General features: G+C 40.7%; 4 protein-coding genes across 6 annotated transcripts; 1 reads left to right on the top strand and 3 right to left on the bottom strand.

The window, feature by feature from the left end:
* Positions 1-13,202: 13,202 nt before the first annotated feature.
* fam83ga (family with sequence similarity 83 member Ga) lies at positions 13,203-27,187 on the bottom strand. Its single transcript, XM_079365429.1, has 6 exons — positions 26,240-27,187; positions 25,040-25,207; positions 20,594-20,718; positions 17,423-19,934; positions 13,473-14,921; positions 13,203-13,416 (listed from the first exon to the last, which is right to left on the bottom strand). Exons 1-5 carry the CDS (start codon positions 26,690-26,692, stop codon positions 14,568-14,570), a joined length of 3,612 nt encoding a protein of 1,203 aa, XP_079221555.1. The 5' UTR covers positions 26,693-27,187; the 3' UTR covers positions 13,203-13,416; positions 13,473-14,567.
* A 3,344-nt stretch (positions 27,188-30,531) lies between these two features.
* grapa (GRB2 related adaptor protein a) lies at positions 30,532-58,047 on the bottom strand. The gene is made up of 5 exons (XM_079366015.1): positions 57,619-58,047; positions 53,103-53,200; positions 51,481-51,600; positions 41,654-41,822; positions 30,532-31,781 (listed from the first exon to the last, which is right to left on the bottom strand). The coding sequence occupies exons 1-5, from the start codon at positions 57,694-57,696 to the stop codon at positions 31,596-31,598; spliced, it is 651 nt and encodes a 216-aa protein (XP_079222141.1). The 5' UTR covers positions 57,697-58,047; the 3' UTR covers positions 30,532-31,595.
* Positions 58,048-66,725: 8,678 nt separating this feature from the next.
* On the top strand, positions 66,726-87,026 carry epn2 (epsin 2). 3 transcript variants are annotated; one of them, XM_079366134.1, is made up of 10 exons: positions 66,726-67,040; positions 73,124-73,860; positions 74,719-74,873; positions 77,935-78,047; positions 78,627-78,731; positions 79,185-79,305; positions 80,571-80,723; positions 80,968-80,997; positions 82,863-83,102; positions 83,534-87,026. In XM_079366134.1, the coding sequence occupies exons 2-10, from the start codon at positions 73,433-73,435 to the stop codon at positions 83,872-83,874; spliced, it is 1,686 nt and encodes a 561-aa protein (XP_079222260.1). In that variant the 5' UTR covers positions 66,726-67,040; positions 73,124-73,432; the 3' UTR covers positions 83,875-87,026. The 3 variants fall into 3 exon arrangements, with proteins under 3 accessions (XP_079222260.1, XP_079222261.1, XP_079222259.1); XM_079366133.1 differs by having other exon boundaries at positions 66,727-67,040; positions 80,968-81,060; XM_079366135.1 differs by lacking the exon at positions 80,968-80,997.
* b9d1 (B9 protein domain 1) lies at positions 85,855-89,683 on the bottom strand. The gene is made up of 7 exons (XM_079366137.1): positions 89,487-89,683; positions 89,280-89,348; positions 88,795-88,906; positions 88,582-88,678; positions 88,258-88,320; positions 87,625-87,692; positions 85,855-87,478 (listed from the first exon to the last, which is right to left on the bottom strand). Exons 1-7 carry the CDS (start codon positions 89,547-89,549, stop codon positions 87,333-87,335), a joined length of 618 nt encoding a protein of 205 aa, XP_079222263.1. The 5' UTR covers positions 89,550-89,683; the 3' UTR covers positions 85,855-87,332.
* Positions 89,684-115,283: the final 25,600 nt, after the last annotated feature.

The following is a 115,283-nucleotide window of genomic DNA, read 5'->3' as shown; positions in this document are numbered from 1 at the left end:
TTGTAGACCGGCAGTTGTTTGTAAGGATTCACCGTCACACAGAAGAGCCCTGAGTACGTCTGTGAATACAAGAAAATAGCTCATACCGCTACTGTAATTAGCTAGCTAGATTTTATGTTTGTTTGTTCCTGAGTACAGATTCTCCTTAACTGTTGTATCTTAACAGTTTTTTTTCTAAAATATTAATCAAAAGTACCACATTGACAAAAAAAATTACTCTGCAATAAACTCTCTGAGGTTTAGCAACCTATTTCATATTTAAGATTGTTTAAGAGCGCTAAATGATTAGCTGTTAGCCTCAGAGCTCTTTATGTGCTTTTGCTTTGGAGCAGTCTCATCTTTTTGACAATGTCAGGCAGAATAAAAAAACTAAGTATTAACTCTTAGGGTTGAAATAATGCCAAATATGTTGTCTTTGTTTAGCTTAGTTGCTCTTAATAGCTTTACTTGGACTTAGCCTCGGTGTATTTAAGTTTTGACTAGCGTTTAAACCTTAGAATGAACACATTTTTTTGTGTTTTCTGTGAAATGCACAATCATTCACATTAAACGCTAACGAACACTTGAATTTTTTTCCCCCCATCTTAAACCAAACTTTGTCTGATATTCTAAAATTATTTTTTAAAATATGTACATAGATCATCCAGGCTGCGTATCTCTCCTTCAGGTTAAACAGCACAGCGGGCTCATGAAGGTGTGTCATCATGACCATGTCCTCGATCTTATCAAACTTTGGAGGGTTCATGGGAAACACCTGATCCTCTCTGACGGTCACAGTCTGAAAACACAAAACATTAAAAAAAATTAAAGAACACTTGATGTTTCAAGTTAAAGAACTAAAAATAATGTTTACAAATCACAAGTCCTGCAGAGAATAAAGACTAATGTGACTGAAGATGTTTAATCTGAAGGTGTGACTTAAAATGAATAAAATCAAATCAGTGATCACTGTCTAATAACCAGATCAATCAACAGTTGATGGTTAAACCGTTCACCCACCCTGTCGTCATGTGTCTTAGCCGTCACTTTCCCACCCTCTCTCTCGGTGACCTCGGCCTTCACATACAGCTCTTTGTCGTCGCTGACAAAGCACGCCGTTTTGTTGTCAAATGGGCGATTTTGAGCCTCCGCACGCTCCCGCTCAGATTTTCGGAGGAACTGAGCCGCTGTACCGAAGATAGCCATCTCTCCATCTGTGCTCATCTTTCACACCTGAGTGACGTAAGAAAAAAAAAAAAAAACCACCCTCAGCTGATTTTTAACATTTATTTTTTTCATCCCTCTCACATACTAACTGATCAGTTTCAAAACCATGATTCAACAAGTTCTGACCAAAACAAATAAAAAATCAAAACACCTTTAGATCAAAGAAACAACTCCAGAAACAACTCAACCTGGTTCTGTTTAATCGAGAATTTTTAGTCAGCAGGTTTCTGGACCAAAACTAGTGAGAATCTCAAAAATAGTTCAACATATTTATGTTCTTATACAACATTACATTAGTGTTACATTGTGCATTTAAACATAATAAAATGCGATGTCAAAGAAATAAGTGAATTTAAAAGATTAAAACATTTCTTAAAATAAATAGCCTACGTGAAACCAAAAAAGGGAAACAGAAATACGTAACATAATTATGTTAAATGGAGTTGTGTGGAGCTTGTATGGAACAAGCTAACGTAATGTGAGTTGGGATTATTTTCATGTTGGTATTTTTTAAAGCCAAGTGACCATGGCATAAAGAAATCGGACAAAACGTCAAAGTTATTTTTCTTCAAACATGTAACTTAAAGTGATTAAAGTTAGATACATATTAGATTCCAATAATATTCAATGTTGATATGATAACATGTTCTCTATATCAGCAGATTTACTATCAGGACTGAAAAAGTTGATGCAACTTCAACAAAATCCATAACTCAGTTTAGACTCACCTTCTTGTCGTAGAATTATTCTGCAGGAATAATAAAACTTGAAGATTAGCCTGAAGTTTAACGAAATAATAAAGGTATTGATTCTTTTTTTGAGAGTCAAATAATCATGCAGAGGTGTTTTCCCACCTTGTCATCAACAAATATGAAGCATGTGAGTGTATTTATATCATGTGTGAGTGTCCTCAGTGTGAAGTCACTTTTCTTTACATGGACATGAAAGGTTGAAGTTACACACCTGCTCATTATCTGGATTAGACAAAACAGACGGGCTTAATATAGACACACAATGACATATCTGAATAACACAAAGTTACACCATTTTGTGTTGTAAAGAAAATAGTATGTTCTGTAGAAATAACAAAAAGATTGACCCTGATTCTTTGAGTTTTTGTTGCCTCTCGCTGCACTTGTTTTAACTGTGGATTTTGCAGTGTACACTTTAAAACTAAAGTTTGCAATAAAAACACGTTTTCACAAAACAAAGGGAATATGATGATATGGCTTTTAAAATCCATCTGAGTAATATTACAGTTGTAATTTGATTAATTAACACATTGTAGGTTTATTAACAAATTAATTTAAAGTAAAATAAAGTGTTACGAAGTGATTGGGTAGAAGGACTGTTACATGCTGATGTTGTGTTTTTCTTTTCTTTCGTTGGAGTTCAATTTTACATATCATCCAAAATATTCAATTCATGCCCTTCAAAATAAAAGATAGAAGCTGCAGCTGATCTCTCCTGTCAGGTGATTGATATTATGAGGGGATTAATTGTCAGGTTATTACACTGTCAGCTGAGTGTTACTCATTGAAGGTTAAAATGACTGCAAAGGTGATCAGCTTTTACTCTTTAAGTTCTTAAACACGCACACACACACTCTCTCTCTCTCTCTCTCACACACACACACACACACACACACACACACACACACACACACACACACACTGCATTCTGTGATAAAGTGGACATGTTGGACATGTTGGAGATTAAACTGCAGACAGAAGAGATTAAAGGCGGACAGCAAGAGCAGACAACCTCTAGAGAGGATCTGAGGAGGATTTATTGTCTTTATTTACAGGATTATGACAAACAGCTGAGAGGATATTCAGACACCAGAGCTTGGGCAGGAAGAAACTTTAACAAAGAAAAAAAAAACAGAGAAGAACATTGTTATCCTGAAATAAGTCAATCTACCAATCACAGCACAGTGTCTTCTTCTTCTTCTGTTGTTTCTGGCTAAAGTTAGACAGTCAGGTGTCATCAAAGTCATGTCAGTGTGAAGCCGCAGCAAGGACAGACAGGATGTTAGCTTAGCATCTGATTGGTTTAGCTCGCAGGTTTAAGTTTCTCTTTGATGCTCAGTCAAATACAGTATGTCTTCATCAGACTCTTTGATCATGCGGCTTTAACTTATTTTGACATTTTTAACTATGTGATACAACAAAAAAGGCATTTCAACTTCTTTTTTTACTGGTTATAACTTGAAATTGTCTTCATCTAAACCTAAACAAAGTTTTCAGGTATAGCAGCAAAAGGTGGAAAAGGCGGGCAATGTTCCTTGACAGAGAATAAGAGAGATCATTTGGGAAGTATAAATAAAAGTTGGGTTATTGTCTTAATCCGGGTTAACCCCCCTCCTAACTCCATTCAATATCAATAAGCCAAATTTACCGTAGTCGCATTGTGAGTCGTATTTTCAAAGAAAATGCTTTGATATGCTAACATCATCATGCTAACATGCACACAATGACACTGCTTACAAAATGTTTGCTTATTAGCAACAAACGCACTATAGCTCAGACTGAGAGGACTGTTTGTTTTTTAAGAGGACCTACAGGACTACTTTTTTTAAATACTTAGCTGTAGTTGAGGAAATAATGCATCCTAGTGCAGATTTCTCAGAAGACAGCAGTAATAGTGGTCAGTAGAGCGTATCTCAGCTTGTCCTCCACCAGAGGGAGACAGAGTCCACGTCTGAATTCAGTCCCACTATCTCACCTTTTGTGATTTGACCTTAAATGAAAGTGTCCCAATGCACAATTTTTCACTATAGAAATAAATGCACAATTTTGCTGTCAATGTTGAAACCACAGCGATATAATTGAATGTATAGGTGATTCAACACCTTTTTATTTTCAAAATAATTCAGACCATGAATTCATTATTTTCAGCATTTTAAAATTAATCTTAAAAAAATCCTCAGGACCCACCGCCAACTGGGGGTTTATCCTAATCCTGAATTGTAACCCAAAATTCCTATAAATTTAAACCAATTGGATTTATTTAAAAATGGAGGTTTGCATGTTTTCAATGAACTTTTTGACACAATTATTTTTTCCAGGTATATATTCATGACCCACTTTTGGGTCCCAGCCCACCATTTGAGTACCATTGCTTCAGACCTTTGTCTGTCTATATATTACTTTTCATTCGATTCTTTTATGAAAAACTTTACTGGCATAAATTACTAATTGTACTAATATTACTAATTACACAATAACTTACGCTGAATATATCTTATTCAAATTCAACCAAACTTGTCTGGACTTTAAAATGGGAACACTTCCTCTCAGCTCTTATTTTGCTGTCTTCTTTTCCACTCAAACTAAATCAGGTTTATCTGAGTAGTTTAGAAACTGAACTGTGTCCTAGACTCTCTGATAACATTGATAAACAGAATAAAAGCTGTGTCTTTTTAGAGCCCCTGCAGGTGACGGTGCAACATCAAATCCTCTCATTTTTTGATTAATAAGGTTATATTAAACGAAAATGGGTCACCACTGTCCCTAACAGCATCCTACACTTTTGGTCTCTCATAATATAAAGTACTGTTTTGACATCAAGGTTTAAATGTCTTCTTTTGTAAGGATGTTTGTTCGTGCCTACTTCTGGCAGGAACTTTTATATGTTCTGTGGAACAGCTTAAGACAGACTATAACACCTGTACAAGTCTTCTCCTGTGTCTCTCTGCAGGAGTTGAATACCTTGCTCAAGGGCTTGATAATTGCTACAAAGGGAGGGGATTCACATTTCCTTTCAACACCTGGATTTGCAACACAACAGAGCATGTAATTGGACAAATAACAGTGCAAAATGCCATAGTTTATTCATGATATGCTGTTGATTGATCTGAAAGCTAATCCAGCACTAGTATTCATTTAGCATGAACACACAGTTAAAATGAGAACAAATGCATTTCCGTTGTTTGCAAACTAATATTGCTTTAATGAAATTAATTGTTTTTCAGTTAGCAAGTGGAGCTTCCAACAGAGTCATTTTCCCAAGTCTATTTCTTTCATTTTGTTCACTCCCTTCCTCTCTTCTTTATCTAAACCTTTTCTGACAGGATTAATTAAATGCCACTCCTACAATCAGCTGCATGCCAGAAGAGGGAGTAGGCAAAAGCAATGCTTGTGTGTGTGTGTGTGTGTGTGTGTGTGTGTGTGTGTGTGTCCTTAAGTTCTTTTTTCTTTTTCAGGCCCTCCCTGCTGCTCTGTCTCGACACATCCAGAATCCTGGTCCTCTGTCTTTCTCCCTGATTGGTTGGTTGCACAGAAGGTCTCATCAAATTTGTCCCATTAAAATCTGATTTTGCTCTTGCATAAAAACAACAAAGAAGAGTGATCAGATGCTTTTCTTGGGGTGTTGAAGAAGGCTTACTCTCCAGCCTCTTAAACCCAGGTGTGGCTCTCTCGACAAAGCAGAGTACCAGCGTTACATTGTTGTTGCAAATTGCTGACGAGTCATCCCCACAGGCCCTAATGTGTACACCACCAAGCCTGGCTTGCAAACAAAAAATAATCAAAGATGTCATAAATCATGTTCCCATAATACTTTTTTTTAAAAGCACGTCACAACTTGACCTGAGTTTTTTTTTTTTTCCACCTTATTGAATTTCAGCATGAGATGTGATGGGATGTGAGCTTCTACCAAACAATTACTTTCATTTTCAAGTGAAGTTTTTGTCCGCTAAATGGAAGATGGTATGGAGGTTGTGTAAAATTTGGGGAACAGAAGTGTCGTTCACATTTATTTCCGGTTACTCATTCAATCATTTTTCTTCAACACCTGTGTTGCCAGAGAGCCATCTGGTGCAGTGGTCGCCTCAAAACAAGATGGATCCTGGTTTATAGGTTCCTGTTTAAAATCCCCATCCATTCATGGGCTTTCTGTGTGGTGTTTGCTAGTTCTCCTCGGGCATGCACAGGTTAGCTTCCTAACTTGAAAAGTAGAATGGCTCTCATAAAGAACTTCACACTTCAGAAGCCCTCTAATTGAAGATTTCTCTCTTTCCAGTGGTATAGGTTTCTGCTGTACAGATTGATGTTTGTTTTCAACCATCCTTTACAGCTAATCCCTCCCTCCATAGATCCAATCTTGTCTGGTGGAATGTAGATTCCACCAGACAAGGAGTTGTGTCTGTCTTCAGTTTAAAAAAACAAACTGATGTTTTGAGTACAGTCAAAGCACTGCAGTAAAATGGAGATACGGGTTAAAGAGTGTGTTTAAAAAGTGTCCAGGGTTCCTGAATCCCCAACAGACTAGAGCTTGGGTTAAATTCGTACTGGACAATTCTTTTGTGATAAACTAATAAAATAAATGATCGTATATGTTCGTTGAGACATGTAAAGAAAAATAACCCAAGTTGGCATCCATCCTTTCATGAGTCTTTAAACAAGCCCATACACCGGACTGACATGTGAAATTAGTCATCTGATTAACACACTTTCTCCCTGCAGATCCAGACAGATTATTTGACGGGGCAAGGTGCAACGAAAGCACATCACACACAAGTACATGTTAAACCCCAGAAACAGCAGTGGATTCTAGTATAACGTCAAATGTTTATTCTTTCTCTATTTCTACTGGACACTCTTTGAGCTGGTATGATTAACTGAAGGGCCTCCCGAGTACATGAGAGCATGAGAGGGTTTTTATGTGGCGTCTCAAGCAATCAGCATCTGAAGCCATGCTGCTTTGTGCATGTCGTTTCCAAAGGAAAGCAGAAAAACTGCTCCTACAGCCAGGAGATGAAGCTATTGTAAAGCAAAACAATTGTGTGACAGGGCGAGCCCTACAGCACCTGGAACCTGCCAAGACACATTTTAAGTGTTGTGGCTGTTTTCCTTGGTTGAAATGCTGCTTCAGTGGTTTTCCACCTTTCCTCCCACCAGCTTACAACAATGAGGAGCAACTGACTGCACAGAGTTCAGTTACACTCATACTTTTTTGTGCAAATAAAAATTAATTGCGTTATTTGAAAAAGTGTGTTGATAGAGGGACTAAGATATATTAGTCATAATTAGCATTATTGATGGAAAATATCCTGTTAGTGAGAAGGACAACATGCAGCAACAGCCCAAAACAGTTTCTTTAGAAGCCAGTAGAGACTCATTCTCCTTGCAGCCAAAATCTCGATAAATCAGTAACACTTCGTGCCACCTGCAGCACTTCCATTGTGAAAACTGGGTTGGCAAAGATTTGGTTTCAAGGTTTGTGTGTGTTTGACTATGCTTTGTGTACTGTATGTGCTGTGCATATGAATGCATTTGTTTATCTTCCTGCAGAAAGGTTTTTTTTTTCTTGAATTTGTGGCAATGCTTTAAATATTTGTTTTCATTTGGTAATTGCGTTCTCATTTTGCATCATTTCTGGATTCGTTGACTATCTCTCAGACTGAAAACCCTTTTGCAGCCCGTGAGAGGTGAGAGATCCAATCTCATACTCATACAGTATGTCGGGCTGCTTCAATTCCAGGTCAACAGCTGGATATGTTGGTACATGGGGCAACCAGCCTAAATAGTTATGAAATCATTTGACAAGCTCAATGGGTTAGGACTAAAACAAATAGACATTTAAATGCATGGATTTACTTTATTGCATTGCCCCTTTCAAAGACCTCCTTCTTATTGTCAGACAATGAGAGGAAAAAGATCAAACCCAGAAGATACATTTTAGTTATACTGACTCGAGACAAAAGAGGAGACAATGAGAATCGTGTATATCAAACTTTATTATAAGACATCAGGGATCACATCTGTGTCCAAAATCACCCAATATTAACAATATAGTACAGTAGAGAATTCACTGTTTGTAGTGCTTTCTGAATAATGAGAGGAAATAATTACTCCTTATAAAGGATTTCTCATTAGTGTGCTCAGTGGCTCAATAAAAAAATCACAGTCGGTTACGGTTAGATGTCTGTACTGTCATCCATCTGCAGTTTTTCTTTGACAATGGGTTGTACATCACTTTTAAAAACGTGTTTAGGATAAAATGTGGGCCCCAGTTGCGTAAATAACACAGCTTCTGATGTAACTTTTCACATAGTAATGTTGCTTTTATAAAAGAGAGACCAACAGAGATGTGAAGTTCGTACCTGACCACCTCAACTCCCACCATCTCCCTTTGTCACATGAAATAAGAATAAAACCCTTGTGAGTCCTCAATGAAGTCCTTACAGGCTACTAGCACACTTCATTAACCAGAGGACCACGAGAGCATGAGCACACTCAAATTAAAAGATGACTCACATATGTGGTGGATATTTTTGACATCAACATAATTATTGACCAAGTCCTCCCCTGTCCACTGCTAATTAAAGAAACACAGCACCCAACGTCTGTTAATCAATGTCCACTTTTTCATTATCCTAAAACATTTATACAGAACTTTGAGTCATCTGCTTGTGCTTGCCAGTTGACCCATAGGGCTGTCCAATACCAAGTGACCTAAAAGAGTTCTGAGTCATCACTTTGTGTGAGTGTGTGTGTGTTCCCATTGTGTCATCCTAGTCTGTATTGTGATCCCAGAGCTAACTGGAAGTTTGGCATTATCATTTATGATGAGCTTGGAGGGCTCAGCTAAATGGGGGGGTGTTATGATTACACTGTAAAAAGAGATGCACATTAACTACTCAATAAAATTGAGGCAACATATTGCACACATTAGTATTAATTAAATCTAACTTTGTTAAAAGTTGAGTTTATATAACTCACATCAGTTGCTAAAGAATAACCTGTTTAAATTGAGTAGTTTCAAATAAAGCACACCAACAAATTAACCAAATTAAAACAAAAATATTAAGTAGATGTCACGGTAAAGAACTGGCAGCAGAAGCGCCACAAATGTGTCATGCATTCGTCTTGATCTGGAGAAAAGATGTCAACCAGTCGAGGGATTATATATCATCCCTCGACTGGTTGACATCTATATATAAGCCCATATATATATGTGTATATATGTATATACAGTATGTATATATGTGTGTGTGTGTGTGTGTATATATATGAGAGAGAGAGAGAGAGAGTCCTCCTGGTTACTGAAAGTCTCTCATCTCCATATAAATGACTGTGGGAAAAAGGGATGCTTTCTATTTAAATATGGATGTGCATTGTTCTATTCTTGGATTGAGTCAACACTATTATAATATCCAATAATCCACAAAAACAAAATTCTCATCAAAGACTTCCAAAATGGCTCTCTCTCTTTCTTTCTTTTCTTCTCTGTTTGTTTCTTTAGGAAGCACTTTGGGGCTGCATGCCTGTATGAAAGGTGTTCATCTAATAAGTCGGGTTGAGTTAATAAAGCCATGCTGACAAAACGTGCTCAACAGAACAGGTTACTGGTGCCTGGTGCACGTTTACATTGCATATGTCTTTTTCTCTTTTTTGCCTTTGGGTCTTGTCTTTTCCCACCTACATACCAAAGAGGCCTCCACCCTCTTGCTTGAAAAAAAGTTTTCCAGCTATAGACAATAAAAGACCAAGAAGACACAAACTTTAAAAAGGGAAACACAAAACACACAAAAAAAGGCTTTTAAACCAAGTTAAGTTTTAAACTTTAGCTAAATTATAAACTAAATGATGACTGCAAAATGTTCATTCAGTTACTCAAATCGGCCTAAGATTGTCTAGGCTTTGCTGTCGCTAAATGTTGTCAACCTGCAATTAAGTACTGTAAAATTAAGTGCTGACAGAGTTGAGTACAGACAGAGCTTTAGACAGACTTCTTGTTAGCACTCAATTTAAAACCAAATAATTTCGTACTCGATTGCAAAACAGGCCGACTCACTCTTTTTTTGTTGCTGCAACTGTCAGTTAAATCCCATTATAAGTGAAAGTATGTTTTAAACAAGAGGCAACCTTTAGGGCTGAGAAATGAAGCTTAGGCTGAGGCAATTAAGTTCCTTGACTGTCCACAAGAGGTTTAAGACTGTCAAAAATCTACCCAGCAGTTTAGGGAAAATAAATGATCTTTTAAAAAAAAAACTACATTGGTCCCATTTTCTTTTTAACAATTACTTCTCACATGAAAACAGCTGCACTGAAAGAGACAGGTTAGGTTAGTGTCTTTAATGTTTTTCTTTGGAGATTTAATGTTATCGTGTCTCTCACTGTATCTGTCGTTCCATCTTTCCCCGCCTCTGGCATTGTTCAGTTTTTCTGTTCCTCCACATTTTTTCTTAGTCACTCCAGATATGGAAGGATTTTTCATTTCTATCTCCTTGTCTATCTCCCGGCTTTCTGCATCTCAATCACTGCTTGTCCTCCACGGCATGCTCCTTGTGTGATTTGAGCGTGTGTGTGCATTTGGCAAGTGTCTGACTCTCTAAATCTGGGTGTGTGACCCAGAAAACTTTGCATAAAGCATATTTCATCATGTCTATATATGAATATATAAATAATAAGTTTTCTCTAGGCCCTCACATATATACAGAGACAGTGAAATCAGCTTATTAACATATTCTGATTACTGGCATCCTTCTATAAACAAAAATATTTGTCTTCAAGTGTTGCAGGTTTTTGTTTCTTTAATGGTGATGTTCCATATTGCTTCCCCCTAATATCAAAATGCTATATATTTTTTTTATTTCTGAAAATGCTGTTTGGGATTCACAGAAATAGTAACATTCGTGAAAACACTCTTCACTCTCTTGCAAGGTGACAAGACCTATTTCTTATGTGCAACATGTACTAAAAATATGAAGTGCTACAGCAGGAAGTTAGCTTATTCTAGCATAGCATAAACATTTGTAGCCATAGGGATCCTGTTGTCATTGCTCTGTGGAAAAAGCAACTGTATGTCAGACAACAATAGTCGTGGGTTAAGAAACAATTTATTGATTTTGGGGGGATTATTATTATTTTTTTAGCCATGAGAAAATTTTCTTGCAGTCAATTCAGTTTTTGCAAATCGTCAAAAAAAAGTCCAATTCAAAACGCCATCTGTACGCAACAACTACAAACATATCACTTGTTTTGTCATTTTATCATCAGGTAGCCTACATCAATAAGGTAAAAATGGTGAATTAAGGATTTTTACAGCGGTGGTCCTAGCTGTTTTTAGTCTTTGTGGCAAGCTAAGCTAAGTAGTAGCTTTATTTTTGTTGTAGGCCTACAGACATTAGCTGGGAATCAATTACGTTATCCAATTTATTGTTAAAACAAAACAGTTTCAATTTCCTAAAATTGTAATCTGAAATCAGCTTCTACAGAAGACAACAAACAAAGCGGCCGCTACATGTACACTTCTTAATTGTGAAAATTAACTGCAAACACCGAAGTTGCTGATTGTGCAGGAACTTGTACATACTTGTTTCTTTTCAGGGGTAATTTTGTGCTCAGTGTCTGAATGTTAGATCATTTCCAATAAACAAAAGTCTCCTGGGATTATCAGGGATGTAATATTTACAATTGGAAATTTGTTCACATCTCATAACCACCTGATATGGATTACAGCCGATATTTGCAGAACTGCAACGTGCTGTGAAAAACTGTCTTCAGCTTCCAAACCCACAGAGGCATTGTGGGAGTGTAGAGTACCTCGACCTGTTCTCCGTTACCACTTTGATAGACCTGAAGCTGCAAGACATGAGCTGAGATAAATCATGTTGAGCACATCTTTTCTTCAACTGCTCTGTAGACGTCTACTATGAGTATCTTGGTCTGTAGGCACGCCAGCCTTTCACAGCTTGTAGGAGCTGTCACCCAAGATTCAAAATCTATTTTTTATAAGGGGGGAAAAAAAACTCAATTCTAGTTTGTAGTTTTATTTTAATACCTCTTAGGCAGAGATTTAGAAACTCATCCATACAAAGTGAACATGAGCTTATACAGAGCCAGCTATTCACTGCAGGGACATGAATTGGGTTTAATAAAAAAAGACAAACATTCAGCAAGTGCACAAATTCATTACTCTTATAATCTTTCCAGATTAAAGACTCCTTTTTTTGGGTCTATCTCTTAAAGTTTTGGATACAAGTAATTAGACTTATCCCTATATTTTTTTCTTGGCACATTTCCTCTTCTTTAAAAAAAAAAAAAAAAAAAAAAAAAGTCAAGGGCACCAGCTTGTATACTTATAAATTGCAGGGCGCATCTTTTTGTCTTTGGAATAATAAGTCTCTTGTGCTGGGTGTTTATTGAGCTCATCTGCACAGATAACTTGTGTTTTATGTGAGCACAGTTGCTCAGACTTTGTCTTCCAGACAAAAAACATTTTGAATGTAAATGGGATTTGGGGTAAACAAACGATAAATCAATAAACGGACTGTTTTAAATGTAAAACTCATAATAGAAGGATACAGTACAACCAACAATAAAGGTTTTGGGGAGTAAAATAAACCCACACCATAAAAGCCTGCATCAACAGCTTTTATAGTCTTTTGCACTCAGAATGTGAGAGGACAGTAAATATCTGTAACACCAAGCTGGATGAGACTGTGAGGTTAGTAGTTTTCATTGTTCAGCATCAAAGAACAGACACATTTCAACATTTCTAAACTCTTAAACTGCCTTCATCCAACATGTTTAATACTATTATTAAAGTTCTTTTAATGCCTACAGCACATGGCACCAACCCTTAGACATGTTAGACAAATTCAACACTGTTTATCTAGAAAACTTGATCCAAAACACACGCGCAGTGGATCTAGTTAAATGCAGGCCAATGAAAGTCAACAAGCAACAACATGCTGAAAGATTTCCATTGGGAGACACTATAGACAGGTGGCAGCTCAAAAGATCACAATCCGAAGTCATATACAAAGAAGTGCACATGTGCTCCATGTGAAAAAAACATTGATTCAGAAAGCCAAAACATTCCAAATAGACCAACATAAAGTCAAAAGGTCTGTGTTGCATTTTGAAAACTATCATGTAACTTAAGTAACATCAGATTTGTAATGTTAATCAATTGCTAAATATTTAAACAGTTTCACCATGAATACCAATGTCTCAACTGCAAATTAACCAAACCTTATTGAGTTACTTTTCATTGTATTTATTTTTAAATACGTTTGTATGTTATGTTACAGAAAACAGAAAATTCACAAACCTTACCTTGAAAATAAACAAAACAGAAATCTTTCCCAAAGAAATTGTTCCTTAACTAAAAATATTTGCGACTTAAAGCAACAACATGTAACTTTTCATCCTTGCTGTTTGGCTTCACTTAACGTCTTTGCTGACTTCGCACCATCTGCCTGTAAAAAAAAAGCACGTTGGGGTAGGTGCGACAGCGCCGTGTCTTACAACAGTGCAGTTACACTTAGAGACCTTCAGTGGGCGCCAAAGCGCACCAAACTAGTAGATTGTAGATTTACAGTAGACTGCACAAAGTTTCGCAACATGTATCATATACTGTGTGTTGTTTTGGCAAGCAATTATGTTTATGAGAATGTGACAAAATGCATTAAATACATTATGGCCAGCAGCAAGAAACAGAGAAAAACCTGCTCGTTCTCCATATAATCATTTCAGAGAGGCAGCTTTGGATCAAATCCAAATGTCTAGGACATTAGCACCAGAGGTTATAACCTCCTAAATGCAGCTATATTAAAAAAAAAAAAAAAAGCAGTAAAGCGTAAGTGTGTATGTGACATGTATGGAGGTTAATGTGCCTGGAAGTGACCCGCCTCAGATTCTGTCTCTATCCACTGGCTTATATTTAGTTTTATTTTTTGTTATATGAACAAGGCTCTGTGTCAACGAACACCCTTTTTTTTTTTTTTTTTTGCACTGACAGTGCGTTTTCAGCACTGTGTACTATCCACAAAAACACCATCAATATCAGCCCTTTTTTTTTTTTTTTTTTTTGCAAAGTTCAACTTTTGTAACACCGCTGCACAAGTCACTTTAATAAGAGCAAATATTTAGCATCCAGAGCAATGTAAAACAAACCTGAGGGTCACTACCGAGGGAAGCTTAAGTGCAGTGAGTCAACTTTAATAACTGATAGAAAGTGCCGGTGAAAAGCACACTGAAATAAAGGTTGTTGATGCTGCCAGAACACACACACACACACACACTGTTAATGGACAAAGGCCCATCGCTCATAGGAAGAAAAAAAAAACTTAAAGGCAAACTAATGAGACAGGCGGGAGCGGGCCCAATATTAATCTTTACTAAAACCTCTGCAAGACATAACCCTGAGGTGAAAGTCTGCACTGTGGAAGTAGAAGAGAGGATATTTGAAGTATTATTTTTGGCATTTTTTTCACAGTACATTTACTGGATACTGAGGATTATGTATTTTTAATAACAATTTTAATGCTCAATTCCCCAGTTCATTGGCTTAATGTATTGCAATGACATAAAAAATGGATGCAGAGATGGACGGATGCAATCAAACTAGCTCGTGCTCTTGCCTCCCTGTGTTGGAGTGCTGCTCTTCTTGCTCTGTACTGACAGATTGCTCATCTTGTCCTTAAGGTCTTTGAGGCTGTACAGTCTGCTGAAAGTCAAGCTAAATGGACCCCGTCCTTCTACCTTGTGGTTTGCTGAAAGTGTCTGGTTCTGGGAAGGAGGACTGAGCTGCAGCTGGGAGTTTGAGTGTCTGTGCAGAAGAGGGGACTGAGGTTTCTGCCCGTCCCTTTCCAAACACTGGCCAGACAGGGGTTGAGGGGATCTGGTTGGTCGGGAAGGGGAGGAAGCTCCGTCCTGTTGCTTCTGATCCTCTGGAGATTTGGAAGATGTTTTCACAAGCTAGGGGAAAGAAAAAGACAGGAGAGGAGAGCGGCATCAGAAGAAATGCATAAAGTGGTATCAACACATGTGAAGAGGGTTTGTTGCAAAACTAAATCCCACACAAAGTTCCCATATCATATTCCATCAGTGTTCTTGCATTTTATCTACAAAGCAGTTTCAAACTTTCACACTCTCAAAAGACAGAAGCCATAAAAGCTTTGTGAGGTACTTTGGAGGAAAAGTGTGATCTGCTCCTTTGTCTCTCGTATCAATATTACATGACAGAGCTGAATGAAAACACGCCAACACCACCTCGCTGACTTCATCACACGGCTGTTAAGATTAAAAAAAAAAAAAAAAGGCGCAGACTCAGGTCGACGGTAGGCGAGTCAACCTACGCCAATAGGCATGAAGCAATCAATCTTTCATCCGTTCATTAATATTGAATCAGTGTCGACGGGAGAGGGCGCTTCATTAAAAGAATGTCACTTTAATCCACCAACAGTCTCCTTGCTCAATAATGAACGAGTGTCGTGTGTTTAAAGTTAGTGACGCTCTGCTGGTGCGCCACACTCCACTGTCTGAGACATACAAGGACTGAGAGGCCTCTGCACTGAATACACCAGAAATGACACTATAAAGATGATTTCAACACAAGGAGGGACAGATAGATACACACCACAATGTGACGCTACATTTCTTGAGTGAGGGATTAATTAACTGATTGTTAAGATGCACACGTTAACCAATAAAGGGAACACATTTGAACATTAGCACACCTGCGCTGACATGAGAAAATAAAAAAAAAATGTTTGCTGCAAGTTCAATGACTTGTTTTCCTGGATGTCTCGTAACTTGCTTGCGTTCCTTCGTTGTTTTTCCAAGTAGGATTACCAAAGAGACAGATTGAACTTTTTAAACATGAGACAGTCAGAGAGTACGTGATTGACAGCGTCATGGCGTCAGGAGCTGAAACTTGATTTGGTTTTGTGTACCATCCAACCGCTCACTTTGTGTTTCCTGTTCAGCCTGCTGAAGTCATTTGTGTTGATAAATGATGGAAGAAAGTCAAGTGTGACTCAAAAAGGTAACGACGATTTATGCACTTGCAGGATGACGAGAACGCGCGTTCGAAATGATTCATGAGTTGAGCTTATGTAAGCCATCACAGTTTATCAACACGCTTTAATATAAAGTGGCATTTATGGACACATTTCATGGATTGCAAAAAGAAAAGTCAAATAACAAAACAAGGATGCCACTGTCATGTCGGAACACTTCAGTTGTACACACACACACACACACACACACACACACACACACACACACACACACACACACACACACACACACACACACACACACACACACACACACACACACACACACACACACACACACACACACACACACACACACACACACACACACACACACACACACACACACTTCTCTCAGATGTTCACTAGCTTGCCAAACAGTTCGGACCAAGAAGTCGTTAGCTACCCTTTTTCCCTCTGCTGCCTTAGTGCTGAGCTAAGTTAGCCGGCTGTTAGTGGTGGGTTTATGCTCAGTCTGTGTGTAGCCTTCAGAACAATATAAAACATACATGGACTTCTCTTTCTTCTCATCACTGCAAAAAAAAAAAAAAAAAAAGTCACTGTAATTCCCAAAATGTCACCACGTGTCAAAGCGTGGATCTCAGAAGAAGAAGTTCACCCTGCAGAGTTTGAGATGATGTCGAGGCTCCTGGGATTGTTCCAACATTACTGTTAACAAGCTCGTGTAAAATAACAGAAAGTCCGGATGAAATACTGTGTGATTTCTCTTTTTAATCGGTGCCAGTGAAGCCTCAGCATGATTAAAGTGCCCATAGAAAACAAACAAAGAGAACACTTTTAAAGAAGACGTGAAAATCAATGAGATGTTATTTGCACAGGACTAATATGATCAAATGACCTCCAATAATGTGCAACAGATTTTGACTTCACAAATAAGTCTATAAGAGAATTGCATAGAATCACGATGACTGAAAACAAAGTAAATGACTCGAGGTCCACAGGTAAGTACTGTTAGTATTATTAAACTGATTTCTCATGTTATGACAGGACCAGAAGGATGATTGGAACACCAGAGTGACTACTTACCCCTTCAGTTCATTTCTCCATATTTCAATGTTACTGGTGGTATTAGATCACAGGATCTTTCTGGCTACAGCATTTAATCAAAGAAACACCGATAGGAAGGAAAACCCTGTTCTCTACATTGAAGTCAGCTTAACCTCCTTCATCACATTTCATGAATACACACACGTTAAAATGAGCCGTCCCCCTCAAAAAGGTGATAAACTGTGCTTACCCTTCATGCCACCGGTGTACGCTGAACAGAATACTGTGAAGTGGTTAGAAAATTAAAAAGTACAAAAGGATTTTGGTTAGCTTAACCTGCATGGTGGCGGTTTTTAAAAACATGTTTGTTCGAAGATGAGATTGATGGAAGCCGTTGGCATCTTATCATACCTTCTTCCCCTCGCTCTCTCTGCTCGTCGGGGGCTTTTCTCTCCTCGCCACGACGCCGGGTCCTAACGGCTTCTTCTCTTTGTCTGCTACCTCTATCTCAGTGCAAACCGTCTTTGGCGGAGAGTCACCTGTGGACAATCGCTTTGGCTCCACTCCATCATTGGCTCCTCCGCTGACCGGTCTCTCCGCCGCTGATTGGTTTAACACCTTGTTTTTCTTCGGAGCTCGGCTTGGGGCCTCCTTGTTTTTATCTGCCGTCTCTTCCTCCTCCTTTTCCTCTGCCTTCTCAAGTGAAGAGGAAGAAGAAGAGACCTCAGCAGTCTTGGATAAACTCTGTGTTTCACTACTTATCGTTCTCATGCAATAATTTCTGTTACCATTTGTGGCATTAGGAGAATGTGTCCGCGTGAGGCTAGCATGATCCTCAGTCATACCTTGGTCAACACAGTCATAGTAATCCTCTGAGGTGGTGGACAGATTGGAGTCCTCGATCGCAGAAACATAACCGTCACTAACATCCGGGGTGGGCGTTCGAAAGTCTGGCGTGTACGAACGTGGATCTGGCGTGTGCGTTCGTGAGTCCGGGGTGGGCGTGCGCAAATGAATCCCGTCTGGAGTTGGAGTGCGCGCAAGAGCTTTGGTCAATTGCAACTCCCCGTCAGGCGTCAGTGAGCGCAAGTCCTGCGTGTGTGTTTCGGCGAGCTGCAAGTGAAAGGGTTTTTCGGGCGTGTGTTTGCCTTCGGGTGCTTTCGAGGTGCTGTGCGTGTTTGTTGAGTCGACAGTTTCTAGTGCACCTGTAGCCGTCGGCACCGACTCATTCTGCGATATTTTTGAAGGTTCAGCTTCTTTTGCACTATTTGTTTTGCAGTTTGTTACGTTGTCACTGTTTTTATTTGGGGCTTCAGCTAACTCAGAGCAGGTTGTTGTGCTCTCTGAAGCTTCGTTCTCTATTAGTTCTTTGTCTATCTGCGGGGGTAATTTGTCATCTATTGTTGTCGCTCTCTTGGGTTCAGGCGGGTTTGGAACTATTTCTTGAGCATTCACACTTTCAACCCTTGATTCCTCAGTAGTTAAATTCCCGCCCTCTTTTTGCTGAGGATCATCTTTCATTTCTACGGTGTTTTCTGCATCTCTTCCTGCTCCTGTACTGCTTTCACTGCTTTGGCAATCTGGGACAATCTCAGGTGCTTTATCTGGAGATGCTTCCAACTCAGTTACTATAGCAAACTCATTTTGGACCACTAGTGAGCCTGTGCTGCACTCCAGCAGCTTCTTGCCATCACTGGTGATGCCATCTTTTATAAGTAGCTGGATAGTCCGAGGTTTAGGAACGGGAGGAGCTGAGGTTGGAGGCGCAGACGAGGCTTCTGCGGACGAAGGAACGGGCTGAGTAGGAGTTGCAGAAGAAGAGGTGAGAGGAGGAATGGAAGAAGATGCATTGGCACTATTTTCAGAGGGATTTTGTGACTGTATGTGAACCGCCTGTGTGTGTGACACTGAATGTGGTGTATGTTGCTCTTTCTTTAAATCTGTGTGTAGGATCTGTGTGCTGTTCACCTGTGTTTCTGTTATAGTGTTTGAGCCAGGTTCTGTGGGCCCCTGAGGGACACAACTAGATTTGTCAGCACTTGATTGGAGCGGTGTGTGTGCGTTAAGTTGAGGTGCGGTGTTTTGTGCTGCTTGTTGGTTCGTGGTTGCATTTGGTCCATGTTTGTTCTCAGTGTTAAGATTGACCGTTTCGTCTTTGTTGGATTCACACTTCGGTCCAGACTCGGGGCAGTTCTGCTGAGCTGTCTCTGGTTTGCTTTTGGTTTCATCAGGCCCGGCGTTGACTGAAGCTCTGTCCACCTGCGACTCCTTAGCTTTGGTTGTATGTTGAGCCGGTTGGAGCTGATTCACTTCTTTAGGTTTACCAGGAAGCTGTCGGAGCGTGGCGACCTCTGGAAGCGGTTTTTTTGGCATGCTGAATGGACTACTGAATCTGACCGCTTGGCTATTTTCATAGTCAGATCTCTGTAGATGGACCTGATTTGTTTGTTTGGCATCTCGAATGTTAATGTACCCAATCACGTCCTGGGTTGGGTCAGGATCTGGCCAGGTTGGCAGGTATGCCATCATGGATACTTTCTCCAAATTGGCAAGTCCAGGGTGGAGCGGAGGAGCTTCTTGCAAAGCTTCTTTCCGTCCCCTCTTGTTTACTGCCTCTGGGCTCTTGGTTTTTCCTGTATTTGGAGTTTCCTGGGGGCTGTTTTTGCTGTAAGGGTTACCGAGGTTAACAAGGGCATATTTTGGGTTGTGCAGTTTCCTGGCAACCTCAGCAGAAGGAGGGGGCGCCGAGACCGGCTGTGGGACGGGTTCAGGCTCGGGTTCAGGTTCTGTAGCAACCGGCTGGAGGTTGACGAAGCTGGAGGTGGAGTAGAGGATGCGATAGATTCTATCAAAAGCTTCCACTGCCTGGCCCGTAACCACGGTGATGAGGTTTTTGTCAAGCCGTGATGACGTCCAAGTAAAACTGTAGAAAACACAGAAAATACAAGGAAAGACAACTTAAGTACATCAAGGGACAGAACAAAAATCTCTTGACTGAAAATATAAGTGAATAAAAAACAAACAAACTAGCAACTATGTTTAAATGTTTTTTATGTTATTGTATGTTAATAGATGCGTCAGCCAGCAGGCTCTTATGGCTACAGTGTAATCCTTTGGGACGACTACAGAAAAGCAAATTAATTCTGCTGAAGGTTCTTTTTCTTTGCGACTGACGTGCACAGATTGTGTTGTTTATTAAACTGTTCGACAGGTTACACAGTGTATGTGTTTACATCTCCGATGGATACATTTACAATAACCTGTTAGTCTAGTGTGAACACTAATAGACACCGTGCATTCTTTATTCACATCAAAGACAGGCGGAGCACACGGAGATTATCTGTTTCTTTCCCAGACACGCTCTTTATCTCTTTCTCACACTCACCAACAAAACACACACACACACACACACACACACACACACACACACACACACACACACACACACACACACACACACACACACACACACACACACACACACACACACACACACACACACACACACACACACACACACACACACACACACACACACACACACACACACACACACACACACACGAAGTAAAGCGCTCTGACCTGTATGACCCCGACATGGCTTTGTCTCCATCGATGAACATGAATCTGTGTCCCATTTGTCCTCTAACCTTTGTAGAGGACCGAGAGTAGAACTCTGCTCCGCCTGTGCAGCGAACACGGAGGTTCTGTAACACACACAAAGTCAGATATTAAACCTTTCCTTTTTGTGACCCTCTGTACAAGACTGTGCAACAATGACAGCAGCTTCACGTTGTTTTCAGCTTCTATTTAAACAAACAAACAAACAAACAAACATGACACATCAACAACAAATTACAATCCCAACAAATATTCTGAGCATCGAGTCTCAAGCTTGTAAAACAACAAAAACAGTGTTTTGTTTACCAGTAACAATAATAATACAGTAGTTTAATATAGCGTTTTTCTTAATACTCAAAGATGCACTAAAATTCACTAACTGCTGTAATGTCTTGTACAATACTGAAATAAACATTTTTAACATTGACTTGTGAAGGACATGTTAGGTCGACCTGAAGTCAATTTTCTTGAACCACATTTATGTTTTTCATGCATTCAACAGAATAATATTTTAAATCAAAAGTATCTCAATAAAAACTTTAATAAGTAGATGAATAATGTGTAATAAAAACAAACAGACAGTTCTGGCTGTTATGACCTATTAGCCTTTAATCTAACTGCATATTGCTTCAGGTTTTTAAGACTGCTGAGCTATTACATACCACCTCCAACTTAAGTACAATAATTACATCGTACCAAATAAACATGTTTATCACTGCATTCTGATTTACTCTCTGTCTTGTCTCAACTTGTGCTCTTAGACTATCGAGTTGGATTTAAATGATCCGCTTTGTTCCTGTCAGTAAAAAACAAACACACATTAAAATGCGGAACAGAAATAAATAAGATGTTTTTTTGTTGTTTTGTGGGGGAAGGAAAAGTGACTATTTGAGAAATACTTTACAGCAGTGCTAACGTTATAAACGTTCATAAAATGGTTGTGCAGCTCGTGGTGTAGTAATTAAAGAATGTAACCACGTTTCTGATGAGAGATACAACAAGATGGCGGCGCTCTGGTCGGCTTCTTATTTACATGTGCACCTTGTTTTTATCTAAATACTTACTGCTGTTTTTATGCTGCACCACAACGAGTCAACTGCAACCAAATGTCATTCTGATCTGCACTGTGAGGTACAATTTGAATGACAATAAGAAAGTCTAAGTTTACACTTAACAAGGTGCTCAAGGCTAATCATTGTCCCCATCAAGTGTTTTTCAGATCTCCTATTCCGATTCACTCTTTTTTCATCCCTTATTTCTGTCACACAGCCATCACCTCGGTCTGTTCTTAATTAAAAAAAACTCTGCATGCCAAGTCGGCTTGCTTCTCTTAAGTGGCAAAAGATGAGAATAGTAGAGACTTATCAATGTCTGTTTCATTATAGCAGCAGCAACATTTAAAGTTCTTGGAGTTGACGCATCCTGCAGTTGGCTTAATGTTGTGTAGAAATAATGTACAAGTAAATCTTAAGAATCTCAATGTTTGAAATAACTGAACGATACTCTCTGTTAGAGAAATCTCAGTGTGTTTCACTGTCACAGTTACTTATCTTTCATATTGAAAAAAAAACTACATAAACTCATGAATCTCGCATTGTAATAAAGAAAACATTAAAAGAAGGGAATTGCCTTTCTTTCAATCCCCGACATAAAACTAATGCAAGCTCTGGCAAGTTCTCATTCTTTACAACACAAGGCTTAAAGCTTGTTTAAACAGGGACCACAATCAAAACACAGGATGAAAAACCTCTTAGAGCTCCTTTGATAAAACTGTGAAAAATAAAGTGGTAGGCTTGAATACAGCCAGAAAATGGTTTAAGCAGATGTCGTGATGTTGGAGATAATTCCTGGCGTGCCTCGTCTCACAGTAGAAACATTTGTTTTCCTTCCTCCTTTAGTCCCACTCTTAACTTTCTCTTTCTTACAGACAGTACATTCCTTTGGCTCACTGATTAGATCAAATCAGCAAATTGCTTTCTGTGTGTGCATCTCTAAACTGTGGACGGTGCATACTTGAGCTGCATTTTATTTGAGCATTCAACCACTGAACAAGCCGACGCACTGTGGAGAAATCCCCCAAGAGAACAGAAGTGAAGGCAAAATCTGTCATCTTTATGCCTACGCACTTATCTCGCAGCTCATCTGCTACTCCTCCCATCGTGTCTGCCTCCACCTACCTACTCACTCTCGTCACTGACAGTAAAAATTCAAGCTGTCACACCTGTCTTCCAGCCTGTCATCCTCTTATTCGGCAGCCCTGGCTCATCTCACCGACAGGCTCATCACTCTGGGAGACCTTCGTTCACTGCTTGTCACTGCTCCTGCTTACAAATGCCACTTGTACAGATGCTCCCCCAGGCAACCAAATGTTCTTGGATAGTATGTGATAACCACAGTGACGGGCTTATGTTAGGAATGTATGTTCAAAGACACACAACTACCGGTACATAACATGAATGAATATAGCACTTTCCTCGGCAGAATTGTTTGTATGTTACTTTGGGTTCACATAAGAATAAGAATCACTTTATGGGCATTTTGGCATCAACTTTTAGGGGTACCATGCCACACAGAACCAGACTACAAAAAGGAAACTGTTCAGGGGAAGGGGAAATCACATTGCCATTGGGCTGACAAAATCCTGTAGGCAGATTTGCACTTAGATTTGGGACCAGACGGAAGGATTTAGACATTCATATAATGTTGAAAAAAAACAACAACATGCTAGACATCTCAAAAAGCAAGCAGTTGTCCTGTGAATACACCAGGCTGGAAGAGAGAGACAGCTTTTCAGCTGAGCTAAAACATCCCCGTTAGTCATCCCTTATGTGTGTCAGTCATATGTCTGTGTTTACAAAGCACAAACCGCCACTAGAGATTGTGACATTTTCTGCAGTTTTGCATATAATCTAGATACAGATGGGACTGAGAGCCTGTCAGGCTGCTCTTACATTTCAGTCTCACTCGAGCCCCTCCAAGGCTGCTTCATCTGTCCATCTCTTCAAACAGTTTCCTGCATCTTCATCTACATACCAAATGATTATCAAAACCAATCTAAATGCCAACATTAAATATCACTGAACAATATTTGATAAGCTAATTTGCACCCTTTTCAAAAAAGAAAAAAAGTCCAACTCTGCTTCTACTACTGGATTGTAAATTATCTTTAAAGGGAAAGAGCAGCAACAGAGCAGTTTTGATGTAAGCAGCCAATTTCTAGTCATTTGTTTCAATGCTGATACACTCAGAATTCAAATATTGATCGTTTTCGTTGAATATTTTATTCACTGTTTTACCCAACAGTATGAATCTGTATTCAAATGAATTGTGTCTCTGTAGATGGTTTTGATAGAAATAAACTAAATAGAAATCTTAACTTATAAGATGGGGGGGGAACAAGGAAACCATTTGAAAAACAATGGTTGAAGTGGTCAACATATGATGGTAGTAAAGAATTTAACTGAAATCCTGGCATTATAATTGTCTAAAACAGGGCTGACAGTCTCTTATAGACATATAAACTTAATGTTATTTGATTTCTCTCCCCCCCCTCGCTTTCTTTTAAATTGAATTTCTTTATTTTATTTGTAGTTCCTCTTTGTTTGTTTTTTTTTTAAAGTGTTTTAATTTCATTTTTGGTTGTTTTCTGTGCTTGTTCTGTTGGTGTAAGCTTCCACAGAGTGCATTGTAATTGGTTCATTTAGTGGAAGTTGTTGAGATCACGACGGGACCGACTGTTACCCCATAAGAAGCTAAAATCATCATGTTTGGCAGCTGAGTCTAAAGACTTACCTTCCTAGAATATAATTTAGGATTGAATTTCCCTGGAAGATGCTTTCACATGCCTCGACATGAACAAGGGAGGTTTTATAACTCGTTTTTTTTCAGTAAACTTCCAATCATGGAATCCAACACAGAAGGTAGACACAAGGATGTAAAAGATTCTTCTGTGGTACAGTGCCAGCTGGAAGGGTTTTAGGGTTGTGAGTGGGTGTGTATTGGGTGTGTGTGAAAGAGACAAAGCGAGAGACGGCATGAGATTTCACTTATCCGTGCATAATCAAAGTCACCTGACTTGAATTGAGTGCTTTCTTTGAAATGGTACTGTTTTTTAAAAAATGTTTTGACTCTTGAACCCTGCAGATGCCTTTCTACCTCAAAATGAAGAATCGGTTATCGATTCTGCGAAAAACATCTGTTATTACCCCCGAACTGACATGAAATGTTGGAATGACTTTAATGTTGAAACCTCAGGTCCCGTTTGATCCCATTTTGCAAGAGAAACTTACGACGCTCTTAAAAAGATTACCACATAGACTGTTAGTGAGCACATTCTGACTCACAAGATGCACACTGGATTAAGCCTGACTACTTTGCAAACTGATCAAATGGGTGTTGCTGGCTCACCTTGAGGTGCCCGGCATGCATGTTAGCCCTCTGACACATTGACAGGAAATGAGGTAGAGATGAACGTTCCAACAGGATGTAGACAGACACCTTTTTCTTAAAACTAACGTCCAGCAAATCTCGGAAGATGTCGACATCAGTGAAGACATCCATCACCACCGCGATTACCTGAACAGAAACATAGAAACATCTACTTCACATATAGGAAACAGCAAAAACACTCATGCACCAATGCACACATACAAAGCATACATTTGAATACATTAAATAACACATACACAGACTTAATGTAGCGGGAACATGCCTCAGGCTGATGTCACTGTGAGTGTACTTAAAAACTTGACACATCGTTTCAGGGCGAAACAAATAAGATTTAAGTTGCTCCACAGGTTTTAGTAAATTATGATCAAACATGCATTCCTGTAAAAATAAATAAATATGTAATTTAAGTTATGCATGTTTTCTTATCACCCACTGTCATTATAAGGATCCTGTTGCAAGATAAAAATGCCCACAGGTCTTTTTTAAGTCAAGTACAGTAACACATCTGCAGCTATAAAACCCTGCCATAAAATTATACCTTCAGATGAGTCAGCGGCATAAACCAAAAGAAAGGCCACTCACACACCATGGCAATAATGTACATGCAAATGTTCAACACACACAGGCACACGCACACGCACACACACACACACACACACAGTGTAACACAGCAGTTCTCTTCCTTGTTAAAGCAGCTTAATCAATGTGCACTTTACTCTTGACAGTCTGTTTTAGCTAGCAGTGTGTGTACTCTGACCTTTAAGTGTGTGTGTGTGTGTGTGTGTGTGAGAGAGAGAGAGAGTGTGTGAGTGAGAGAGAGAGTGAGAGAGAGAGAGGGAGAGATGTGGCCTGTCAGTGTTAACATTATGTCAGCATTTGAGTGAATTCTATGAAGGGTGACAGCAGGGAAATTAAAAAAAGAAGCAAGAGGCTGGATCCTTAACATTCAGGGTGCATTGCTCTATTTAAGAGGTCTTTTTGAACTTGCAAATGACACACAAGAAACATGGTAAGACAAGGCGGATATATATAACAACTTTGAAGTACCATTTGACCAAGGCCTTCTCAGTACTTTTGTATCTCATACTATACTTACATTTAGGTTTAATATGCAAAAATAAACCCTATGACATCAGTTTTTAAATTAGCCCCACATACCTTATACGCCTGCGCAATCATTTTCCTGACAACTTCTTTGATGTGTGCCTGACCCTCCAGCGGTGGCTGTGAATACACAGCGGTGCGCGTGACGCCCCGGTAAGATTCAGTGTCCGGCCATCCCAGGTCCATCTGCGGGATGGACATGTCCGACAACTCGGGCCAATAGTGCAGCGAGAGCGGGGGCTCATCCTCCTCAGCATTCTCAAGGAAAAGCTCAGAGTCTGGGTCATATGGCTCCACCGACCCGACGAGTGTTTCTAGCTCCGGGTCTGAGAGGAAACCCCGTAGGCCACGAGCCTCCAAGCACTTAAAAAAGCCCTCGCGACCATTCCGGAGGAGAGCTTCAAGCGCGAGCCGCTGGTTTTCGCTGTAGAGGAACTCCGGTTTGGACTCGTTCGTCCGCAGGTTCACGTGGTTATCATCCAGGCATTGCAACTGGGACAGAGCCATATCTCAAGCTCAAAATCACTAAACACACTTTTAAAAGCCAACAAGTCTCGAGGGACAGTTCCTAACTTTATCCAGACTTTGGGTAAAGACAGCAGCTTTTAATTCCTCCTCCGTGGCTTAAACAGCTGAGCAGTTTATCTCCGGACTTTTACACAGAACCTCGTACATTCCCCATCTCTGGTCAGCCTTGTAATTCCTTTGACCGGCCATGGTGCACTAACGCTCAACCATTGTCATTCACGTTTCAGGCTGAAGGAAAATACCTGACCTGCGAGAGTGAGTGACATCCTTCCCGCCGCTGGCACCGCCCGACAGGTGTGACCCTGGCAGGTAAAACACACCTCCACTCTGAATACAAAAACATCTACACCTTTGTCACGTGACGTGTTGGGCTTCTCAGCTGTGAGTGTGGGTGAATAAGCAGCTGATGTGTTTGAGTTTTTACTGGTTTGAATAAGGTGAATCAAAAGGTAATCCCTCCCTTTTCTAAACCCCAATAAATCATGAGCGTGCCAGGTCAATTTAATCATTAGGTTGCAGTTTTACTTGTTCAGTCACGTTTCTAGGCTCCTGCCAGGATGGGAGAACCCTCAAACTGTGTTTTGAGGAGATTAAAATTAAGCACATAATGACTAAGTTATAGAACCAGAGTGAAAGATTGGGGTGGGATTCATTTCATTTATAAACCCATTAACTTGAGAAAACACTATTTTCTTTAATTTTCTTAAGATAACATTCAGAGAATATGTTTTCTTGATTCGCTTCTTATCCAACTTGCTTTTTATGCATCTCAAACAAGCTGAAAGAAAATATTTTTATAACGAGCCTTTCAGACTTTTTCACCATGAATACATCACGACCTCAAGAGTCTTACCATCAAGAGTCTTACGCTGTCTCTGATTCTGATCTCAGGCACTAGAACTAACCATGAAAGGCATGGATGCACCGACTTAAAAGAGTTCCTGCCAATCTGAGAGGAGTGTGTTTCAGATTAACAACGGCACTGAATCAAAAATGTAGCCACCATATCTTTTAATGGGCCACTGCACTGGCACAGCAGGGGTCCTGGCACCCACTGTTCTTTGTGTCTATCATTGCTGATCACGCATCTAATGAATCACTGGGTGAATCACTAGCTGGCACATTTGCTGACTGCCTATAACATCTTTTGATTTACTGGCATGCTTATTGGTAGACTCAATAATGATCTGATAATCAGCTCTTTTATGAGACATATGCTGGCTGATTGTTTTTGTTCCTCTTTTGACTGTGAGGGCCTTAACAGCCAGAGGCAGCCAGACAGCCAAACTGGTTCAGCTGTTTCTTGTATATGCCTGTGATGCAGAGAAAATCGTTGATGTCACAGCTCAAACACCTTCCCCGGTGACTTGCTCTTTTACTGACACTGTCGTCTGAACAGTTGATTCCTCCCCCTGCCCTTTCCTCTGGCATAAATAACTTCTTTTACATTTTGAACGCGATTGGTTTTAGTTTCTATCCTGTTCATTGAAGCTATTAAAGGTTCACTTAGAGGGGAGCACTATCCTAAACGGGCCTCTCACTCTTTCTCACATCTTTCTGCAGACGCTTCTTTCTGTAATATTGGCACCAAAAATAGTTTGGAGAAGCTGTGTAAGGTTATATTGGCATATAACCACTTGTATGTGGACATTAACCTGCAAGGAGGACTGAAGTTTGGTGGGACGAGCAGGGCTAACATAAGCCACATTGACTACGTTCGAGACGCTTTGAATTTTCTGCTTTAGTTGCTTTAGTTGCTGCTAAATGTGCTGTATAAAGACACTTGACTTGACTGAAAACATCAAAGGAGCACATTTGTATAATATGGGATTTTTAACTAGGCTACAAGCAATACAGCTTTGGACAGTGTTAAGCTTTGATAAATAAATTGTGCTCAATTTTTGACTGATTCAGTAGCGCTGGTCACTTGAGTCACGTAAAGAGACCAAATAAAACAAACCAAAGGCCTCAAAAGTTTCTTTAAAGTTTGTCATATGTTGCTTCATAAAATTCAGGCTTAAAGTTCTGTTTAGAAATAAATGTATACATACTGATCTGTCTTGAGATATGGTTTTGTTTTTCTCACTGCTAGCAAACAACACTACATTTGTGTTACTGTTACTTTCTTACACTCACATATGAAGGACTGTTATTCCTCTTTTTTTTTTCTTATACAACGCCTGCACTTGACGAGTGACTCAGCAGTTTTTAAACAGCCCTTTTGAAGACAACGCCATGACTATTTCTGGTACCCCTTGAACGTCTTTCTTCTGTTCTTGTGCCGGATGTTTTGTAAGTTTATTGATTAGCTGTCATTGGCAGGCCAGAGGTGACTCTGTGAGGAGGAATGAAAGAAAGTGGTGCGTGAAGCCAAATAAGAGGAGACAAAAGAGTGAAAGAAAACAGAACACAAGCGATTCAGTCCAAGAGAATTACAGATAGTGAGAGTGCTTCATTTCAAACATCACATCCTAGTGAGAAGAAGAAGAGCTGCATTCCTCTCATAGCACCAGCCAACTGTCATCCATAATGGCATACCTTCGTCTGTGTCACAACTAGTAAAAAGGCCATTTAACTGAACACACACAAACACTCTCAGACGTAATACTTCTTGTTAACAGCAGGAACTACAAAACTCTGATATCACCAATGACATTAACAACAGATGATTAGGTATTTTACAAACGAATTACCATATGAGTATTTTAACGCAGTGTAAAGGCAAGCAAATAAATACCAATCTCAGCAAGATAGAAAATTGAAGGAAGTTGCAACTACATGAGCAATCCTTAACTTGTTAGTTGATAAATGACTTTAGCAATTACTTGATTACTAATTATATTGTTAATGTTTTCTCTATCAGTTACAAAGTTGATAAAGGTTTTAAAATGATCACGTCAGCACTTTATCATCAAACTTCATCAAAGTGAACTTTATGTGATAGTTGACACATTGCAAGACATTCCCATATTTGATATATGATGAACAGAGGAATATAAAATGCCCCCCAAAAGGAAAAGTGTAATCAGGAACTTATTCACTGACATTTGGTGTCAGTTTCACCTTTAATAATGCTTCATCTCTTACCTTCTTTTTACAGCTGCCCTCTTCTTCTTTTATCCTGCTGGCCTCTTCTTCATTGGTCATTTAACTTTCATTCAAGTAACCCTAATTCATGTCATCGGCGCCGTACCGTAAGAATCTGTTCATAGTGGTTAATTTTTTTTTCATTCAGACACAATATTTTGTTTTAATTGGAATTCCTCTCAGGACAAAATATCAACCTAAACTTTTTGAATTGCCCCACGGGGTACAAATAAAGTTTTTTTTAATTGAATTAAATTGATTAAAGCAATCAATGCCAGAACAATTATTTGGACATAAGTTAAAGTAAGCTAGCTAACCATAGCTTGCGTTCATGCTAATGAAATGTTACTGATGTCAAACTACACAGTGGGTATTTTTATTGGCTAGCTTGCCAAATGACTTAACATGCATATATCACAAATCCTCTAGATGTTACTGTAGAAGCAGAGGTGTATGAAGAACCTAATCTGTTGGCGACATTCAGCTTCAGTTGTGATCAATCACTGTTTGGCCAGGCAGCAGGTTGCAGACTGTAATTAACTTTAATGGCATCGCTGTCATCAAATAATAATAAAACAATTTTATGAGAATTCCAGTGTCTCCTTTAGTTTAACCTCATCTTCATGTCACTGTTTGTAGTAGAATCATTTGTGAAACCAGCATTATTCTGACATTTCATTTGATATAATTATAGAAATTTCATGAACACTAATGTGCATTCATTGTCAAAGTTCAAAGAGGTAAATGTTTCACTTTATTCAAATGACTTGTCATTACAGGTTAAGGAAGACCGGTCCAAGTTCTTTATCACATAAAATGTGTTTTTCTTTAACAATCGATTACATCTGAAACAAAATCTTTATACAATGTTAACTTTTTCTTGAATTATATGTATTGAAAGATTACCCATAATTAAGAATAAATACATTGAAATAAACAAACAACCCATATATTGAGTTTAGGGTAATACATTTTAAGCTGTGTATTTAAAGAAAGCATTATCTGGGGCCGGTAAGTGTGCTCAACAAACTGGTCACTTCAACAAAGAAATCCCCTTAACTGGTCCTATTGGTCCACACAGTAGGGCTGTACAAACTCACTCACACCAACAAACTCACAAACGCATGCATCCCCAGTTAGCACACAATAAAACATACACATGGATAAAGTTTGCAGGTTAAGATCCACGTTAAACACTCAGACCCCTCAGCATACACACATTTAAACACTTAAGTCCAGCCACAGATGAATCTGTTGTTTCAGTTTCCACAACACAATAACGCTGTGTCTTTCATCGGATCTCCAGTTGGGGATGACAGGAAACTCCTGAAACCTCAACTCAACTGCAACAGAGAAAACTTTTCCTCCCTCCACAACCTCCCAAAGTCCCCCCCCCCCCAATCAGGCAGGTATGTTTTGCTTGAATTGAGCCTGAACCTAAACTGAAAAGCTGTACAAGAAAAGAGAACATTCCTGGGATTATGTTTAGCTGTGCCTGTATGTGTGAGCTGTCCACAGTGTCAAGGTCCGTATGTGAACTTTTTTTTTTGTGTTGTTGGAGAAGTGGAGCAGTGGAATGAGGTTGAAGCATTTGATTAGTCTGATGTATAGCTGATTGGGCAGAGCTTGACAGGAGACGTCACAGGGCAATTCTGTAGGAAAACAAACCAATCTTTTTGGTTGTAAGCCATCCAGTTTTCTGCTCCCCCAACAAATCATGGTCAAGTGGGGAAGATGATAGTCGTGAGGGGCGAGGTTAAGAAGGCCAAATTAATGAACCTTGGAAATGGTCAGGTCACTGGCAGTGATAAATAGTCTGGACGTAATCTGGGGGAAAGTAGCCCACGTGTCCATGACAACGGCCCCTCCAGCGCAGTGAGTCTGAGCAGTCCATGAGTTCGATGACATCACCGCGCAGGAAGCGTAGCTGGGAGGGGTGGTGTGGCGTGAAGTCGAAGAGAGCGTGGGCATGATGGGGACGCTGCGGAGGAGGGAGACAGTTGTGAAAAAAATTAGCTGACGAACCTTTCAAAGATTATCTTTAAAAGAAGTGATACAAATCTTCCTGATACACTCAACTAGTAAAGTGCATTCTCCTAAACGTTACCCAATTAACATTTTATTTATCTTCATTTCTATGAGTTTAAGGACTGCCAATTGTTCTGCAGATTTGCCAATAATTCCCCTTCATATAAACTGAAAAATTAATGGTGGTTAATGTGGTTCTTTATCTCAGCTCAGCAGGAGCAACATGATACCGTTGGTGATTTTTTTTTATTAATTAAATGGCATTTCTTTGAAGCCTTAAACCTTTTCGGCTTTGTTAAATGATCTACTTCAGGCGGAGATTTGAATTTGGGGGGAAAGAACATCAAGGTCCTAAGAAAACATGGGCTACTTGTTGAGGTTTCATTTGAATATATTTTTGTTTCTCTTTTCCATGATGTTAGGTGCGATGATTGATACCATCCTTCAATGATGAACTGAAGCTAGCTGTTACTTAGCTTAGCTTAGCTTAGCTAAGAGTGACAATAGAGCACAAACAAGCAACCTTAGTCTTAAACTTCCAAAATCTGCGAGCTATAGCATCGTAAAACACACCATAACTTATAACACTTGTTTTAAATCTGTGTAAAAAAGGTTAATTTGTTGTTTCATGAAGCATTATTTGACAAATTCTTTTAAGAGCATGCTAGCTGTTTCCTTCTATTTCTATTTCTATCAGTCTATCTAAGCTAGCTGAGCTAACTGACATTAGCTTACAGCTTGAAGGCAACTGAGTTAAAACTAATTTCTTCACAAAAAACTGACATTCCTTTAAGTTGTACAGCTTCAGAGACCTTGCGTGACTGTAATTATTAAGAGACACATATGGAAAGTTTCTTAATACACAGTGAAGTTTGAACATGTGCCACACTGACAGAAGAAAAGGCCATAACAGGCACATCGAGTTATTGAGGTGAACAGGTTGACTCAGCAGACAGACTAGACAAACTGGTAGACAGATGAAGATGTGACAGCTGGTTACACATGACACCTTTGAGGCTACAGCTGGCATTTGGATATGGTGTCTCCTGACGTGTTATCGTGAAATGTGACGTCAATACTCTGCTCTGATTATCCTGATTTCAACTCAAGGTGCTTTTAATTCAAGTGTCAGCTGATGCACTTTCTTTTTCTGACTGTGTTCTTGTTTGATTTAACAAAAGCAGTGTTTTTCTCTCCTCCTGACAGCCGACCTGCCTTTTTGTCTGTTGAATCGGGAAACTAAAAGTCGTTTAGGAGTAAAGGCAGCTATTTTAAGGAGAGCATCTTGAACTTAACTAACCTTTTAGCTTTCAGTTGTTCTTGCCGCAGAGCAAAGAGGACGTGATATTAACTGGGAGGGACATGAGAGACTAGGAGGAATATAAATACTGAGATTTTCCTGCGTGTAAGCATAGGTGTTGCAAGTCTGGGTTGTATTGCAGTAAACTGTTTTGTTTGTTGACCTTGCTTCAAAATGATGCTATCCATGTACAGGTAGAGGCAGGTACACACAGACACTAACCAGGAAGAAAGTCACAAAGAAACAATTTATCAGTCTTAACCTGTTAAATCCCCATAGCATTATCCTCTATTGTTCTCTTAATCTAGTCTAGACCTGTTATTGGTTGTGAGTTATGCCAGCGTATTTGGCTGTAATCCAGGACAGGCTCCTGTTTGCTTGGGTTTCTTTTAAGGTTCTATGCAATTCTGCTTTTTGTGCAAATCTGTTTGCATGTGTGAACAGGTACATAAATGACATATAATGCATCTTATTCCAGGGACTGCATCTCTCAGAGAGTGCACTTGAAGACCTATTGTGTCACAGCGTCCCAATTTTGAAGGCTCATTCAAATGCGTCCCACTTTTCTGAAAGCAAAGGCAGGAAGAGCCTGAAAGTCGTCTGATTTCAGGTAAACCTGAGCAGGCCACGAAGAGTCTTTACTCCATTTACTGCACAACTGTGGCGTTAAATGATGTCATCAGAGCATTGTTAGTCTGTCTTGAGACTTGTTTTGGCTTCACTTTTGTAAAATGCAAGACGGTGGGTACACATCATCCATCTCTTACAGTCGGCGGGGGGGGGGGGGGGGAGGACAGCAATGAGATTTGTGAGGAGCAACGGTTCGGAAGGAGAAATATGGCCTGCCTGCGTCTACTGCACTTGAATGCCTTGTGATCACCGTCCTCTCCAGTGCCCGCTCAGATCCGAAGCAAGCACTGACAGGGGAACAAATTACTCAGCTTTGCACTGTATTTTTCTCAGCACAAACCCGTACACGGGGGATTTAAGGCAAAAGAAATGCCGCTGACACTCCCTCTGTTTGGACTAAAAAAATGAAAAGATGTCCAAACTGGTTAAAGATCTGCACAAACAGGCTTTGGGTTTGAAGAGAAAACTATAGGACAAGATGACCTTGGGGCTATATTGGAGAGAGAGAGAGAGAGAGAGAGAGAGAGAGAAAACCCATCATGCCAGGATGAGATAAGAAGTGATCTAGGGCTATGTAATGAACTGCTATAGAATGGAAGGATAAGACCTAAAGCGCTGCATCAAGATGAACTAAATCAGATATTTTCAGTCTTTGAAAGATTGTTTTTTTGGTCTGTGAAACTGACCCCAAAAACAAAACTGATCATGTTGTGTGTCTAACCCTGTGAGGGAAAGTTCAACAAATAGTAGAACACTAAGCAATCATCTTCAGGCAATATATTCATTCCTCTATAACCCTGTTTTCATACATTCAATTTGTAATCTACACGCCTTGAGGGAGGAGGTTAAGAACTTGTTAGGCTGGAGTTCCAAGCAGAATGAGGACCCTATTGTCTCTGACAGGATGATCATTTGGGCCCAAGCCAAAAAGTACCTAGCCTTAAGACCTTCATGTGACCTTCAGGTTTTGGTAGAAGGCGTGTCCTAGAGATGGCGTGATGGATTTGTAAGTCTGGCTCTGACTCAGGATGTTGTTTTCTCAGTGGCTTCAGGTGTCACCATTTCTACGAAGTGAACCCCTGATAGAGAATAGACCATGTGTTACTGTTGACGGTGAATAGACATATTCAGTGGGACACAATCATTGGATGTTGGAGCTGTGTTTAGGCCCCGCGGAGTCGAGTCAAGCTGACTGTGATTTTATTTAAAATGACAGTCCGAAAGCCTGTTTGGAAAAGGCTACATTCAGAGTGTCGAATGTGTTTGGAGCAGGATGACATTTGATTATCTCCTCTCTTTGTTATCCTTTTTGTGTTGCCTTGTTAATGAGGAAGGCTAACACTAAAGAAACTTTTTTTTAAATTATTTTTTACATTAAACGCATTATTTTCGATCTGTCTTTTGTTATTAGCCTACGCATCATGGGAACAAGGATAGCTTTGCTAACTTAATTAATGGCACAATGGGATAGAGCATCCTTCCAAATAAAGAGCAGGTTTTTCATTTTTGGCAGGCGTTGTTTGCTAAATATTTGAGTGCTTGCGTGTTGCTAAATCCTTGTCGAGCTGTATTGTTAAAATTGTATTTGTGCAATTTAGCCACTTGAGAATATCATTAAGACAGTTGAAGAGTAAACAAGGGCACATAGATTAAGGTATGACTCAGCTTCAGTGATCTGATTTGTAGTGACGGATGTTATTTTAAAAGGTTTGAGTCATGTAGGTAAACACAGCACCTTTAGCATGCATGACTCCGGGCATCTTGTGCTGCAGATATACGCAGAGAAACCTCTTCACCTCTATTACAGAGACAGTCACAGTGTCCATGTGACACGGCTGAACGACTTAGAAACGGTCCATTTAAAGAGTATATCATTAAAGAAATAGTTGGTAATACCTTGATATGGCATCTTTTCCTGTTTCTTTTTATTATGATTTTTTTTTTCTTTTTTCTTTTTTACAGTTTAACAGAAATGTTTCTTCGAGGGTTTTTTAAAACCTTTGAGAAGTCTTTTGGGTGTTTTTTATTTACTGAAACAGGGTTGTAGCATAACTCTGCACGTGTTTTCTGTCTTGTCTTTTATACGTTTTAATGACTCAGTATTTTCGTGTGGAACAAAAACAAGTAAACCAGTTGGAACGAAACTAAAAGAAAAAATTGGGATGACTAACAAAACCTGGCATCACTTTATTTTGAAAACAAAACATAAATCCATATCTGTTTTTATATCCAACGTTTCCCTGCCGTTATTAATTGTCTAATTCAAAGCACAGACCCTTGGAGTGTGCTGCTTGAGACTAAAACTACTGTGACCAAACATCTGTATTGTTGCTGTCACTGACGATATGTGTGTGTTAGTGTTGTGATGTTTAACTGTCTGATGTTCTGTCTTCATTCTCTCTCAGTTCTTTTCAGTTTTTTTCTTCTCTCTTTCTCACGTCAGCCATTCTTTGGCAGGTGGCCGCCCACCCTGATTCCCACGAGAGAAATGTTATTCTTGCTGCTATCACCAAGTGCGGGCCAAAAGCAGATTTACTGGAGAGCTTTAAATATTAATACAAATGCCTGCTTTACAGTGAGATAGCTTCTGTTGTGATTTGGCACTATATTAAAGCACTTGACTTGACGTACTCTAATTTCAGACGCAGGCGTTTGAATAACAGTCAGTGTAGCTCAGTGACTAATATTCATCATTTACGAGGAATCACGGCCATTACAAATATTTAATCAAAACACAAAAAGGCACCATTGCTTTCTAATTCCTGTACAGTCATTAGAAAAAAGAACTAATTGACAACATTAAACAGGGAGAATAATGGAGTGAGAAAAAGAACGATAAAATGAACCAGCCTATAAATGACTGAACAATCTTTAATGGTTTTTTTGAAAGCAATGGCCTTTGTGGACTCACATTTGTCACACGTGTTTTATTAAATTGTTGTTTTTTTTAGACCTTTGTTTATCCAGGAAGCGTCCCATCGAGGTTAGAAACCTCCTGCGGAAGTTACACTGACAACATACAGAGAGCACGTTACAGGTTTTACTTCGATCCAGCTTTCAGAACTTAAAGTCGACCTGTGAATCCTGGGACAGACGTGGAAAACATAATTTGACAGAATGGCAGCTATGAATTGGTATTTTAGAAAGGAAATGATTCCATAATTATTGTAATTATGCTTCTATTAAGCTAAGTACATGCCAGCTGCGTCGCTCTGGAGAACAGACTATGGGCTAATGTATGATTTCTATCGTTTGAAAAGCTCAGAGTCCTGCTGTTGTTTTCAAATATTAGCTGAGGTTCAGATTATGGCAGTATTTAGGCCATACAGTTTTTTTGTTTTTTTTAATGTCCCACGGGACGACTGTTGTTATCTCCAGTTTAACTACCATCAGAACACCCTGAAGCTACATTTCTAACTTACACCTGCTCCTGCTGCATTTCCTCAGATGTTGTATATACGCTGCAGCGTCCCCAGTGAATTACAACACGCACAAATGTGAATTAGTTAGAAGCTGCTTTGTGGAACAAAAACCTATATTTAGGACCTGAATCTGTCATCCTCATCTGAAAATCTTCTGCTCCACCAGGCAAAACACTGCAGCAGTCAAAGCGCCTCTGAAGGAATGAAGACGGCGAGAGGAATCAGCTCTTTGTTTTAGAGAAATAAACGAGTTATAAAATAAAGTTTTAGAGAGGAAAGCTGCTGAGGAGCTACATTTTTTTTTCTGACTGCAACGCCGCTTGAATCCATTATAAATGTGCTGGCGAATAAAGAGAGGAGTAATGTGAAGGTCTAGTTTTATAGAGGTTAAGCTTGCGCGTCATAAAGATCGATAAATGTGGATCATCTTCAAAGTAGAAAAGCTTTTGTGCTCGACACGTTCTCAACCAGTTTTTTTTTTATCAAGGAACTTGTTCCCTATGCATTCTTTTAGTTTCTTTTTTATACAACCGTTAATGACTGCAGTGATGTCTGAAGACTTGAAGCAAACAACGATAAAGGCGAGCGATCCTTCCTGAATCAAAACATCTTCTTGAATTAACAAAAGAAAAAATGTTCTTGATCGACAAACACAGGAAGATGTTTGTGTGTGTATGGGTGTGTAATGTGTGTCATATTTCCTGCCTTATTCAAGTTAAAGTCAAAGCTCTCGCTCACTGGCCTGATCACTTCCCACAAGTGCTTGAATGTTGTTTTCTTGTACTGTGTTACTATCTAGTCAAATACTTCACTGCTATTGCTTCTTCCCGACATAATTCATGAGCTTAAAGTGAGCTGACAGTGAAGTTCAGGGATGTACTGTGTGCCTAAAAAACAACCTCCCAGTGAGCTTTAAAATGTATTTGAACAATAGAACCAAACCGCTGAATCTAAGTCAGGTTTTTGGGCTGATCATTTAAGAATCAGGACGTTTAAATGTTTAACAACTCAGTCAAACAACTGTAGGGACTGTTTTATTGTGTGTGTTGATTTTGGGTTACAGACAAACCAATATGTGGTATCCGCTTGCTGATCTTGAATTGCTAACGCCTCGTTAGTCATTTCTGTGAAAACGTTTAATTCTGATTAATTTTAGGTGTACAATGTTCCACTCCTTGTGAAAGAAAAGAAAGGCTGGTTTGGCAGAGGGATGTAAATCGCCTCGTCTGACACTGACATTGTATTGAAAATAACCATAAAGGATTAATCTTATTTGATCGGCTTTTGCTGGTCATGAAGACCCATTAGTATTCATTCCAGTTTGTGTCATAACCAGCTGAAGATCTCCTAATTACAGCTTACAAATGGACACACCTTTCAAATGAAACACACCTTTAATTTGAAATGTTCCTCCTTTTCCCAGACAGGAAAAGAAGATTGTTTTCCTGTCTTGCTTTTGTTGATAGTTTACATTCTTGACATTATCCAAATGAATTTAAAGCCGTTATAATTAGTGGAGGTCTTAAATATGAAGGACAAAAACTGGTCACTCACAGCATAGACTAAGATAGGTCATTAATGAGTAATGTGACCTTAATGCGACATGTCACATCCTGTTAATTGTGGCTTGGCTGCGCTTGGGAGCAGAAACTGAGCTGAGTGCAAAAAACTCATGGCAATAACTTTGGAGTAAATATAGACTGTGACTCCATCAATACTGGGGACCTTTTAAAAATTCATTGGTCAAGAGAATCAGAGTAAGTTCATTAAACTCTGATGTTGATGCAGATCTCTTGAGGGAATATATAAGAAATGGATGACGTCATAAAATAACTGATGCCTGCCAAATGCTAGAAGTTTTAAAAAAAAGAGTCAAGTTTACCAACCTGTCAACTGTGAAGATACCAGTTAACAAGCGCAAAGACACTGTGCAGGGTCCGTGTGTAATGCCTTCATGAACAGCAGTTTGTTTACACTGCTTACATCGTGCACATCATATTCTAAGATCAATGGTCAGTCACAATCTGAAGAGTCCTGATTTCATGAACACGATGGAAATCCATATGATTATGGTGCTACGCCGAGGACTCAACGCTGAGGCGTAGCGTGCGAGTACGCCACCTTCTGCCTCCATCTACGCTTCAACAACAGGTTGTGTTGGTTTGATGTTCATTTGGCTCCAATTCTGACATATTGCCAATAAAGTAATGGGGTATGTGATCTGGACTTTAGCCTGGAAATACTTTGTCTATCATCTACAGGAGCTTTTTTTTAGTTGTGAGGCTAGCCAATAGGATAGCCAATAGGTTTTCAGATAGACAGCCCACAGACTCTGAGACCCAATGAGGAAATGCTACCAATGTTTTTAAATATTAAAAGTCATATTCTTACAATCCTAATGTTGGATTTCTGATCTGATACATGGCATCTTTTTTCTCGTCCTACGCTCACTTCTAATGCTCTCAATGACTGTGGCAGCTGGCTAAGTTTGGTTAAGGCTGGTGGTCTTCACTCACAGGTGTCGACGTGCCTATGATGATGTGTTGAGTATGAGCACTCTGCTGGTGTTAAAGAAGCGATGTGAACATGTCATGTCAGAAAGGCTGTAGATCAAATCGCTCTGTGGGTGACCGGGTTCGCCTGCGGGCTTCGCTTGCCTGCCACTCCCAGAAGTAGTTAACATGCAATGTGATCCTGCTGGCATAATGGCTTCACAATTGCGGGAACAACAGCGTCTCCCCTGGTGACACCATCATGGGAACTACCTTTCACTTCTCTCACCAAACTTGACTGAAAGTTCTGAGAAAGACGCTGAAATTTGAGAAACGCCTTTGGACAACTGCCAAAAGCGTCCACAGAATGGTCCTTCGCCTAAAGGGTTGGTTTATTAAAGAGATAATCTGCATCTCCTTACTTACTTGAAGTATGTGATGTCGGTTTCATCCAACCAAAAAAGGACCCTAGAAGGAGGATTAGCTCGAAGATTAGAGGGAAAATCCTAAACCAGGCTCGTCATCGTCTCAGCAATTAAGAAACATTTACTTGGAACAACGCATTGAGAGCTGCTCTGTTCAAACATGATAACTAACAACCTGATCATGACTGATGTCAATAGTTGGCTGCTTACTCCCTCTGGCTCGGTGCCTGGGATGACTGATTTAGCTCCAAACCAGCTGCGGTCCTCTGATCTTTCGTTACAAGACGCACCTTGACGTCAAACCCTGTCGCTACAGTCACAGGGCCTCGCCGTTTCATGAACATATGGAGTGTTTCCAGAACTGTCAGCTCCATTCAAAACAACAGTCTTTGCCTCCAAGTCACAGACGAATGAATTGTGAACACATGGACGGATGGTTGTTTGTGGAAAAAAAAAAAAAAAAGGTTTGACAACGAATACTTTTTTTTTTTTTTTTTTTTTTTTTAACAAAAATGCCTGTTTTTGTGAAGCCTCATCCGATGCAGAAGTAAATCTGTGATGGCTTAAAAAAAAAAAAAAAAAGGTTGCCCACAAAGATGACAACAAGAACAGCAAAATACATTTTGCCACATGCAGAATCTGCCTTGGGTTCATGCAATTTCTTGGAGAGCTCATGATCCGCTGTAAATGTTGGAGCCACAACTCTTGAGAAAATCGTAACAGTAGAAACGACAGAACATTTCCTGACTTATTTTCAGCTTGTCCCAAACTGTTAAGGATTCTGGTGCTTTTTTTTGTGAGACTCTTAAGTTAAACAGATCACGACACAACCTTGCTCACTTCAGGAGTAAGAGCCAAGCCTCTCTCATATGGAAAAACACATCATTGGCACGTGTTAGAGGAGTAATTATCTGTAAATCTCATCTTATGATTCTCCTAAGCCTTTAAAAAAATGAAATAGAGGATGTATTGAGCGTTATAATGAGACATGTCAAGCTTTCATTTTCTTTTAAAATGTGTGTCCTACTTTCTGAACCAGTCGGGTCCATTAGGCCTTTCCCCTTTCTGACTGCTGATACACTGCTGCAGTGTTTCTGTAAGTCTGTTGCTCTAGAGGTTTATTGGGTTCTTTTAAATTCCGGGTTTTTCTTGTTTCCTGTCTTTTTTTGCGCTTGTTTGTTGGTCTATATTATTATGTTTTGATGAATATGTAAAATGGAATTACGGGACATCTTAAGCTTATAAACATCCTTAAAAAAGTGAGAAAAAAAAGAAAAAAAATACAGTAAGAGGAAATGGAGAGAAAAATAAACACATTTTGCTTCTGAGAAAAAGACAGTAATCCTTTTGTACTGTGATCTCAACTTTTCTAAACCATCATGTATGATGTTAAGACACATTTACACACTTTCAGGGTAGAACATCTGGTTGATTTTTCTCCCACTGTCTATAAGTACACTATTTGTGTGGCATACAGTTGAAAGTAAAAGAAAGAAAAAAAAAAAAAAAAAAGGGTGCCAACAGACTTACAAACAAACCCTGGGTCACATGCTCACCCTGGCGAAGTGCTCGGGGTCTCTCAGAACGACGTTCCTCTCCTTAGCGATGCTGTTGCTATGGTAGAACTCCACGAGCTCGTTCAGAGAGGAGAAGAGCTCGTCCCACACGTAGTACTGACCGCAGCGATCCTGCAGCACCTTAAAATGCTGAACATGGTCCCCATAACTGCAAAATGAACAGAGGCAGATGTTTAAAACCTTTCGTTATTGGTGGAAAGGTTTATTAATCTAATCTCATGAGGTATTAGGCCGCCAAGAGATGCTGAAAAACGTTCACAACATGAGAGACGAAGAGATGGACGGACATAATAAGGTCCTTCATGAGTCCTGTCATACAGAGTTTTTGTCTTCACGTCACAGTTTGCCTTTTTGTGAAGTAGCTTTGGGTTGAGACCAACAGTCTAGGCCTTTAGTCCTCTGAGACGGCCTTTTAATTCAACAGCTGTCAGCTGTTGGGGCTGGCATGCATTCAGTGCTGCCCGCTTCATTTGTCTATTTAAAGAGTTACCACTTATTTCCTTTTGTTTTCTTGGTAATAAAAGGATTTTTTTTTTTTTTCAAACATATAAACCAAGAATTTTCTTTAAAAGGCTGAATATATCGATAAAAAAATTGTATCGGAGAAAAAAACAAGTGGATTCTTTTTGTCCATGCGTGTATTGTAGTGAAATGAGACTTTTTATGGGCCGCTTTTTTGTGTTGCCAAAAAATTTCATCCAAATAAGTCTCAGTTAAAGACCAAAATATTTTCACACAATTGATTCGAATCAGGATAGGTCTTTCGGGGTTAAATGTTGTTTTTTAATCTTACATTTGTGGAGACTTTTTTTTTTTTCATGTATTGGAGTTAAAAAGGCAGACATGACATTTGCACCAGCTGCTTTTATAGGCGTCAGAAACATAATACAATTAAGTCTTAAAACATATTTTTAGATTTTGTCTTGTAACTCATAAAACAATATGCTTGATCTGTGACAGTGTTAGACCTCACGTTTTGATAAAAAGCTTTCAAATGATCGAGTGTAGCTGAAAGGATCCAGCTGATGGCACGGACGATAACGGCCACAGTGTTGGAGAGCCTGCCTTGTTACGATGATTCAAAGACTTTGGGCCTGCATTTGCTGGCGATCATACCTGCTCCGCTTGTCCAGCTCCGTGCTTGTTGCTAAGAGACTTGCCAGCTTTATCTTTAGAAACCTGGACATCTCAGCGTGATCGTACTGTTATGTAACTGCATGTAATATGCAGCGGAAATCGATGCAGCTTCTCCATGTTTCTTAACACAGAGAAGTAGTAGTAGACATATTTTGATAACCAGTAGAATTGTGATATTACTATAACATCCTTCCTCCAGTGTAAAAACAATTTATAGATTATAGAATTTGTGCTTTAAGCTAACAAAACTCCTTTCTCTTCTCAGACTGGCACCCCTCCAAACTCAGAAGGTAAATTAGCATCAGCTTGTTTCAGCCAGAGTTTTTTTTTTTTTTTTTCTCCAGAAGCAGAGCTCTCTGAACAAGCCGGGCCAGCTCCCTGATGACAGGATGGCATTCAGCTACACCTCCACTGCACCACCCTGCCCTTGTTACTCTGCCGTCTCTGTTTCACCCTATGTGTCCTCATTTCTCCTTCCTCACTCTGAGTGATGCTCCCAGATCTGTTTTTATATATATATATAGGATGACACCATATCAAAGCGTTCAAAAAACAGAAGATACTTTTTGACAAAAAGATGAAAATGTTACCTGTTTCACTTTTCTTTTCTTTTTTTAAAGCTTGTCACAGTACCAGCCTTAGTTCTTAGTGTTGGAGCGTTTAATTATTTCTAACTATCATTTTTTTGTCTCTAAGTTTCAGTTTGTTTTATTATCTGACTTCTAGCTTTTCTTTTCCGCCCAGAACAATACCTTATCTCTTTATTAAAGTTTATCTCTCTTTGGACTTAGTCACACAATTCTTTTTTTTTTTTTAACGTCTGTGAATGATTCCTATCAGCCCCCCAAGCACACGTCCCCAGAGGTCTGGTGCCATTTGCTGCACTCTACTGGTGGGGTAAAGATACTGCAACTTTCAGGGCAGTTGTTTGAGTTAGAAAGAGCCTAGGAGTGATGATGCAAAAAAAAAAGTAAAAACAGAATTCAGCGGTGGAGGGTTAAAGACCTGGGATGTATACAGGGCAAGAAGAATGAAGCATATCATGAACTTAGATGCAGTTTTTTAGTTCAAATTTGGGTTAGGCTTTGTTTTTTAGTATATTTTGAAATACAAAGACCTGCAAGTTGGGCCTTTTTTCTGTATCCATTTTAACAGGGAGCATACAAGCAGCATGCAGCCACACGCAACACATCTCACGTTTTTCGCAACGCATCTCTTTAACATGATTTGAGACACCAGAGAAACGTTGATGTGAAATATAACATCTTTGAATTTTGCGAATGATTTCCATGCCTCATCGCCTCCAGCTGTGACAGCCAGAACAATCGCGAACCAAAAATATCTCTGCCTCATCTTTATACAGTTTACCAGAATCTCTTCAAATATTTATGGAGCAACACTTAAACCATAACATCACTCACTTCTTCACTCTCAATTTGTCCTCCAGTGCAAAACTCTGCTTCCTCGTCTGAAACAGCAGGACAGCAGTAGGACGGTCACACACAAAAAAAAACAAGCTTTGACACGAAGTGTACTTGCAAAATCTTTTTTTTATTTTATTTTTTTACGGCAAACTACCAAAAAAAGATTAGAAAGAAACACAAAAACTACCACCCAGGAATGATGTGCCACCTTTACTGCACCACACTGACACGACAACCAAAAAGAGGGATTACCGCCAAACGATGTCTGTATCAAGTTATCTGACAAAATAACTTCCAAACTTCTTTAATGAACAGTGGGGAACGGCATTAATTATGTACAAAAAGGTGCTTTGAAAAGAGCAATACCAAACGCCAGCGAGAAAGCAACCAAATGAAAGTTAAAGCACTTGAGCCTGGAGCAAACGACACAGCACATTAGAGAAACAGCTTATTTTCAGCCAGAGACTGACCATATTACCACAGCCTGTTAAGACGCTTCTTTTCTTTCCTATTCGCCTCACAGTCTTCAATATGTGGCGACACAATGTCTCAAACCCAGCGCTAGCAGCAATTAGCATCTTCAATGCTGGAATTAGTCGCCTTTCGATTGTCCTGAAGGAGTTCATCCATCTTCCAGAGGAACACCAGGAATCAACAAGGTCGAATAATTAGCAGACTTCTTACAGAACTTGTCAACTCCTCGACTTTTTTAATGCTGTCCCACACATTCAATACCTCTATAACATACTTATCTAATCACATAACATGCATCTGTTTTTTTCCTTTTTTCCTTTACACTATAGCAGCAAGGGTTAAAGGCCAGAGCCAATTGTAATTGAGAGCAAAAACAAAAACAGAAATTCAAAGATGAGGGGAAAAAGAGAAGAAAGAGCAGATGTAATGCTGCAGCTAGAACATCTTCAACATTTCTTCAAACAGTATTCATAATACAGACAGCATCTGTCTTCACACACACACACACACACACACACACACACACACACACACACACACACACACACACACACACACACACACAAACAAACAAAGCATGCTCTCCAAGTGCCCTCTCATCTCCTTGATCCAGTGTAATTAAGGCCCAAGGCTTTTTTCAAGGTAAAAGGAAACCAGAGACGGAGGAGAGGGAGCGGGAGAGTGAGATTACGAGAGAATGAGTGAGAAAGATTGAAATAGCAAATAAGTAAATAGAATGCAGAGAAAGAGAGTGAGATACAGTTGATGAAGAGAGAAGTTATTTTTAGAAGTTATACTCCGCGCCAGCACAATTCAAGCAGCGTGAAGGTCACCCGTCGATCTTTCTCTCGACTTTCTCCATCAATCTATTCTCACTTTCTTTTTCTATCCTTCTCTCATCCTTCCAACTCCAAGCCCCCCCTTCTCTAATCTGCTGCTCAGTCTACAAACTGCTGCAGATGTCTGGATCACTTCACACAGCCACGCGACACCTCGAGCTGTCAATTTAACTCAGTAACCGTGTGCGTGTCACGGAGTTATCAGAATGTGTGTCAGCCCATGCGCAGGCTGCGAAAAACTGAATACATCAGACTTTACACACATGCAGACGACTGTGTGTGTGCGGTGCGTTCGAATGCTCTTACGGGTTGTTTCACATGAGTCACTGGCAGTGCAGCATAGTGACGATGAGAGAGAGCGTGTGTGATTTCATTTCAACCAAACATGACAGGGAGTGTGTGAGCGGTTCAGATTCTCCTTCAGCATCCATCAAGCAGCTCCGTCACCTGTTTCGATAGACGGATGAGGAAGCAGAGAGTAAGAAAGTTAATGTGTTTAAAGTTTGTGTGTTTGTGACGGGGTGCATAGAGAAAGCTGGAATACAGTTGAGAATGATAAAAGATGTTTGGAGGCAAGTTGTTCAAAAAGTCTTTCAGACGGAAAAATATGTATAAGCGAGTCTAATAGAGTTTCTTTGCAAGGCTGTTATAAAGAAAACTACTGTAATACTGTAAACTACTGTTTAACAAACACTATTAATCGGTTAAAGTACCTTTCTCAGTAGTAGGCTACTTGTCATCTTCGACTCTGATACCTCCATTTTTTTCACCTGTTTAAGCCACATGCACGACAGTGGTATGAAATCACGAGGTGTAGCATATATCCGAATATTTGAACTGCAATCCAAGAAATCCTAAAATAAATATAAATTTGAGCGGTTATGTAATAGTTTCTACTAGCTAGCGATGCCTAGAGGGATGACAAAGTCTAATTCAGGCAGAGCTAATGTAATCTGGCTTTGTGTCAGAATAAGAGACCCGTCAGCTAGTCTAAAGCTAAAGAGCTAATTGACTGAGAAGCAAAGACCTTCTATTGAGTTTGGAGCACTTTTACAGCGTTCTTGTATTTTGTACCTTACGTAGTTTACAATACATTACTTTTGTATCCAGAGACTAGCCAAACCTGCTACTGCAGATGGCTGGTTAAAGAATCCGTTCGTCGATATTATTTTGTAATGTAGCTTGCTATAGGCCTACATGGCTTTTGTATTCAGACTAGCTTAACCTGCTAGCTCAGCAAGCCTTTGACTTCAGCAAATTCTTGCGTTGAACCAGATTTTAAACATGTTGATTTGTAATAACAGGCATTTCAACATGTCTGTGAAAGGAACTTAAAGGGCTGCACAGCTTCTCTGCATTTCTTTTTGACTCTTTTACATTGGCTTTAACACCTCAGGGTTGCTGCTTTCTGGAAGCAGCTAGCCTGTTGGTACAACTGTTATAGCTTTGTAAGCACAAGGCCAGCTGTTCCAGTGTTTCCATTCTTTGTGCTAAGCTGAGCTAAGCTAAGTAAAATGACACTTTCCCCAAATGAATTTATTTTGTTACATAGACTCAAACTGAAGTTACAGACAAGGCCCTCAGGCTACAAAACAAAACACATTTAAGATTTAATTACAGACGATTGCTTTTTGTTTACTGAGGTTTTCTTTTTGTTTGTTTGTTTGTTTTTTACAAAAACACAGAAACAGAGAAGATGGTGGAGTACGCATAGAATAAAGTAAGAAAAAAATAACAAAAACACTGGGAAGAAAAAGGAGGAGACTGGTTTGATCCCTGCAGGGTTACTGGTCTTATTTCAGCTCCACTGTCAATATGTAGAAAAGAAAAGATGAAAATAAGGTTAGAGCTTAAACCTTTCTTCTTCAGTCGCTTTAATCTGGTTTCTTCTCATCTCTATCTGTCTTTTATTTCCAACCCCTCTCTTGTCTTCTCTATTTATATCTCTGTATCATTTAAGTCATTCTTTATTGACTCGTGGTTGCTGCAGATAGATTTATGTATATACCATTTTATGGTAAACTGGGCTTTTTTTGTAAGCAATTGAGAAACCCACCTGCAAAATAGACCAACCATGACCAATGCACTTTCATTTTGTTTCAAAGTAAGATGATGTATATTGAAAAAATAAGCATTTGTCAAAGTGTGCACTTCACTTTATGTCTTCTCTATGGCGTTATGACACAGATGAGAGACTAATGACAACAGATAACAAGGAAGCGACATTAAAACCCTGATTCAGCAAAAGCTATGTGAGCTTTGAGCCACTCAAAGATTGAGTCAGTGATGGCTGAGACCTTGTCAAAAAAAGCTAGTTTCCTAAATTGAAACGGCACAAATGACAAATGACTCAGTCTGTTTTAGAAGGCACATACAGGGAAGTTTAGTTAGCAGATTTACAACATGACACCAGAAAACATTCAGTTCTTCTTGTTGTTCATAGGACAAGCAGCTGAGCTCTGTTTTGCCTTTTATAGTGGGGAAACAAATATAGTCATATGTAGTCTTTCCACAGTCAAGAGGGCCTTTCAATGGGTTTTTGACTTGCAGACACTAGTACAGTGTAGCAACACTGTGGCAATGACCCAATAGATTTCATTATGTGAAACACTCTGCAAGCGCATGCATGAACACTGCAATAGTTTACATGTGTCACTTTGTGTAAATGGGCTTTTTAATGTAATGTATTTGCACATGTAAGTCCAACAGAGGTTTCTGCCATTTGCATGCAAAAATTAATCAAATTAATTTATTTTCTATTTCCATTCTAAACGCTCAGTAAGCAAATGCAACACAACAGCACTGCATATAAAGACCTGTAGGTGGTGACAGATGAAACAAGATTTGTTGAAAAGTACTTTGGGGAGAAAATAATGTGCAGAAAAGAATTTGGAGGCCTTGATCACCATGTTTGTGTAGACTGGATTTGCAAAATATACCTATCCGTTGTTTGTGCATTTTTTTCGACTACCACACAGAAAAAAACGCTCAAGCCCACAAAGTTGTTAGCCTACATTAGTGTTTAGACAAAACCAAATAGTTAAATCAAACTTTAAAAGCAAAGCAAATGTTGTTGTTTTTTTTGCACGACACAAACCATCACCTCACCACGGCGGTAAGAGCACTTAAAAATTAAACAATAGTGAAGTGTTTGTACGTGCCTGCAATTGTTGTGTGACTAAGCTGACCACTATTTTGTTAAACAATGGTTTGAAAGTATAAAGAGGATACAGCTGCGGTGAAACATCCACAGGGAGACATCCAGCAATCGAACAGAAGGCAATAAAAAGTGTGCGTGCTACAGACAGAATATGTAGTCAGTGATGGTTCAGGATGAAAAGTAACTCATTAAAGGTTAGAAACACAATGGAAATATTGTAGTTCGAGGTTGTATCCAGTTGCCCATGATTTACATGTTGTACTTTTGCTTCAGAGACTCATTTCCCATCTGTCAGTTGATGACTCACAATAAGGGGCGATGCATGGATGTTACACTCAGCCGTCATTCTCATGTGTAGGTGGACGTCTTGATATTACAAGAGACAGTGGGAGCCGACAGTGTGTACAAGGAAGTGAGGTTTTCTATTTAAGAAACAATGAGAGTTATGTTCCTTCTCAGCCAGAGACTGAACGATGGCCCAGCGAGAAAATAACACAGACCAGGAAAACAACACGCCGCCTGTTTCTTTTTTTCTAACTGGATCAACATGCAGCAGACTGAGAAAACGTCTTCTCCTGTAGGTGAATCCGCTGCTGAGTCAAAGAGGATTGTGGAAGCCTAGCAAAGCAAAATGGATTCCTCATCTCGCTCTATGAAAAGTCCTTGTTGGCATCACTTTGCTCCACTTTCCAAAAATAAGCTACTAAATAACCCATCGGGATGGTTTCTCTGGCACAGGCTCAGGTTCCAGGCCACGTATTCTTTCATAACCACCTGAAGTATTCTGAACATGAACTGTGCTAAAAGTCCTCGTCCATTACGGCCGAGGCAAAGAAATCTCTTACTTTGACAAAGAAACGCTTGACTGATTTTCAAATGAAGATTGATCACGTTAAAGGGCTCAAGCAGGAACCAAAATTGAGGCCACTGAGGTCGCGTTCTTGTTATTTCTTTCTGGAGGTTTTACGAGCTTTTGGGAACTATGCTTTATACACTGCTGTATATTTTATATGCAATTACCAGTCTTTACATTTAGTTAATGCTAACTACCTGATTCTCTGACGAACAATGCATCGTCACATCTTGGTAAGGGGTATATATAGCCAATAACATATTGATTTGCACCTTTAAGTAATTCATTTGCATTTTTGCAAACTTTTTTTTCGCTCTTATTTAGTAATAAATCCTGACATAATATGCAACATAAGAAAAAAGATCATGTTGAAACATTTTTACTGTATATGAGACATGACTTTAAATAATGAAATGTTCTTCCTATAAGTGTAATTTGACACTCACTACGTACTAACATTGTCACGGCAGAATAAAATGATTGGCTTAAATGTCCCATCTGTTGCTGGTAACTTAACACAATTTCAAATGCAGCAAACAAAAAGTTTTCTTTCTGGCTCCATTGATGAAAGAAGACTGGATCAAAATTTCACTGGCTGACGTCAAAGCTGGACTCAGCTGAGCAAGGGTTGAAGTGTTCACAGTTGCTGCTGTCAGGACGTCTCCTCTGACAGGAGAGCTGTTGCCACACACACCCACACACACACACACACACACACACACACACAAACACCTGACCCAATTTTCAAGCTGCTACAAACCGTCCAGCAACAACAGCTAAGATAAGCACTATCACACGGCAAAAAAAAAAAAATGTAGCATCAAAATCTGCCCTGTCGCTGAACCTGCTTTATGCATAGAACCTCCCTTTCCCTTTTCGCATCTTGACCCCCAAATTCACCGTACGCTAACCAAGCCTATTTCCTCTGACCTGCTAAAACGCTGTTCTAATGTCGTACTTCTATGTTCCAGGTTCTATCAAGAAGAATCACACTTGCCGGAGTGATCTTGTACTCCGTTTAAGAATGACTGGCATGAAGCAGCAGGCCAATAAGATAATCGGTAACAGCTCTGAAACTATAATGATGTTATGTTAGGTATATCACTTACAACTTGCAAAAAAAAAAAGAACACAACAGTCCACCATTATAACTGTATTTGGGTTTCTAAGCCTGAGCATGATGTTGAAGGAAAATGTCTGCCTTTTGAATAGTGTCTGAGCAGACACCATATATTTCCCTTCCTGTTTCCAAAGGTTTCTGAGCCACCTGGAGAGAGATTTCTTGCTCAGACATTGTCTCAACCAACCACAATATCAACGTCACCCTTAAGTCAACTCCATAGTTCCAGGTCTGACTCCAACCCTCCACCTCCAAGAGCCTCACATCCCCTGTAGGGGACTCAACACTAAGCCTCAGCTGCATCCCTGACCGTCACCCCAACCGCTCCTGCCCCTTCAGCAGCTCCAGATGCTGTGTTGTGCCAGACAGGATTAGCTCACATCCGGCCAAAGGGGTTGCAGATCTTTCCTCCACCCTACACCGCGTCCTCTAACCCTCCTCCTCTTCCCCTGCCTGCTCCTCTAATCGCCTGCCACCCACATCAACACATACTCAGAATCAAACAAGGGACAAAACTGCTCCATGTGCAGGGATGTGTGCGTATATGTTTACATACAATAAGTCTGCTAATTGAATTAGATTGGGTTAGGAGAGATGTAATGAAACCTTTATGATCCCTGAGGAGAAAGAGGCTCGAGCAGTAATTAGACGGGATTCGGTGAACAGGAATGGAATACAAAAAAAGAAAGAAAAGAATACACTGGTCAAAGTGATATATAGTTAATATGATAAAATAAAAAATGTCCAAAATGGATCGAATGTAAAATTTGACTTTGGTCTTGAATGACTCATCTCCTACCTGACAGACATCGAGAACTCTCCAGGGGCACTCTCGCTCTCTCGGACCAGAAAAGCGCCACACTCCCTGTGTCTGAGTCGACTCTCTGCCACGCCGCGCGATATACGCCCGGCGAACCAGCTGGAAGAAGACGAGACAAGGGAAGAAAAGAGTGTGATCACGGGTGTTACTATTTTATGAAGCTGTGTTCCTCTGGGGTCTGTGAACTCGTGAAAATAATCCGGCTGGATAGCTAACAACTTCTGATGTTTTATTTTTGGTGTAAATGATCAGAATATTAACGTTCCGATCAATGCTGACAAAAAGATAAAGGGGAGGTGGAGGGTGAGAAGCAAAACGGAGTAAAATTAGCACATTTGTGGTGCTATTTTTATAAACGTTGCTAAATATACGCATACAAAGTCCTAAAGTGCTTGATCTCAGTTGTCAGCTGTCGAGCGGAGGGATTAGTGACATTTTCATACCTTTTGTTTTTTTGATACTATAATTAGTCGGGCAGTTTGTAACATAAAAAAGTATCATCAATCAGATTCTGCTCTCATGAATTTGTGCTCTGTATTATTTAATGACCCAAATAAGAAATGGATTTATTTCCCAGCTCCTGAGGGTCTGACTTCCGGGTGTTTGTAAGGTCGCTGTTGAGGGCAAATATGCTGTCGAAATGGTTCTTCATAAGGGATACATGCTGCATGGTCAGACAACATGCTCATTTTGGAACACATAAATACAATATAAAACAAATATATAAGTAGATATGCCACTGGCCCATTCAATTTTATTACAGAAAAACATCCTGCATACCTTCACCCCAGTAAACAAAATCTGAATGACAAAGGTTGCAAGTTTGGGAACTAAAAAAACACGGTACTTTTTGCAAAAAGGTAGCACATAAATGGGCTTTGGGTGTCCTTAAGGTGGAGACGAACATACCAATCCAACCAGTTAAAATAAAATGGGCTGCAAATGATTAAAAAAAAAAATCTTTGCACACAGCAAGAACAAGCTTGGTTTAGGGAAAACTCATTGCGTATGAAAAAACACTCACATGCACACATTCAGATCACTAGCTTAACAAGGTAGCTCCAACAACACGGTGCACCAGTGTTCATTAACGATATGTTGTTTTTAAGCTATATGTTTTATGCTCTGTACAGCACTTTGACCTGAAAGCGCTTTACAAATAATTTTATGATCATTATTATTATTGTTATATAGCCTGGGCTGCTATAATAGTGGCGTTGTTATTTTAGTGTTTGTCTCAAGAAAAAAGGAATGAAAACCCTGCTGGTGTATAACCAGCAGCTTCATGACAAACATCCACGCAGACAAACACACATATCAGCTGTATCATGGGTGATTGCATAAGGCAGCGAGTGAGTCTGAGTGTGTGTGTGTATGTGTGTGATTGTCCCTTTGGGTAAGGCAGCCTTATGCCGGAGTGCAGATGTCCAAAGCGGAGCAGAAATCGCCCCCAAGCTGCACACGCTCACTGATGAGCTGTTTAGATAGACCAGTGATGGATGTGTGAAATTTATGCATCTGCTTTTTTTACAGATGAGCTGAGGATGAACTGTACACGTGTTTGAATATGTGTGTCGAAATGTTGCTGTGTGCGTACTCACGCATGGGGCCTCAGGTTGATGTAGTTTTTGGGCACAAAGCCTTTCCTGTTGTGGAGCTCAGCTGTGTACCAGTTAGGATCATCCTCCATGTTGGTGATCTAGAAGTGATGAACACACACACACACACAAACAAACACACACAAATGAAATATTGCCCATAATGATGTTGACGCAGGCTATTACTGTCGGGTGAAAGGCCACCATCATTTTCTCTCTCGCTCCCTGTATATCAATCTTTTCGCCTGGACTCTCTTCTTCTTCTATTATCCGCTACACTGGCTCTCATTCATCTTTTTATGAACCCGGGCCCTCGACTCTCACAAACCTCCATCGGCAAGTTCAAAATGCCACACAAAGCCCCTCATGATTAAACACACACACACGCACCAAAGGCCAGCTCATGTAATATTCTTCAGTCTTTCTATCCTCTTATTTCTCTGTGGTTCTCATATTGGCATGTCAATGTGATCATTTCAGCTGTTTTGTTTTTTTTCAGCTGCTACATTTTATCACCCATCAAACAATAAATCATGTACATGTGAAACATATTCCGCCAGTGTAAGGACTGATGTAAAAAGCTCCTGCAGCGCTGTTGCCCATCTGCCAAAAAAAAAGTTGTCCTGCACCCTCTTCGCCTTTGGGAACTTCATTTCATGCACCATGTATTTTAATGGTTACACTGTGCACACTTGTACAAGTATTGCAAAATGTGTCGCAGGCTATGCAAAGATTTACTCCTCAGAGTATCAATCATTGTTCAGTAATGGAGTTAAATAAGTAACCTTGAAAGAAAGTTGGTGGTTTCAGAGTCAGACAAAACATTTGTTTGGTGAGAAGAGAATTGTCGTCACCAAACCGCTGTGTTTTTTTTTAAGTGGTTTAAGACAACGCTTTGACTTTTTAATCGGATATTTTCTCTTTTTTTAAATCATGCATTAAATTAACACACAACAGCTGGAAGAGTTTTTCCTGAAAAAAGGTGTTTCACTTTATTTTAGGATGTAAGAACAAGAACATGATGTGTCTCGTTTTGAGTAATCACAGCACACGTCTTCCCTATTGAGTGGCAGTAAAAGGTTTGATAAATTAATAACTCATTATATGACCCGTAGGCTTATTTTTCAAAGATGCGGAATCTGGGGAAAACTGAGGGGGGGGGGGGGGGGGGGGGGGGGGGGTCATTGCATTTAAAGAGACACACACGTTCTGAGAGAGCTGGTTTCTACAGGGTCACAAACCTCCTCTGCTGCTTGATTTATTTTGTGTTTTGACCAAAACACAGCACAGATGTTTCATTCAGACCACAGGGGACTCTCTAAAAAGGCGGAAAATTTGGTATAATATGTCCTCTTTAAATAAAACTAAAAACAAATTAGTTTTTAATCTTTTGTTTAGGTCATTTATCACTGAACAAAAACCCTCCTTGTTGTGTTGATATTGCTCCATGGGAAATAAAACAGCCCATAATGTCAGGTGAATGATGAATAATGTCTTTCTTTACTCATCTGGTGTGACTGACTCAGCTTCTTAACAATTACATAATGAATGTTAAATTAATAATCAGGCTGTAAGCATGAATCCCAAAGTGGGAAGTCATGGAGAAACAAAACTTCTGACATTTGCATTATTCTCATACTCTGCACCTTGATGTACCTGATAAAAAAAAGAAAGTGACAATAACACTGCGAAGACAAAGAATAAGAAGATCTTTTCAGAAGGGAAGTTTTCCCCCAAACTATTCAAATATATTTCATTCATCGTATTATTTCCCAACAACAAAGACTGGAATGAATTAAACAGCTCAAGAGATTGCTGATTGTGCCCAAAATATACACTTCAAAAATATTCGCCTTCTCATTTCAGCGGCCACCGGGGACAGAGGACTTTGTCACACAACCCAAATCCAAGATGAATCCAAAACTGTGCACGTTAGTGTTTGTGTTTGGGAAACAAAAGACTTGTGTGTTTCCCCGACTCCCGTTTCAGAGTCCCCTTGTGTCAGAATTGGCTGTGTTGTCTAACAGCTTTACACAGAATGTCAGAAGCTTTTTTTTAAAACTATGGAGCTATGTTTATCACTTCATTATGGGTCTACTCTACTTAGCCTTAGTGATGCTTTTCCAAATGGCTCCAGCACAACAGGAAAAAATAAACCGAAATCCCCCAAAATAAAAATCCATCTATTTGGATGCACAGCAGCATCAAGAGATAGCAATGTGAAAATCTAAGCATTTGAGCTGGAAAGTTGTGTTTCAAGATAAGAAAGTGACACTATGTTAGCAGCAGCATCGCAGTAAGATGTAACAATGTAGAGTCTTAAAAATGATGGACATTTTGCATGATGGCGTACGAGTTGTGATGACTTTGTAAGGCTCAGGCCATCTGGTGCTGCGAGCAGAAGTGAACACATTTCAAGAACGATTTAAAGTACTGTTTGACCAAAGACAAGAGCTGTTTAGCTGAGACAACACAGCAGTGGATCCCAGTAAGGAAAGGCAAAGTGTTGCATAGACTGGCCATAGAGCACAAGATTACTATGATAATCAATCTGGTTATCAACACAAATTCATTATTTTGTGGTAATGTAGCCATCTTCAGGGGGTCTTTTTTTGTCATTTACAGGTGGGCTATAAGGACCAAAAAGCCCTCAAATCACATTTTCAAAAGTGATACTCAAACCATAAAATATTGCAGAGGAAATGGATTAATGTATATTTATTGTCATAATGTCCTGACACAGCAGCAGAAGTAAATGGCGCCTCAGTCTGCGTCACACACTGTCACTCTGCTCCAGATAAATATCTTTACAGACAGCAGAAATGACAAGCTGCTTTATTCATGTGTGGTATAATATTGTAACAGAGATGTCCGAGGTGAATGATAAACCAGTTTATCGAAGAAATTAAAGGCAAAATCCATCTTCACATTGACATAGCCTTAGACTTAATCAAAGGTCATTTTGTGATGAGGTCGCACCCTCAACCTGAGACTCCTTCATTACTGGAATAAACATTTTCCAGCATGCCTTTCAAAAAGCAGAAAGAGAAAAAGTTGCAAAGTAGTGTGTTATGGCAGCCAGAGCTATATGAAAATGAAAGCAAGATACAGTTTCAAATCAGGACAGGAAGGATACAGCAGCCCTTCGCTTGGTCTCTGGACTCATGAAGCAAAACTCAGTGAAAATATTGTGTCTTCTGACATGAGTTTTTCTGCGCTCTGTTTTAACATTACAGTGCATTATTGTAAGTTGAGAGAGAGAGAGAAGCTGTTTCTCCTTCATTTCTGAGGTTTACTGCTCATATCCTTCAGTACAATTTTCTGCTACAATAATCTCCAGCTGTGCAAGAAGTTTCTTAATGCTTCATTTGTCCTGTTAGCAAAAAAAAAGCTCTCGTGAAAAAATATCTATCATTCAATATAGAATGCATTCAAGAAATTGTTAACAAAAATATGCATGTTAGCTTTTATTTGCCAAGTCATGTGGCTTAATTCTGTAGCAGGCAGACAGCTAAACTAACCATCAGTTTAAACTGATTATACAGTCTGGACATGTACAAAAAATCTAAGGAAGAGTAGGAAAAATCCTGAATGGTCCTAATCAAGAAGTAGCCTAAGCTACAACCTAACTGTTTTACACAAATGTTATAGCTAAAAAAATAAAATACAATAAATAAATCTGGCCATTACGTACTACTATGTGATGTTTGTCATCTCGTGAAAAAGCCTTGCTAGCTGTTTTCCCGCCTGTTTTAAGTTTTTATACTTAGCTATGCTAGTTGTTAGCTGCTCACTGATGTATATAAATTGCAAATTTTTTATAAAATCATAAATAGAACATTTTTAATTTTTAAACCAGTTTAAGTTAACAAGTGGCCTTTTTACAAGTGGCAACATGTGGGAGTTGTTCGCTTTGGACATGCAGTAATCCCAGGCTAGCTGTTTATGATTAAGTATGCAACGTTTGGGCAAGCTGGTTGCTGCCACGTGCTACATAGTCAGTATAAATACATGTAAAAGGTATCACTCTTCATATTAGTAAAAAAAAAAAAAACCCACACACAAACAAAAGACTGTACCTTAAATTATCTATATTCTGTGTGTTAAATTGAAGAAAACTGCTTTGGAGCGTTAGCTTTGTTAGCTCAATTAAGACATTCCTGTGCAAACAATTATTTTCTCAATCAAAACTAAAGTCTTAGTAAATATATCTATTATTCAGAAGTCTGAGCTGTCCATCGACAGGTTTCCTACACTGCTTCTTCTATATAGTCAGCAACAGCCAGAAACACGTTCAAACAGCATATCAAGTGCAGTAGCACAAAAGTTATAATTGTCATAATTATCACAGAGGAGGCCAAGCGAGAAGTACGGTTCCATGAGTGAGTGGCACATGCTACATATATAGATGTATAAATAGATCTATAACTATATAGCTGTATAGCTGTATAGCTGTAGAGATAGATAGATAGATAGATAGATAGATAGATAGATAGATACATCGATAGATAGATCTTACCTTGAGCATTTCTCCCTTGTTGAAACTGAGTTCATCACCCTCTGTGGCACGAAACGTATAAAGTGCCACTGCTTCCATGCTGAAACCTCCAACACACGCTCACTCTCACATACACACATACACTCTGGGACCCCCAATAATGCCCCAAGAAACAGGGGGCCTGGGGGACAAGAAGAGGAAGAAATGTCAAAAAAAGGAGAAAAAACCCCCCCACAGCCCTAAAAGGAACAGGTAAAGTAGCAGGATGCAATGAAATTACAGACAGGAGAGAAGAAGAGAAGCAGGGGACGAGAGGTCTCGTCTGTCTGTTGAGTCTGAGAGCGCACAAGAGAGTCAGAGCAGAGGATGAGAAAGAAAAAGAGAGAGAGAGAGAGCGAGAGCGCTCAGCGAGGGGAAAAACACGACTGGCTGCTGCTCAGCAACGCACTACCATGAGTAACGCTCAGATTGAGAGAGAGAGAGAGCGAGAGAGAGAGTAAAGGCTGAGGAGTGGGAGGCACTTCCTGTGTATGTATATTTGTCTCACAGTTTGTGTGGCTTCTGTGGCTTCTGTTTTGTCTTATTGTGTTTCTTGAAGCATTTGCTCGTGTGCGTGTGTGTGTGTGTGTGTGTGGTTTGTATTTCTGACAACTCTTCGAACCAGCTTCCGTTTCCACCGACCTAGTCCAGTATGAGTTCATGTTTCCTGTCCGTCTAACATCACATGGTGGTGCTGGTTCCTATTGTATCTCAGATCATATATTTCCATTTGTTGCACCAGCAGCAACACCTAGGTCCTCATATCTATTGTTATGTCACCATATCCTCTTTTTATTCATTTGTGAGCATTTCAAACAGCACAGTTTTCTACTAGATTTGGTTACATTCAAGATTTAAAGGCATCAGTCTATTATTTCTTTGTATAGAGCAATAAGTTATCCCATGTTACTTAACATGCAAAGCAGGTCAAGGAAATTGTGTCCTTACAGGCAGAATCCTCAAAAAGCATCAGTTATTGTTGGACAGCAATATATTGGCTGAAAGTGGAGGGGTGAACATCAAGAAAGGAAAATGCATCCTATCGTATGGCATTGCATTGTACTCTACCGTATCAGATGGTCTCATACGGTATCGTATCCCTACATCAGAAGGCAATGCAGTTGAATTTTACAAAAGGGCTTTACTCAGGGGCTGCAGCTCACCCAGGAAATTTGGGGATATTTTCAGGCGTTTTTACCTGCAAAACAGTGAAATAGAAGAGGGGACAACCAATCACCTCCAAGCTTGTTTGTTCGTGACATTGGCATTTTAACAAAACTTTGGCTGTGACCCTGACAGAAACAGTGGGTGGGCAGATCATCCATACAAGTGTATGCAAATTCCTTGAGTCTAATCTGCTGTTTTAAAATCAGACCCTGAAGTAGAGTTTGAAATAGTGAGCAGTAAAAAAGAAAACATACACACAAAATCAAATAAAATCCCAATTGAAATACACATGATAGGTGTGATAGAAGCTAGAAGGTGTGATTTATGGTTCCTCGCTTTCGGGCAGAATTCAACCAAATAGTAATTCAAGTGTGAAATGGTGTTTGTGTGTGACACGCTGAGTGGTTAAACAGTGCTATCCTGGAGTTTATAACTGTGTCTCATTGTACAACAGTGCTGAAGGAGCGTCACATGTTAGTCCCATTCATTGTTCTGGCCTGAGGGTGCACACAGTACCTCAGGCAAATACTTAGCTAAATCGAGCACAGTTGTTAAAAACCATCCTCTTCAAAAATGTAACAGACAAACTGATTTTTTTTTTTTTTTTTGAGAAATGTGCAGAAAATTGAGAAAAAGGGGGGCACTACGAGTCAAAGTTCACTACTGACTTGTCTGTACCTGTGTCAATCAATCTTGGGGTTATGGATGTTGCTTAGCTAGCCTAGCTTATCAAAGTAACAGGACCTGCTGCATAATGACCAGTTCACAACAGGTTAGCTCTCATGCAGAAAAGGAAGTCATCAGTAACAGTTGTAAACATGTAAAAACTTCGACCATGTCGGCACTCAGTCCATGTTTTATGATCCAATAAAGCGTCTCTACCCCATGCATGCACGAGCCCACACTCAAAATAACTATGGAGAACGAAAAGGATGCTTCTTTCAAAATGTTGCTAGTTTTCGAAAATTACCAACCCTGCCTTTAAGCATTTGTTTTAGCTTTCTGCAGACTTTTTTCCCCCCATTTGCAGCGTGTTCTCTGTTTACACATTTGTTTCAGTCAACTGTAAGTCAAGGTTGTTTACTGGTACACAAAATGAATCAAGTCCAAAAAGGCGTTAGTTACTGTTGTGTTTCTACAAACACAGCACAGCCACTTCTACTGGATACAGCTTGCTTTATGAAAGACATGGCGACAGCATTGATCAAACTTGAACTCCTGTTCACCCCTCCTCTCTTTTTTCCAACCATGAATCAGATCAAATCACAAATTAGAGAACATACAAACTTCAGCTCTTATTTATGACATCTAAAGTCTCCAAACTGCTCAAAGAGGGAGCAATCTGTCAAGGAATAAAAAAAAAAACACTCCCCCTCTTGCCTTGTCAAAATATATTATGAGAAGCGCTGCAGCTGTCCCCATCTGTCCAGAATCAGAGTTACGTGTTTTGATGTATTTGTCTTGAAATCATCCTGCAGAACATTATTACTGATTTAAAACCTTTGCTAGCTGAAAGAAAGGTGGGTGGGGGAAGGAGCATGACTCAATACTGTAGAACAAAACAAAGCAGGAAAGCATCCACAGACACAGTGGACACAACAGCTCAACCTGTCCAGGAAATCCCCAGTCAGCTGGTCACTTGACTCAGCCATGAGAAGTGAGACGGGGGCTTGTGGAGAGAGGAAGAGAGCAGGGCTGGATGTGTGTTCATGGAAGAACTGAAGAGGAAGAGACGGAGAGGAAGTGGAACTGCCTTTCAGCACAAGGGCTAAACACAAAATGTCCCTTACTTTTCACCCTTTTGGAGTAATTACACAAGGATAATGTGGCTAGCACATAACTGTTGTGTTTTCACTTATGTTCTTAATCCTAATTGGAAATAAATGTAAAATACGCATCTGAGGAGAATAAGAGATCATACATATCTCTGCAGAAAGGCATGCACCTGTCTTGTGAGGCTAAATGACTTCATTTCTCTCCGCAGATTTGTGCTAATTGGTTGTATCTGTTGAGTTTCTTTACAGCACATCTGAGTCGTCCGTGCTGCACTAACAGTGTGGGCGATACTTTACTTCTTTCTTTGGGTCTTCCTTTTGTTCAGTTGAATTTTTCTGTAGGTGGTTTTGTTCTTGGTGTGCACAGCAGCGATGGTGTTCACTGTACATACCCTTTTCCTTCTGTTGAACTCACCAGCTGGTGCACTTACATCACATCCTGTGTCCATTTTTGGCACATGGCATCAAAAGATGTTACTGAAAGTTTTTTAATTTCCAAGTTGTTTTTTTTTAACTTTTGTGTGCAAATTTTTAATTGACATCCTATTTTCTAAGCCTTCAACAATTCAGGGGGTTTAAGTCATAGTGCATATATGTGTCACACACAAAACAGTCACATTGAGAATGCAAGCTTTTCTGCCTGAGTGAAGCCAACATTTCATGCTGTCAGAGGCACTGATGCAGAGGGCATAAAATAGTTGGTGAGCAAGTTTGTGTGTGTGTGTGTGTGTGTGTATGTGTGTGTGTGTCTGGTGGGTGTGTGTGTGTTTGTGTGTGTAAAAATGTCAGCGGAAGCAAGTGGGCTACAACGGAAAAAGGCAGGTGGGCACAAAGTCTTTAAACTTCCTCTCATAGAAATTTACAACACAGCCTTTCACCATCTGTTTACTCAGACGGCCCACTTTCTCATTAGTCTGTTCTTATGCTGTCCTTTTGGTTTCATCTGTTACCGTACTTTAAAAAATCTGTCATCTCTGTCCGCTGATTCTTTTCCCCTTCCTTTCTGTGTATGACGCATATTTTTTCATTGTCTTGCCTTTTTTTAATCTCTCTCTCTCTCTCTCTCTCTCTCTCTCTCTCTCTCTCTCTCTCTCTCTCTCTCTCTCTCTCTCTCTCTCTCTCTCTCTCTCTCTCTCTCTCTCTCTCTCTTTGTAACGAATTTAACTTTTGAAACATCCTCAGCTGCTCTTCCTCTCTTCTCTCACATATTTGCAAAACAATTGGAAGAAAGTTATACGCATGAGGAGATATAAACTCTGTGATTTTCTTAACTAATCTTTTGTAATCCAGTTTATATGAATTTAGACACATTGACCTTTAGCATTTTTTTAATAGGTTAATAAGTCACTTATAAGATAATGAGGTTTTATATTATTTTACAAGTGACTTATTAACCTATTAATTAAAGCTTATTACATGCTTATAAGAAATGATAAAGTATTAATTATGCATGTATTAACATATATAGATGTATTTTCGGTAATAAGAATCTAATCAGGTCTTATAAGTGACTTATTACCAACTTTTACAGCTTACTACAATGACCTTAATATAAAATGCTACAGTTTTTTCTTGTGTTTTATCAACAAAAAAAGAGAGAAGAAAACATCACATTTGTAATTAATTTACCAAAAGGCAGGCTGTGTTCGAATCATTGTCGAGCCCTGCAGCTGAGTAAAATAACGACTGTGTATTATTAATGTTTTCTATGTAACTGTTGGCTCTAATTAGATCAGTTAAGAGTTGTGTGCAAACAGAGCAGCAGACTTTTCCCCAGTGTCCCTGAATTATAGATTTCAAAATGCAATTTTGTCTGTTGTTCCAGAATCACTTCCAAGAACAGAAATGTTTGTGGTTAATAAGAGGATTAAAAGAGCTCATTGAGTTGGGTTTGAGGGCTTTAAAATACAAGATCGTCAACTTTAGAACTTACACGCTAATGAGCATGAAAACAGCATGAAAGGGTTTAGATATAAGCCTGCAGGAGTGTCAGACATTAATTGTGATTTTTGTCTTTTCCTGTTGTCCTGTTGTTCAGCTCATCCAGACAGGGGTTCTTCTAGTCCACAGGCAAGGCAGGCAGCCGCCTGGGGCCCCAGGTGAGGAGGGCTCAGAATCTCCTCTGCATCTGCAGCCACATGCTTCTCTGCAGGCCTAAAGCTGAAACCAGCCAGTCCTTCCCGCTCTTTTTAACGTTTGGAGCCTTTATCAGGCTTCTTCGCACATCTGTAAGTTTCCTTGTGTGAATCTCTTTTTTCACACGTTGCAAAAATATATTCAAATGATTGTGACTCACATGTGCTGCTGCCTTTGTAAATCTGATTCACTGAAGAGGGTGCCAGATTCGCTGGTGGGTGACAACCGTTATATAACGCTAATAGAAATTTGTGATAAGGATTGTACATTTTGAGCACCACCAGATTCATTTACTCAAGAGATTGTGTTTTTTAAAGGCTTCTTTTTTGTGGACCATATATTTTCACCTGCCAAAGGGGGGCCCAGCAGAAAAAGATGTGGAATCACTGGCTTTAGGTTTCTAGTAAGCATTTGTTTGTACAGTAATCGCTTTGGTGGCACTAAAAGCTGGTACTGATATTTGGATATTTTTGTTACTGCATCAGAGCACTGTAAAGTCCAATGCAAATTTCCAACTGGGGCAATAAAGTTTATCTTAACATATAGCATCCAGTCATATTTTAGCTAACAGTGAGCTATTAAGTGGCTAAATGCTTACGTAACTTTTTTAAAAGTTCTTTTCATACCAAACACGGAACTCTGAATTCTCACTTGCCGATCAATCTCAGGACCTATCAGCTATCGTTGAGAATATCATAGCCCCTGGGAGACACAGCTATTTTTTGTTGTCTTTCGAAGTTGCCTGTGGTTAATTATGAAGGACTTTTTGGCCAACACCTCCTATTTGTGTGCTTCCATAGTTTACAATCAGACTTGCAACACCAGCAGCAGGAATAGAGTAAGAGTTGAGCAATGACCTCTAAGAGCAGACTGTTAGCTGGACGAGCTTACCGATATCTGCTCAAAGAGATTATTTGTGCTAAATTATTATTAGGTGTTCGCTGATGTGATCCAGTAATACTTTCCTGTCAATGCCTTCCACTCTGTTACGCTCTCCACCTGTTTACAGCCACAGCTCTCTGAAGAGCATGTGGATAATGCTTATTAAGTTTAACCAGAACTTTTTGACACCCACCCTCTGTGTTTCTTAGAATCTGCAAAGGGAGAATAGTCTCTGTGAATAAATTACACTGTGAAAACCACCGCAAAACAACTGAAAAAAAAGTGGCTGCCATGACGTGAATATGTTGAATAAAGGGGCAGTTTGTGACTGCAGAGGCTCAGTCTGAACGACGACCGATGACTAGAATAAAGTATCAATCAAAGTAGATGCAAAGTAGAACTCTTCTGACATCTAGTGGTGGAACTTAAAACTGCAGGGGATGAGGGTGGTCTGCAGAAGGTGTCCACAAATGTGGTCATTTATGCTTTCACTGACCATGTGGAATAATAAGCCTATAAAGAAAAAGTGCAATCCAGGTTTCTCCAACAGAGGCTGCCATCCTGGGTAGAGAGACAATTGCATAAAGACATAAAACACTCCTGTGCTCACCTTTGGTGTAGTTAAATAAACCAGCTTTTGTTAATTATCCTCTTCTGGATGATGTCAGAGCGAAATATGGACTGTTCTTGGTTGTTGCTGGAGTTTCAAATGTAAAAACTTTTAGAGAAAATGTGACGCGTCAGCAGATTCTTTAATGCAGCCAACTTAATTCATCTTGGAAACAATATGATCCATACTGTGACTGTGTCAAAATTTAATGACCACTTAGTTAATCTTGTAAATATTGTTATGCTCATCATCTGACCTCACGTTTTTTAAGTTTATGATTTACCGGTAATTAACTTTGTTCCCTATTAAGACACATGGTGTGAAATGATGACATTATTTTCCATGATCACTGGCCCCAAAATGTCCACTCGCTTCAGTTTAAAGCAAAGAAAGTAGTGTGGCAAAGAAAGAGAAATATATTTATCAAACAGGACCTTCAAGTTGAGCGCTCTCTCACTCTAAATCAGCTTGGCTTTCATGGCTTATCCCTTTCCTCCAAAACAACGCAGAGTGAGTGAAGCTGAGCTGAGACAAAGACCAAAATAAAATGTCACAGCAGACGAGGAGGTAAAGCACATTAACAGTAAGCCCAATGTAAAGTGTCCAAACAACACATTTGCCATCTGCATCCTGTATTTCGGTTGCTGGCAACTTTTCTGTCTGCGCTGACAGTGAAAACTGTGACATCGCATCCCAACTTCTATTTTTAAGCACAGTGCTCACCATGCAAACGTTTAAAGTCTATTCATAGCTTGTCGTATACTTTTCAAGTCTATTCTTAGAACATCATCTGAACAAATGACAGTGTGTTATGCGTGTGTGGCTGGACTGTATGAAGTTCCTGTTTCCCTCCCTCTTTAAAGCCCTGCTGATGAGATGAGCCGTTGAAACTCTGACAATGGAAAAGTGGTGGAATGTTGCCCTGCAATGTTTTGTGGCTTGTTCTAACACACCTGTAACACACACACACACGCACACGCACACGCATAGAACAGGCTATACTCCTTGCCATTGGCAAATCATGACATGCACAAGGTTGTGTAATAGCCTTCGTAGTTCCGTCCAACTTTTTCACAAAACAGAGAAAAATACTCAAGTTTCTTCCTTTTGCATTTCAATCAGGCATAAGTTGTGTTTCCAAAGAAGCATAGGTTTTGGTGTGTTTCCTCCCGAAGAGAAAGGGCCTAATCAAGACACATTTTACCTTTGCTTGTCTTTTCAGACTCCCCTTTAGGCAACTTAGCCGTCGAGAAAGATTTCACCCCACAGGAGGGGTAACAATCTTTCACGATTTATGATTGGTGTAAAACACTGTCAAGATGTGTTGCAACACCAAGCTAAAATAATTGCAATGCTCGGGGGAAGAATAAACTGTCAAGCTCATGATCACAACAGTGAGTCCAAATGTAAAACGTGAGAGTTTGTGGCGTAGACAGAACAGATCTAAATTCTGAATTGGGTGTTACCTTGTGTAAGCCAGCGTAAAAAACAAAGGTGTGGCTTGAATAGCAGACAAACTAGCCCAATCATGAATCTTTAAACCTTAGTGCAGTGGTGTCCAAACGTTTGTTCTTGCGGGCCAAAATTGTCGTATTCGAATCGCTCGTGGCCCACAGGTTTTGTTTTTTAAATAAAGGAACTTTTTGTATTTTGACCTCTCCTAAAATTACAGGGAAACACAATGACTAATTGCAGTTAGAACCTATTGTGGTCTTTTTTCCCCCTTTTTTTTAAAGGCTTTGTAGAACAGATTAAAAAAGGTTCACAAAAGTAACCCTTTGATTAAAAGTAAATTAAATACTTTGATTTTATTTGTTGTTCTTTGTCTTGTTTTCTGCACATTTTCTAATTTGGGAATATCTTTCAGCTCTCGCTGACATGAAAAAAGAAAAATAACAAAATATGCCAATCTGAACGAGACCTGGGGCCAAAATTGTTTGATTCTTTGAATGAAGTCAGGGGATGCAAAGAAATACACCTCAAGGGCCACAAATCCATTTTGGACACCCCTGCCTTAGTGGAAACAGACAGATATGAACGACGTAATCGCTCAATATTAAGCTACTAGGATTAAAGTCTTTGTTCAGCATACTTGGTGCAGATAGTGCTCCCATCATTGTAATGGGCAAAAAGTATGTTGTAACAAAAAAAGCCCAGCCTGTTGCAGATTGATCCTGAAAACACAGTAGAAAAAATAAAGGACTTTAATCTAAATCAGGCCTGCACATGTTGCTGTAATACTACCTGAGTTAACTGCTGGATGATATGAGTGTTTTTTGTTTTTTTTATCATGTAGAAAATCTAAGTTCTTCTAAAAGTGGTCTTTTCACTCATGCTGTTGGCTGCTTGTTTATATTTCTCTGTTTTGTTTTTATTTTTTTATGTATTATTTTTTAATGAGATTGTATTTGTGTGTTTATCTTTGTCTGCTGTAAAGCACATTGGGTTTAAGTTTGTATGAAAATGTGCCATACAAATAAAATTCAATTGAATAAAAATAAAGGGGCTCTGTCGTGAGTGAGTGAGTGAGTGAGTGAGTGTGCCCCCTGTCTTGCAAGTAAAAACTGCCTCGGTCACACCCTTTAATCTAGCTTTCCACCCTCCCGCTCTGCTCCGCCATGTTCTGGATCTGGAAGAGGAGGAGGAGGAGGAGGAGATATACGTGTAGCTTGGCTTTAGCTGGATTAGCATTAGCAACACATAGCTGCTCGGCGGAGGCGCAACAAGCACCCGGAATAAAGTGCTCTTTTTTAAGGGGAGGTATCTTCGGACTTGGGCTGAATTCCTGTGTTAGTGGACTAACAATAGAAGCAGAAGGATCACATCAGGAAATGGTAAGCGAGTGTTGGCTTCTTAAGACAGTCGAGTTGTTGTCTTGTAATCCAGTTTGCTCTGGTGATGTCTCCACCGAGCACCCGTCTTCAATGCTAGCTTAAAAGAAATGCTAACTAGCCTAGCCTGTTTTTTTTTCTGGTTTTTTTTGGGGAGGGGAGGCACACACAAAAAGTACTAATATGAGCTCAGCGGAATTTATCGTGTATCTCAATATCTCGTGTGGGCTTAGCTGTGGAGTCAAATAATGTAACTTTTCATACTGAGGGATCAACAGTTGAGCTAGCTCTGATCTAACTTTTTGTCGAGCCAAGTTTTGTCCCTTAATTAAAAAAAAATAAACATTAACGGTTTCTTTTGGTTCACACAACTTGCTATGTAACCTCATCTTGTTGTATCTAGACTCTAGAGTGTGTGGTGATGAATACTTTAAGTGTTTAATGTGGTTTGGGTGATGCACTTTTTTTTTGTAAACCAAATGAGTGACTTCTCAGTTAGCTTATTATGCTAGCTGGGTCAACTACTTGTTAACGATAGCGGTAGGCGCAATGAGCCATTCATAGAGGTATCAGACGTTTCTGCACATCACCTAACGAGAATCCACAATCAAATAAAGCTGGTTCAAACACATTATTTTATATATATATATGTGAGTTTGCACAGCACAGAAACAATCGTTAGCCTAAGCTATGCTAGCTTATGTGCTATCAATCACGCCATCAAAGGAAATGTCGTGATTTTTTTTAAAAAAGTTTTTTGTCAGATGGCTTGGTTTTCTCTGTTTCTTCTTTTAAAATGTGCAATCTAACAAGGTAGATTGTATCCCTGCGAGTCGTTAAGCAAACCTGGACACCCGGTTACTTATTTTTGTTTGTGGGGAATAGTTTAAGGGACCTTCTTTACAGTGGGTGCGTTGGTCTGTTTACTATATGGTAGGCTTATAATGTGTTTGGTGATTGATAGAGGGCACTGACAATCTTTGTAAGTGTGTGTAAATAGAAGTGTTCAAGTTTTCTTTCAGAGACGCGTTGAGCCCACCTAAACGTGGCCTGAGATAAGGGCAGGGCTTTTGTCTATTGTCAGGATGATCTGTCCTAGTGATGGAGATGTCGTGAACCAGACCACTTGGATCTGCTCACTTAAAATTAGCAGTAATTCTTGGTTTTATAAGTCAGTAAAATCTATAAATGTTTTGACCTGTCGATGTTTTCTGCGCACATTTTCCTTTTAATCATAAGTAAATATTACTTTTATAATCATTCTGAGCCATATCATTTGCTGTCTACGCACCTTTACATTCACTTTGATATTAAAGTGGACATGTCATACCCTTTTTTATTCACCTTTTCCAACAGTCCCCCTGCGCTCTAAATGAAACATCTGGGCTGTACTTTGGTCCAAATATTACATGAATGAAGCATCAAAGGAGGTTTGCGACCCAGTAGAAACCAGCTCTCTTAGAACGCTCCGTGGTGGTGTGTGTGTCTCTTTAAATGCAATGAAACTTCCCTGAGTTTTCCTGGTGGACATCACTCCTCTGTAGAGACAATAAAAATGGCGGACCTGCGCAAAAGTTTTACTCGGGGCCGGAGGTGGAGTCCGTGGGTAGAGATACCAGGGGAGGTGAGGGTATTTTCTTACCAGAATCTAACTTGTGATGTCGCAAATGGAGAAAATTTGAAACAGCATTTTCCTCTGTGCGATAATACTTATGCAGACCACAAACAAGTGACATGATGGATTTATTTAAAATTTTGTGGGTCAAAAAAAAAACCCAAAAGAAATCAGGCAAAGGTTGGTTCTCTTTTTCACTTAAAGGAGCCACGTCTTTCGGGCTGACTTTTTCACAACCAATGCATTAATACGAAATCTGTCACATTAAGCAACAGATGCATCACCAGCATTCTCTTTACTTCCCTGTCTTGGTTTCTTAACCGACAAGGGAGGACAAAGCAGTGGTGACATACCAATAAGACAGTGTCCTCTCAACTAAACTGCAGTGCTTTAGACTTGGTGCACATCGTACCTCTCTCCAGAAATATTAATAATAATAAATAATACATGTTATTTGTAAAGCACTTTTCATTTTTAAAATCTCAAAGTGCTACAGAGTTCAAGGCTTGGGCAACACGTTTCATATTTATAAGATTGGTAGTTTATCTTTTTGGCAATGACCCAAATATTCCACCAACAGGTGAAAGCAATGACAATTCTGTGGTTGAGCGTTTATTACTGATATGGTGCTTTTAGTTGCACACCAATGCACCTCACAAGAAGAACATTGGGAGTGAAGAAGGAACCAGATGGATACCTAAATGTCCCGCTGTTGCCCATCCCTCTCCTTCTAAGACACCACGAAACTGTCACACACACTCAGCGTCACACACAGGCATTGTGCAAGACGTCTATCTCCAGATCAGCTTTACTCCCTCTGTATGTAGGTCTGGCAAGGTAGACCTGTTCTTTGTGTACCGCCTCTCAAGCATTAAGCTAATCACAGTTTGCTGAGGCCTTGCCAAGACACACCCGGATACAGGCGCGCACATACAAGGCACAGGTATGTTGTGTTGTCTTCTTGCGCCTGACCGCTCAACTATATGTGTGTGTGTGGTTCACTTTCCCCATGATGGATCAGACCTCAGAGTACATCGTTGGACGGGGACACTGCAGATTCCCTTCGGCCTGTATGAGGCGAGGAAAGACTTTTACGGCCATTATTTATCATCCTCTATCAAAAAAATCTTCACTGGCATCCCAGCAATGCAAGCAACGCAGCAGCTGCTGTTTATTCACGGCTGAGCAAGATTAGGACTTCTCCATTGATGCGGTTCTTTGTGTCTCTGATTATCTGTTTGGTTTATAATAATTGTCATGTCAACAGATGATGCTACCAGTTTTCATCTCTGTTGTTCCCAAACCTGGACCTCCAATTATTATCCCCCTTTTTTTACAGCTGTTTTTGACATGCATGATAGGGAGGGATTCTTTAGCTTCTGCTCTAGTGGTTGCAAGCGATATGCGTGAAACTACAATACACCGCAAATGCAATGACAAGCCCTCAGTTCTGCTCTATTTGCAGCAGTTTTTAGATGCCTCTCGAAAGGAAATGATTTCTAGTTCAGTAAGGGGATTTCATCTGCTGATAAGTTCCGCCAAAACACAAGGTGCATTCACATTCATACATTCTTGAAATGATGCCTTCTGGCTTTCTCTGGCTTCCATTGCACTAAAGGGTTCGCAGTGGAAGTGGGTTTTAGCCATGTTTTCTTGCTTTTCATGCAGAGTTACCCAAAGTGCAATGAAAACATGAATGTTTACGTTTGGAGGGTAATTTTTTTTTTAAATCAATTTCAAAGATCCCAACATTCCTAAAAGTTCTGCATAATCATTCCAGGAAAGATGATATGAAAGAAATGTAAAAAGTTGATTTCCCCCAGTGTCTTATTCAGTTGAAACAGGATTCCCACGGTTAGGTTCAGTTTTGACTTTTCTGACATTTCTCTTCCCTCACCTTCGAGCCGACTGTGGATTAAAGCCAACTCTTTTGGTCACATGTGTGGCCTGTTGCGTAGTTGCCTGATAACGCATTTGACATGCAGAGAGCGACAGGTGATTGCTGTTTGAGTTAATCTAAAGCTGCAAATAAAAAAGAGAGGGAAAAAAAGCAGAGCCTGAACGAATGAAGACGGCGTGATGTGCAGTTTGACGAGAAAGACAGGCTCAGTCATTCACAATATAATGAACCTGCATTTCTCTTCTCTGGGTCTTTTTGGGCCCGAGTGATTGAAGCATAGAGGCGCTGAAGGATGGCCGGCTGACAGAGTCTCATAGTGGGGGCTGTTTCCGGGGGGGCGTGAAGGAGGTGTGGAGGGGACGGGATGGACGAGACAGACTCTCCTCTCTTCCTCCTGTCTGCCACGGGTGAATAGTTGATTATGGGAGCAGATGTGTCATTAGTTCTCTAGCCGTATTCATGCGGATGCAGACCGAGGAGGAGGGTGGAGGAGCCTAAGAAGGGGGCCACCGCTCCACAGGAATCACATTTCTTCAGTCAATTTAAGAGATGTGCAAATTTGTTAAGTGACCCCCCCCCCCCCCCCCCACACACACACACACACACACACACACACCTTGTCCTCCCCCGTGTTGTTACCAGCTGTCTTTAAATGGCAATGACGGCCAAGGAAGTTTCCAGAAGCAAACACGCACGCACAAAAATGTTGTATTTAACCTCGAGTCCCCTTTTAACACGCTTCCTCTCTTCGTTAAACACGCTTGGTTGTGGGGCCTGTCCCTCCCCATGACTCAACAGGATCGTTCACTGTGGAACGGCAGCAAAGCTCAGCTGCCGAGAACATACAAAGTGTTATCAGATATCCGCTCATTCGCTTTGAATGTAAATGGGTTTGATCGTACTGAGGCGGCTCTGCCATCGTCTTGTTTCGACTTTAACCCACAGCAGTCTGTATTGCCTATTATTATTATTTTTTTAAACATACGTTACATTTTGTAATGATCATACCAATTTGAGGTGACACCAATTTAAATTCCAAAAAGTCCACATGGGGTCAGGACCCTATGTGGACTGTGTGTGGTCAGTATTGGGAAAAGAAGCTGTGGAACACCTGAACAGCATCATAGACGTTTAACAGCCAGGAAATAATTGTCTGTTTTGATGTCGTCATGTTGATTGTGAAACTGACTTCATGCTCAGTAGCTGTGTAGATTGCACAGCTGAGAGTCTCAGCACACACACACACACACACACACACACACACACACACACTTTCCGTACTTGTGTGTGTGTGTGTAGTCGCTGAAGTGATTAGAAGCTTATCTGTGGGAACCGAGACAGAGGAGTCATCGCCAGTCTGGAAATGGTCTTCCTCCCCTGCCACCCACCCAGGACTGGAAATACACTGTTGCTCAGTCATCTTCCTCTTACATGTATGAGATGTTTCTATACTCGAGTGATGTGAAGTTTAATCAGTCAGTGGAGCCAGTGGAGTGTCTTCAATTCATTAGATCTGATTAACTTGGTGACTTGAGTTCAAAGAGACGCTGTCTTAGCGGCAGTGGCTCAGTGTGTGAGTGCCAGTTCAAGTCCCGGTGCGGACCAATTCTGGTAGCTGGAGAGGTGCCAGATCTCTTCCAGAGGCGCCCTTGAGCAAGGCACTGTACCTCCCCACCAGCTCAGGAGTGCTCGCTGTGGGCAGTCCCCTCACACCCCTTCATTAGTGCTCATCCATAGGATCCTGTTTGAGTATGTTCTTGCTTTGCAGCTGTAAGAATGTGTCCTGTCATGTGACCAGTTCTCAGTAAAACTAAAATCTTTGTTTCATGTTTTCCTCCAAAACACAACTTGTAGGTTATCATAAAATGTTTGGTGCATAATTATTATTTAAATTTAATGTTGACTTTACTTTCTAAACATTGTCTTGTTTTTTTTTTTTTTTTTTTACCGCTTCCCTTTTGTGCCCCGCGAGTGCGAGCCCACCAAACGAGCACCTTCGTCACTACACACACACACACACACACACACACACACACACACACACACACACACACACACACACACCGAACTTACAGGGCCGCCGACGGTTTCAGCGTCCCGCCGTGTAAATCTAGAGCTGAGTGAGATTACTGTAAACTTTGGTTGAGGTAAAAAAAAAATAGAAAAATAATGGAAACACGATTCATCATGCTCACAAACATGATGACGGAGGCGAGCGTCCGTGAGGGTGGAAATGTGTGGTCAAAGTGGAAAAGCGTGAAACGCAATTTGTTTGTCTAGTTTCAAAAAGGAAGGTGCTACAGCTGCTTCTATGAAGAAAAAAAAACACAAGCTAGCATCACAATCAGCTGAACAGCGTGATCACAAATCTCACTGTTCAGGTTGTTGAACATGTGACTCGTAGAAGTCATCGTCGAGTTGACAGTGTGATTAATCAAACGCTGAGCTTTAGACACAAATCCGGAGGCGTGTAAGTGTTTAGCTTATTTAGCATCTTTCTGTGTCCGTAAGCTTTCCTGAAAGTTCCTCTCCTTCCGCTAACCTGTCCTTTTGTGTGTGTGTCTGTCCTAGGTGATGGCGTGGTCATGTGTGCAGCCGGGGCTGTGTGTGTGGAGATGGTTTTAACAGACGCTGTTTTGGAGGACTCAGGAACACTGCGCTGGCCTGGAGAAGCCTCTTAAAGCAAACGCACACATCTGTACACAAAGACATTTACTCACACACACACATCACTGCCGTGCCTTGAGAGAGGACACAGGCGCACAGAAGCAAGCAGACACAGATTACCCCCGCCACTCCTGTGTGAGAGTCGACGGTTTGTGTGTTTTTTTTTTTTTTCTTTTTCTCCGGGGGTCCGTCTGTCCCATCGCCACCGCCACCATGCCGAGCGGCATCCGACGGCAGATGAAAAACATGGTGAACAACTACTCGGACGCGGAGAAGAAAGTCCGAGAGGCCACCTCCAACGACCCGTGGGGCCCGTCGTCCTCGCTCATGTCCGAGATCGCCGACCTCACCTACAACGTGGTGGCCTTCAGCGAGATCATGAGCATGATCTGGAAGCGGCTCAACGACCACGGCAAGAACTGGCGCCACGTCTACAAGGCGCTCACCCTGCTCGACTACCTGATCAAGACGGGCTCCGAGCGCGTGGCGCTCCAGTGCAAGGAGAACATCTTCGCCATCCAGACGCTGAAGGACTTCCAGTACATTGACCGAGACGGCAAGGATCAGGGCATCAACGTCAGGGAGAAGAGCAAGCAGCTGGTGGTCCTACTGAAAGACGAGGACCGCCTCAAGGGAGAGAGGTGAGAGCTTCGGGAATCAAACTTAAAACTACAACGGACGCTGTCGTCACCTCCTCTACAGGAGCGCATGATTAGTTCTCTCAGAGTCATGTTCAATCCTAACTAACTGAATCTGTGTTTACAATCTTAATACATGAGAATCAGTTTTTTTTTTAGTTGTTTTTTTTTAATATGTCCCCTTTAAGATTAGTGGAAAATTCTATACTGCTGTCGCACTCTAAATCAGCCTACATCGAATACCTCTCGTCCATTCAAATTCTTAGGTTTTTCAAAAGTTCAGCTGAAGGTCATCAACTTCTTACTGGACTCAGTCCCTTGAGTTTACTTCGGGTCGTGCTCATGTGTCCCACAGAGAAAGGGGTCCACTGAGGTCTCTCCCCCCCCCCCCCCCCCCCGAAAGTCTCTCCTGCTGTTTGTGATGTTTTCAGTGTTTACTCTTGATTTGCATGGCGTATTAACGTAGGACGCTGTGTTCGAGCGCCTTTCTGTTCTTCTGAAAGCGTTTCCTCGTTCTCACTCGCCCTTGTGGAAACACAAGCTCGATCGCTGCACTGAACAGAACCTGAGCACTTGGTGACAAACGGGGCTTGATTTAATTATTAACACCACACTCACTCAGACTGACAGCTAATCTCTGCCACTGGTCAGAAGTGCAAACAAAGGAAGTGCACTTGGAGCTGTCACACGGTTGATGTTTCCCAGGGATTCTCAAGGCTTGAGTCATCCAACCCAGTCCTCTCTAGTTCTATATGAAAATATCGCTGAATAATCAATTGACATGAACAATTATTATTATTTTTTTTCCCATGCACTGGTTGTCTACCTTCTGCTTATTCCTGTGTTTTTTCCCCCTGCTAGGTCTCAGGCTCTGAAGACCAAAGAGCGCATGGCCCAGGTGTCCACAGGGAGCAGTCAGATGGGTTTTGGCCGAGGCTCGTCTCAGCCCAATCTCTCCACCTCATACAGCGAAGAGTACGGCAGGTCGGAGGGATCACCTGCGTCCTATCACGGCTGTGAGTATGAGCCCATCGCTGCGTCACAGGCTGCACACACGCACACACGTTTCATTCTGCATGTTTTAAGTCCGCGTGTCACGCAGAATGTTTTGGATCGAATTTGCCGCCGGATCAAAACGCTATCCATCCATCCATCTAACCGTATCTTGTCCTAGTTGTAACTTCCTCAAAGCGGCCCATCCCCCTGTTCCGTCTCAGGCTTGTCGTCCTGCAGTAGGGCTGCATTCCTCAACACACACACACACACACACACACACCTACACACACACACACACACACACAAGAGGAAGCAGAGTTCCCTCTATCATCCACATGACAGAGGAATCTGCTCCTCTTTACACTCCTCAGTGTATCAGTGACAGAGAGACACACCGACGTACATCTGTTCAACAGAAAGTGAATGCAAAGGGAGATTTTTTTTTTTTCTCCGGAGTTTTCTGCTCATGTAAAAACACAATTGCTGTCAGAGGCATGACAGAAAAGTAATGCTTCAGAGCGTTTTGATAAGATAATACAATTTTGAGCAGATCTCAGGCCAGCAGGCAGTTTGTTCAAGACACCGGCACCAGGGGGACTTCTACAACTTTACCAGATGAAGCTTCTCTTCACTTAAAAAAATCTGTCTTCATTGCTGTTGGGAAGAATCAAATTTGACAGAACGGTGGAGTGTGAGAGTTTAAAGACGCAGAGGGACGTCGAGGAAGAATAAAGGAGTTACAGTTGAGGACTAAACCTTGACCTCCTTTCCTTTCCATCCCCTGACCTCCGGGCCCTTTGTACACAGCAGGGTGGATCGACGTCCCATGCAACATGAAACGCTCGCTCATCCCTGAACCCCAGGCTCCAAATTCCTTCATGTACGTTCGACTGTAATGTGTGCATCTCCGAAGAAGGAAGCTCCTGCTGCTGAGTCATTAGTTCAAGGGAGAAAAAAAAACAAAACAGGAAAAAGATAGCCGGCCTATGGGAGCAAGGCTGGACGCTCAGTGTAGGCGTTGCCAGGCAGGATTTTTGGGATTCCAATCTCACTTACTGTCCGAACAGGGTGGGATGCAAAGAGCACGAAAACTTTGACCTTCTATAAATCCCTCCATGCCCAAAGAACCTGAAAGGGTCTGACACTAACTGAAGGACACTTCAGGTCATTAGTTTCATTGTCAAATGTTTCAGAAGTTCTTTCTTCCAAAGCATCGATTGAAAAACTTTTTGTTCAGTCTCTGATGTGGAAAGATCGACATCATCATATCTGGTTACTTTCCAACTAAGTATTTTGCTTAGCTGTTCGAAACTAGTACACACACACACACACACACACACACACACACACACACACACACACACACACACACACACACACACACACACACACACACACACACACACACCTGTGTCTGTTTACTTTCAGTAACCTTTGTGTCTGCTATTTGCTGCTCTGTCGTGTGTGTGTGTGTCTGTCTGTTGTGTGTCAGTAATGCCTTTTCACTTCTGGGTAAAAGTTGAAATAGTTGAGTTTTCAAAGATGAGCTCGAGCTCAGTAAGACGACTTAAGCAATAAGATCCTAGTTCAGCAATGTGCTGTGCATGGAGCACAAACAAATATGAAGAGTAGGACATTTCCTTTCCCCACTTACCAGCTACTTGATTCTTTATCTGTAAAGAAGAGAGACGGAGTGTCTGAAAATGTGAGAACAGTTTGTGGTTCACACCCTGGAATAGAAATCCTCTGCAGCATCATGGACTCCATGTTCTCTCTGCTCAGAGCTGACGGGTTTCATCGTCTTGACTTTGTTTGATTTAAAGCACCTCAGCTTTATCGATGGTAAGAAAGAAACTGGAGTAAAAAAAAAAAGGTCAAAGAAGAGCACGGCCAAACCGTACTCTTTGTTACGTTATTCACAAAGAGCCGGCAATAATCCACCGTGAGTATGGCTCTCTGCAACATTTAGCACAGTGACAGTGGCCAGGACTAAAGAGGCAGGAACCTTGAAGAGATTCAGACTGCTGTTGAACAGATATCTGCTGGAGAAAGGACAGAGACGCAAACAATAACAACAATCAGGATATACAGAGTACTAATGCTAACAGCATGTGTGGAGTGAGCAGGAACAACAACGTATTGGCCCGACTGATTAATCGACCAGCCAATCATATCAGCCGATATTAGCGCATGAAGTGACCTTTTTTAATCGCAGACATGCGCCTGATAGTACCACTTATTCACCAGTCAAATAGCATTTCTTATGAGGATTAAGCTAGCAGTTCTCTTGACCAGCTGAGGGCGCTATATGGATCACAAGTATTATCAGGAGCAGGGACGCACACACGTGCAGCTACTGTCCAGCCGAGTGACCGTCTTGTGATACGTTTTACTGGACATGTGCTTCAAATATGTATGTCTTTATCGATCGCAAGATTCGTGACCTGAATACCTAAATTGATGTCACATCATAAACAAGATCCTCATGACTTGATGAGCATTTTGAAATGGAATGCAGGAGTGTCAGCCGCACAGCGTTCATGACCGGTCCCAGTTCTGAGCGCAGAAAGGCGTAAAGAGTCGACATAGAAGAAAGAGGGAGGGGGAAAAAAAAGAACAAGAGTAAAAAGTCTTTGATCAACAGGATTATTTTTTTTGGGGCACACTTCATAATTAAATAAAACCGCTTTGTTTATCAGTTATTATCGGAGAATGTTAAGCCACACACTCGGCTGTGCTTCTGAGACACGATGATGCAGATGAGGTGACATCACAGACGAGAAAAGCCAAGAGTTCCAGTAATGATGCGGTGATGTCATTGTGTGTCGTCAATTACTACACCATGAACACGACAAAGTTCCTTTTTTTTTGTAAGATGTGTGTGTGTGTCATGTTCACATCTATTCACAGGCTTCACAGACGTGATTGTGATGATGATGTGAGACTGCATTCTGTGCTGATGCAGTATCAATGTGTTGTTTTTTTCCCTGTGCTTTAGTTTAGCAGGTCAAAGAGTGAATCTGTGCCGTGTGACAGTAGCGTTGTTGTTGTGTTAACATGTGTTCTCTGTCGGCCCCTCAGCCACATCCCCCAACGCAGGTTCAGAACTGGAGCAGGCCAGACCTCAGACCAGCGGAGAGGAAGAGCTGCAGCTGCAACTTGCTCTAGCCATGAGCAGAGAGGCTGCAGAGCAGGTACAGAATTATTACCCAAGATGCCACATGCTTAGTTAAACACCACATTAAATTTTGCTTGTTTGTGCAACATTTCGTTGAACCTGCTGGACTAATCTGTCAGAAGCAGTAGAAAAGAACCTGTTCTGGAGTCAGAACCACTTTGATTAAAAGTGGCCCTCCAGCAGTATTGATTTTGTTGAGGGTTCGGTCTATTTTTCATAAAGCTGTTTAAAAAAACGAGTAGTTACTTGTCCGGATCTTTGAGGCGTTCAACTTTCTTCGTTCTTTTTAAGCCTCCAGCCAAAATGTTGTGTCTGTCACGGACCAGTTTTAACCTGCTCACGCCGTGTTTCTATCCATTCCGGCAGAAACAGAAGGGGAAACTTTGATCCAAATATCGATCTGTGAACCCCGCCCCTCTCAAGCAGGGCAAAGTTTCTCTCTTGGGCCAGTCACTTCTGATCGTGACGTTTACATGAAGCCCCATACTCTGATCAGCCGATGATTCTGATTATCAGTGGTGCTTGTAAACACATCATGTATGGAGGAATTGAATCGCATTAAATGAGAGTATGTGCTCTGGTTGTGTGTTTTAAGGAGGACCGCATCCGCAGAGGAGACGACCTGAGACTACAGATGGCCTTGGAGGAGAGTAAGAAAGGAGGCTCGGACTCTGCAAAACTACCCAAGAAGAAGAAAGAGGTAACGGACGCAGACGAAGAGGCTGGAGTGTGACTCAGTGCTTCCATTTGTTATGAGCACGCTCCTGAAATAGTATCAAGTCTCCTCATCCTCGTCTGCTGCTTCAGGAGAAGAATTGAAACCTCTAACTGGCAGCAGGCTGCCTCGCCGGCTAATCGTTATTCTGCATGAATAACGGGGCTGACTGCAGTCTGAGGGCATGCAGAGCTAAAGTGATTCTGCGTTTCGGCTATGACTCATGTTTTTTTTTTTTTTTTCTATGATGACAACTGTCAGTTTGTTTCCTGCTGTAGAGAATAATGACCAACAGGCACATTGTCCTTCCAGATCCCTTTTCTACTCGTCTTCTATTTTGTCCCCCCCCCCCCCCACCACACACACTTTTTTTTTCACCTTCTTTCCACCCTGTCTCTCTCTCTCTTTCTAATCCTCTCTCTCCTCTCCGTCTTCAAGCCTCAGTCATCTTTGATGGACCTGATGAATGTCCCAGAACCTGGGGCCACTGCTGATCCCTGGGGTGCTCGGGGTGCTGCAGCGGCGGCACCACCATCAGAGGACCCGTGGCAGCCTTATGGTAAACACACACACATACACACGCACAAGTGCTCACTGGAAACAACATCAAGGAGATTAAAAAGGAACAAACAAGATCTCAAATCAGATCTTGAAACCAGAGCAGAAGAGTGGTGATCGAGCCGACTGGAAGTTAAATAGAGCTGCTGCAACAGCGTATCCGATGTAAACTGTTGTTTTCTTCACAGCTGATAGAACCTCTTTTCTTTTTCCTGCCTGCTCTGCTCTCACACAAGCAGCATTGAGTATTCTTGACACTGCACAGTTTTTTTTTCTCCCCACAAGAGGGAGAGAGACCAATCTAAGGAGTCTGGCTGTGAGCGACACACCACTGACACACAGAAACATCCCAAAACATAGTCGAAGAATAAGAAATTTGTAGAAATGTGATCACGCCTACAAACCCCCTCTATTTAAGCCCTGCTCTGAACGGGCTGTTTCTGTGTCTGTCGCTTTAAATGCAAATGAGCCGTGTCTGACCACGCCCCCTTCTCTGAAAGTGTTTGAGTGGCTCAGGCTTTCTCGCGCTGTGCCCTTTTTGTTTAGGGTGAGAAGACAGACTCAGAGGGCAGAACAAACACCTAGCTGTCGTCTGGGGGAGGGGCTTCTGCCCTTTGTGATGTCATGAAGGGAAAATCTCCAAACGGCCTGTTTGAGTGCACATTTTCTAAAAACTTTTCTGCTCACTATGTGACCTTTAATGTAAGTGTAGTCTTTAAGGAGTGTGCAGAGAGAAAGAACACGGACTGTTTCCTTAATGATATTGAACTTTTAGACTTATACTATTTTTTACTTATAAGTAAAGTAAAGTATAAGACTTATAAGTTTAACATTCAGCTTTAGTAACTAATTCTAGTCTACACACACTGACTGTCTTTGTTGAGCAGTATCTGTGTGAAGAGTCAGTTTGCGTGTGCACTCCACCTGCAGCTCGTAGGACTGTGAGTCTTTGTGAAGTAGGAATGCTGCTCCACTTGCCCAGCAGCATAACTGCGCAGAGAGACGAGGAAAGGAGGGGGGAGGATGTAAGAGGAAGAAAAAAAGGAGTGTGATGAGAGAGAGAGAGAGAAGCTGTGGGGAGTTTTGATTTTTCAATTTTGAAGGGGAAGATGTAGAGGAACTTTCAGAATGGGTCATCAAATACACGCTTGCTATTTTACCTCTATCCTGCGTTCTTCTTCATCCTCCTCCTCCTCCTGCGCCAATTTGAACCCATGCAAACCTCCCACCCTCCCCAACGATGAACCTCTCCCCTGCTTCCCCCAGGCTCTGCCCCTAGGCCAGCTGCCCCTGTGGACCCGTGGGGTGCTCCTCCTTCTGTCCCGCCCATGAAGAGCACTGATCCCTGGGCATCAAACTCCGCTCCTGCTTCTGATCCCTGGAGCTCTGCTGCCACCCGCCCTAAGACCTCCAACACAGGTGACCACCAGGGAGATGTCTTCATCAGTCAGTCGTTACAAACTGTACCTGCACACAGACAGATTTGGAAGGGATTGTTGTTTGCATGCTTCCACATGCTTATTGAATTCATCTCCCCCCCCTCCGTTTTTAGTTCACCAAAGTATGCACACTCATTCACGCTTGTGTTGTCTGTTCCATCTGTCTAAATGTGTTTATTTGGTTGTTTGTTTGTTGTCTGTGTGTATGCGTTGTCCCCTTTCAGGTAGCTTTGACCTGTTCAATGCATCCAACGGTACGTCTAAAGAGGACTTCTCTGAGTTTGACAGCCTGCGCTCCTCCTCCTCTGTCCCCACTGGTACTCACCCTTGTCTTCGTCTCTCTCTCTAATAATGACACGGAGTCTGTGTTTCTTTGTTTGTGTGTGTGTGTGTGTTTTTTGTTTTTTTTTCTCTCCCCTCACTCAAAGTGTCTGAAATAATTCCTCGTCTGCAAACCGAAGTTTCTGCGGGGCCACAGACTCACTGTCTCGTCTCTTTTTATGTCGATGTCACCAGACGTGAGCAAAGATTTTTTTTTTTTTTTTCAAACAGCAACGAGTGTTGATGCAATCACACGCTGCAGGAAATCACCCTGAATTGAAGATGAAAGTGTTTGCTCCCGTCTGGTCCCATATCAGTGTGGTGTACTCAAATGCTGCAGTTACTGTGTGATCATCAGACCTGTGCCTCCCAGTTTATTGAATCCCTGAGCTGTAATTTAAAAAAACAAAAAAAAAAACAACAACAATCGTTAAATACACTTTTGAACTCTACAGTCAGCTGGTCATGTGACAGGGTTCCAGTGAACAGTGTGGCACAGGTCTTCAGTTTTTTTATTGCCCCTTCCATGTGGTGTGGTTTTCTCTATATGGGAGGAAGACGCTTGTGTCATGAGTTTGTATTCCAGTTGAACTCAAACATTCTAATATATTCAAAGTGACGGAGGAGCAAAAACAACAAAGCTACCTTTCCTAATAAGTAAAGGTGTGTTTTCCGACACTGAGCCTCCTTAAAGAGACTTCGAGGACGTCGCTGATTTAAGGAAGCAGCACTCCAGTGCAAAACCAAGAAACTAACCATCGTGCACAAATGTCACCCACGCTGCTCTACCTTTATCCAAAATTAATACACAGGAGAAATCCTAAAGGTGGTCTTAAATAGATTGTAGTACCAGTAACAGAAATGCTTCTAAAGCTGTCTAAAAAGCAGGATTAGACCATTGATGAATTACTGATCACGTAGCACAATTTAACCTGAATAAAATCCACGTTGACTCAAAATCAATTCCTCCGCTCGTCTACACAACAAGCTGAGCTTTACTGCCTTCATCATCATTTACCATGCCATGGTTCTAACTGGTAACCACTTTCTGCCCACTGCAGTGCAGCACTAGCAGAGAATCTGAAATTCAACCAATAAGTGTAAAAAAAAAAACATCAAACAAATCTGTTTCTTTCACCCTTCAGCAGAATCCGCAGCAGCTTTGAGGCGCTCCAACTTTTGCCTCCTTCCACCGTTTATCACCCACGAGGTGTTTCATCCTCAAAACAAATGCAAATAAATCACAGCGTCTCTGTCAGCGCCGCCAGCAGAACAAAGTGTGTCACAACACGCAGAGTTGCGAAGTATTTTTATTTTTTTTATTTGACACGACTCATTGTTTGGGTTTTGCTACATCGCAGGTTAGGTTTTGACGAGACGGCTCCCTCCTTTGACGTTTTGTGTGTGTGTGTGCGTGGGGCAGCTGGCACGCCACGTTTGCGAGTGCAGTAATGAGTGTCTCCGCCGCTTCTACAAAAAAAACAAAAAAAACAGCCAGACTGTCTGGCTCTGTTGTGATCTCGTAAAAGCCTCCTCTGATCATTTCATGGCATTTGCCCTTTATAATTTACCGGTAAATGTGGATGCTCACCTATTTGTGGCTGCTGCGTTTGGTTGTACAGTCATATTTTAGATAACCAGAAAAGGTCGAGTTTCACCTGTCTTGAAAGCATGTAATGTAATGACGCTGATTTATGTGTTCAAGAAGTCTCAGTGTTTTCATATTTCAGTTTCCTCAAAGACATTTTCAGTGGCAGCTGCTCATCGGTGAGATACAAACCGCTCTTTGTTCCTATAGGTGAAGGGGCCATAGCGTCCTCGGTCCCCTCCCAGGCCAGTCTCGCCAGCAGCGGCAGCCTGGACCTCTTCGACCCACTGCCCGCCTCCATGTCCACCACCTCCAACCCGATCCGAAAGACTCCAGAGTCCTTCCTGGGTCCCAATGCTGCCCTGGTCAATCTGGACTCTCTGGTGACCAAACCAGCCCAACCCGCGCCCATCATCAATCCGTTCTTGGCTTCCACCGGCGTGCAAGATGGTACGTGAGAGTTTACAGATTTGATCTCATCTAACATTAACTCTTCTAAAAAGAAATGTTTGAAGGAGGTAAATACCCATTTACATGAGTATAGATAAGTCTGCTAGCCTAGCTTGGCAGGTTCACTCATCTGCACAGAAAAATGCAGAATCATCGCTCTTCCATTGCCTATACTTGCGAAGGTTTGAGAGCTGGATTCAACTCAATTCTTTTATGAATAATAGAATAATAATAGTGAGTCATTTAAGTCATGTGGTATTTGCTTCTCATATTTGATTTCATGCAAGTACTTTTTACTTTACTTTTTTAGCCTTTCGCACCAATAAACCAAGACAAATTCCTTGTACATGTAAATGTTCTTGGCAATACAAAAAACATTCTGATTGTGATGTAGCTGTAATTCTTTGTCACTTTAACCCGTCTCTACCCAGGTGCCTCCGCTCCAGCTCAAGCAGCCCAAGCCAACCCCTTCCAACTGAGCCAGCCGGCGCCTCCCACCCTCAACCAGATGCGGGTCAGCCCCATGCTCTCTGCTTTTGGCGGCATGGCCGAGCCAATGAACCTCGCCTCCTTGCCCGCTCAGCCCATCACTATGGTCCCCCTGGCAGGCATGGCCCCCATGGGTCGCGGGATGCCCGGCATGAGCGTCGGCGCCAACGCCGGGATGACAGCGGGGATCCCAGCCTCCATGTCCATGCCCCAGCCCCTGATGAGCCTGCCGCCACAAGCTGGGACGCAGCCCACTGGAACCACCAACCCCTTCCTTTTGTGAGGGCGGGGAACCTTGCACCTGAGTCCCCCCCCCCCCTTTTTTTTTTTCTCTCTCTATAACTTTGGCTCCTCAAGAAGCTTCAGAATAAACAAGGAGATGTCTTATCCCATTTCTTCCTTTTGTAACCAACTTCCTCTCCAGGTCCTCGTCCCAGCCTGGCCTCCTCTTACCTTAACACACTCCCTTACTCCTCCCCCTTGTCTTCTCTAAATGCTACAAGCTGCCTAGTGCTGTGTGTCCCATACTGATCTGACAATGTTGTTGATGACCACAAACGGTTTGCATCTGTCCACAGACTTACAGAGACACCGTGGTGTTTACAGTACCCCCCCCCCCCCCCCCCTCTGGCGAGAAAGGGCACAGTCTCTCCTCCCTGTCCTGCTCACATTCACTCGCTCCCCTTCTAGGATTGGTCCTTTTTTTTGTCTTCTACTTCTTCTTCTTCTTCTATGGTGGACAGGAGATTTTGACTGTACTAACGCCAGGATCTTTATCTCTTCACACTAGAGCTAATCTTTTATAAGCCCTGTCAGCTGGTATGTGTGTGCGTGTGTGTGTGGCGTTTGGGGGCAAGCGAGTGCACATCTCAGTACTTTTACACTGTGTATATTCCAGTGGGTTTCACTCACACAAACTGGAGTAAGAATGAGAGATGGACAGATGTGTTTTTACTCTTGTTGTGTGTCTGTGTGTGTGTGAGTGAACGAACGTGTTACTAAGCAGGGATTTTGCACAATTTCTTTCTCCTTTTTGTTTTCTTTTTTTTTTTTTTTTCGTCTGCGACTGTTGGGCTCACCGTTACACCTTAGCTAAGGGAGGGAGACGACCACACCGCCTCGCCTCTTGGTACCACTCAGTCACAACTCTCGCCTGGTCAATTCCTGTCAACTTGGACCTTTTTTTTGTTGTTGTTGTTGTTTGCCCGTCCCTCCACAAGAACTTAAACGAAAGCAGGAGGTGGCGGGAACAGACTATGAACATTATCAGAGGAGACAAACCCCTTTTGTACAAGGGGTTGCAAGCAAACACAGTTTTTGTTTGTATGTCTGTATGTGCTCGTGCACCGTGCAGGTACACTGTCAATGCTCAGATACTAACGGCTCCATGTTGGTATCTTTGTCAGTGAGTCCCCCCCCCAAGTCTGTGTGTAGAGAAAAAGACATGAACTGTGACGGCATCACTACTTAGCCAGCTGAACATATGGATGCAAAAAGGCATCATGGGACAGTTCTTTTTTTTTTTTAAGTTTGTTTCTAGGTTCAAAGGGAAAGAGGGGTGCGCTGAGTGTTTGCGTGAGATCTGCGTTTAGCTTCAAGTGTACTTTAATGAGAAAGTGTTTCCGTCTCTCCATGAATGAAAAAAAAAAAAGAGAAGCGATTTGGGTTTAGTTTTAGTGCGAGTCAAAACGGGCGTAATGTAGACATCCGCAGCCTTAACTGTGTACGCGTGTGCAGCCATGTACAATCCCAGTGTTACTGTGGTTTAAAGAGCATGTTAGCCAGTCGACACCATGAGCAGAGTTCACCTCTGAGTGGATTTAAGGGCCCTAATCTCTCCACAAGAACATTATCTGACAGACACACACACACATACACTCACACGGGGGCTGTTTAGGTCTATTGATAGTACAGGGAATCCACAGCTAAACGTGTCATGTAAACGAGCAGTTGTTTATTTTGTGTTACTCTTTTTTTTGTTATTTACACATTAGATACAAATCCAAGCCTTTTTTTAGACTCTTGGGGCTGTGTAATAGCTAAGCCATGTATCATTGTCAATTTCTCTTTTTAACATGTTTCCTTTTTTTTTTGGTTCTTTTCCCACCCCGGGTTAGGCTTTTTGTCCTTCTCTTCTCTTAGAAGATCAACTGTTACCAAAGTCATAGCGACTGTAATTTTCCGAGGATGTCATAATTGGAAATAGTTTTTGTTTATGAAAATTCATGACTTCCATTTGTTAAAGTTTAGTTTTTTAGAAATATATATATATATATATATATTCCAGAGCCCTTTTGCGCAGAAGGTCGTGGAGGAAAGTGTTACTTTTTGGTAGATTGACAAACATTTACAAACGAAGCGAAATTTTCGGTGGGTTGGTCGACTGTGCCTGGTGCAGAGCGCTCTTCTCTGCAGGCCAATGTAAGCCGCTCTCTTCAGCTGTGATTATCACTGCCAATGTGTTACTGTGGAGGTTGTTTATCTTTTTGATGTGAGTCGACGCCCTCTCCTGGTGTACTGTGGTATTGTAGCTACATTGCGGGACCCGTGATATTTCCACTAAACGCAGACCTTCATTTCTCTCAGGCAAAAGGAGGGGCAGCTCCATCTGTGTGTATGATTGTGATGATGCTGATGATGATTTTTATGCTGGTGAAAGGGGGGAGGAGGGGGGTGAACAGATGTGACACTGACTTGCAAACCAGCATACATTTTTATCTCGACTAAATATATGCAAAAAATTCGCAAGGTTAGATTTGCTAATAAATGTTGTGCTAATTGAAATGCTATGATTTCTAGCTGAGACGCGTCACTTTCTCACCGGCCTTGATTTCACTGCAGCCTGACCTTTGATTTCACTCCAGTGATGGTCGAAAAAGGTTGAGGTCGCGATGCGTTGAGGGGGGGAATAAAAGAAAAAAGGTCAAAACTTTTATGGTCTCTAAACAAACTCAGCACTCCTAAGCTACACTGCAGTAGAAGACCTTCTCACAGTCGTTGCTACGGTGCAGTGAAACGTGGCCTGTGTAGCGAGCTCCTCTGCGTGTTTTCATGTATTTGCTATGCTTTTATCACAAGGACTAACTGACCTGATGGACTGTCCGCCTTTATATGCATAAACGGCTTCCTTTAACTTTTTCCACGTCTGTCTATTTACCCTTCTCATAGTACTGGGAGCAGGCTGCTTTTTTTATTGGATACATGCTCAACCTGTTGGCATTATAACTGTATAATATAATTTATCATTTGTACTATTGTAACATACTGTTCCTCTGTATACCTTATTATTCTGTGTAATGGGTTTTTGTAGGAAAAAGTCACCGTGGTATTTTAACGGCATCTAAACAAATGAACGCAGCAGGCCACACCCTGTTGGATGAGGACGACTGTAGCTGCATCGTTTAAAATAAAATGTGTATCACTTCAACTCTGGAACTGCAGTGGTCGTGTGTATTTCTGTTGATGTTGTTACTCAGTTTATTCAGCGAAGAACAATTCAGAGGGAAGTCCACGGTTATTTAAACAAAACAAAACAAAAAGTTTCATGAAATAAAAGTTTAACAACATAGAAATATATCAAACTGCCAATTTTGAAATAATCCTATAAAACAAAACTTTTTTTCCCCCATTCATACAAACATACCTGTACATTAAAAAAGAAAAGAAAACGTCCTTCACGGGTAATACAAAAGTAGAAAAATAAGCAAGTAGTCTTAAAAGCAGTCTTTTGTTTGGACTTTGTTATTGATCCTCAGTCGACCAGCCCGATGTGACGGATCGTGCGTTTGCAGAACTTGATGGTCCGGTGTCGTAGCCGAGTTTTTTCATGTCTTTCGTCATGATGTGAAAAGAGACGTTGACGAAGCCTTGAGAACGAACACGCGTCACTGCAACACAATAATTGACAACATTAAACGAGCTGTGATTATGTTTCAGTCGTAAGAGAGAGAGAGAGAGAGATCAGAATAAACACTTTGCCTGGCTCAAGAACATGCTCAGGTGTAAACACATTCTCTCGTGTGCCGAAACAAACCTTCTCTGCCTTCACCCTGAGCCACTGCTTTGGGGTCGGTGTATTCAGGCCGCCGTCCCAACAGCCAGCTGAAAGGAAGGACAGGAAACAGAGGTTAAAGAAGCTCCTGATACAGTATGTATAGTACACTGTAAACACACAAGTTGGACTGATTAAAGAGGACACTTCCAGATGAGACTGTTTTGTAAGTCTTGTATTTCTGATCAGTCAATGTGCGAACTTTTATAAAACACAGCCTAAGCATTGAACACACTGCTTACTAAAATGACATATCAATGATGCTGTACAACATTGCTTCAATGAAAGTCCTGTTTATTGATCATTCAATGTAAAGGAAAACTAGATTTAATGCATGAGATAAAAACCCAGTTCAGCGAGTAACACCTTTCCTATTTCATGTGAAAAAAGTAGAACAAGATCCACATGTGACCTCGATGTCTGTGATGTTGAAATGAACTCTGGCTTTCATTGATAACAGCAGCTGTGAACAACGCACGGTGATGTGGAGGAATTCTCTTCTGCATCTCTGGCAGAACTCTCCAACACTCTCACAGCAGAGCAGTAAATATTTGATCATGCTCAGAGATCGGCTGCCTCCCCCTTCTGAGACAGAAAACTCCACACATGTCTCACCTTGTGAATTTCTGAAGCCTCCACGTGGGCTCGGGAACAAACATGGGGATGGTTTTAGTATGTCTGGGATTTAAAAAAAACAAACAAAAAACATAGCAGGTTCTTATCAAACGCGTATGAAACAAGAAGGGCACAATAGAAATCCTACCAAACACAATTCATATTTAGTGAATATTTTCCAGCTTTTTCTTCTTCTTACTTTTAACTAGCAATACGCAGATGAGTGAAGCAGTAATGTGAAAACATTCATAACAAGAACAAATTAAATGTGATGTGTTGGACAGAGTTTAAAAAAAAAGAAAGAAAGATGGAGGTTGTACTGACTGTCCCGGTGAGAAGGGGATGTGTGTTGCTCCATAACCCCTGACCACGTCGTTGCCGAACACATCTGGACCGTACACGCTCACTACAAGCTGAGGCCCTGAGGGATGAAGATTCACACTTCTTTTTTTACCAAACTGATACAGTAGACTATCATAATGCATTTCAATGTAACAACACATATGTGTGTGATATGTCTGCATGATTAATACTCACATCCAGACGGGTTTGTGCTCTTAAACGTGGTCTCCAGGGGAAAGTTCCAGATTAATTTATGTGATGATTGGCTGCCTTTACAGGTTATCTGAGTGATACCTTCTTCCAATCCCTTGAGCGAAACAGAAGTAAAGACTTGGTCGTATCAGAACAACCACACTTCTTTTTAAATTCCTTCAGATCATTAGTATTTTACTGCAACCACAGTTAAAATCACTATTGGACATGAATGATGAGGATATCAGTGATACATTTCAAATATTATTTTAAATTCAACATTATCATTAGCCCATAGTTAACTGACTTCATCCTTACATTTGAAGTCGTTTCAGATTTATTGCAAAAATAAGAATTAAATGGGGAAAGTTTACATTGATCGAAGTATCCATCCATCCATCGTGAGCTCGTGAACACACCTGAGGAGGTCCGAGCAGCACGTGAATGCACCTCACACGTACAGCCTGCTATCTCTTCACGTTACTCACCGAGGTGGGAGCCCAGTCGTGTCCGTAGACGAAACAATATTTACAGTACAAGTTGTCATACTCCGGGAACTAAAAAAAACAGCACAACATTTCTACTTTTAACATTTGAGTTCTTAATTGAGAGTTGAAGCCACGCTGTGACCATTATCCCGAGCTAACACTGGATGAAGTTAGCTGCTATGCTAACGACAGAAAAGCTCTACTCACGTCCGCGCCCTCGATCTGTCCGTTCACTGTGAGGAGAAACACTGTCGGGTTGCTTGCAGCCATGCTGGCTACAATTTAGGAACCTGAACTTTTAAGTCGTCTTTGCTTCACGCCGTTTAAAAGAAAGAAACAAGAGAGTAGGGAAAAATCCAATTCCTACTCTCCGCTACCCTTCCCGTTGCTACGGCAACGTTTGCACCCCCTCGAATGGCTACCAGAAAGGTCCACACTGAACGAGAGCGCCGAAGCGATGTCTTTCTCGACTTGTCCACAAGATGGCGACAGAGTACCAAACAATCCGATGTGCTCAAATCAAACTCAACTGAATGCAACAGGGTCAAAGCAAGGCGTACAGGTAGCTTAAATTATTTATCTATAAAAACACAAAATGACCTAGATATTGGACCTAAAGGGCCCAGGGACTGATGTACACGTTGTCGTTTGCAGTCCCTCCTTCCCCACAGTCTATGCTTCCTTCCAGTTTTTTTTGTCCACTCTCCTCTTCTTTTGTACCATTCCTGTCTCTTTCTTTATTATATTATTTTGTGTATAGATCTGTCTCCAACCATGTCTTAGTGTTTTTATGATTTATTCATTTAAACATTTTACACAAATGGTTATTTGAAAAGTTAATAACTTAATTTCTGTTCAGTCTGCGTTGGTATATTTTACATGTACTTTTCTATTTCAGTGGTAAATGCTATACTGCTGTTGACCCTTGTGTGGCCGGAAGAAGGAAGAACATCATGGTCAACGAGGTCCTGGAGCCCCAGCGTCATCAAAAACGTTCAAAACACTGCGCAGAAACCAGCCGATTACATGAGGACTGGATTCACCAGAAGGTAAGTTCTATATTGCAATGATTTTAATCACACGGCTGCTTTCAGTAAAATAGTAATAATAAAGAAACAAACTTAGGCCTATAGTTACAAAAGGCATGAATGACATTCTGTTGGCTCGCTCACTAATTAGAGGCATTTTAGAGCTCTTCATTTTAGTACCTCTTCTTAAGAATCTTAAACATTTTCAGGATTTGGACCTGTGGCTGTTATGTGTGTATATCACTCAAATAATTATAAATATACTTGATGTTTTTTCACACCCGTATAAATATTCAAGTTATTTGCACAACCTCTGCGGCTCAGTATGAAGCACTTTTGGCTGAAGATAGGATTTGAGGTAACTATTTGGCTACATCTCCATTTGCTGTCTTTGTCTAGATAATTAACTACACTGTAGTTGTAGCACAGCAAATCAACAGTTACTATCCAGTCTGTGACACATAATTATATATATATGTATAATTTTCCCTCTATTTCTATGTCTCCCCATTTGCCAAATAACGTCCAGCTCTTTTTCTTTATTCCATCTTCTCTTTCTCTCCTATCCGTATCCCTTCTTTTCCTTCTTCTGTCAGCATAATCTCTCATTCCCCTCAGCACTCAACTAAATTTGCCAATCCCAGCTTCACCCTACCCAACCCTATCTCACCACTTTATTGGAACTCCTTCTTCCACCACTGCCAATTTATTTGTTTCTGTTTGTTTCCCCACCTCCTGCAATCTCTCTGTCCTGATTTCATTTTCAATCATCTCCATACTGCTTCTCCTGCACTTGCCAGCATCTACCATCACTACCCCCCCCCCCCCCCCCCCCCCCAAACCAATGTCCTCTGACGATTTCCCCCACCTGACTCCTTCCCATTCTTTTCTGTAATCTTCTTAGAGCTGGTCTCTTCACTCACCTTTTCTGTTGCTGTCACCCCGTCTCGTCCTCCACCTGCCACCCTGCCCCCTCTTGTTTCTCCTCAGTCTTTTTAGTCATCTGTCTTACTCTCAAATTCCTCATTTACAATCAGGCAGCTTCACAATTGTTGACCCCTTAATAGTCACCGTATAGTAACCCGCTGAAATATGTCCAGTGGCTTCATGGGATTTCGTTTGTCTGGATGACTTTCCTGAAATATGTCCAGTGGCTTCATGGGATTTCGTTTGTCTGGATGACTTTCCTGAACACTCAAATCATCAAAATATAATGCCAGAATGTTTAACACACCTTACAAATGTAATTTCCAACAAATCAGTGTTAATACCCAATAATACCAAACGTTTATACAGCGCACATAACAAGCATTAGCTGCCCTCCAAAGGGGGCTCAAATTTCAAATTTCCTCTCCTCTCAATCAGAATATCTTAACGACACTTTCTGTTTTTAATTTGAGTGCCTATCCAGTTCTTTTTTTCAGCCACAAACTGCATAATAATCTCCCGTCTGGAGGCTGCAGCAGCATCTTAGTAATAATATTCCTCTGATGTGCCCTCCTCAAGTTTCCTCCAGGTGAGTGTGCATCATTTAAACAGGGATGAGAAAAAAAAAAAAAAAAAAAGAGAAAGTGGATTATATTGGGAAGGATCACTTTCCTATTTTAGCTTAAACACACACAGTCACCATACACCCTTGGCTTACTAACAAACTGTCACCAAATATTATGTATGACAAGCGTGATCCAGTGAGTCATGTTTATCTCATTTTCAACTGGCTGCACACACAAAATAGGCTCCGAGAAGTGAGACATGCTGATGGGGGTTCATGTTTCAAACTGTGAGAGTAATGGTCCGTGACCATCGGTTCATAGATTTTGCTCCTAAGAGAAAGCCCCCGACACTTAACCTGCTGCCCAAGCGCCATGCGGAAGAAGAGCATATAAATTTGTGCGGGGAGTCTGAGAGGAAGAAGCAACAAAGCGTGTCTTACGACCAGAAAAATGACACAGAGGACAGGGAAGACGTGTGAAAGGAAGGACAGTGAGACAGAAACAGACTGAGAATTTGATTGTTATTAAAAGACCCTGACCTGCCATTGACCACACAGGTATTTCCACTGATGGTGCTAATTAGATCTCTCGAAAACCTCTGGAACGAGGAGGTGGTCTTTGTACTGTGTAAGGATGAGGAAATCTATTTATTGAGAATTTAATCTCTCAGGCTCTTCAGGCTGCTGTTTCACGCCATGGTATTTAGGCGTGACAGAGGCAGAGCCAGCGGGGGAGCGCAGCGCCGTGTGTGTGTGCATGTACTGTATGTGTGTATGTGTAGCTCCCGCTGTGCTTTGCTTCCACAACGATATACGAATATACAGACAGCCGTATTATGCTGACGCAGAATCAATGTAAATAGAAAAAGACGTGATTACGGTTGAGCTTAGTTATTGCCTTTTAGTGAAAAAGTCTGTCTCAAAGGGTCTACTGAAACATCATGTTGGAAGGAGTATCTAATTTGTTTGTTAAGAAATATATTCCCATAAATAATGAATGATGCCTTAAGTAACTCCCGACTAAGCTAGAAAAAACAGTCCATTAATTCCACGCCAACCTCGTCCATGTCTACATGAAGGAAACAGTCTGCATAATGATACCTGTGACAGTCGGTACGTCAGTACAGTCTACCTGTATTGCAAAAACAAACTGTCTGTTGCAGCTTCTCACATTCTGTCTAATGAGCTGCTATCGCTTCCTCACACACACACACACACACACACACACACACACACACACACACACACACACACACACACACGGTATACTTAAACGCATGGCATTTAAATTCACAGAAGTGATTCTATCTGCGACTCCATCCCCAACCCCCCAAAAAACTCAAGAGTTTCAAGACAAACGGGCGAAACATACCTGAAGAAGAGAATATGTATTACCAACAAGGTAGTGTATTCAAGTACAACGTTTTTATCACAGCAGCACAAACCGCAAGAGTAAGGCAGCTTTCAGTAGCAGTTCCCGCTTCCTTATGTAAGAGTTTTTGACGTAGCATTCAGTGTTTCCACGGCAACAATAAACGTGTCGTGCGGCAACTCATCTGCTAGCTATAAATTAGACAATGGCTAATTCTAGCATTTAACATATTAAGCTAACGTTAGTACATTTCTGACCTTTCCTATTATGTCACATTTGCTAACGAAATATACTGTTAGCATCCAGCTTGTTAACGGTCATGAGCGCAACTGAATGCTTATACTATCTATGGGATGACAGTAGCTTGTGTGCTGTCAAGTGATAGAGCTAAGTGTGAAAAAAAGAATCCTTCCATCTCTGACAAAAACATAACCTACTTGTGTGTAGTCCGTGTAACTGTTATCGCTGCTGCTAACTGTATTTCAGCTATGGACAACTAACACAAGTAAATTTGTGTTTAATGTGGAGCAACTTTAAAACTTTCCAGTTACTTGTTACATTTCTAAATGGTTTTCTGAAAATCCATTTAAAAGCCATCATGACATTGTGGCTTGAGTGTTTTGTGTCTCTGATGGGACAAATCTTTTATTTTGCGTAAACAGGAAACCCATCTAAACTCATCATGCAGTTGTGGGGGGACAAAAGCTCTTTACATAATATTCTTCTATGCCCTGCTTTGCCACTAACTCAATATGCAATTAGCATAGAAGAAAAAAAAAATCAGCTATCAAGGGAGCGGCCGGTCGTCTGCTGGTGAGAGAGGCACCTTAATTTCCAGGCAACACAAACCTCATGTCTCTTCCTTTGAGTTACTGTTCTGACCGCAGGCAACCACACTGCTCTGTAACCTCTGCTGTCCTTCACTGGCGAGGAGATGAGTGGTGTGAAGGGGTGGGGGAGGGAAGAAGGTGGTAGAATGGGATAGTTAGAGGGCAAAAACTAAAAAAGGGATGGGCTAAAAAAAAAAAAATAGGCCGTTTTTTTTTTAAGGATGAGATGAGCAGTGGAGGATGAGCAGAAGCTGATAAGAAAATGTTAGGTCTGAAGAAACTCAGAAGAGAGGCCTTCTAGGTATTCCACGCTTCAGTGAGTCTTTAAGGTCAGCCTGGTATGCCAAGCTCCCCAGTCACAGAGAAATAATAATAATAAATGCTGTTGGCTCTGGTTCAGAAATGTTACATTGAAAGTGTTTTATGCATGCCATAGATTACATAAATATGGACATAGCCAAGTTGACGTCAACCATTAGCCATTTACACATTGAGAGTCCACATCAGCGCCATAAAAAAAGTTCCACAGTACTGTGTTTTCAGATTGTGGGAAGGCACGATGTGGAATCAAACAGCAAGAGTTTTACTTTAACATGAGCACACTCATTCTGCCCTGCTATCGCTGTCTTGCCCCTCTGTTACTACCTCCAAAACCAGATCAGGGGTGTTAACAACCTCGCCCCACACATAAACTTAAGGAAAGGCGTTGATATCCTGCTCTGAACTGGCAATGTGAAAGTAGCAATTTTTTAACTTCCAAATTCTTCATATTGGATGTTGCAATGTTGGTTTTCCATCGTTAGAAGTGAATACATTTAGAGTTGGCACTATAGAGATTTTGAATGAATTAAGCTGTATAGTGATACGACTTCAAGCATTTCCTTAGGTGGTTATGGGTGAGCATTGTGTTTCCCACAGAATGATGATTCTATTTGTTGTTGTACTGAAGTAATTGTTTTGTTTTTTTGGTTTTTTTAAACAATACTTTAGAAGCTTAAAGTAACCGATCTTCTCATTACAGCATCCTGCCGTCTTCTTTTCAAAGAAAGTAAACACAAATGCCTGCTCCTAGCACTGGCCACTTTACAAAAGCATGAAAAAGCTACAAATACCCCAAAACATGGAAGACAGGTTCAATTCAACTCAACTCAACTCAACTTTATTTATAAAGCACTTTAAACAGTTGTAGCTGTGACAAAGTGCTATACATACATGAAGAGCACAAAACATAAAACATAAGTAAAACACTAACAGGGTTAAAACAATAAAACACTAAAACAAGCACAGAGTCTCAATGACTGAATTAAGTGGTTCATGTGTAGCAGACTGATTGCCGTACACCTAAAAATAAAACCGCCATGCCGATAAAAATGTTTACATTTGAGCCTTAAAGTAACTTATAATGATGCGTTGTACTAAACCCCCTTCAGGGTTAGGGTGGAAGTTTGCGTTTATGTCTGTCAAACTCTCAGGTTTGGATGGCAATATTAAGCTGTTGCCGTATCACTGTGAATGTACAAAGTCGTGATGATGGCTGAGCTTCGTGAGGGCACTTTATTTCCGACTGGAAAGGGGTGCTGAATAAAATAAACTTGAGGCGGCAACATTTAGTGCAGCCATCATAGAATGAGGTTGATCAGGTATGATCGTCAACAACTAAATCCATTACAGACTAGAGATTTTTCATGATTCCACTGCAGTGTGTCCAGACTGTTTAAAGATGGCACAATGAGGTAAAAGTCAGTAAGGCTAACCTTTACAATATCTTGCAACAGTTTGTGAAATGTAAAAGAAACCTTATTGAAAGGAAAGAATTATGAATTTGAGGATGGATTCAATAAATAAATCTCCTTTCAGATTCTACAATTCACTTTATAGGTGCTTTAGTCCAATAGATGTACATCACAGATATATTATAACACAAGCAAAGATCTTGTAGCAGAGAACAGTATTGGGGGGGGGTGTGTGGAACATCTGCTTTGTATGACTACATAGCTTCTTTTTTATCACTGTCATTATCAGCATAAAGTCACAACTTGAGTATACTTGAGCTTCACTTTACTTGTTATGAAGCTACTCTATTGCACATTTCATTACTTTAAAACAGCTCGGGGGACCAGAACATTTCAGTGAGCCTCGAAACACAGCCGTGCAGCAGCGCTTTTCAGTTGATTATTTCAATCGGAGGGAAAGCAGGAAGGCCAAAGGGGTGCTGTGATCAACTTGTACATTTCCACCTGCTAATCACCAACATCTGCTCCGACACCTGGCATAGCTGGAACACATCTGAATTGCTGATTGAACAGAGGTACACCTGGTAGAGTGGTCAAAATGATAAAAAAAACACAAGAGGAAATGCATAAACCTTTCAGTAGTTACAATCAATTTAAAGAGGTGTGCACAGGAAAACAAAAATGTAACGCCATTAATCATAAATTGTCAAACTGAGAGCAGTTAATTCTGTCAATCATAAACTGAAGTTTACGTAAACTTTAAATGGTATAATCCAAAAACATTTTGCAATGTCAATGGATTTGAGTTCTCAAAAGGCCATGATGACTTGGAAAACAGTGTTGAAGTATTCAGAAACTAACTCACACCCGAAAGCCAATCAGAGTTGAGTATTTACCGAGACATGGTTGTAAGGTGTAATAACAGGCGAAGACTCAAAACCTTCAACTGGAGAACACATTGCAGTTCATCGAGGTACTGGGGCAGTCTCCGGAAGGTTTTCTTACTTATTGGGATATTAAAAATATCAGTCTTGTTCAAGAAAGCATCTAAACCTTGAATTGTACATTTGAAGTTCGATACGCTTCACAATAATATTATTTATCTTAGCGTTCTCATTTTAAACCTTCAGCGCTTTGGTCCTGTACACATTGATTGAGGGATAACAAACGAAATGCCCGAGCAATAATAAGATAAAGCAGTATTGCCCTATGGTTGCCCGCTCTGGCCCTGAACACAAGCATGTTCAGAAAATAGATGGTGGGATTAACGGGCGGGACGATAATCTCTCACATTCTCCTATGGGTAGATGGAGGAAGATGAACAAAAGCCTCGAGGCTCCTTGCAGTTTGTTTTGATCTGTGACGGCGTCTGTGCCTTTTCATGGGAAATCATTCGATCAAACTGTATCTGAGGATAGTTCTGAACCAGCTGTACAATCAGACTTAGGAATACACCATGACAGTCCTTTATCTCAAGACAATAATTCATCAAAATGGATTGTTAAACAAATACAAGAGCGGCTACAAATAACTCCACGTGCTTCCCGAAGTCACCTGATTGAAACATCATTGGAATGTATTGAAACACGATTGGGGCTTGAGTGCTTTCACTGTGCAATTCCCGATGTATCTCCACTCAGCTGCTGTACTTGGCAGACAACAAAGGACTTTCAATTTTCATTTAACCACTTGAGCTGATTTAAAGGCGCATTCTTATTTACAACACCAGCCGAGGGGAGAAGTAGTTTTTCGAAGGGACGGCAGATTACACACACTCAAACACTCTACAGTTAGCAGTTAAGTCCTACAACAGTTTCACAGTTAGAGGTTAAGTAAGCTGTTTTTTTTTTTTCAACAACAGGGGTTGAGTGAAAAGCTTGTTTGACAATTTGACTTTGGCGATTTTGCGCGAGCCTGGATTGAATACTTGATTTTGGAGGTGGATACTGTGCAAGCTTGAAACAAAGAGGTCTATTCAAAAGGTTAGTCTGTTAAAAAAATGTACCAGTAAGAAGGGCTACTTCAAAGTACGTCCAATGATATAGTTTGAATAAGGATAACAGTACATGACTTGCTTCAACAAAAAAGGAAAATCTCTGCATCGGGGTCTTTTTTTTTCCTTTTCTACAAACAAAAGTCAAAAAGTCAGACGGGCTTCTTTTTCTAAACTTATATTGTTGAAGGCCCGCTTTCCCAACAACACTCATTGTAGGCAGTGATGACTCAGAGAGACATTCACAGGATATACTTGATTTCTGCTCTATTCATGTGTAAATGTCCCACAGTCTTCCTTTAATAACTCAACATAATAAGGTAAACGAGTCTATTACAACTGATTTTAACTTTGTAGACCAGCAAAAAAATCAAAATCAACAAACTACTTTGTTTACTCCCTCATTGTTTTCCTCTCTCTTCTCATGTGGTAAATGAACTTTCAATCAAAAAGATATCACTACGAAAATAACATAAAAAAAAAAAACCCTGATTAAAGCAAATAATAGGTTTTCCAGATTGTAAAAGGAGCCTTAATCAGTATTTGTTACAACACACATCTCAGACTGTTAAAATCCAATCTAAATGTAAAAGCTGTTGTGACTGCGCGAATCGTAACCACCTTCATCAATTCTGCAGAAATCTAAGCAGTCTTATCTTTGCATGGACATGTCACATAATAAAATAAAGATTTAACATTTTACAATATCACGTGACCTTATGGGACCGGGCTGCATTTTGCATTGACTACTCATTCATTTCATTTACAGATTCAGTTTATTCATTATGCTCTTTTCCCATTTCTCCATTCTCTACACTGATGTTTGGGTTCACCAGTCTTTATTCATAACACATTCTCATATACATGTCCAAGTCTTCATTTCAGTACTCTTTAACAAAAACTCACACACCTGCTGACCTCACGTTCACTGACACACTTTCTCTTTTTATTTCCAGGTGTTACCTTGTTAGCATGCATCCCTGGTATCACTTCCCTGACAGAGAGAAAATCACGATTTGACTGATAATGATTTTGCTCGGTGTGCAGTGTGTGTGTGTGTGTGTGTGTGTGTGTGTGTGTGTCTCAGGGATCATAAAACGTCTGCATCTTTTGTGAAGATGGTAAATAAATGTCTTCAACAGAATTTTGATCAAAGGAAGAAATGACTCCGGTAAACAGAACTGCTGCCTGTCTGTCTGTCTGTGTGATTGTGCCGGAGTGCGCTTTAGCAAAAAGAGTAAACGAAAGGAGGTCAGGTAAAAGTGTCATCGATTCATGGTTGGCGTCTGAAAACGGGAGATTGCATTTATTATGGAAGCCCATTAGTGATGTGCGCATATCTGTACGCGTGTGAGGAAGGAGGGAGAGAAAGAGGGTGGAGGGACACAGCATCATCATTTATGTGGCTCCTCCATTAGTCTGAGTGCTTCCTTGACAACATAATGGCCGTCGCCCAGACAACAGGGTCACCATAGTTATGAACACAACCGGCAACTGCTGATGTCAATGTAGTAAAGTGGGTCCCAAAGTCCCACATGGCTGGAGCACACACACACACACACACTCAGCTTGGGCTGGGCAACTCTTGTAGATTTGAGAGGTTTTTGAACTAATCAATAATGAAAGATGGAATGATGGGAAATGAGAGAAAGAGCTCGAATGAGAGAGCGAAGAAGGAAGAGTGTAGAGAAAATGGTAAGTACCTGAAAATAAGAGAGATGGAGAGCTGTCCCATGAGATTTGTGTCCACATACAATAGAGTTAGTTGTAATAGAGTACATGGGCCCATTTCACCAAAACGCAGCTCAGTGGTTAGATTGGCTCCATTGACTCTGATAGTTCCATTATGGACCAATAGACCGAAAATTGCTAAATATATAAGTGTAATATTTTTCATCTACTGTAACTAAGGTAAAATGTATTCTGACGTAATATGATCAAGGAGGTAACGGGGTGAAGGTAAAGACAGATGTCTAAAGGGAAGAGAAGAAGGATTTCTGGAGAACTGAAGTTTTGATTTGAATGTTGATTTTCCAGACAGACTCATCTGGGCAGACAACAAATCACAGTTTCCTCTATGTGAAAAACAAATACTAGTCTTGGTCTGATATTTGTTATTTCTCAAAATTCCTCAATTTCAACCATTTACTGTTCCAAATGACGTTTTGTTATTTAGCAGAAAACTGAGCCATCCTTTGAAAATCACGACTTCTTTCGTTAAAGTAGCTACAACCCTCATGCTGTGTTTGCTCTTTTGCAGTAACGGTTCCATTCAAGGATGATACATGTCCCACTTAGAAAAGGGTTGATTCATGTTTTTTTTGTTTTGTTGAAATGTCAGATATATTGACTTGAGAGTTTTTGAGCGGCTTTTTTTTTTGTCATCAGTGGTGAATAGACGAAATAGACTGAGTAATCTAATCACCCACTAACAACAGAGTCTTCCTGCTAATTCACTGGCAAGGCGATGGCGCTCCCATGTTCCAGGATGTCATCCAGCCAACATCAAAACAGCCCCATTAACATGAACCACCCTACAATTAGTACTATCCCAAGAGGTAAGATACAAGCAATACTATAACACTCTATAGCTCCAAACACAAGGTACAGATCACACATAATAAAACATTATAATACATAAACTTCATCTTACATCACTTCCAAACACTTAACATTTGAACCAGTTTATAAACCAATACAAAAATAATTGACTTTAAGCATAAAAGCATATAATACTTGGCAGAGATGCTTAAAATAGCTAACATTATATCTGCATGTGAGCATTGCCGATGTGAGAATGATAGCATGCTATTGCTAACGTTGGACACATTTCAACAGAAAAAAATTGTTTTAGGTATTTGCTGCTACATAGATTTTTTGGGAATATATTTTTTAGCCTCCTTGCATTTTTTTTTTTTTTAAAGATTTATTTTGGGCTTTTTATGCCTTTATTATAGAGGGAGGAAAGTGGATAGAGTCGGAAATCAGGGAGAGAGAGTGGGGAGAGACATGCGGGAAATGGGCCACAGGCCGGACGCGAACCCGGGCCGCCCGCGCGCGAGGACTATAGCCTCAATACATGGGATCGCGCGCACTGCCGCTGCGCCACCGGCGATCCCAGCCTCCTTGCATTTTAAACTACAGTGGTTGAAACAGTCAACGCGTGCGTCTTAGCGTTGTCTTTGTGAGCATGATCGCATGCTGACGTGCACATTTAGCTCAGTTACACCAAAGTATTGACTCACAAAGCTGCTGGAGGCACGACCATGAATCTTGATTATGACCAGAGAGAAAAAAAAGACAACGCCAGTGATAGTGCAAGAGACGGCGTAGACGAGTGCGGTGATTTGATATTAGCTACAAGGCTACAGTTCATTCTTCACTGATCGTCTCATAACGTCGAACCACTGCAGGAGTACAAATGGTATTACGAGAAGACGTATGGAGGAATGAAAGATGTGAATGTAACGTTGTGTGGTTGTGTCAGCGAAAAACCATGTGTGGAGCAATGCATACAGCTGTGTCTGATCTGTGTGTGTTTTTGCTTTAGAAATGTACTGAGCAGCAGGCAGGGTCCCATAGTCAATACGATCTATATTTCAAGAGCTGCTGGAGACTTCTGCCTGCCGCTTTGAAGACCAATACTTGAAGGCAGGGGGGAAGGGGGGGGGGGGGGGGGGGGGGGGGTTGGATGCTGGATGTTGGATGTCGAGGCCAAGCACTGAAGAGAAAGGGGTAGAATGGGGGTAATTTGGTAGGAGCAAAAAAACAATCTGATCATCTCCAGAGTCAGCTAGCACAAATGTTGAAAGAAAATAGTGCCAGATCTTGCGCGGGAATGTAAAGCTCCATATCACAGCGAGCACCAGACAATGCTGCTCTGTAAGTGAGAAGACTTAAACTTCATCTATCTACTTGCCCGTCTTTGTCATCAGCTACGAATACCACTTTAACACACTTTGAAGCCTTTACAAAAGATAACGCCTCTAATGTTGTCCATCCATAACACTTAATTCTTTATGTTGTAAACTCTGCTGTTGCAAAACTCTCAAATTACTTGGGAAGATGTATGTCTTTACTTTCTGACTCATTCCAAACCACACAAATAATCAAATGAGACCTTACTGGGTCATGTGAAAACACTTAATATTCTGCTAATGTGCTTTGATGTGGTGTTATGACAGCTGCTTCATTCCTTTTTATGGCTCCCCTTAATTCCTTCTGAGCTAGTCATCTGACATATTCTTCCGAAACCACAGAGTATCCACTGCAGTAAGTATAAAACATTACTGAAAATGGTAATGGTATGCAATTTGTTATTGGAGACACGGTCTTTAAGTGCTTGAAAAATCAGTTTTTGTTTTAATCCTTTTATTGTCTCGCAGGAAGTACAGATTCTTTTAATCAATCAACAGACTGCAGTGAGTGGAGCTTCTGCCTTTAAGGTTGGATCATTACACTTGGCCTACAAAAAAGTAGCAAAAAAGTAACACTGTATGGTACGGTTATTTTGGTACCATTCCCAACTTTATACTGTGAAAACGCTAATAAACAATGTGTACTGTACCAAACCAAACTGAACCAGACCACTTGGTAGAAACCGGGCGTAAGTGCCACACATATCAGGTAAGATAAGATAATCCTTTATTCATCTCACAAACTGAGAAATGTACAGTGTTACAGCAGAGCAGGACAGCAAAAAAAAAAAGAAAAAAAATAAATCACACAGTGCAAAATTTAATTAGATAAAGATTTAAGAAAAGACAAAAAACATGCATCTAAAAAGTTAAAAAGAGGCAGTAACTTAAAGATGTGAGCGTGCATAAAGTGTATGGACACTATCATGCACACAGTGCATATAATGATGAACATGTTATTGCACAAGAGGTCTCAGAAATGTTTAGCCCGTCAGTGGTGGGGTTAAAGGGTCAAACAGTCTTACAACCAGTAAAGGACACAATAAAGAACGATGAAGACTTTGCAGGGGGGGTTGAGAGACCTGATCACAAGTTGTCTGTTGAGTCCCATTTTTATGCCAGACGTGAACTCAAGTGGAGTGGTCAGATCGCAGAGATGTACAGTATGTAAACGCCAGGTGTAAACACGGCTGTAGTTTGGCTCATTTCTTTCTTCCTTTTTTTTTTTTTTAAACACGCTCTAACGCTTAACTGATGACCTTATGTAACTTTCTGTATTAAGTTGCCTCAAATGTCAACACATTTTGCAACGGCCTATAGATGAATCACTTGATGGCAAAACAGCCGTAAACTGTGACTAGTAGCCATGACAGCAATTAGCTATGCTGGGAAGAGCACAAAGGGGGCTGATGCAGAGGTACAAACTGATGTGCATGCAGACGTTTGATGATTTCATAGACACTGACACCCTTTGAACATGCAAATGTATGGCATGCTATCCACACCATGTGATTTGAGATTAATATAAAAATGAATAATGAGAGCTATTCAAGCATCGAAATGATTTGCCCTGCTTGTTCACATGACAGCACAAAGACACTTTTCCTGAATTGAATCGCTTCCGGTCATTTTTCAGCAACATAACCCCTCAAAGGAATTTCTGTCTCACCAAAGACGGGCAGCATTATTCTAACCAATCAGTGAACCCAGCATTAATACAAAAAACATTCATGTCGATGGAGGAGAGAGTGATTGTTGTAGTCAAATATTTCAATGTGTCCGACACTTGGCAGTCATGGGACTTCTTTTTTTTTTTCCTGCCTGTCTCTGCAGATTCCCACTGCTCCTGCATGTGTGTGGGCGCTTGCATGTGTCTGTGTATTAGTGTGTGTGCAGGCATGCATTAATTCAATGCGTGGATGGTTATGCACTCAAAAACAGCACACCAGTCTGGTCGCATAGCAACAAACTCCCCTCACTCCCCTCTTCCTCTCTGTCTTCCTCTGTGCGAGCTTTTGAACTTAACCTGAAAAAAATACTCAACGCCGGCACGCGCTCGCCTCTGACTGTGCCGCAGTGACGAAACGACACGTGCGTTTGTGTTTGGGTCTCAGTGTGTGTGTGTGTGTGTGTGTGTGTGTGTGTGTTTGCTTGTCTTGATTTGTGTTATGCCTGCCTGTTATCTGTGGATTCCTCCGAGCTGAACACATGAAAGCGGATGAACTCCTCCTCCCAGCTCTGCAGTATCACCAGCAGAGAGAGAGATTGAGAAAGAGAGGGGAGAGGACTGGAATCAGCGACAGATCAGCTTTATACTGTGTTTGAATATTGATGTTAACATTGTGAATATGAACAAGCGTTTTAAAGTCTGCCCTCCGTCTATACATTACCTCTTTCCCTCTTTTATCCCATTCTTTCTATCTGTATCTGCCCCCCCCCCCCACCCCTCTTTTGTAGCCTCGTCTTCTACAAGCAAAGTCAGAATTCGGCCCGTCTTGACAATCACATAACACCTTCCCCGTGGCCTAGATAGAAAAAAAAAAATATGCAAAACTCCTTCATTTGCCCCTGCAGCTCAAGTAGTACACTAAATAACTCACAGTGTGAACACAAGCAGCCAGACTTCAGTTATATCACGCACCGTCCTTGTGTTGCGCTTTCCCCCCTGCTGTCACCGGTAAGATGCCGCTCTGACCTATCGACGTGTGTGACACGTGCAGCCCCGAGGCATCATCTCCATTATTGAACAATAATCATGACACAGAATATGATCATGAACCCGGTACAGAGCAGCAAAACCCCCACGCACAGCAATAGCTCCAGATTAAGCTTATCTATGGCGATGGTGTAATTGTGCAGAATTGACAGTGCATGCTTCTGCCTGGCGAGTTTCACCGGGGGAAATGCCCATTGTTGGCTGCAGCAGTATGTGTGCAGTTTTATGCATGCAACAACATTAAGAGGATCTGATTCGGATGAACACAATTGTGATGCGATATCTCAGAGTGCAGCCAGCAGAAAGCTTGTTATGACCCAGTAATCCAAACCTTCAAAAAAAAAAAAAGTTAAACCCTGCCAGAGGAAAGGAAAACAGAGTTGGGTTGATGGAATTTAAATGTTGGCAGATAAAGTGCACTTCATAACTTCCTTAATAAACTGCAATATTTTCTGTAATATATTTGTAGTTCACAATGTGGTTGGCACTGGCAGGTGTTTTATCTGGTGATATTTTAGATAAAAAAAGATTTGACCATGCTACAAAGCTAACCAGCAGCTGTTAAAAGTAATCGTCAACGTTGTTTTCTTTTCAAATGTTGGTGTTCATTTGGCTCTGCAGACATAAGTAGATCTGCAACTTGACTGAGACTGGACTGTTGCCAAGCAACACTTAAATATTTTCCTGCACTCACTCTCCTATGTGTTCGTCCTTAAATAACTAAACCAGCAACTGTGTATTTAGAACGTATACCTGTGAATTATTTATCTTGCAACCAGTAAAATAGTGTTGTTTTAGCGGTCTGTGTGTAGCTCGGTAGCCTCGAAAATTTAAAGACCAAGACAGCGACGATTTCCTGTTACTTGAAATAACGGTACCTGCAGCAGAGTGATACATTAATTCAGCATTCACAAGAATCATCCCCCCCATCCCGAGTTTCTCTTAGTCCCGCAGAGCATTTTAGCACCATTTAGCTAACTGTTTTGATTAATGGCTGCAGCAAAGGTAACTTCTTCCTTTAAACATTGCATCACAACGTGCAACATTTTACACGTAAATATAGCAGAAATCCAGTATATCCTTTGTAAATAATCCTCTGTCTGCAATCAGTGTAACAAACAAAGTTGCACTGGTGATGATGTCTGAGCCGTATCTTCATTGTGTTTAGATGAAGGGGCGAAGGACGGCTCACCCCCCCGTGTATAAAAGTGAAGGACGAGAGAAAAGAAAAATAACATACTGTACTCACTGTTTAGATGGATGTATGGATAAAGGTTTATACATCATTGTTCTGTGTAAATGAAAATGCAATGTGACGCTACGAGCAAACTAAAGAGCGCTACCATTAGCCTGCTAACACAACAAACAACCTCAGCTGAAATGGAGAAAGAAGGTTGGCAGGTGTCCTAAAGAAAGGTTAATGATGCTATTCACATCAAACCTCCTGTTTTATGGCTTACAAAGCCAGAAATAACCACCATTAGCACCCAACCCCATCATTTGTCTTCAGTCACCTGTAGTTGTTCATTGCTGTAAATCTGAGGGGCGTTTGGATGGCTGTTATGGAGAATTCTGTTATATACCAGAGTTGTATCCCTTTCGCTGGTTGAGGTGACTCCGGAATGAAGTACAGTGAAAAGACAGAGCAGGATGCAACAATGATGCAACACGATTGGAGGAAAAGTCACTCCAGCCTCTCTTAAACGTGTTTGACCTGGCTGACAGGAGAGGCGGATTTAGTGTGTCCTCTCTTTGTCCGCTGCCGCCCAGCTGTCACAAGGGGCTGCCTTGCAAGCAACCTGCACTGAAACTGCAAGACAGTTTCAGGGCTGAAGTGTTGTTTTTTTTTTCCAAGCCCCACTTTGCAGAGATCATTTGTCAAACAGTGTTCAGCATTGTGACAAGAATCTCTGAGGGCATCAATCTTTTGCGTCACCTGTCCAGCTTTAGAGCTTAGGGCTGCTAATTCTACTCGCCCAGATTGAATACTGTGGTTATTGGCTTGATCCAACACCACCAATCTCAGAAAAAACCAACGGATGAGATATCCCTTCGGTTACCTCCACCCATATTCATCAGCACTAATCTGTTTGTGTCTGTGAGTGTCAAAAATATTAAATAAAAAAAATATTCATTCCAATTGGAGACATTAATGCTAATAGCGTTTTTAAGCTAACATACGTTTTGAACAACTGGAGAAAAGAGTATCTGAATATACAGTAAATACAAAGCACTATCAATGTGTTCCCATTTAAATAACCCATGACTGTAAATTTGTTTCATTTAAAAAGATGATTTTATTTTGATGCTCGGCGTTTTTGCTCCCCAAATAAATGTACGTATTACCTACAACGTTGTAGCTCAGGCTGTTTTAATGAGAAAGATGTCGGTTACTTGATTAAAATAATGTATCAAATACCAAACTATGTTTCTTAACATGGCAACCCTAAATTATTAACATGTTTAATTCCTGTCCTAAGAGATGAGACGTAGGAAAAGTAAATGTCTGACTTCTTGGCATCTCTGTTTCATTTGAAAGCAGGCGTGGCTTATCATAAAGTCATGTCCTTTTATGAACAGATGCTTTAGGATGAGGTCTGCTTTACATCCAGCGTTTGTATATGGTGCCAGATTTTGGTAGAGTAATGGAGTATCAAGGTAAATCCTAGCGTAAGTACGTATATGTTATTGATCAAATCATTAAAAAAAGAAAAAAAGATTTCAAAGACTAATTGGGATGAACAGAAGATGCCATCCAGTAGGTAACAGTTTTAATTAACAGGCCTGTTGTATTGATCCTTATGGCCCTGCAGCTACTTGTTGGTGTTGACATCTGCAGCCATTCTGTCCTGCTCTAATGCGTGAACGTATGAGCAACTCTGCAAATTATTCAGAGTATGTCACAGTGGACATTTGAGGGTCCACTGTGATATACTATGTATTGATTTAGCAGTTACTGCAATTGATTTCATCTGGGGTTTTCTGTAACCACTTTTTTAGATTTAAGGTTAAACCTGCTCTGTATTGAGCTTGGTGTATAGTGTGACTATATGCATAAGTCTTTGTGTGTGTGTGTGGTGTGTGCTGGGTAAGGGATCATAGCATTTGCAGCTGTCGGAGTAAAGAATTCAGGACTGCCAGACGGAGAGATGGATGTGTGGGTGAATGAGTGTCCATTACTGTGAAAAGCCAGGAAGTTTCACCACAACACCGCACATATGAAAAAAGTCCTAGTTTTTTGTCTTCTTTTCTCATTGACTGTATAAAACATGGAAATCTGAGTGAAATCATCCACTGGTTTCTAAAGGGCGGTTTTGGAAGCCATCCATGGCGGTCGCCATATTGGAAAGGTTAGCTCTTTCAAACTCTCTGCTGACCGAGCGAGGAGCGAAGAGCTGGGGCTGACGCTGGCCTTAAGCCTGCTGACAAATGGCGAAAACACAGCCACTCGCAGCCGCATGTAAATGTGTCCTTTGGCAAGACACTTGACCCCAAATTGTGGGCAGTGTATAAATATGTATGACTGGAATCCTTACTACTGATGGACACTTCAGTAAAATCTATATGTAGGGTTTCTCAAACAAAAAGGTTTACTAGAAAGTGGCTGCTAATGTTAGCAGTAGTAGCAGGTTATTAAAGAAGTCTTTAGACTTATTTTACGGACCATTATGTCACTGGACATCTAGTATCCATTGTGTACTTTGTCATGAACCGGGAAGCTTTGAAATAAAAACAGATGCTCAGATTTGCGCCTGAGCGTGATAAGATGTTTTCACCTTTGTGTGTTTGTCATTTACCTGAGCCCAGCTTCCCCCCCAACTGCAAAAACATTGTTTCGACACATTTGAGATACTTTATTGAGCCCGAGAGAAATTCAAAGAATGTTAGAACAAAAACACTCCTACTTTAAAGGAGCTATATGTAACTCTGACTCGCAGCGTTTAAAATAGGGACTGCAGACCCAATAAAAATCAGCGGAGACAGCTGTTTGCCTCCCGCACCATCCTCCCTAAGGTTGATGTTTACGCAGATTGCCAGTTGTCGCAGTTATTCACCCAGCTGTGCATTGTTCATGAAACCTTTTTGCGTTCCACCATCTCTCCATTTCTCAATATGTATCCTAATCTTAACACGCATCTGTTCATGAAGCTTGTAAGAAAGTAAATCTTTCTATGAACTTGATTGTGCGCCGCTAAACTAACACGACTATTGAGACAGCTAAATGTGTGCATTGAGCATTCCCACGCCAAGTGAAATGTCCTATACGGCCTCAATAATGTATCTCATCCAATCACATTTATTTTGATTCTCACTTCAGAGTTTATTAGCTCAGGAGTTTGACAGTTTAAAGTATTCAAGCAAAAAAAAAAAAAATACTCAAACCTCTCCTCTAAAAGAAAACCTGAAAAATGTTCTTCAAACTTGATTTAAATACTTCTTTTCCGGCGAGAGTAAGTCAGAGTGATCAGGACAAGTCAAATTCTTAAAGACAACCAAAAAGGAGGAAACAAATGTTCTTGTTTCTGCTTAACACATGAACTCCCTGTCAAGCTTTAGTTAAGGATAAAGGAAGAGTTTTAGTTAAGGATGGAAAACACAGACATTTCCCATCTTTCTCATGTTGTTTTCCCTCCAGAGTTAGCAGCCATGAGAGGGCCTCATCAAGCCTGCTCTATTTCCCAGCTGAATCTTTGTCTCATGTTGTGAGTGTTTTCAATGCTCCAGTTAATACATATGGATTTTGCATTAAAAAAAAAAAAAAAAAAACCCTCTGCTTTCTAGCTGTAATGTTTGTGAAGAGCGGAAGACAGTTCATAACCTAGAGACTGTCTGAGTGGCCCGATGACATATACATGCAACACATGTTTAAATGAACAGAGGCTACAGATAAAAAAAAAAAAAAATACAAGAGATGAGAAACATTTTTTTCCTCAGATACATAAAAGGAGAGATTGGCAGCATGAGAAAGACACAAATTCACAAATCCCTACTGCAACAGCCCCTTAGAGGGGATTTTTTTTTGCCCGTGAATTGAGTCTAAGAAGTGCCGAACCTCGACAAAATGAGGGCAGGAAGCAGATTATTGGGGCTGCAGTGACAGCTGCTCTTGCCTTTTTTTCCACCACTAAGAAATTGAACACGCTAATGCAACACATTTCTCAGGGAGGTCACTTAATTAACCAATGCCAATACACATGTTATAACAGATAGACATACATGAACCTGTTTGCAATGTCAAGCTTTTTCTTCATATCCCCCGAGCATGTTTTATACATATTTGTTTTCTATTTCATTTTTAAATTGTCATTGTTTGTTTCCAACCAATTAGATCTTTATTTTCACCTCAATGAACAGCGTAGGCCCTCTGGGCTTGTTGTCTAAGATTGACATGTTGTATGTGTTGTTAGTGAATTGCTTTCTTTTGAATTAATTTGTTTGCTTTATTTCCATCTATCCATCCACTATCCTCCAGGAACACCCTTAGTGTTCAAAGATGGTATTCACTCGGCTTTAGTTATCTCAAAATGTTGCTGTTGCAAATCAGTTGTTGTAACATAATATCTAGGACACAATTCTGCTTATGGCATGCAAAAAAAACAGTGTTTTGAAAACAGTTTGAAATTTACCGCTGACTAATGACACTTATGTAAAAGAGGGGGCTGAGTTATGTAATCACTGTCAAAGACAGCAGGAAGAACAAAGAACAGATTTCCTGGACTCCAGTGTTTGTTCATTATCTGCCCTCTGACAGTTAAATATAGAAGAGTAATAGCATAATGCTGCTATGTATAGGACTAATAAGAGATCAACTGTACTGTTTTCATAACAGGTTCATTAGTTTAATCTTGAAGTTCACCTGAATGAGAAACCCCATCATTCAAAAGTAGATCACTGAAATGACTTATTTTTTGTACTTTTTCAAGGTTTGTCTGTAAAGAAAAGAGAAAAAGAAATGATGATCATTTATCATAGAATACAGCTAACTTTAGCGGCAAACCAAAACCTGCATCGCTAAGCTTGGCCTTAATGAAGGATATACACCTCTCTCTGGTGTCATTTTACACTATAAATTCCTGTTAGCATTAAAAAACCTTCCATCTTCATAAGGTAACATTAGATAGGAGATTAATAAAAAATGAAGTTACAGTAATGTGCCATATTAACAGTATCTACCTCGTTTCATTTCTGAAACACAGCAGAACAACAACATGAGAGCAGTTGAAATACAATTGCATGATTTTGTTCCTTTATTGTTTCTCTTTAAAAAATCCCAAGACGGCTCAGATGACGAGTCGAAAGTAATATTGACGACTAACATTTCACTTTTAACTGTCTGTTTTCATTTACTTTTCGTAACAAGTTCTATGGTTAAGTTAATGATGAAACCTTTTTAAGTATATCCAAACAGGAAGTATATATCCTCAGCTCAAGACGGTGAAAAATACAAATAAAAGCACGGCAAAATCTGATTTAAAATGCCAAATTCAAACATGCGATCGAAAAAATAAAAAAGTTATCGTGATTAACTATTAAAATTCAGTGATCAATCGCAATTAGAAAAACGTAATCATTTAACATCCCTGGTAACAAAACATATTGGCTCTATCGGACAAAATAATTTCCAATAAGTTTTAGCAATTACTGCCTTTTTATTTTTTTATTTTTTTTATTTTTTTTAGCATTTCTTGAGTGAATTTATAAAATGCTTGCACAGGCCACACACACACACACACACACACACACACGCACACATTAAAAAGATTTAAGGGCTCTAGAGAGCGACTTGTCGACATTGGGTAAACCCTGTCTGCCTGATTTTACTTCCCTACTGAGCTGAAGACTGTTTTACACACGTCGTAAACCTCTTGCTTTAATTACCCCATGCCTTTGAAGATCACACACACACACACACACACACACACACACACACACACACACACACTGACTCATTTGCGATCACACACACGATGCACACAAAAGTGTAATCCCCATCCTGTCGTTCACTTAACAACACACACCATCAGTAACACTTCATTTATTATTGACAGTTGAGTGACCATATATTTCCAGCTCTACAGTAACCAAAGACCTGAGGGTTCAATCAGAGGTCGCCTAGAAGCCCTGATGACATCACACACTTTTGTTTCTATGGGTGTGTGCGTTGTGAAGGAGTGTCTGTGGGTTTGCTCGGATTTTTTAATGTTTCGGGTGGTATGATAGAAGTGATTGATTGATATTATGTGGCGCGGCGTTAGTAACATAAACAAAAGGACCTCAGGCGAGGTGGCCTGTAAGTGAGAGCAGGGATAGCTGTCAAAGCGCTGGCCACTTCACCGTCACTCTCTAAATCCCTTAAATCCAGACTCACAATGTAAAACTTGTATGCTTAGATTTACTGCTGAGTCTCTCAGTGCGTCGTGGTGTTAATTCAATGAAAAGTAAGTGATGGATGTGCCCACTCAGTAACAAACTTGCAACAACACTTTTTTTTTTAATATCCTAACCCAATTTATGTAAGAGTGTCAACACAAGTTAAATTAACCTTCGAGTGCGGAGTTTTTACTCTTGACATCATAAATCTATTCTTAGCCATGGCCTCATTCAACTAAATCATCTTCATTTGTCGATGGTTGTTGTTTGGTAGCAGAAGTTGTGAGTAGAACCTGAATATTGTATGAAACATGGACGTAGTCTCAGTGAAGTCAGCCATTGGTTTCTGAAGAAAAATTATGAAGCCCAACAATGGCTATAAAGTGACCTCCCTTAAAATGTAATGTAACCTTCATTGCTGAAGTTCATTGTGTCTATTCATGGGGTTATGTAAAGTTGTATGGCTACTTCCAGTTCGAACAACTTGCACAATTAAAACGTCGCCTCCCATGAAAAAAACCAAAACAAAACAAGCTGCAACATCTGTAACAAGCAGTAGTCAATGTCCAAAACAGGTCCCCATACATGTCTGCAATAATGAATATAAAAGTGCCAACATCCCTGAGCTCAGCACTGATGATCAATTATTTTTTTCCACATGAGCAGAGACGGCGATGGGACAAGCAGTCGGCATGCATCACTTATCTGAATCCTGCTCAGCAGACCTTATCGCAGCAAAGTGTCACAGCAGTGGGGCTTTTTGAATGGCAGAGATTTGTTTTCCTTTGGGGCCCTGTGCATTGTGTTACCTCCAATCTTTTCCCCTCCATTGTGACAGGCCGGGCATTCGCACGCTGAATACATCTTGAAGGTACAATATACACACGGTCGATGAAAAGGGGGAAGCACTTTGGGACGCTGGTTGCTTCTCAGCATTTGTGTGTAAAGGAGTAGCTGGTTACAAAGGTTTTTGTATTTGATTGTGTGAATGGATTGAGTGTGTGCAATTGTGGTTTGGACTATACTGTACATACTGTATGTGTTATCCAAGAAGGTATGCGTCAGAGCAGATAAATGGCTGTGACCTCTTTTTCACATTGCCTGTATGTTTTCGTAACATTGTTACGGATTTGTGCCATCTTTGTAGTCTTTGTAGTTCAAATTGCGAAGCCACAAAGGGAATAAGTGATTGAAAAGCAGATCGAATAGAAAGAATCCTTTTGAACACCGAGGTTAATGCTGTCTCAAGACAAGAAAACTGTCTGGCCTACAAATGCGTGGGTGGAGGTTTCGTTGGCTATGGCGTCATCAAGCTGAAGCTCTGTCATTTTAAGCTACCCCAGGAAACGTAGATTAAAAACTAAAGTTTATGTAATAAAAAAAAAACAACATTCTGTAAAAGGTCCTTATGTGTCACTCGAATATGATTTGCTGATTAAGAGAACCTTCACTCAATGTTGAAAGCTTGACTCTTTGTCTTCATTTTATGGTCTACCCAGTGTCTTTAAGTAATTGACTTGATATCCGGCGATGGAGCCTCTTGGACCAAAGCTGGATACGAGATTCAGCAGCGCCTCAGGCCTGTTTGGCCTGGATGAAGGTTCCACTGAACTCAGCGGCCATTATACAGTAGATGGTTTCTGAGACACGCGATCATTCCTTTGTTGCTGCACCAGTGATTTCTACTGATTTGAAGTGTGTGGGTCGAGTGGTTGGGATTCAGAGATATTGTGTTAACTTAAATGCCATGAGATTGTCTCTGTGTATCGTTGCTCTTATTTCTCATCAGCCATAATAAGGTAAATTAGCTCCACACCTGAAGCTCACCGGGGCTGTAATTATGGAAAACCCTCGGTCTATTTCACAAATGTTTATTTTTTTAAGTGCACATTCCATAAATGTCTACCTAAAAAGGATTTATCTGCACTGATTGAATGCACACAGTCAGAAGAAATGGTTGATATGGCTCTTATGTTGTAGGGTTTAAAAAAAACTGCAGTGAGTTAGCCTAGCTTAGCACAAGGGGGGGGGGGGGGGGGGGGGGGGGGATAACAAAATCTGCACCAAGGAAAGTGTGTATTTCCAATCAATGCAACATGTCAGCTCTACATCAGTTTTTTTCTGCTAAAGATTAAATATACATGAACAATTGAGTTTTTACTTTAACCATCATTTAAGACTTGTAGCTTCTTGGACTGCACCGGCTTACAACATTTAGAAACATGCAACTTGACACCAGTGTGACAACAGAATACCATGTCTGCTTCCTGTCTGTGTCATGGATGTAGCCTTGAGCACAGGGCTGCTCGTGTCTGGGTCTGTTTGTTGGAGAGTGAGCCTGACATAAACACACACACACACACACACACACACACACAGAGCTGAGAGGTTAGATAAAACACATTGACTGCATTCAAAACAAATCAGGCACCTTCCCGATGGGTTGTGCAAAGACGGGCACGTTTATTTGTTTGTACTTTTTTGTACTTTGGTCGAGAAATATTCTGTCACTTGTCTGAATTACTAATGACATCATTGAAAACACAAAAAAGTGACTGTTCATTGTCAGACAACGGACGTAGTTCTGACTCTAGTCAATCGTTGCTTAACTACTGCTTCTCGTCAGTTGCTCTTTAAGGCGCCACATTTTGATGCTTCATTATGACGCAGCAACCTATGACGTTGTCTCATTGGGTTGATGAGGGATCCAGTCTTCCTTCATGCAAAGCCTTCGTCTGGATCTGACTTGATTGGCTGAGTTGTAAAAGTTGGCATGCCTTTCCTTCTCTTCAAATCAGCCACTGACGACTTCCCATGCGGAGCTGCTGGCGTTTATGCAACTGGCATCAGTTCGGCTGAACTGACTCAGTTCATGCTGCTGTAACGTCTTTGCTAGCTAAGCTAAGACAAACACGTTTAGGCTGTAATTTCTGATTTCGCATTCAGTCATGAGCGCTGTCGTAATCTACTCACTGAAATGTCTTCGACACATCTGAAATCAGCTTCTCACCGTGCCACCTTGCACTATCTTGGTCAACATCTACGGCCCACTATTGGACCCTGTTTTTCTTTCATCATCACCATCGAAGTCAGCGTCAGTCACCGTTATCGTCATAAATTAGACTTCTCACTGTAAACAGCTTGTGTGCTTCATTATCTCCACTAAGGAGCTTAATAATGACACAAACGAAACAAGAAAAGAAAAGACAGAACTCTGTAAAGCAGCAACATGCAGCTGTGATGGCACAGCACTAATTGCAAGTTGCAATAACAGAAAAATGACTCATTGAGTAAATCCTCCCCCAGGCATGTAATTACCAGAATGAAAGCAGCAAGGAAACAAACTATGCTCATATTAAACATTTTTGCACCATTATGACATCACACGGTAACTCGGATTGGTCCAAAGCAAAAAGCAAATGGACGCGTTTTCTCACAGAACCAATCCAAGCCGTGTGTTTAAAGTGCTTTTAGAGTTCTCTCTGTTGAAGAAATACAACTCCTCCTTGTTGCTCGGAATAACAACCACTCTATTTAACATGGACGGAAACT

This window comes from Symphodus melops (assembly GCF_947650265.1).
Source record: "Symphodus melops genome assembly, chromosome: 17".
Classification (NCBI taxonomy): Eukaryota; Metazoa; Chordata; class Actinopteri; order Labriformes; family Labridae; genus Symphodus; species Symphodus melops.
This window is presented reverse-complemented; position numbering and strand designations above follow the sequence as displayed.

Excerpts from the sequence above, each read along its gene's own strand:
- fam83ga (XM_079365429.1), bottom strand. The coding sequence starts at position 26,692 with ATGGCTCTGTCCCAGTTGCAATGCCTGGATGATAACCACGTGAACCTG. Across the intron at positions 20,719-25,039 it reads TGCATGCCGGGCACCTCAAG|AACCTCCGTGTTCGCTGCAC; the intron begins GTGAGCCAGCAA and ends TGTGTGTTACAG. Across the intron at positions 19,935-20,593 it reads GCCATGTCGGGGTCATACAG|TTTTACTTGGACGTCATCAC; the intron begins GTCAGAGCGCTT and ends TGTTTTCTACAG.
- grapa (XM_079366015.1), bottom strand. The coding sequence starts at position 57,696 with ATGGAAGCAGTGGCACTTTATACGTTTCGTGCCACAGAGGGTGATGAA. Across the intron at positions 53,201-57,618 it reads ACAAGGGAGAAATGCTCAAG|ATCACCAACATGGAGGATGA; the intron begins GTAAGATCTATC and ends CATCACTTCTAG. Across the intron at positions 31,782-41,653 it reads ACCCCGAGCACTTCGCCAGG|CGTCCCCATCATGCCCACGC; the intron begins GTGAGCATGTGA and ends CCTCCTCCGCAG.
- epn2 (XM_079366133.1), top strand. The coding sequence starts at position 73,433 with ATGCCGAGCGGCATCCGACGGCAGATGAAAAACATGGTGAACAACTAC. Across the intron at positions 78,048-78,626 it reads GCAGAGAGGCTGCAGAGCAG|GAGGACCGCATCCGCAGAGG; the intron begins GTACAGAATTAT and ends GTGTGTTTTAAG. Across the intron at positions 80,724-80,967 it reads CCCTAAGACCTCCAACACAG|GTAGCTTTGACCTGTTCAAT; the intron begins GTGACCACCAGG and ends GTCCCCTTTCAG.
- b9d1 (XM_079366137.1), bottom strand. The coding sequence starts at position 89,549 with ATGGCTGCAAGCAACCCGACAGTGTTTCTCCTCACAGTGAACGGACAG. Across the intron at positions 88,321-88,581 it reads ATCCCCTTCTCACCGGGACA|ACATACTAAAACCATCCCCA; the intron begins GTCAGTACAACC and ends TTTAAATCCCAG. Across the intron at positions 87,693-88,257 it reads AGGCTTCAGAAATTCACAAG|CTGGCTGTTGGGACGGCGGC; the intron begins GTGAGACATGTG and ends CCTTCCTTTCAG.